We start from the raw sequence: 144179 nt of genomic DNA, 5'->3' as shown, positions 1-144179 counted from the left end.
CTGTTAATTGTATTCTTATTTAATTGTAATGAATCTAATCATTTTTTAAATGGATACCGACCGTAGTCCTCACATTCCCGAGTAATATTCCTTGATTTATTATTTTTGTTTAATGGTAAATGTTTTTCACAATATACATAGCATATATGCTCGCTCTCTAACTGTGTATCTCTGAGCTAGGGTTAACTCAATCATTTAATTCCAGGACATTGATTGCAAGATACTAGCTCTTTGTTCCTTAGCCTCTTAGTTAATTGCATAACGGTAAACATAAACATGTGCATCTTATAATATTCTTTACGCAAGGCTCGCAACCTTGTCTATACCCACTAGATACGATCATGGGCCTATAGCATTCGAATAATAATGGAGTCAGATAGTACATTGCATCAGGGTCATAGACCCGGTACACTTAGTACATTGCCATTATTCTACAAGTCAAAGTGATCGCAGGGCTTTAAGCTTCAGCAGTCCTCTCCTATGAAAGCCCGTTCTCTCTCTCTCCTCTCCCTCTTCCTCTCCCCTCCTCTTCAGCTTGAGTTTTGACCCTCCCTCCTTTTCCTCCCTTATCTGATTGAAAGCAGCTAGTCGAGTCATCAATAAGGCTGAATAGAGCTGGCCAGCTATATTTATGTATTCATTAACACTCTCCAGATGTAGCCGTCTTCAGATCGTTTCTCGCACACGCACACACAACCACCACACACACACACATACAACCACCCACACACACGCACACACACACGCACACACACACACACACACACACACACACACACACACACACACACACACACACACACACACACACACACACACACACACACACACACACACACACACACACACACACACACACACACACACACACACACACACACACACACACACACACTCTCTCTCTGGAGGCCCGATGAGCTTCCCACTATGACTACAAATAATCCATATCTTTTGGTTTTATGGCTTTTATTATTACGAATATAAACTGAATTCATTTGATGTTTATTTATTTTGTTAGATTTATCAGGAAGGCTAAAAGCACTGGTATTTCTTCTCTGTGACATGGTCAGGTTCCCATGGTCCAGCATCCTGGTCTTTGCTTCATGGCCTCTGTCAGAATGGACTGCAATGCACCATAATCAAGAGAATAAGGGCTACACTAAAACATGTGGGTTCCTCAAGGGTTTTCTTGCGAAGGGTGATGGTTCTATGTGGAACCATACCAACCCAAAGAACTCTTTGAGCCCTTCAATGGTTCTTTGCAGTTCAAAAAAGGGCTATTTCCCTTTTAACCTAACATGTAGGCTGAGAATAAGGTGAGAGTGTCATTCCAGTTTATGTAATGTGTTGTTGTGTTATGTTATTGCATATTTTATATGACTATAACGAGTGATTGTGTCTTGTGATAGAATCACATATTGCCTTGTGTCAACTGAGAGTGGATGACTAAGTCAGTAGTTCTCAATTGTCGCCTCAGGGACCCAGCCGTTTCAGAGCTAGCACACCTGATTCAACTTGTTAATAAACACAATAATAAAACCTATGGAATTTTAACAATATAATAAGTCTATTATACCAGAATAAATAAAAACATGTGTGGTTCTACAAAGAACCTTTCAGATTGAGAATGATTCTGTATAGAACCATTCTCCATTAAGGATCTATAAAGAACCATAAACAGCGTTCTATATAGCCCCAAAAAGGTTGTAACCATAGCAGAACACTTTTTGGTGCCATATAGAACCATTTTGTATTGTTCTTTATAGAACGTTAGGAAAGGACTTTTTATAGCACCATACAGGTTCTAATTATAGCCTTATAAAAAACGCTATCACATAGCACCAAATAGGGCTCAGCTATGGTTACAAGCCAAATAACCCACACTATATAGAACCATTTGTTTTTAGTGAGCAGATTCAATCAGATTTACATCAGCATAGTGTTGTTTGGCAGTGACAGACGTGGAACTGTGTTCGAGCTGTCAAATCCACTTGTCGCTCATTGTTGTGTTACCGTATAGCAGACACTGCCAGTGGATACAATGAAACCACACCCACTATAATCCGACAAATCACATGCAGACGCCTTAGATGTTCAATAAGCCGCGTTACAAATGAAAACGTTGGAATACTGGTAGGCATGAATCTCCCCAATCTAAATCAACAAGAGAACATGCATTATCTTAACATCAATAGTTGGACATTTGAGAGACATTATCTCTAGCGTTGATAGAGCCTACACTTTCTGTCGCTGTTTTGAACTTCTAGCGCAGCAGGGATAACAATGAAGGGAGTGGTTTGTGACTCAGAGCAGCCGCTCACCGATATGTCAGCTCATACCACAGTTATACCTCCAACACCGCCAAAACATCTGCTATGTGGCTGTCGGCCAACGTTGATTTAACGCTGGTTAATGCTGAGTGAATCCAAGCCAAACTTAAATATCCATAGCTTAACACTGACCATGGCACCTTAGACATTTTTTTTTTTACAGATGGTACAGATATATAGTCTAGAAGAGAGGTCTGTTGCCATTCACCATACCGTATGTGATTGTAGAATCTCACACATTTACTGTCAAACAATGGATATTGAATGGGCTGTTATTCCCTGTAGACTTACCTCTTTCTATCATCAACCTATTTAGAACCATATAGTTTTCTTTGGCTGCATCCCACAGATTTCCCTGTAAAGATCTGTGGATCCCAGCCGAGCCTGTCTCTCTGTCTCTCTGTCTCTCTGTCTCTCTGTCTCTCTGTCTCTCTGTCTCTCTGTCTCTCTGTCTCTCTGTCTCTCTCTCTGTCTCTCTGTCTCTCTGTCTCTCTGTCTCTCTGTCTCTCTCTGTCTGTCTCTCTGTCTCTCTGTCTCTCTCTCTGTCTCTCTGTCTCTCTGTCTCTCTGTCTCTCTGTCTCTCTGTCTCTCTGTCTCTCTGTCTCTCTGTCTCTCCGCTGCTGTGACGGATTGAGGAATTCTGTGGGACATGTGAAGAGTTCCAGAAAGTCAACCTCTTTCCGTTCCAGAAAGGCTCTGTGTGTTCGTGTCCCACTTTCTCACCAGTCAGACTGTGTGTGTGTGTGTGTGTGTGTGCGCGTGTGTGTGTGTGTGTGTGGATAAAGAGAATAACCATAAACTCTATAGGGAAGCCTGTCACATCTAATAGTAGCAGCTCCGTCTCCAGTCTCTCCGTCTCCAGTCTCTCCGTCTCCAGTCTCCCCTTCTCCAGTCTCTCCGTCTCCAGTCCCTCCGTCTCCAGTCTCTCCGTCTCCAGTCTCTCCGTCTCCAGTCTCTCCGTCTCCAGTCCCTCCTTCTCCAGTCCCTCCGTCTCCAGTCTCTCCGTCTCCAGTCCCTCCGTCTCCAGTCTCTCCGTCTCCAGTCTCTCCGTCTCCAGTCTCTCCGTCTCCAGTCTCTCCGTCTCCAGTCCCTCCGTCTCCAGTCTCTCCGTCTCCAGTCTCTCCGTCTCCAGTCCCTCCGTCTCCAGTCTCTCCGTCTCCAGTCTCTCCGTCTCCAGTCTCTCCGTCTCCAGTCTCTCCGTCTCCAGTCCCTCCGTCTCCAGTCTCTCCGTCTCCAGTCCCTCCATCTCCAGTCTCTCCGTCTCCAGTCTCTCTGTCTCCAGTCTCTCCGTCTCCAGTCCCTCCGTCTCCAGTCCCTCCATCTCCAGTCTCTCCGTCTCCAGTCTCTCCGTCTCCAGTCTCTCCGTCTCCAGTCTCTCCGTCTCCAGTCCCTCCATCTCCAGTCTCTCCATCTCCAGTCTCTCCATCTCGTCTCTCCGTCTCCAGTCTCTCCGTCTCCAGTCTCTCCGTCTCCAGTCCCTCCATCTCCAGTCTCTCCATCTCCAGTCTCTCCATCTCGTCTCTCCGTCTCCAGTCTCTCCGTCTCCAGTCCCTCCTTCTCCAGTCCCTCCGTCTCCATTCCATCCGTCTCCAGTCCCTCCATCTGCAGTCCCTCCGTCTCCAGTCTCTCTTGTTTTACAAGTATTTACATTCCTGTTTTGCATTCCATTCACCGCCAGTGTAAGAACTTCTAACTAATGCTTACCAAGTCTGGGACAGGGGAATTTTCCAAGACTTCCAAGATAATACTGTCTACTCTCTTGCACCTGTACATTACCTTGTCATCCATAAGCTTTCTTTATCACTTTAGATCTCACGCACCTCTGGTATCAGCCCCCTAAAAAGCCTGTTGTTGAAAAAGAGACATGGGAGTAATTGTTAAATGAGTGGCTTCAAAGTAATGTTTAAGTGATGTCATAGCTCGGAGAACCGCTGACATCTTTATTATCCCCCCCTTGCGTACGTTAGTTAGTGACTCTGCCTCCATCATAAGGTCATAGGCTCCGGCAGATGTTTTCCACAGGGTTGCTGTGAGAAGGCGGGAAGCTGTCTGGAAAAAGAAAACCCATTAATATAATGAGTGTGGGAACGGATGCGATATTAGGCCTTCTGTGATACGCTCGCACCACCATTACTTTAATCATGGCAGAGCTACACAAACACTGGCATGGTGGGCATATTGGAAATAGAAAAAAAAAGAGTCGAAAATAAGATAATCGTGCGATGGATGGACAAAAGAGACAAGGAAGGATGGATGGAGGGATGTGTGGATAGAGAAACGGGCAGACATTGACCGGTAGTCAGGTGAGTTAAGTGAACAGCTGGTGGTAATAGTTGTGCGATGTTTAGAATATGTCTGACTACTGATATGAACTTCCAGTATGACTTTCAGTTCAATATTACTTGAGAGTTTGTTGAGTCCATATTGGGGTCAAATTAAGAACTTGGGGAGGCGACAGTGATTCAGTGGTCAATTAATGATGGGATCTTTACGGCAAAGTCTGTCACATAGAAAGAGATCAGGAAATGTTAGTTGAATATAAAATGTTTGTAGTCACTTACTAACCTAAAGCTAACCCAACTAACTAATCTAAATAAATATGTGGATATGTGATGATTATCACCAACTGACACATCCATTGTCCCAGCCGTGATGGAATGGGATAGAACTAAGAATTAGAACTAGAGATCCTATGGAAACAATAGTCATGGAACTGGAATCAATTTATATGGTAATAGCTGGAAAGGGATGAAGGAAGAATTACAGGGACGTTATCAATGTCACTTTTCTCTAGGAAATACATCTGCTAAATGGAAGCCTCGGTGAATAGAGCTGAATTAATTCATACCTAATGATCTCTCTCTCTCTCTCTCTCTCAATTCAATTCAATTCAAGGGCTTTATTGGCATGGGAAACATGTGTTAACATTGCCAAAGCAAGTGAGGTAGACAACATACAAAGTGAATATATAAAGTGAAAAACAACAAACATTAACAGTAAACATTACACATACAGAAGTTTCAAAACAGTAAAGACATTACAAATGTCATATACATATATATATATATATATATATATATATATATATATATATATATATATCAATATACAATGTACAAATAGTTAAAGAACACAAGATAAAATAAATAAGCATAAATATGGGTTGTATTTACAATGGTGTTTGTTCTTCACTGGTTGCCCTTTTCTCGTGGCAACAGGTCACAAATCTTGCTGCTGTGATGGCACACTGTGAAATTTCACCCAGTAGATATGGAAGTTTTTCAAAATTGGATTTGTTTTCGAATTCTTTGTGGATCTGTGTAATCTGAGGGAAATATGTCTCTCTAATATGGTCATACATTGGGCAGGAGGTTAGGAAGTGCAGCTCAGTTTCCACTTCATTTTGTGGGCAGTGAGCACATAGCCTGTCTTCTCTTGAGAGCCATGTCTGCCTACGGCGGCCTTTCTCAATAGCAAGGCTATGCTCACTGAGTCTGTACATAGTCAAAGCTTTCCTTAATTTTGGATCAGTCACAGTGGTCAGGTATTCTGCCGCTGTGTACTCTCTGTGTAGGGCCAAATAGCATTCTAGTTTGCTCTGTTTTTTTGTTAATTCTTTCCAATGTGTTAAGTAATTATCTTTTTGTTTTCTCATGATTTGGTTGGGTCTAATTGTGCTGTTGTCCTGGGGCTCTGTATGGTGTGTTTGTGTTTGTGTACAGAGCCCCAGGACCAGCTTGCTTAATGGACTCTTCTCCAGGTTCATCTCTCTGTAGGTGATGGCTTTGTTATGGAAGGTTTGTGAATCGCTTCCTTTTAGGTGGTTGTAGAATTTAACGGCTCTTTTCTGGATTTTGATAATTAGTGGGTATCGGCCTAATTCTGCTCTGCATGCATTATTTGGTGTTCTACGTTGTACACAGAGGATATTTTTGCAGAATTCTGCGTGCAGAGTCTCAATTTGGTGTTTGTCCCATTTTGTGAAGTCTTGGTTGGTGAGCGGACCCCAGACCTCACAACCATAAAGGGCAATGGGCTCTATGACTGATTCAAGTATTTTTAGCCAAATCCTAATTGGTATGTTGAAATTTATGTTCCTTTTGATGGCATAGAATGCCCTTCTTGCCTTGTCTCTCAGATCGTTCACAGCTTTGTAGAAGTTACCTGTGGCGCTGATGTTTAGGCCAAGGTATGTATAGTTTTTTGTGTGCTCTAGGGCAACAGTGTCTAGATGGAATTTGTATTTGTGGTCCTGGTGACTGGACCTTTTTGGAACACCATTATTTTGGTCTTACTGAGATTTACTGTCAGGGCCCAGGTCTGACAGAATCTGTGCATAAGATCTAGGTGCTGCTGTAGGCCCTCCTTGGTTGGTGACAGAAGCACCAGATCATCAGCAAACAGCAGACATTTGACTTCGGATTCTAGCAGGGGGAGGCCGGGTGCTGCAGACTTTTCTAGTGCCCGCGCCAGTTCGGTGATATATATGTTGAAGAGGGTGGGGCTTAACCTGCATCCCTGTCTAACCCCACGACCCTGTGTGAAGAAATTTGTGTGTTTTTTGCCAATTTTAACCGCACACTTGTTGTTTGTGTACATGGATTTTATGATGTCGTATGTTTTACCCCCAACACCACTTTCCAACAGTTTGTATAGCAGACCCTCATGCCAAATTGAGTCGAAGGCTTTTTTTAAATCAACAAAGCATGAGAAGACTTTGCCTTTGTTTTGGTTTGTTTGGTTGTCAATTAGGTGTGCAGGGTGAATACATGGTCTGTTGTACGGTAATTTGGTAAAAGACAATTTGACATTTGCTCAGTACATTGTTTTCATTGAGGAAGTGTACGAGTCTGCTGTTAATGATAATGCAGAGGATTTTCCCAAGGTTACTGTTGATGCATATTCCACGGTAGTTATTGGGGTCAAATTTGTCTCCATTTTTGTGGATTGGGGTGATCAGTCCTTGGTTCCAAATATTGGGGAAGATGCCAGAGCTAAGGATGATGTTAAAGAGTTTTAGTATAGCCAATTGGAATTTGTTGTCTGTATATTTGATCATTTCATTGAGGATACCATCAACACCACAGGCCTTTTTGGGTTGGAGGGTTTTAATTTTGTCCTGTAACTCATTCAATGTAATTGGAGAATCCAGTGGGTTCTGGTAGTCTTTAATAGTTGATTCTAAGATCTGTATTTGATCATGTATATGTTTTTGCTCTTTATTCTTTGTTATAGAGCCAAAAAGATTGGAGAAGTGGTTTACCCATACATCTCCATTTTGGATAGATAATTCTTTGTGTTGTTGTTTGTTTAGTGTTTTCCAATTTTCCCAGAAGTGGTTAGAGTCTATGGATTCTTCAATTACATTGAGCTGATTTCTGACATGCTGTTCCTTCTTTTTCCGTAGTGTATTTCTGTATTGTTTTAGTGATTCACCATAGTGAAGGCGTAGACTCAGGTTTTCCGGGTCTCTATGTTTTTGGTTGGACAGGTTTCTCAATTTCTTTCTTAGATTTTTGCATTCTTCATCAAACCATTTGTCATTGTTGTTAATTTTCTTCGGTTTTCTATTTCAGATTTTTAGATTTGATAGGGAGGCTGAGAGGTCAAATATACTGTTAAGATTTTCTACTGCTAAGTTTACACCTTCACTATTACAGTGGAACGTTTTACCCAGGAAATTGTCTAAAGGGGATTGAATTTGTTGTTGCCTAATTGTTTTTTGGTAGGTTTCCAAACTGCATTCCTTCCATCTATAGCATTTCTTAATGTTACTCAGTTCCTTTGGCTTTGATGCCTCATGATTGAGTATTGCTCTGTTTAAGTAGACTGTGATTTTTCTGTGGTCTGATAGGGGTGTCAGTGGGCTGACTGTGAACGCTCTGAGAGACTCTGGGTTGAGGTCAGTGATAAAGTAGTCTACAGTACTACTGTCAAGAGATGAGCTATAGGTGTACCTACCATAGGAGTCCCCTCGAAGCCTACCATTGACTATGTACATACCCAGCGTGTGACAGAGCTGCAGGAGTTGTGACCCGTTTTTCTTGGTTATGTTGTCATAGTTGTGCCTAGGGGGGCATATGTGGGAGGGAATGCTGTCACCTCCAGGCAGGTGTTTGTCCCCCTGTGTGCTGAGGGTGTCAGGTTCTTGTCCGGTTCTGGCATTTAGGTCGCCACAGACTAGTACATGTCACTGGGCCTGGAAATTATTGATTTCCCCCTCCAGGGTGGAGAAGCTGTCTTCATTAAAATATGGGGATTCTAGTGGGGGGATATAGGTAGCACACAGGAGGACTTTTTTCTCTGTTAGGATAATTTCCTTTTGAATTTCTAGTCAAATGTAGAATGTTCCTGTTTTGATTAATTTAATGGAGTGAGTTAGGTCTGCTCTATACCAAATTAGCATACCCCCTGAGTCACTTCCCTGTTTCACACCTGGTAGTTTGGTGGATGGGACTACCAGCTCTCTGTAACCTAGAGGGCAACCAGTGGGTCTGTCTCCTCTATACCAGGTTTCTTGCAGGATGACAATGTCTGTATTACCGATTTCTTTGGTGAAGTCCGGGTTTCTGCTCTTCAGGCCAAAGGCAGATGACCTCAGGCCTTGGATATTCCAGGATGATATAGTGAATGCTTTTTGTTCCATAGAGTGTCCAATGTTGTTGGTCATGGTTTGGCCTCAGGCCAGTAAGTGTGAGCAGAGCCTGCTGAGCATCTGGTACATGCTATTGGCTTGGGCGAGTGTGAGGGTGGGGGTTGGGACTGTTTGCCCGCTCACTACCTGGGCGTATGTGTGGCTTCCATGTTGAGGCCCTCTTTGCGGGGGTGGGGTGCATGGGGTGGGCAGGGGTGGCATAGGTCTGATCTGAGGGGGCCTAAATGGGGTGTGGGCATGGTTGACGTGGGGGGTGTTGATTGGTTGGGGTGGGGGTGTGGATGTGTCTGGGTGTGCGGTGGTCTGGATGTAATTCCTCTTGGCGTGGGTCCACTATGTGTAGGTCCAGGGGGGGGGTCCCGCAGGTCTGGGAAGGTGTCTCGCTGGTCTGGGTGGGGTGTCTATTGATCTGTTGCTCCTGTGTGAAGTGTTGGGGATACGTTTGAGAGCAATGTCCTTTAGAGTTCGGGCAAAGGTGGGCACTGCTGCCTTGTAGAGGTGGACCTGGTCATAGAGGCTGTTCAAGTCCAGGGTGGAGTGGTGGGCCAGGAAAACGTTTGGTTTTGAGGCACAGTCACGGGAAATACTTGCGTTTACCCGCTGTATTGTGGCAGGGTGGAAGTCTTTTCGTGGTCTCTCTCTGTCTCTCTCTCTCTCTCTCTCTCTCTCTCTCTCTCTCTCTCTCTCTCTCTCTCTCTCTCTCTCTCTCTCTCTCTCTCTCTCTCTCTCTCTCTCTCTCTCTCTCTCTCTCTCTCTCTCAATACAGGTTGTTTTATCTTATAAACACATTTCCTCAAACAACAACACTGTGGTTTTTCAAAAGAATAGGCATTGTATATAGAAATTATGTCTTTCATCAAGTGCTTATTGATCAGAGGGTTACTATAAGAAAGAGAGACAGAGCGAGAGAGAGAAAGACATTTCCATAGCTGATTTTAATACAAGATATAAATGTGGCATCGAGCTGATGATTCATTCTCCATGAACTGGGGTGTAGCAGCATGTGAATAGGATTTAGGGCTTATGTCCAGTGTTCTGTGACATTATCTCAGTAATTACAACCTCGCCCACTCACACCTGTAGCTCCGTTTATCATACGCATGCACACACGCACGCACGCACGCACACACGCACACACGCACAAACACACACACACACACACACACACACACACACACACACACACACACACACACACACACACACACACACACACACACACACACACACACACACACACACACACACACACACACACACACACACACACACACACACCTGCAACCCCAGGTTGCTGGCGTGGTCTGTGGAAGAACATATAGATGAAAAAGGAGAGGAAAAAGTTGAGTTAGTTGAGTAGAAAAAAATCTAATTCCTCGTAAAAATGTTAAATGCGAAAATGAAGGGGTTTGGCTCTCAATAAGGCACCTGAGAGGTATTACAGTACAATAAATTCCTCAGAATGTTCTCAAGTGGGGTGAGAGAAAGCAGAGGACATATTTGGAATGAGGGAGCGAGATGAAAGAGGGAAGAGAGGTTGAAAGAAAAAATATTGCTGTTCTTTTTTAAAATGTTCCTAAAGTTGTAAAAAAAGATAATGTGCTCCTAAAAACATAATGTGCTACTAAAAAGATGTGTTACCATGTGCTACTAAAAAGACAATTTGTTACTAAAAGATAATGTGCTCCTAAAAGATAATGTGCTCCTAAAAAGATAATGTGCTCCTAAAAACATAATGTGCTACTAAAAAGATGTGTTACCATGTGCTACTAAAAAGACAATTTGTTACTAAAAAGATCATGTGCTAATAAAAAGATAATGTAATACTAAAAAGATAATGTGCTACTGAAAAGATAATGTGATACTAAAAAGATAATGTGCTACTAAAAGATAATGTTCTACTAAAAAAGAATGTGCTACTAAAAACAGAATGTGCTACTAAAAAGGTAATGTGCTACTAAAAAGACAATTAGCTACTGAAAAGATAATGTGCTAATAAAAAGATAATGTGCTACTGAAAAGATAATGTGCTACTAAAAAGATAATGTGCTACTAAAAAGATAATGTGCTACTAAAAGATAATGTGCTACTAAAAAGATAATGTGCTACTAAAAAGATAATGTGCTACTAAAGAGATAATGTGCTAATAAAAAGATAATGTGCTACTAAAAAGACAATTTGCTACTAAAGAGATAATGTGCTAATAAAAAGATAATGTGCTACTAAAAAGATAACATGCTACTAAAAAGATACATTACTAAAATGGTGTTCTGGCTTTGTGTGGAACAAAGGTGTTCTCCAGTAAACGCAGAAGGGGTACCCATTAATTGTCACAAACACTGGTTTTGTTCTGTAAGTGGCATTTGTGCTCTTTTCAAGGGATGGGTCCCAACCTCTTTAGTGGCCTCGGATCCATGTGTATAGGGGTGTTCTGCCAGTTACAGGGACGTCAACCCTACTTGGGATGTGGGAGGTTTTTACGGGAGGGAAATTGGATGACAACTGGAGGTCCACAGGGTTATTGTTCAGAGAAATGGGTTCATACATTTAGACAATCTGTAGTGAGAGAAAAATTGGCGGGAGCTACAGTATGTTAATCAGGGAATCTATCATGGCTCAGCTATGGATAACAAGTAGACATTGATTCTGGTGGTACTGGTACACACAAAAACATGACGGTTCAAGATAGTACCACATATGTGGAGGTATGTGCGTAAGTAGGGAGTGAGTTATAAAATGGGTGTCTTTGTATTGTGGAATTTAGAAAGTTCTCGTGAATACTCATGAACTGTACAGACCTTTTGCATGAGCTGAGTCATTGCCTAATTATTATTAATCCCAGCATCTTACAAACCTCAGGGATTGGACAACACCTATTCCTCCTCAGGAGACTGAAAAGATTTGGAACGGGTCCTCAGATCCACAAAAGGTTCAACAGCTGCACCATTGAGAGCATCCTGACTGGTTGCATCACTGCCTGGTATGGCAACTGCTCGGCCTCCGACCGCAGGGCACTACAGAGGGTAGTGCACACGGCCCAGTACATTACTGGGGCCAAGCTTCCTGCCATCCAGGACCTCTATACCAGGTGGTGTCAGGAAGGCCCTAAAAATTGTCAAAGACTCCAGCCACACAAGTGATAGACTGTTCTCTCTGTTACCAAACGGCAAGCGGTACCAAAAGGCTTCTTAAAACCTCTTAAGGATCCGCCCCTTTTTTTCAATTTTCGCCTAAAATGACATACCCAAATCTATCTGCATGTAGCTCAGGCCCTGAAGCAAGGATATGCATATTCTTGGTACCATTTGAAATGAAACACTTTGAAATGTGTGGAAATATGAAAGGAATGTAGGAGAATATAACGCAATAGATCTGGTAAAACAAAATACACAAAGCAACACGTAATTTTGTATTTTTTTGTACCCTCATCTTTGAAATGCAAGAGAAAGGCCATAATGTATTATTCCAGTCCAGGTGCAATTTAGATTTTGGCCAATAGATGGCAGCAGTGTGTGTGCAAAGTTTTAGACTGATCCAATGAAGCATTGCACTTCTGTTTAAAATTGTGCACTCTCCTCAAACAATAGCATGCTATTATTTCACTGTAATAGCCACTGTAAATTTGACAGTACATTTAGAATAACAAGAATTTAAGCTTTCTGCCAAAATCAGATATGTCTATGTCCTTTGAAATGTTCTTGTTACTTACAAACTCATTATAATCGCATTAGCCTACGTTAGCTCAACTGTCCCGTGGACGGGGCATCAAACCCGAATAGGTTTTAAAGCATTGTTGGTTAAGGGCTTGTAAGTAAGCATTTAATAGTAAGGTATACCAAAAAGAGCAGTAAAATGTGGTTTAATAATTGATCAAATGTATTTAATTAAATGACTTATACTTATAAATTACTACACCTGTTGTTTTCAGCGCATCTGACAAAAACAATTTGATTTAATTTGATTTGAGGTGTGCCTTGTTAAAAAGATTACTGTGGAATATCTTTCATTCTTTATGTGTTTGAGCCAATCAGTTGTGTTGTGACAAGGTAGGGGTGGTATACAGAAGATAGCCCTATTTGGTAAAATATCAAGTCCATATTATGGCAAGAACAGCTCAAATATGCAAAGAGAAATGACAGTCCATCATTACTTTAAGACATGAAAATGTCAAGAAGTGCATTCGCAAAAACCATCACCCGACTCAACCCAATTGAGACGGTTTGAGATGAGTTGGACAGAGTGAAGGAAAAGTATCCAACAAGTGCTCAGCATATGTGGGAACTCCTTCAGAAATGCATTCCAGGTGAATCTGGTTGAGAGAATACCAAGAGTGTGCAAATCTGTCATCAAGGCAGAGGGTAAGTATATTGAAAAATCTGTTTAACACTTTTTTTGGTTACTACATGATTCTGCATGTGTTATTTAATAGTTATGATGTCTTCACTATTATTCTACAATGCATAAAATAGTCAAAATAAAGAAAAACCCTTGAATGAGTAGTTGTGTCCAAACATTTGACTGGTACTGTATGCAAATGTAACATTTCAGTTTTTCTAAAACCTGTTTTTTCTTTGTCATTATGGGGTATTGTGTATAAATTTACGAGGGAAAATAATTATTTAATCAATTTTAGAATAAGGCTGTAACGTAACAAAATGTTGAAAAAGTCAGAATATTTCTGAAGGCACTGTATCTGTTGGTCACAGAAAACCAGTCAGTATTTGGTGTGACCACCTGTGCTTAGAGTTGATCAGGCTGTTGATTGTGGCCTGTGGAAAGCTGTCTCACTCCTCCTTAATGGCTGCTAAGTTACTGAATATTAGAGGAGACTGGAACACACTGTCATTCAGATTTATCCAGTGCATCCCAAATATACTCAATGGGTGACATGTCTGGTGAGTATGCAGGCCATGGAAGAACTGAGACATTTTCAGCTTCTAAGAATTGTGTACAGATCCTTGTGACATGGCATCGTGCACTATCATGCTTAAACATGAGGTGATGGCGGCTTTACAATGGAACTCAGGATCTCATCACGGTATCTCTATGCATTCAAATTGACACCAATAAAATGCAATTATGTTTGTTGTCCGTAGCTAATGCCTGTCCATACCATAACCCCACGCCACAATGTTGACATCAGCAAACTGCTCGCCCACACAATGCCATACACATTGCCTGTACAGTTGAAACCTGGGATTCATCCGTGAAGAGCACAGCGTGCCAGTGGCCATTGAAGGTGAGCATTTGCTCACTGAAGTCAGGTACGATACCAGACGCAGTCAGGTGAAAACACTGATGAGGACGAGAAGCACATAGATGAGCTTCCCTAAGATGGTGTCTGACAGTTTGTGCAGAAATGTTTCAGTTGTGCAATCCCACATTTTCATCAGCTGTCTGGGGTGGATGGTTTCGGATGGTCCCTCAGGCTGGCGTGATTACACGTGGTCTGCGGTTATGAGCCCGGTTGGAAAATACTGCCAAATTCTCTAAAATGACTTTGGAGGCAACTTATGGTAGAAAATTTAACATAACATTATCTGGCAACAGCTCTGGTGGACATTCCTGCAGTTGGCATACTAATTCCACACTCTTTGAGACATCTGTGACTTTGCGTTTTGTGACAAAACTGCACATTTTAAAGTGGCCTTTAATTGTCCCCAGCACAAGGTTCACCTGTGCAACGATCATGCTGTTTAATCATCTTCTTGATATGACACACCTGTCAGGTGGATGGAATATCTTGGCAAAGGAGAAATGATCAGTAACAGGGATGTAAACTCATTTGTGCACAGCATTTGAGGGAAATAAATGTTTTGTGCATATGGAAGATTTTGGGGAACTTCAGCTCATGAAACACAAGACCAACACTTTACATGTTGCATTTATATTTTTGGTCAGTATACATTTCTGTCATGGAATTCAAAAGGTGTTATGATCCTCAACAATAACTATTATGGACACATTGGAATTGACTGAAATTTGGAGGCTTAAAACCCTGTATCTTGAAAGATATACTTGGAGCGGGTTGAATCAAGCTAATCGGATTGATTATTTTCTGGAATCCTTTATTCTGACGCCAGAAGTGAAAAAAGTATTGATTGAGGATTGAATGTGATTGTTCCTTAACTTATATCCCTTCATATCACTATGACATACTTTAAATGAGGACAGGGATATTGGAAATGTAACCAGGGTTTATAGACTTAAAGAATGCCAAGCGTGCAAAGCTGTCATCAAAGCAAAGGATGGCTACTTTGAAGAATCTAGAATCTAAAATATATTTTGATTTGTTTATCAATTTTTGGTTACCACATGATTACATATGTGTTATTTCATAGTTCGATGTCTTCACTATTATTCTACAATGTAGAAAATAGTCAAATAAAGCAAAATCTTTCAATTAGTAGGTGTGTCCAAACCTTTGACTGGTAGTGTAAATATATATTTTATATAACTATATACAATATAACCAAGGCAAAAAAAATAAATGCTGTTTGTTGCCAATATGGTTCTGTTCTGTAGGTGGCACTATGTGCTCTTTTCAAAGGATGGGTACCAATCTCTCAAAGGCCCAAGGACACGTGTACAGGGGTGGTCTGTCAGTCACTGGGACAGCAACCCATCTTGGGATGGGGGAGGATTTAGCAGGTGGAATATTAGAGGACAATTGGAGGTTCACAGCTACAGTATATTGACATTTAATCATCATGGTACTTTTTAACGGTACACTTACAAACACACAGTGGCAAGAAAAAGTAGGTGAACCCTTTGGGAATACCTGGATTCCCGCAAAACACCAGTTTCAACGTCAACAGCGAAGAGTTGACTTCTAGGCAGAGTTCCTCTGTCCAGTGTCTATGTTATTTTATTGGCCAGTCTGAGATATGTATTTTTCTTTGCAACTCTGCCTAGAAGGCCAGCATCCCGGAGTCGCCTCTTCACTGTTGATGCTGAGACTGGTGTTTTGCGGGTACTATTTAATGAAGCTGCAAGTTGAGGACTTGTGAGGCATCTGTTTCTCAAACTAGACACTCTAATGTACTTGTCCTCTTGCTCAGTTGTGCACCGGGGCCTCCCACTCCTCTTTCTATTCTGGTTAGAGCTAGTTTGCGCTGTTCTGTGAAGGGAGTAGCACTCAGCGTTGTATGAGATCTTCAGTTTCTTGGCAATTTCTTGCATGGAATAATCTTCATTTCTTAGAAAAATAATAAACCGACGAGTTTCAGAAGAAAGTTATTTGTTTCTGGCCATTTTGAGCCTGTAATCGAACCCACAAATTCTGATGCTCCAGATACTCAACTAGTCTAAAGACGGCCCATTTTATTGCTTCTTTAACCAGAACAACAGTTTTCAGATGTGCTAACATAATTGCAAAAGGGTTTTCTAATGATCAATTAGTCTTTTAAAATTACAAACTTGGATTAGCTAACACAACGTGCCATTGGAACACAGGAGTGATGGTTGCTGATAATGGGCAAATGTACGCCTATGTAGATATTCCAAACTTGGATTAGCTAACACAACATGCCATTGGAACACAGGAGTGATGGTTGCTGATAATGGGCAAATGTACGCCTATGTAGATATTCCAAACTTGGATTAGCTAACACAACATGCCATTGGAACACAGGAGTGATGGTTGCTGATAATGGGCAAATGTACGCCTATGTAGATATTCCAAACTTGGATTAGCTAACACAACATGCCATTGGAACACAGGAGTGATGGTTGCTGATAATGGGCAAATGTACGCCTATGTAGATATTCCAAACTTGGATTAGCTAACACAACATGCCATTGGAACACAGGAGTGATGGTTGCTGATAATGGGCCTATGTAGATATTCCAAAAACAAAAAACAATCTGCTTTTTTCAGCTACAACAGTAATTAACAATGTCTACACTTTATTTCTGATCAATTTGATGTTATTTTAATGGACAAAAAAAATGGCTTTTCTTTCAAAAACAAGGACATTTATAAGTGAACCCAAACTTTTGAACGATAGTGTATGTATCGTAACCCAAGGTGTAAAATAGTAAATAAGTCACTTCTCAGACAGTATCATTATACTGTCAAGAGGAGTGGAACAAGTTTGTCCACTATTGGCATACTACTACGAATAAATCATCTATTTACTTTGTCCATCTAAATATTAGCTATGAATACAGATCAAACAATAATATCAATGGGCTGGAAGTCCAGGGTTTAAATACAAAAGGGTCATTGTACACAGACAACTCATATTTTATTTTAAACCCACAATTTCTCTAACCGCTCTCTGGATTACAACCAAACTATGGTAAATCTATCATACTACGTATTGGATCGCTAAAAAACACAACTTTACCTTTACTGTGTTTGCCAATAAACTTGTCTGACGGTGAAGTGGACAGACTCGGTATCTCGAAGGAAAGAAACAATCTCACTACAATACATTTGAATAGAAAGTTACAAAAATAGATAAGGTCTTACTACCATGGTAAGGTAAATACCTGTCTTGGTGAATTTTTTAGTCATATCCTAATTTACATATTTACTAATGTCCCTGCCTACACAGAACAACTTGTTTTTGAAACTATATGAGCAAGAAATGTTTGACTTCATTTGGAACGGCAGGCGAGACAAAATTAAGCGGGCCAAATTGTATAATGAATATGAAATATGAATTTATTAAATATTAAAGCATTGAACCTCTCACTAAAGACTTGAGTCATACAAAAGTTTTACTGAAATTCAAACTGGTTCTCTAGCAGATTAGTAAGAATGTCTCACTCTATGTTCAAGAATGACCTTGTTCCCTTTATTCAGATTATAACCTCTCACTTTCAAATATTTGAAAATGAAATCATCTCCAGAATATCGTTATTTTCAAAACAAGCCTTAGAAAGTTGGTTGCAATTTCAGTTTAATCCACCAGAAAAGACAGAACAAATATTAGAACAGATACTATGATTCAAAGCAAATAGACTAACTGATAAAAAAAAACATTTTAGGATTGTCACGTTCGTCGTAATGAGGAGACACTGGAGTGATAAATGATCAGCATGATAAGAATACATTATTATTTTAATGAAGAATAAACACTGAACAAACTATACAAAACAACAAAGAAGCTATGCACCGCAAGTACTGACAGGCAACGAGACATAGAAAACCCACAAAACCAAAAATGGAAAATGGCAACCTAAATAGGATCCCCAATCAGAGACAATGATAAACAGCTGTCTCTGATTGGGACCAATTCAGGCCACCATAGACATATAAACACCTAGACCTAGAAAAACACATAAACATACAAAAACCCCTAGACAATTCAAAATAACTACACAAACCACCCTTGTCACACCCTGACCTACCCAGATAATAAAGAAAACAAAGATAACTAAGGTCAGGGCGTGACAAGGATATATTTTTTTTATTGCATAATCCTTGTATATTATATAATTTAAAAGACTTTTAATTATTATGTTTATTTCACCTTTATTTAACCAGGTAGGCGAGTTGAGAACAAGTTCTCATTTGCAACTGCGACCTGGCCAAGATAAAGCATAGCACTGTGAACAGACAACACAGAGTTACACATGGAGTAAACAATTAACAAGTCAATAACACAGTAGAAAAAAAAGGGGAGTCGAAATACATTGTGTGCAAAAGGCATGAGGAGGTAGGCGAATAATTCCAATTTTGCAGATTAACACTGGAGTGATAAATGATCAGATGGTCATGTACAGGTAGAGATATTGGTGTGCAAAAGAGCAGAAAAGTAAATAAATAAAAACAGTATGGGGATGAGGTAGGTGAAAATGGGTGGGCTATTTACCAATAGACTATGTACAGCTGCAGCGATCGGTTATCTGCTCAGATAGCAGATGTTTGAAGTTGGTGAGGGAGATAAAAGTCTCCAACTTCAGCGATTTTTGCAATTCGTTCCAGTCACAGGCTGAGAACTGGAACGAAAGGCGGCCAAATGAGGTGTTGGCTTTAGGGATGATCAGTGAGATACACCTGCTGGAGCGCGTGCTATGGATGGGTGTTGCCATCCTGACCAGTGAACTGAGATAAGGCGTAGCTTTACCTAGCATGGGCTTGTAGATGACCTGGAGCCAGTGGGTCTGGCGACGAATATGTAGCGAGGGCCAGCCGACTAGAGCATACAAGTCGCAGTGGTGGGTGGTATAAGATGCTATAGTGACAAAGCGGATGGCACTGTGATAAACTGCATCCAGTTTGCTGAGTAGAGTGTTGGAAGCAATTTTGTAGATGACATCGCCGAAGTCGAGGATCGGTAGGATAGTCAGTTTTACTAGGGTAAGTTTGGCGACGTGAGTGAAGGAGGCTTTGTTGCGGAATAGAAAGCCGACTCTTGATTTGATTTTCGATTGGAGATGTTTGATATGAGTCTGGAAGGAGAGTTTACAGTGTAGCCAGACACCCAGGTACTTATAGATGTCCACATATTCAAGGTCGGAACCATCCAGGGTAGTGATGCTGGTCGGGCATGCGGGTGCAGGCAGCGATCGGTTGAAAAGCATACATTTGGTTTTACTAGCGTTTAAGAGCAGTTGGAGGCCACGGAAGGAGTGTTGTATGGCATTGAAGCTCGTTTGGAGGTTAGATAGCACAGTGTCCAAGGACGGGCCGGAAGTATATAGAATGGTGTCGTCTGCGTAGAGGTGGATCAGGGAATCGGCCGCAGCAAGAGCAACATCATTGATATATACAGAGAAAAGAGTCTGAGAATTGAACCCTGTGGCACCCCCATAGAGACTGCCAGAGGACCGGACAGCATGCCCTCCGATTTGACACACTGAACTCTGTCTGCAAAGTAATTGGTGAACCAGGCAAGGTAGTCATCCGAAAAACCGAGGCTACTGAGTCTGCCGATAAGAATATGGTGAGAGTCAAAAGCCTTGGCAAGGTATATGAAGACGGCTGCACAGTACTGTTTTTTATCGATGGCGGTTATGATAGCGTTTAGTACCTTGAGTGTGGCTGAGGTGCACCCGTGACCAGCTCGGAAACCAGATTGCACAGCGGAGAAGGTATGGTGGGATTCGAGATGGTCAGTGACCTGTTTGTTGACTTGGCTTTCAAGACCTTAGATAGGCAGGGCAGGATGGATATAGGTCTGTAACAGTTTGGGTCCAGGGTGTCTCCCCTTTGAAGAGGGGGATGACTGCGGCAGCTTTCAATCCTTGGGGATCTCAGACGATATGAAAGAGAGGTTGAACAGGCTGGTAATAGGGGTTGCGACAATGGCGGCGGATAGTTTCAGAAATAGAGGGTCCAGATTGTCAAGCCCAGCTGATTTGTACGGGTCCAGGTTTTGCAGCTCTTTCAGAACATCTTCTATCTGGATTTGGGTAAAGGAGAACCTGGAGAGGCTTGGGCGAGGAGCTGCGGGGGGGGCTGTTGGCCTAGGTTGGAGTAGCCAGGCGGAAGGCATGGCCAGCCGTTGAGAAATGCTTATTGAAGTTTTTGATAATCATGGATTTATCGGTGGTGACCGTGTTACCTAGCCTCAGTGCAGTGGGCAGCTGGGAGGAGGTGCTCTTGTTCTCCATGGACTTCACAGTGTCCCAGAACTTTTTGGAGTTGGAGCTACAGGATGCAAACTTCTGCCTGAAGAAGCAGGCCTTAGCTTTCCTGACTGCCTGCGTGTATTGGTTCCTGACTTCCCGCAACAGTTGCATATCGCGGGGACTATTCGATGCTATTGCAGTCCGCCACAGGATGTTTTTGTGCTGGTCGAGGGCAGTCAGGTCTGGGGTGAACCAAGGACTGTATCTGTTCTTAGTTCTGCATTTTTTGAACGGAGCATGCTTATCTAAAATGGTGAGGAAGTTACTTTTAAAGAATGACCAGGCATCCTCAACTGACGGGATGAGGTCAATGTCCTTCCAGGATACCCGGGCCAGGTCGATTAGAAAGGCCTGCTCACAGAAGTGTTTTAGGAGCGTTTGACAGTGATGAGGGGTGGTCGTTTGACTGCGGCTCCGTAGCGGATACAGGCAATGAGGCAGTGATCGCTGAGATCCTGGTTGAAGACAGCGGAGGTGTATTTGGAGGGCCAGTTGGTCAGGATGACGTCTATGAGGGTGACCTTGTTTACAGAGTTAGGGTTGTACCTGGTGGGTTCCTTGATGATGTGTGAGATTGAGGGCATCTAGCTTAGATTGTAGGACTGCCGGGGTGTTAAGCATATCCCAGTTTAGGTCACCTAACAGAACAAACTCTGAAGCTAGATGGGGGGCGATCAATTCACAAATGGTGTCCAGGGCACATCTGGGAGCTGAGGGGGATCGGTAGCAGGCGGAAACAGTGAGAGACTTATTTCTGGAGAGAGTAATTTTCAAAATTAGTAGTTTGAACTGTTTGGGTATGGACCTGGAAAGTATGACATTACTTTGCAGGCTATCTCTGCAGTAGACTGCAACTCCTCCCCCTTTGGCAGTTCTATCTTGACGGAAGATGTTATAGTTGGGTATGGAAATCTCCGAATTTTTGGTGGCCTTCCTGAGCCAGGATTCAGACACGGCAAGGACATCAGGGTTAGCAGAGTGTGCTAAAGCAGTGAGTAAAACAAAATTAGGGAGGAGGCTTCTGATGTTGACATGCATGACTGGTGGAGTTATGTCACATGTGCAGCTAACAAAAATATATGGAAATGTCTGCTCCATCCAAAATTACAACCAACTGATTGCATCGTTACTGCAAAAAGGAGGCAAGTGGAAGATGGAGAAGGTACGGAACTTGTCGGCCCGACATTAAAGAAAATTGTGATAAATAAAAAAGTATACCAGTTCAAATTAAGGACAAAAAAAATGTACCGGTGCGCTATTCAGGTTGCGAAAATGTTGGGAAGAGATTTTTGATGTGTCGGTTCCATGATGTCTCCCTGTCAATCTTTTCCCTCCCTCGCGCTATCCCTTTCATTTCTTTTTTAAAATTATCTTTGAGTTTGTTCACACGTCTCATCTTTATCCCTTCTCCTCATTTTGTACCTAGCCTTCTCCTCTCCCCTAACGCTCTCCACCCTCACAACGCTCTCATCTCCTTTCCCTGTCTTCTATCTCAACACTTCAAAGATTTCAATTTGGGAGGAAATCTTGCCCGGATTGCGCCCCACTGTGATAACTTAATTGTTCATTCTGTTTGAATTTCATTTTCATTTTCAGTCTCTCCTTTCTGCCCCTTAATCTTGATTTTTATATCAAATAAAATCAAATAAAATTTATTTATATAGCCCTTCGTACATCAGCTGATATCTCAAAGTGCTGTACAGAAACCCAGCCTAAAACCCCAAACAGCAAGCAATGCAGGTGTAGAAGCACGGTGGCTAGGAAAAACTCCCTAGAAAGGCCAAAACCTAGGAAGAAACCTAGAGAGGAACCAGGCTATGTGGGGTGGCCAGTCCTCTTCTGGCTGTGCTGGGTGGAGATTATAACAGAACATGGCCAAGATGTTCAAATGTCCATAAATTACCAGCATGGTCGAATAATAACAAGGCAGAACAGTTGAAACTGGAGCAGCAGCACAGTCAGGTGGACCGGGGACAGCAAGGAGTCATCATGTCAGGTAGTCCTGGGGCACGGTCCTAGGGCTCAGATCCTCCGAGAGAGAGAAAGAAAGAGAGAATTAGAGAGAGCATATGTGGGGTGGCCCGTCCTCTTCTGGCTGTGCCGGGTGGAGATTATAACATAACATGGCCAAGATGTTCAAATGTTCATAAATGACCAGCATGGTCGAATAATAGTAAGGCAGAACAGTTGAAACTGGAGCAGCAGCATGGCCAGGTGGACTGGGGACAGCAAGGAGTCATCATGTCAGGTAGTCCTGGGGCATGGTCCTAGGGCTCAGGTCAGTTGAAACTGGAGCAGCAGCATGGCCAGGTGGACTGGGGACAGCAAGGAGTCATCATGTCAGGTAGTCCTGGGGCATGGTCCTAGGGCTCAGGTCCTCCGAGAGAGAGAAAGAAAGGAGAGAATTAGAGAACGCACACTTAGATTCACACAGGACACCGAATAGGACAGGAGAAGTACTCCAGATATAACAAACTGACCCTAGCCCCACGACACAAACTACTGCAGCATAAATACTGGAGGCTGAGACAGGAGGGGACAGGAGACACTGTGGCCCCATCCGAGGACACCCCGGACAGGGCCAAACAGGAAGGATATAACCCCACCCACTTTGCCAAAGCACAGCCCCACACCACTAGAGGGATATCTTCAACCACCAACTTACCATCCTGAGACAAGGCTGAGTATAGCCCACAAAGATATCCGCCACGGCACAGCCCAAGTGGGGGCGGCGCCAACCCAGACAGGATGACCACAACAGTGAATCAACCCACTCAGGTGAAGCACCCCCTGCAGGGACGGCATGAGAGAGCCCCAGTAAGCCAGTGACTCAGCCCCTGTAATAGGGTTAGAGGCAGAGAATCCAAGTGGAAAGAGGGGAACCGGCCAGGCAGAGACAGCAAGGGCGGTTCGTTGCTCCAGAGCCTTTCCGTTCACCTTCCTACTCCTGGGCCAGACTACACTCAATCATATGACCCACTGAAGAGATTTATAGAAAGACAATCATTTAGTTATGGTTCAATGCCTTTGTTTTTGAGTGGATTATTATTTTTAAAACAATCTTTGGGTATCTTCTTCATTAGTCCATACAGTCCCAAAATGTTTTGCATGTCAGCAATCACGTTTTCAAGCTGGACTTTCAAAAAGCATCATGATGATGTGGCAAGTTACAATTTGTCATTTGAAAGTCCGATGCCGTGTTCTAAACAACTGGTAACTTTGTTTAGAAAAAACGAGCTCCGACTTGGAAAAACTATTTTGAACTCGGAATTTCAAGTCGGAAACGCTGACATCTTTCTACAGCTCCGACTTCCCAACCTGAAAATCACACTGATGTAATGATTTGACTCAATTTCTTTTCAGAGTTCCCAGTTGTCTTGAAAGCAGCATTATATCTTGAAAACTTGACCGCTCATCGTGATGATGTGGCCGCTGACACTTTGCTTCTTGAAAGTCCAATATCTTGAAAACTTGACGGGTGATATGCAACACATTACATTTAAAGGCAATGTTCCCGCTTTAAGCGGAGACTGCATTAATGCTGAACACAGTATATGTCGGCTCAATTGGAAATTACCTTTAAATTTGTTTTGCAGAATCTGTAACGCTTCAGCTCTACAAATTGAATAGATCCTTAAAACCAATCAATCCATGCTTACAGTATGTACCCACCACATTATTTTGAGAGAAAAGGAATCGGTCCAAAAGACATCCTTTGGCAGTAAATTATTTCCCCAACAACATCAAATATATCTAAAATCAATCCTTTAAGAGTTCAGTATTGTAATACATTAACAAATAAAATAGCAAAAATATGACTTCTCTTTCAGCAGCTTGTCAGTTTAGTCTGAGTTCCTCTGAACAGGGCACTTTGAAAAGACAGTACATGTTTGGTAACGCTTAATTTCGTTAGTCCGCTACGAACAACACAACAAGGACAACACAACAAGAACAACACAACAAGGACAACACAACAAGAACAACACAACAAGGACAACACAACAAGAACAACACAACAAGGACAACACAACAAGGACAACACAACAAGGACAACACAACAAGGACAACACAACAAGGACAACACAACAAGAACAACACAACAAGGACAACACAACAAGGACAACACAACAAGAACAACACAACAAGGACAACACAATAAGAACAACACAACAAGGACAACACAATAAGGACAACACAACAAGGACAACACAACAAGGACAACACAATAAGAACAACACAACAAGGACAACACAACAAGGACAACACAATAAGAACAACACAACAAGGACAACACAATAAGAACAACACAACAAGGACAACACAATAAGAACAACACAACAAGGACAACACAATAAGGACAACACAACAAGGACAACACAACAAGGACAACACAACAAGGACAACACAACAAGAACAACACAACAAGGACAACACAACAAGGACAACACAACAAGGACAACACAACAAGGACAACACAACAAGGACAACACAACAAGGACAACACAACAAGGACAACACAATAAGAACAACACAACAAGGACAACACAACAAGGACAACACAACAAGGACAACACAACAAGGACAACACAACAAGGACAACACAACAAGGACAACACAACAAGGACAACACAATAAGGACAACACAACAAGAACAACACAACAAGGACAACACAACAAGGACAACACAACAAGGACAACACAATAAGAACAACACAACAAGGACAACACAATAAGAACAACACAACAAGGACAACACAATAAGAACAACACAATAAGAACAACACAACAAGAACAACACAATAAGAACAACACAATAAGAACAACACAACAAGGACAACACAATAAGAACAACACAATAAGAACAACACAATAAGAACAACACAACAAGGACAACACAAAGCCATGAGGAACACTACAGGGCAATTATGCAGGAAGTGATGATGTATTTCATTTGTTGGACAGAAAGGGGAGGGGGCGGGAGATGCAAAAGCGGTACTGTTATTTTGTGACCCTCTCGTTGTTCCCCTGGGTGGAGACTGTTTGATCAGAGTGGAGTAGAGGACAGACAGAGGGTGGGGATAACCCTAACCAGAACCCAACCACACAAGCCACAGAATGTTCACACACATCACATATGCTGCTGCTCGTCACTTTACCCCTATCTATATGTACAGTATATAGCTACCTTAATTACCTTCTGCACATTGACTTGGTACTGGTACTCCCAGTATATAGCTACCTTAATTACCTTCTGCACATTGACTTGGTACTGGTACTCCCAGTATATAGCCATGTTGTTTTCTACTCTCGAGCAGGTTCTTAACAAGGGAATCTCTGTACTTTGTGCCATTCATCTTTGCCTCGATCCTGGCCAGTCTCCCAGTCCCTGCCACTGAAAAACATCCCCACAGCATGATGATGCCACCACCATGCTTCACCGTAGGGGTGGTGCTATGTTTCTTACTGACATGACGCTTGGCATTCATGCCAAATATTTCAATTTTGGTTTTATCAGACCAGAGAATCTTGTTTCTCATGGTCTGAGAGTCTTTAGGTGCCTTTTTTAAAACTCCAAGCAGGTTGTCATGTGCCTTTTACTGAGGAGTGGCTTCCGTCTGGCCACTCTACCATAAAGGCCTGATTGGTGGAGTGCTGCAGAGATGGTTGTCCTTCTGGAAGGTTCCAAATCATCTTCAATCAATTTAATTTACCACAGGTGGACTCCCGGTCAAGTTGTGGAAACATCTCAAGAATAGTCAATGGAAACAGGATGCACCTAAGCTCCATTCCGTGTCTCATAGTAAAGGGTCTGAATACTTAAGTAAATAAGCTATTTCAGATTTTTTTTATATACATTTGCCAATAATTCTAAAAAACTTTTTTTTCCTTGTCATTATGGGGTATTGTGCATAGACTGATGAGGACACATTTGTATTTAATCTATTTTTGAATAAGACTGTAAAGTAACAAAATGTGTAAAAAGGAAGGGGTCTGAATACTTTCTGAATGCACTGTATAGCCATTTTTACTCAATATTTTTTATTTGTTATTCACTGTGCCTATATGAATATTTTTTATTTGAAGTTTAACTCGACATTGTTGGAAAATTACCTGAAAGTAAGTGGTCTACATCTGTTACATACAAAGCATGTGACAAATCAAGTGTGATTTCATTTGAAAACGCACACACACACACACCAGACTAGAGCAGACTAGATCTCAGGCCAGCCCTCTCAGTAGCTCTGCTTATCTGGCAAGAGGTTTATATTTAGCAGACAGAGTTATGATCTAGCATCCACAGGTCTATGTCCAGCTATGAAGGTCACCAGGAGGTCATGGAGGGGTCAACCAATATCTTTGATCTCATGGAACTTCAGATTCCATGGAGAGAGGGAGAGAAAGCAAAAGAGAGGGAGAAAACACTACCTAAACCAGTCAGAATAGTCCAGGTCTCTTTGTCTGTATACTCCAGTCTGGACAATCCACTGAGACTGCCAACAGAAAGGGAACCAGAGTGGACACGCAGGCAGCTTTCAGCAGGCAAACATGAGAAGGAAGTAAGCTTTAAAAGTCATTTCCTGTGGCTTAATGTAGGTTAATGTAGCTTAATGTGAGTTATTGTATCGGAATGTGGGTTATTTTAGCTTAAGGTGAGTTTTTGTGGCTGGCCTACCTCAACAGTGAGAGCACAGATGACAGAGTGCACAGATCATTTAATTTAAAATGCATAATGTTCAGTCTGCAGAAGAAGGAAAATAGCTGGACTGTGGGTAATCCTCAGGTACTGGACTGGACTCTGGTGCTATGTCTCCCAATTCTCTAGAATTCTATAAGGGGGGAGTTCAGAACCAAATTATGCAAATATAAATAAGTTCCCTTCTTATGCACTTTTTTCTTCAAAATTTCTTCTGACCTTGAACTTACCGGAGAAAAGCCATTGCCAGGAAGGTACATGTTCTGGGATGGAGATCCAATACATAAAGGTGTGGTGGAGGTCTATAGATCCGCCATATTCTGATCCTGATTTAATTCCCCCATAATTCCAACATGAAGTGGAAAGACATTTACCCCCCCCAATATAAAATAACACCAATCTCCATCCACTGTCATTTATACATTGATAAGAGCTGGGTGTGAATTAGTTTAAATATAAATTACAAGTGTTTGAGGTCTAGTTTACCTTATGGTCTCTGGAGACAAATATGAAACCAGTCATATTTCAGCAAACTGCAAATAATGTGCTGAGTTGCTTTATGCGCTCCATGGTTTAACTGTGCCCGGACTTTTCACATTTAAAACAACAATTTTATCATGTTAAATATTAGCCACTACGGGTAGCCACCAGCAATAAAACAAACATACCTAATTATTTAATGTCATCACTGTAACTATTGTTCCCTGAAGGAGGTAAACGAGAGGAGACGCACTCTCAGCCACACGTTGGAAGCCCCACCTTGCAGCCCCACCACACAGCTCTCATTTTGCTAGCCCGGTCTCCAAAGTTCACATAGGACCGGATCACTGAGGTGGGACCGGACCCTTCATCAACAAGTATGGGAAGAGAGGCAAGCGGTGCTTAACCGAGGCAGACACAGGCGGCGGGGGTTACCCACCCAACCTGGCTGCCCTCTCTCTTCGACTAGCCGGCGACAGAATGTACAGGAGCCGGATTGGGTGCAGGAAGCCACCACATACCCCACAGCAGACAAGACATTTGCTCTGACCATTACAATCCATCTCCGCTCTGTCTTCTTCACCTCGGTCCCATCATTTTCTTTTAGAGTTAGCTGTCAAGGGGCCACTACTGAGGACGCTAGCTATTAAAGGGTGAATACTGTAGCTAGCTAACTATAGCTAATGCTATTTAATAAACATTTTATGTTTGTATCTGTCTAGTAACAGTGCTATGGATAGATATACAGTACCAGTCAAAAGCTTTGACACACCTACTCATTCAATGTTTTTTTTATTTGACTTTTTAAAACTATTTTCTAGATTGTAGAATGATACTGGAGACTATGAAATAACACATATATAATCATGTAGTAACCAAAAAAGTCTTAAATAAATTAGCCACCCTTTGCCTTGAGGACAGCTCTGCCCACTCTTGGCCTTCTCTCAACCAGCTTCACCTGGAATGCTTTGCCAACAGTCTGGAAGGAGTTCACACATATGCTGAGAACTTGTTGGCTGCTTTTCGATCACTCTGTGGTCCAACTCATCGCAAACCATCTCAATTGGGTTGAGGTCAGGTTATTGTGGAGGCCAGGTCATCTGATACAGCACTCCATCCCTTTTCTTCTTGATCGAATAGCCCTTACACTGTTTTGGGTCATTGTCCTGTTGAAAAACAAATGATATTCCCACTAAGTGCAAACCAGATGGGATGGCGTATCGCTGCAGAATGCTGTGGTAGGCATGCTGGTTAAGTGTGCCTTGAATTCTAAATAAATCACCGACAGTGTCACCTGACAAAGCACCATCCCACAGCATCACACCTCCTCTTCCATGCTTCACAGTGGGAACCACACATGCAGAGATCATCCGTTCACCTACTCTGCATCTCACAAAGACCTGGCGGTTGAAACCAAAAATCTTGTATTTGGACTCATCTGACCAAAGGACAGATTTCCACCGGTCTAATGTCCATTGTTCGTGTTTCTTTGCCCAAGAAAGTCTCTTCTTATTGTTGGTGTCCTTTGGTAGAGGTTTCTTTGCAGCAATTCGACAATAAAGGCCTGATTCACGCAGTCTCCTCTGAACAGTTGATATTGAGATGTGTCTGTTACTTGAACTCTGTGAAGCATTTATTTGGGCTGAAATTTCTGAAGCTGGTAACTCCAATTAACTTATCCTCTGCAGCAGAGGTAACTCTGGGTCTTCCGTTCCTGTGGCGGTCCTCATGAGAGCCAGTTTTAGCATAGCGCTTTTTTTTATAATTGAAATTTAACAAATTGACTGACCATGTCTTAAAGTAATTATGGATTGTCTTTTCTCTTTGCTTATTTGAGGTGTTCTTGCCATAATATTGCCAAAAGGCAAGCCTGTTAATTGAAATACATTCCAGGTGACTACCTCACGAAGCTGGTTGAGAGAATGCCAAGATTGTTCAAAGCTGTCAATCAAGGTAAAGGGTGGCTACTTTGAAGAATCTCAAATATAAAACACATCTTGGTTTGTTTAACACTTTTTTGGTTACTACATGAATCCATATGTGTTATTTCATAGTTTTGATGACTTCACTATTATTTTGTAATGTAGGAAATAGAAAAAATATAGAGAAACCCTGGAGTAGGTTTGTCCAAAACGTTTGACTGGTACTGTATGTGCTTGGCTAGTGTTTTTTAAATAACTAGCTAGCTAGTTACCTAGATAAATAATGTGTGTTAGCTTGGCAAACATTAGCATGTAGCTGATCTTACTATATAGACAAGAAGGCGGGAAGAGTTTCTGCCACTTGCAATTTTTAAGGTAACATCTTCCTCTTGACTTTTTATTGTTAAATATATTAGTATCACAGACATAACTGTTTTCGTGGGGCATGTCATAATAATATTGGATGCCATTCCACTGTTGACCCTCCTTCTGACAGGAAGGACCTGCTCCTCTCCATTACCCAACACACAGTAACTTCATTGCTATTTATATATTGTAGAAATAGGGTCATGTCAGCAGGTACGCATCATCAGCAGCATTATCTCAGCAGGTATGCAATATTTTTTATTTTGGTGTTCCAGGGGTGTGTGAAACGGCTTCTACATGGAACCAAAAATACCTCTTCAGTAACTCTTCCACAAAAAAAGAGTAAGCTAGGTTCTAGCAATTATAATGAGTAACTTGTCTGGTGTATACAGTAGTAGTAGTAGTAGCTCTCAATTGCTGCTCTCAACATAATTGGCAGTTCCCAATAGTAAACATTCTGTATCCTTTAATCTCTACCTTTTCACCTGTTTTTAATCTTTCAAGTCTCATCCTAATGTCTATAAATTGTTTCTAATATTGTATGTTTGTGTACAAAATAGAAGCAGAGCATTCTATTGGGGGAGGCAACATCATGCTGTGGGTGGGCTCATCAGTGAAATATCTCTGAACCACTCTCCTAAGGGGAGAGACAAAGAACCCTTTAAGATTTAGGTAGTATATTTTTTTCCTTAGTGCTTGATCATTTGATTCATGTTTTACAGATAATTATACCGCAGTGCGGCTAAAACTACCAGAGGCCGAGGCACACAGATTTACAGACAGACACAGAAGAGTCTATTGTGAAAGTGAAACGCAGACGAATGTAAGTTCTGTTTAGTTGTATTATTTTCATGTTTTGTGACTTGTAGTGAGCATTGAATAAATGGCCTTAGTATAAAGATGTTCAGTCTCATTTAAACTTTTAAAACATTTGTTAGAAAAACAAACAGAAGATTCCCAGGAGAATATGATGACGACGAGCCCATGAGTATGTCAGAGAGAAACATACCCAGTGCACCAGAAATGTATAAACAACCCAAGAGCAACAGTAAAGAGAACACTGCAGAGTGCACCAAAATCAATAAACCACTGCAATTTTTATTCATTTTATTTTTATTTCACCTTTATTTAACCAGGTAGGCTAGTTGAGAACAAGCTCGTTTGCAACTGTGACCTGGCCAAGATAAAGCATAGCAGTGTGAACAGACAACACAGAGTTACACATGGAGTAAACAATTAACAAGTCAATAACACAGTAGAAAAAAAGAGAGTCTATATACATTGTGTGCAAAAGGCATGAGGAGGTAGGCGAATAATTACAATTTTGCAGATTAACACTGGAGTGATAAATGATCAGATGGTCATGTACAGGTAGAGATATTGGTGTGCAAAAGAGCAGAAAAGTAAATAAATAAAAACAGTATGGGGATGAGGTAGGTAAAAATGGGTGGGCTATTTACCGATAGACTATGTACAGCTGCAGCGATCGGTTAGCTGCTCAGATAGCAGATGTTTGAAGTTGGTGAGGAAGATAAAAGTCTCCAATTTCAGCGATTTTTGCAATTCTTTCCAGTCACAGGCAGCAGAGAACTGGAACGAAAGGCGGCCAAATGAGGTGTTGGCTTTAGGGATGATCAGTGAGATACACCTGCTGGAGCGCGTGCTACGGATGTGTGTTGCCATCGTGACCAGTGAACTGAGATAAGGCGGAGCTTTACCTAGCATGGACTTGTAGATGACCTGGAGCCAGTGGGTCTGGCGACGAATATGTAGCGAGGGCCAGCCGACTAGAGCATACAGGTCGCAGTGGTGGGTGGTATAAGGTACTTTAGTGACAAAACGGATGGCACTGTGATAAACTGCATCCAGTTGGAGGCCACGGAAGGAGTGTTGTATGGCATTGAAGCTCGTTTGGAGGTTAGATAGCACAGTGTCCAAGGACGGGCCGGATGTATGTAGAATGGTGTCGTCTGCGTAGAGGTGGATCAGGGAATCGCCCGCAGCAAGAGCAACATCATTGATATATACAGAGAAAAGCGTCGGCCTGAGGATTGAACCCTGTGGCACCCCCATAGAGACTGCCAGAGGACCGGACAGCATGCCCTCCGATTTGACACACTGAACTCTGTCTGCAAAGTAGTTGGTGAACCAGGCAAGGCAGTCATCCGAAAAACTGAGGCTACTGAGTCTGCCGATAAGAATATGATGATTGACAGAGTCGAAAGCCTTGGCAAGGTCGATGAAGACGGCTGTACAGTACTGTCTTTTATCGATGGCGGTTATGATATCGTTTAGTACCTTGAGCGTGGCTGAGGTGCACCCGTGACCGGCTCGGAAACCAGATTGCACAGCGGAGAAGGTACGGTGGGATTCGAGATGGTCAGTGACCTGTTTGTTGACTTGGCTTTCAAGACCTTAGATAGGCAGGGCAGGATGGATATAGGTCTGTAACAGTTTGGGTCCAGGGGTCTCCCCTTTGAAGAGGGGGATGACTGCGGCAGCTTTCCAATCCTTGGGGATCTCAGACGATATGAAAGAGAGGTTGAACAGGCTGGTAATAGGGGTTGCGACAATGGTGGCGGATAGTTTCAGAAATAGAGGGTCCAGATTGTCAAGCCCAGCTGATTTGTACGGGTCCAGGTTTTGCAGCTCTTTCAGAAAATCTGCTATCTGGATTTGGGTAAAGGAGAACCTGGAGAGGCTTGGGCGAGGAGCTGCGGGGGGGGGGGGGGCGGAGCTGTTGGCCGAGGTTGGAGTAGCCAGGCGGAAGGCATGGCCAGCCGTTGAGAAATCCAAAGACTATACGTCTCCTGGGTCATCAGACTCCAGAGGACACGCCTCTCCCGGGCCATCTGACTCCAGAGGACATACGTATCCTGGCCCATCAAACTATAGAAGGCACGCCTCTCTTGGGCCATCAGATTCCGGAAGACACGCCACTCCTGGGCCATCAGACTTCAGAAGACAGGCCTCTCTTGGGCCAACAGATTCCAGAAGACCCGCCTCTCCTGGGCCATCACACTCCAGAAGACACGCCTCTCTTGGGCCATCAGATTCCAGAAGACACGCCTCTCCTGGGCCATCAGACTTCAGAAGACAGGCCTCTCTTGGGCCAACAGATTCCAGAAGACCCGCCTCTCCTGGGTCATCACACTCCAGAAGACACGCCTCTCCATGGCCATCCGATTCCAGAAGACATGCATCTCCTGGGTCATCTGACTCCAGAAGACACGCCTCTCCTGGGCCATTCGACTCTAGAGAACATATGTCTCCTGGCCCATCAGACTATAGAAGACACGCCTCACTTGGGCCATCAGATTCCAGAGAATCTGAGAAGGTGTAGTATATTGCAATTCTATAGTTTTTTATTGTCAATGTATAACAGGTTAGTAAAAACATTTGAATTGTATTGACATTACAACCCGAATAAGATGTTACCGGGAAATTCCACCCCCCCAAAAAAAGATTTAGGTACGCCATGTTTTACATTAGTCTACTGTTGATCAACTTCCAAAATGTCAGTTATTTGTACACAAAAAGTCTCACAGAATGATACATTTTACATTGTGTTTTGGGTAGGGATTGCCAGAATGCAACAAATACTGTACCTAAGTACTGTACTTTATAGCATAAGTAATACAGTACCAATACAAATTAAACAAGTTTATGAATGTTTGAACTTCCAGTAGGGCTGAGCTAATGGAGTCCAGAAGGTTAACAACTAGTAATGCCTCTGCTGAGTCTCTTGATTACTGTCTGGAAGAGTCTCAATGCAAGGACCACAAACCACTGAAGTGAACAACTGTGAGCATTTTATTTGCACTAAGGAATTGTGCTGAGTAATGATTTAACAATTCACAGGTCCTTATGCTCTCCGATTGAAATGTTGAAGATAGATAGATTTGCAAACCCCAAATGTAGTATGCATCGTAAAAAATATATATTTTTAAATATTGTGAATCGCCAGTACAGAAAAAAATAATTTATTATTTATATCACATTATTTAAATTTTTCCCCCAAAATATCTTATTTGACAGCTGATGCGTACTCTCCTCTTGTAGCTGTACCTGGCTATGCCAGGTAGGAGACCTGCGCAAACTCCCTGTGCTTGTGTTATGCTATGGAGTGCACGGTGTTTCCAGTGCAGGTGCATAGCCCGGTGCGGTTCATACCAGCCCTTCGTATTGGCCGGGCTAGAGTGGGCATCGAGCCAGGTAAGGTTGGGCAGGCTCGGTGCTCAAGAGCTCCAGTGCGCCTGCACGATCCGGTCTATCCAGAGCCACCTCCACACACCAGTCCTCCGGTAGCAGCTCCCCGCACCAGGCTTCCTGTGCGTGTCCTCGATCCAGTATCACCAGTGCCAGCACCATGCATCAGGCCTACAGTGCGCCTCGCCTCTCCTGTGCTGTCGGATTCTCCCGCCTGTTCAACGCTATCAGAGTCTTCCTACTCTACAGCGCTGCTGGAGTCTCCTGTCTGTTCAGCGCTATCAGAGCCTTTCTCCTCTCCTGCGCTGTTGGAGTCTCCCGCCTGTTCTGCAAGGAGCTGTCAGTCTGCATAGAGCAGCTAGATCCGCCAGTCAGCCATGATATTCTAGATCGGCCAGTCAACCAGTCTCTTCCAGATCTGCTAGTCAACCAGAATCTTCCAGATCCGCCAGCCAGCCAGGATCTACCGGAGCCTACTACCTGCCTGAGCTTCATCTCAGTACTGGGCTTCCTCTCAGTACTGGGCTTTCTCTCAGTACTGGGCTTTCTCTCAGTACTGGGCTGCCCCTCAGTCCCGGGCTGCCCCTCAGTCCCGAGCTGCCCCTCAGTCCCGAGCTGCCCCTCAGTCCCGAGCTGCCCCTCAGTCCCGAGCTTCCCCTCAGTCCCGAGCTGCCTCAGTCCCGAGCTGCCCCTCAGTCCCGAGCTGCCCCTCAGTCCCGAGCTGCCCCTCAGTCACGAGCTGCTCCTCAGTTCAGTGGGGTTCTGGGTGAGGACTATTAGGCCATGGTCGGCGGCGAGGGTGGATTATCCCAGGACACGTAGGGGAGGAACTATGACTTTAATGGAGTGGGGTCCACGTCCCGAGCCGGAACCGCCACCATGGACAGACGCCCACCCGGACCCTCCCTATGGTTTTGAGGTGCGTCCGGGAGTCCGCACCTTAGGGGGGGTGGGGTGGTTCTGTCACGCCTTGGTCTTAGTATTTTGTGTTTTCTTTAATTATTTGTTCAGGCCAGGGTGTGACATGGGTTTATTGTATTCTCGTATTGGGGTTTTTGTAGGCATTGGGATTGTGGTTGATTAGGGGTGTGTCTAGTATAGGCTTGGCTGCCTGAGGCGGTTCTCAATCAGAGTCAGGTGATTCTTGTTGTCTCTGATGGGGAACCGTATTTAGGTAGCCTGGGTTTCACTTTGTATTTCGTGGGTGATTGTTCCTGTCTCTGTGTAGTTTCACCAGATAGGCTGTAATTAGGTTTTCACGTTCCGTTTGTTGTTTTGCACTTGTAATAGTTATTTCATGTATCGCTCTTCATTTATTAAAGACATGAGTAACCACCACGCTGCATTTCGGTCCAGCTCTCTTTCTACAAACGAAGAATGCCGTTACAGAATCACCCACCACACACGGACCGAGTGGCGTGGTAACAGGCAGCGACAGCATGAGCAGCGAAAGGAGGATGAATTATTCGGAGAATGGACATGGGAAGACGTTATGGACAGCAGAGGTATGGAGTATACTACGTGGGAAGAAATAGACAGGTGGGCGGTCGACCCAGAGAGAGTGCCGGAGCCCGCCTGGGATTCACTGGAGCAGTGCGAAGAGGGCTATAGGAGAATGGAGTCGAAGAGAAAGACACGGCGGCGCAGAAAGAAGCCTGAGAGTCACCCCCGAAAATGTATTGGGGGACGGCTCAGGGAGAGAGTAGCAGAGTCAGGAGTCAGACCTGAGCCTACTCTCCCTGTTAATCGTGAGGAGCAGCGATCAAAGGACTTCTGGACTTGGGAGGAGATATTAGACGGAAAAGGACCCTGGGCTCAGCCTGGAGAATATCGCAGTCCCAAGGAAGAACTGGAGGCGGCCAAGGCGGAGAGGCGCTAGTATGAGGAGGCAGCACGGCGACGCGGATGGAAGCCTGAGAGTCAACCCCCAAAAAATATTGGGGGGTGGCTTACAGGGAGTATGGCTATGCCAGGTAGGAGACCTGCGCAAACTCCCTGTGCTTACCGGGGGGCTAGAGAGACCGGGCAGGCACCGTGTTATGCTATGGAGCGCACAGTGTTTCCAGTGCGGGTGCATAGCCCGGTGCGGTTCATACCAGCCCTTCGTATTGGCCGGGCTAGAGTGGGCATCGAGCCAGGTAAGTTTTGGCAGGCTCGGTGCTCAAGAACTTCAGTGCGCCTGCACGGTCCGGTCTATCCAGAGCCACCTCCACACACCAGTCCTCCGGTAGCAGCTCCCCGCACCAGGGATCCTGTGCGTGTCCTCGATCCAGTATCACCAGTGCCAGCACCACGCATCAGGCCTACAGTGCGCCTCGCCTCTCCTGTGCTGTCAGAGTCTCCCGCCTGTTCAGCGCTATCAGAGCCTTCCTACTCTACAGCGCTGCTGGAGTCTCCTGTCTGTTCAGCGCCATCAGAGCCTTTCTCCTCTCATGCGCTGTCGGAGTCTCCCGCCTGTTCAGCGCTATCAGAGCCTTCCTCCTCTACAGAGCTGCCGGAGCCTCCTGCCTGTTCGGAGCAGCCTGAGCTGCCAGTCTGTATGAAGCAGCCAGAGCTGTCAGTCTGTATGAAGCAGCCAGAGCTGTCAGTCTGTATGAAGCTGCCAGAGCTTCACGTTCCGTTTGTTGTTTTGCATTTGTAATAGTTATTTCATGTATCGCTCTTCATTTATTAAAGACATGAGTTACCACCACGCTGCATTTCGGTCCGACTCTCTTTCTACAAACGAAGAACGCCGTTACACCTCTCCTTCTTTCACACGTTGTCAAGCTGAACACTACCCAGCTTCACATGCTGACCAACACAAGTTTGACAGTTTTTTATCTGAGGCTTTATTAGTTTGCTCATTTGACAGTTTATTGTTATCTATTTCTTGTGTGTAAAGATTTTTACTGACTGTCAACAGACATACTGCATGTGCATGTGATACAATTTGTAGTTTGGGGTTTAGTTCTGTTAAAACTGGTGGTAACCTTCCACAAACCTGCACACATTTTGTGTAGTATCTTCACAATTTGAAGGCAAAATACGCGACTACGAATGACAACCCCAAAACATTTTTTTACAGGGTTTTCAAAATGCTAAATTTTCCAATTCACTGCCTACCCAACCAAAGACCTACAACAGCAACACATTTTCAAAACATATAATAGAGATGGATCTGTTTTGGGTTTTCAGGATTCCTCCTGGTCTTCAAATACGCCGAAACACGTACAGTACACATGTTTTATAAATTACTACAGAAAGACCAGGAATTGTTCTCAGCGCAATGACATTAAAAACATCACTATTGCTGTTCTGTTTGTGTTTATTAAATGTCTATGTATTGTTTAAAAGACTGTAAGACCCTTCATGGTTTCAGCTCTGCTCCTGAATGTTCTGACAAAGCAGGAAATGATATTAGAAAAATTAGAATAATTAGTCAAACCATTCAAGACCAGAGAGGCAGGAGGGTCCTGCAAGAATACCTATCTGATGGTCTTTTCCCAGTAGGAAGTGTTCAACAAATGGAACATCTTGATGGGGAGCTGCAGGCCGACAGTTCAGGTAAAAGGTGGAGAGATCTCATTGTTGCAGTTCAGGTAAAAGGTGGAGAGATCTCATTGTTGCAGTTCAGGTAAAAGGTGGAGAGATCTCATTGTTGCAGTTCAGGTAAAAGGTGGAGAGATCTCATTGTTGCAGTTCAGGTAAAAGGTGAAGAGATCTCATTGTTGCAGTTCAGGTAAAAGGTGGAGAGATCTCATTGTTGCAGTTCAGGTAAAAGGTGGAGAGAACTCATTGTTGCAGTTCAGGTAAAAGGTGGAGAGATCTCATTGTTGCAGTTCAGGTAAAAGGTGGAGAGATCTCATTGTTGCAGTTCAGGTAAAAGGTGGAGAGATCTCATTGTTGCAGTTCAGGTAAAAGGTGGAGAGATCTCATTGTTGCAGTTCAGGTAAAAGGTGGAGAGATCTCATTGTTGCATTTCTATCTCCTGACCGTGTCAGCCATTATAATAATGCTTTAAAAGTTGGTGGTATTATTAGCTGAGACATAATCAATATCCAGATCTGTATGGAGCCTTAGTTATCCAAAACTAAGATAGTGTTTGTTTTTTCGATATTGGAAAAAGAAACTCAGCAGCCAATAGACTACTAAGATGAGGTGAATTACTTAATATTGACATTCAATATCCATATGTTACGGTCCCTGTTCTGTTGTCTGTGTGGTTACAGATTGACTATTTGGGATTGAAAGGTGGCTGTGATGTGAAAGAGAGAGTGTGGAGGATCATGGCACATAATCTCCCACGATCTTTCAAAGACCATGAACTGGAGGGGAATTAGTGTAAAGGTGCCCTTCTGTCAACTGCAGACGGGCACTGGCGTTAGTTGCAATTAAGTTAAGTTAGTTGATTAGTTAGTTAGTTAGTTAGTTGCAATTAACTTAAGTTAGTTAGTTAGTTAGTTAGTTAGTTAGTTAGTTAGTTAGTTAGTTAGTTGCAATTAAGATTGGCTGCTCAGGGGAATCTAGTGGTGAATTTTCCTTACAACTACTGTATGTTGTCATTGAACCAGACAAGTTTTTTTTCTGTCTTAGAGAATAGTTTCTGTTCCAATGTTTTCAGTGTTCTGCTGTGGCATCAAAACACTGACAACACTGGAACAGCCCTATAAACATTATGTGGCCTTGTTAGGAAGACAAACGCTGCATCAGGTAAGTTACTCAACCTAGTGATGTCTATGTATATATTTTTAGGTGTCTTCACCCTTCTATAACATGACATTTATATGATAAATACACATTACTGTCCTAAATACATAAATTGTCCTTCAACTGCTGTAATTTGACTTCCCAACTTGTGAATCAGATTGTTACTTGGTCCGGTCCAGACCAACCATATAGCTCAAGAATAGCCACATTGTAGTTTTAACATTGTAAGTATTATCTTTTTCTTGTGAATAAAATGGAGAAATCACAGTCCAACCCTATCTTTATTGTTGTAGATTTTTTTCACAAGAGCATTTAACCCAGAGAAAGTGTCTCTTACAATATACATCCCAAATGAGGCTTTCTTATTGCTTTCTTATTGCAGACCTCCGGTGTCATTATGGCATTACGACCTTGTTCCGGCTAGCTGAGTTGTTGGCTATAATGCAGTTACAAGGTGCGTCAATTCTGGCTGTTACGGTTGACACATGTGGGCCATAACAAAAGTGGCCGATGTGAGCGAGGTCCGGCCCAGATACATTTTTGCTAACTGGGTCACTGCACCAGCAAATTGAACAATAGCTAATTGTTTTTGATTAGAAAACAAGTAAAACCTTCAGCTCACAACATTCAGGGGGTGAGCATGCTCTACCACTATGGGATGGTTTACTTGGCGCAACGTAAGACAGTCTCATTCTCCAAATGTTTCTTTTCGTAGCGTTTATCGTTCCTGGTCACATCGAGGTGAAGAGTGGAATAATTTAAGGAATGAATCCGAGCCTCACGCTTATCATCTGTTGAAGGCGGGGCTTCCAGTGAGGCTTGGATTTCATTGGCCTTGTCAGGCGTGATTGTAGATCCTTCAACTAAAGTTGCGAGAGTGCGACTCCCCATAGTATGTTGTACTGAAGTTGACTGTCTTAAAGGGAACTGCTACTTTAGCACAGTGACTGCAGTGACATGATTCACTGCTTAACTTGACACCCAGTGTCACAACATGTTATGACATGGTCATAACAATGTCATAATATGTCATAACAGCTGACATACATTGTCATAAGTCGCTATAATATGGTCATAACACTGTTGTGACATATATTTAGACCTGTTGTGACATATAGTGTGTTATTTTATTTTATGACATAACAGTGTAAAAACCCACTAAACCTACCACAGTAGTTATTTTATGACACCTACATAACAGTGTTAAAACCCACTAAACCTACCACAGTAGTTATTTTATGACACCTACGTAACAGTGTAAAAACCCACTAAACCTACCACTGTAGTTATTTTATGGCTGGTTATAACACCTACATAACAGTGTAAAAACCCACTAAACCTACCACAGTAGTTATTTTATGACACCTACATAACAGTGTTAAAACCCACTAAACCTACCACAGTAGTTATTTTATGACACCTACGTAACAGTGTTAAAACCCACTAAACCTACCACAGTAGTTATTTTATGGCTGGTTATGACACCTACATAACAGTGTAAAAACCCACTAAACCTACCACAGTAGTTATTTTATGGCTGGTTATAACACCTACGTAACAGTGTAAAAACCCACTAAACCTACCACAGTAGTTATTTTATGACACCTACATAACAGTGTTAAAACCCACTAAACCTACCACAGTAGTTATTTTATGGCTGGTTATAACACCTACATAACAGTGTTAAAACCCACTAAACCTACCACAGTAGTTATTTTATGGCTGGTTATAACACCTACGTAACAGTGTTAAAACCCACTAAACCTACCACAGTAGTTATTTTATGGCTGGTTATGACACCTACATAACAGTGTTAAAACCCACTAAACCTACCACAGTAGTTATTTTATGACACCTACGTAACAGTGTTAAAACCCACTAAACCTACCACAGTAGTTATTTTATGGCTGGTTATGACACCTACATAACAGTGTTAAAACCCACTAAACCTACCACAGTAGTTATTTTATGGCTGGTTATAACACCTACGTAACAGTGTTAAAACCCACTAAACCTACCACAGTAGTTATTTTATGGCTGGTTATGACACCTACATAAGAGTATAAATATAACAAAAAACTACCACACAAGGCAACACATTCTATTACACTATAGCCTACGTGTCAACAGCATGTTTATGCTGTATCATTCATTATTTTTAAATTGACCATATTCAATTATAATTGTAATTGCTCACACATGCACCTACTCTAATGCTCTGTTGCTGGTGATTGGGGTGGATGCAGGAGCTGATTTCAGGAGCAGGACAACAATACTTTGTGACAGATGATTGATATATGGGCAGGAATGTGATAGGCCTATCTGGCTTATATGATTAGGATGGTTATAATGCTTCATGACAGTGTCATAAAGTGTATTTTCTTAGTTCAAGTAAAGTGACACAAGATGGTCATAATTATTATTTTACCTTTATTTACCTAGGCAAGTCAGTTAAGAACAAATTCTTATTTTCAATGACGGCCCAGGAACAGTGGGCCTGTTCAGGGGCAGAACGACAGATTTGTACCTTGTCAGCTCGGGGATTTGAACTTGCAACCTTCCGGTTACTAGTCCAACACTAACCACTAGGCTACCCTGCCGCCCCAAATAATGCTTCACCCTTTGCTGACAGGTTTATACAATTTAGCGCACAGCCATGCAATCTCCATAGACTGGCAGTAGAATGGCCTTACTGAAGAGCTCAGTTACTTTCAATGCTGCACAAGTCAGTTTGTGAAATCTCTGCCCTGCTAGAGCTACCCCGGTCAACTGTAGGTGCTGTTATTGTGAAGTGGAGATGTAAAGGAGCAACAACGGCTCATCCGCGAAGTGGTAGGCCATACAAGCTCAGAACGGGACGGCCGAGGGCTGAAGTGCGTAGCGTCTAAGAATCGGCTGTTCTCGGTTGCAACACTCACTACCGAGTTCTAAACTGCCTCTGGAAGAAACATCAGCACAAGAACTGTTTGTTGGGAGCTTCATGAATTGGGTGTCCATGAACAAGTCTAAGATCACCATGCACAATGCAAGTTGTCAGCTAGAGTGGTATAAATCTCGTCGCCATAAGACTCTGGAGCAATGGAAATGCATGTTCTGGAGTGATGAATCACGCTTCACCATCTGGCAGTCCAACGGACAAATCTGAATTTGACGGATGCTAGGAGAAGGCTACCTGCCCTAATACATGTAAAGTTTGGTGGAGGAGGAATAATGGTCTGTGGCTGTTTTTCATGGTACAGGCTAGCCTCCTTAGCTTGAAGGGAAATCTTAACGCTACAGCATACAATGACATTCTAGACGATTCTATACTTTCAATTGTCACGGTTTTCATATGGTGAAGGAGAGTCGGACCAAGCTGCAGTGTGTCGATTGCGATCCATGTTTATTTAAACAACGTAAACACGAATAAACACAAACTCAACAAAACAATAAAGGTAGTGAAAACCGAAAACAGCCTATACTTGTGTCAACTAACACAGCACAAGGACATCAAGACACTCAGGACAATCACCCACGACAAACTCAAAGAATATGGCTGCCTAAATATGGTTCCCAATCAGAGACAACGATAAGCACCTGCCTCTGATTGAGAACCACTCCAGACAGCCATAGACTTTGCTAGATCACCCCACTAGCTACAATCCCAATACATACACACCAAAACCCCAAGACAAAACACACCACAATACAAAAACTCCATGCCACACCCTGGCCTGACCCAATACATGAAGAAAAACACAAAATACTTAGACCAGGGCGTGACATCAATTTTATGGAAACAGTTTGGGGAAGGCCCTTTCCTGTTTCAGAATGGTCTCTAGAGAAATGGTTTGTCGAAATCGGTGTGGAAGAACTTGACTGACCTGAACAGAGTCCTGACCTTATCGAGCACCTTTGGGATGAATTGGAACGCCAACTGCGAGCCAGGCCTAATTGCTCAACATCAGTGAGCCAACCTGACTAATGCTCTTGTGGCTGAATGGAAACAAGTCCCTGCAGCCATGTTCCAACATATAGTGGAAATCCTTCCCAGTAGAGTGGAGGCTTTTTTAGAAGCAAAGGGGGGACCAACTCCATAATAATGGCCATGATTTTGGAATGAGATGTTCTATGAGCCGGTGTTCACATACTTTTGGTCATGTAGTGTATGTCACACCAGGTGTAAATATATCGGCCATGACAGTATTATGACCATATTATGACAGATTATGACAAGTTAGGTCAGCTCCTATGACATTGTGACATGGTAATGTCTGTGTCATAAAGTGTTGTGTTACCTACTATCCTAACCCTAAATAATCTACAAGATCAAAATTTTCTCATGGAGTTTTCTAATTCAATAGTGTTCTCAGTACATTTATATAAAGCCATCCCTTTAAATTCGGTGTACCTTTAAAGTGTTTTCAGCAGATTAATTAAATATTTTCAGTGCGAGCAAGGTTGACACACCTGCAAATCTAGCCTTTTGAGTGACTAAAATGTGACCAACTGGCTCGAAAGGACTTATGTAGCAATATTTGAAATGGTGTCTTTTACATTGGATAAAAGTAGAGACTCAGAGCTAGACAATGGTATATCATACACTGCAGTTGATGAACAATGGGAAAGTAATTCTGCTTTGAAAGTTGATACATTTGAAACCTTACTTTTGAGAAAATGGCCCTTGAATGTTTTGGTACACCTGGAAAGCTCTTCTTTGTCTACGCCCATTCAGGATCGTTCACACCCTCTTAAGCCTTAGCCCCACCCATCTCTTTAGGATTTACATGTGAGGCCATGTACTAAACAACCCAAAGACATCTACGAAGAAGGACTGTGTGATGATGACATCTCAGGTAAGCAGCACTGGGCGTTCTCCCGTCCAACTTCTACATAGAAGTAGTCAGTAGTTAGCTCCTACGATTTAGTGTCGGTTCATAACATTCTACTTTACTACATACATACATATATACATATACATACATACTGTAGAATGATAAATCATGCAATTATTATTCTCAAGCGAACCAAAAGCATTTAGCTACAAACGTCTGTTCTCGACATTTTCAGTTGAATTCATCTAACTTTCTTTCATGGCAACTCATAAGCAGGCCATGTCCTATTTGTTTCATAGTCGATATATAATCATATTTCATGACGGTGTAATGGTTAGCTTTTTTGCAGAAAAATCATACTGCGTTTCCATTAGCTAATGATACTGTACATAGACTACTTTAAAACACACACTTGCACTCAGTGTTGTCATACATGCATTGTTTTTAATCATATAATGTGAACTAATTGGGATATTGCATAATTGCAGGGAAGAATGGCTCAGCAGCTATTGATCAGGTTGAGGGATAGGTTAAGATCTATAATCAGCAGAGTACCCATTGATTTGTGTGCAGACAAGCGTTACAGTTTGTTTGAGCTGGGGTAAATTATATTGATATTCCCACGGAGATGGTAGATGGTCTGCAACAGTTTATTGAAGATGTCAGCGCCTATCTCACACACAGTGTTGTCCCTTCACTATTTAATGAAGTTGTTATCATTACTTATAGTGGGAATGTAGGATGGCCAAAACTAGAAATTACTTGTGACACATTTCAAAGTCTGCTGGATACGGCTTTTCCTCTGGCTAACTCAGCTGACATGCATGGCATTTCAAGGTCAACCATTTACAGAAGGATGAAAGAACACAATATGTCTGTCAGGGAATGCTATTCTGATATGTCAGATGAAGAGTTAGACCAGAAAGTCAGGGACATGAAGGCACGTATACCTCATGTGGGCTTTAGAATGGTCAAAGGAAGTCTCAGAGCAATGGGCCATCGTGTACAATGGCCAAGAGTTGGGGAGTCTTTGCAGCATGTAGATGGTGCAAGTGTCAGAATGACCGAGCTTCATTGCATTCTTCGGTTAATATACTCTGTTCCTGCTCCCCTGTCTCTTGTCCACATTGATACAAATCATAAATTGATAAGGTACTAAGATGTATAATGTCTCCATCAAATCTATGAAGATATTTTTACTTTTTTTATTTTTACTTTTTCGTAGACAAATGTTCAATGATGTATGAAATTGGAGTTGTTCTTCATCAACTGGTAATAAATAAATAATTAAGCAGGTTAATAGGTTAAACATTTCACTTTTAAGTACAATGCTTTTTTCCCAAGATACAACGTCATCTTTGGCGCTATAGATGGATTTACAAGGAAGGTAAGTATATTATTTTGTATGCATGTTGCATATTTCCCATCACCTAATGAACAATCACAACACCAGTCTGGTGTTAAGTGTAGGCTACCTCTTGTATAGATGTTCTATCTGGACACTACAGCCAGTAACAAAGCAGCAACTGCTTTTGGATACTTTATGGGTGGAGTCGGCAGCAATGGATGGCCTTCAAGGTAAATATTGATATAGTAGAATGAAAAAATCAAAGACTTGCATTATGCATATTCATCCTAACCACTAATGTATTGTAACGTCTTGTGACGAGTTACGTTCTGTATTAAAACCCTTGACATCTTCCTCATCAAACCTCCTAAGACGTATTTCTGGTCTGTATTGACGTATCCTGGAAATGAAATCTGCTGCTTTAGATTGAGTTATCAGTTATTCAGTTTTCATATCTACAAAAAAATAAGCAATTTTCTTTACTTTCAGAGTGCGAGCTGATCAAGGGGTTGAAAATGTACATTTTGCCAGATGTATGTTCACTGTCTGAGGAACAGGCCCTGGAAGATTTATTGCTGGCAAAAGTGGTCATAACCAGAAGTAATTCAACTGTTCTGTGTTTTTTCTCTCTCTTCCTCTCTGCCTGTCTCGTTGTACATGGAACCTGTCTCACATGCATTCATTAAAAAACCCATAATATGTCATCTGCTAATTTTAAGATTTACACCACATAAACACTCAGCCATTTTCACTGGACTATCAAGCCCCAGTTGCTCCCAAGTCATGATTTCTCTGGGGCTTAGCATTGCATTAACCAAGTGGAGAGACACACAGCTCTCTATATTTAAATGTTTCAGGTACACTCAGATAGGTGTCTGCGTCACATACAGTCAGTAACCAATCACAGAGGTACACACAACTTACATCTCTATAACCTCGGACCCACCTCAGTGTTCACTATTCATGGAGGAGACCACAGGACCACAGACATTAGCCCCCCAAAACCTTTTATTTTTCTCTGTTAGAACAGAACGCTTATGGAGAGATCTTTGGAGTGCTGTGACATGTCAGTACTACAACTTGCTGCACAGTTTGGAGGAAGAAGGCTACCTTGACCTGTCAAATTCTATCCACCTCTTCTGTGTGGGATAGGGGTTCCTACCTCATCTGTGTGGGATAGGGGTTCCTACCTCATCTGTGTGGGATAGGGGTTCCTACCTCGTCTACGGGCAGATCTGCAGCATTTCACAGAGAGCTGGAATAATCATCCTTTAAATACAGAGGCGAACCTGACACCTCACCAGTTGTGGCGTATCGGAAGTCTGAGCCAGAGCATACAGAGGTATGGGTCTATGTGATACGTGAATGGCTTGACAGATCTTCCTTTAAATTTATCGTCACTAATATAGATTTGTTTCTTTTGAGTTTTCCAGATTCAGCAGGTGGAGGATCTGCTTTTTTTTCAGCAGGATAATCTGGACTCTGGAAACAGTGACAATGGGGTCATTGTTCCTGACATCCCATGCCGCCTGTCTACTGAGAATCTTGCTGTGCTGCATCGTCAAGTGAACCGTACCACTGACTCCTCATCTTTTGGTAAGGACATGCATGCTCTTCGATTAGTTTTGAGTCCACAACCTTTTTAAGTGCAGTCCTCCCACACTATGTAGGATATTGTTTTAGCCCCAGTGCCACTCTTGACACTGGAATTTTATTTATTTTTTGTTGGAAAAGAAAGCAACACCTGTTAACTGGTATGATGTAAACAAACTGTTTCAGTCATTGAAAAGAGCTTTTATGAAATGTAATGTTAAAAAATTACAATTATTTTCCACAAAGCAGCATTGTTAATTTTCACTTCTCTCTAAAAACAAACCCAACATTTGAACAAATAAAACTGATAAATAGCATGCAACAAATCAACATTATGTTGTGTATAACAGTGTCAAAATAATCACGTGAATAATTGTAACGTGTTCACGGCACTACCGTTGGACCTGCAGCAAACAGGTTCCAAGTTCAGAGGTGAATCTATAGTACGTTCTAATGACGCAGTGATCTATAACACACTATCCAGTTCCAGAAGTGTCCAAGAATCCACATTGCTCCTCAAAGGAAATTCTTTCCCCATATCATTTATCGAGCTGTCACCTTTACAGTTGGTGGTACGTGACATCCAGTGTCTTAACATGAAAATCAAAAAGCAGGCAGTGACATAACAAGGCTACAGTGACACAGAGCTCAGTGAACGGTGTCAAGCCATTCTGATCAAATAGTCTTCTGATTAATTAATTATTTACTTTACCTCACGTTCGTCTCATTCCAAAAGTCTATCTGCACAAACCCAGTCTTCACTATGAGTCATCCATACATCAATTGTCTTAAATCATTTATTTATTAACTAACTAAATAATCACAGAAATGCATAAACAAACAGTAGATAGTTACAAGGAATGATAAGAGAATGTACCCTAGTGGGCTAATTCGGCATTGAGGCTTGGTGGACAAAACGGGCAGTGGGGTCAGCTGAGAAGTCACTACAGAGTTGATAATTATAACAATTGAAATGCTAATCCTTTGCACATGAACGCTCACTCATTCGGGAACAATTGCAATAAATACATATATTTACGCTCAGTGTGTCGCCTTGATCGCTGTTCAAAAGTTTGTTTCTTTTGTAGAATTGTCCGTCTCTCTCTCTCTGTCGTGGTTATAGTGGATAGGTCAGAGTGACATTCATTCATTCATGTTGTTGCAGATTGGATGTTTTGGCAGTTGTCATTCTTCGCAGTCAATGATACCGAATTCCTAGCTGCAGACTAGTGACTGTAAGTCGCTTTGGATAAAAGCGTCTGCTAAATGGCATATATTATTTATTATTATTATTATAATATCAAAGACTTGTTCTTATTCTGTCGGTATCGATAGTCTAAGAGTTTAACCACATGGTATTGTTAAAAGATTCAGCAATGGTCTACAACCTTTGTCCTCTCCTAATGGAGAAAAACATGGTCTGGTGATAATTTCTCAATGTTGGGTTTTTATTCGGAATTGCAGAAAAGGGGCTGTCCCAGGATGCCTGACCCTAACTGGGCTCAGGGGCGGTCCTCTGATTTAGTTCAACTCAAAAGGGAATTGGAGTTTCCTCCATTAAACAGTCCAAAATCACATTGTAAAATTGTGTAAACAGTATCATACTCACTCATTCATCTTATACAACAATTAGATGTAAAACCTCATATCTGGGGCTATTATATAAACAGCGTTACGGTAATGTGGCCACACCGTCTCTCATGAGCTTCGCAAAGTTGTAACAAACGGACCAGTTCGTAGCTGGATTCTTCACCGATCTTTTATACCTTCTCCGGAACATGATTTTTGTTCGGACCTCAAGTTCTGTGAGGTGGAAGAAATTCCTTTGTTCTCTATGAAAATTCACTCTGTCTCTTATACTGTGTGGCCATAAGGCAGGTCTTCTCCTCAGCAATTTACGACCTCTCTCTGACCACAGCAGCCTAGTTGAAGGAGGCAGGAGGGAGGCAGGGAGAGGGGGGATGGGGCTTGCTGTACCCAAAGAGGGCAACATCATGGCATGTGTATAAAACATAATGCAAAAACTTTACAAAAGCCCAAATACTATATCAGTCCCTCTGACTATTATTTCCAATTGTCCATCCATTCATCCATCCACCAATAGACCTCTGAGCTGTCGCTGCAGTCTACCATCCTTCTATGAATGCTTTGAGTAGTAAGAGGTTAATAAAAAACATTTTCGAAATCACAGTTGTCAAGGGCATACATTTAACCACAAAATAAAGCAAGAAAGATTTGACTGCTTCTTTACACAGGAACATAATGTACTGTATGTGGTTTATCAGTCAGTTAAATTGAGTAGTCTTTCAGCTACACTCTATCAAACCTTGCACCGTATATGATTCCTGTTCCAATGTTTGATTTAAATGCATCATAATCTCTCAGATGGGCTGTGGGAAATGTTATTGTGTCGGTGCATGCACTAACAACAGGGTAGCAAACAGTGTGGTTATCTTGAACTTTTTGATGGCATAATATATTCTTCCAAGTATCAGGCAATTTTGGCTGATAATATGGTTGCCTCTGCCAGAAGGCCGTAGGTGGACTTTCCAACAAGACAATGACCCAAAACATACCTCAAGATCCACACAGAAAGGGTTCTGTGACAACAAAATCAATGTTCTGCCATGGCCATCTCAGTCGCCGGACTCAATCCAATGGAAAACCTGTGGGCTGAGTGGACGAGGGCAGTTGGTAAGTGAAAACCTGTGGGCTGAGTGGACGAGGGCAGTTGGTAAGTGAAAACCTGTGGGCTGAGTGGAAGTTGATAAGTGAAAACCTGTGGGCTGAACATCATGAAAACCTGCATGGACGAGGGCAGTTGATATGAAACCTGTGGGCTGATGGAAGGCAGTTGAAAAAAACCTGTGGGCTGAGTGGACAAGTTGATAAGGGAAAACCTGTGGGCTGAGTGGACTAGGGCAGTTGATAAGTCCTGTGGGCTGAGTGGACGAGGGCAGTTGATATTGTGGGCTGAGTGGACGAGGGCAGTTGATAAGGGAAAACCTGTGGGCTGAGTGGACCAGTTGATAAGGGAAAACCTGTGGGCTGAGTGGACAGTTGATAAGGGAAAACCTGTGGGCTGAGTGGACGAGGGCAGTTGATAGTGAAAACCTGTGGGCTGAGTGGACGAGGGCAGTTGATAAGTGAAAACCTGTGGGCTGAGTGGACCTGTTGATAAGTGAAAACCTGTGGGCTGATGGAATGCTAAGTTGTGGGCTGAGTGGACGAGGGCAGTTGATAAGTGAAAACCTGTGGGCTGATTTTGAAAAAACCTGTGGGCACGAGTTGGTCAAGTGAAAACCTGTGGGCTGATACATGTTAACCTGTGGGCAAAATAAAACCTGTGGGCTGAGTGGAGAAAGAGTTGATGAAAACCTGTGGGCTGAGTGGACGAGGGCAGTTGGTACCTGTGGGCTGAGTGGACAGGAACATAAAACCTGTGGGCTGAGTGGACGAGGGCAGTTGTAAGTGAAAACCTGTGGGCTGAGTGGACGAGGGCAGTTGATAAGGGAAAACCTGTGGGCTGAGTGGACAGGGCAGTTGATAATGTGGGCTGAGTGGAGTTGATAAGTGAAAACCTGTGGGCTGAGTGGACGAGGGCAGTTGATAAGTGAAAACCTGTGGGCTGATGGAACAGTTGATAAGTGAAAACCTGTGGGCTGAGTGGACGAGGGCTGTTGATTCCTGTGGGCTGAGTGGACGAGGGCTGTTGATAAGTGAAAACCTGTGGGCTGAGTGGACGAGGGCAGTTTAAATGCTGATGGACGAGGGCTGTTGAATCCTGTGGGCTGAGTGGACAGAGTTGGGCCTGTGGGCTGAGTGGAAAGGGCTGTTGATAAGTGAAAACCTGTGGGCTGAGTGGACAGGGCAGTTGATAAGTGAAAACCTGTGGGCTGAGTGGACGAGGGCAGTTGGTAAACAGGGTGAAAACCTGTGGGCTGAGTGGACGGGGCTGTATCCTGTGGGCTTGGAACAGTTTAAGTGAAAACCTGTGGGCTGATGGAATGTTGATATGAAAACCTGTGGGCTGAGTGGACGAGGGCAAGTAAAACCTGTGGGCTGAGGGACAATTTGTGGGCTGAGTGGACGAGGGCAGTTGATAAGTGAAAACCTGTGGGCTGAGTGGACGAGGGCAGTTGGTAAGTGAAAACCTGTGGGCTGAGTGGACGAGGGCAGTTGATAAGGAAAACCTGTGGGCTGAGTGGACTTTCCTGTGGGCTGAACAAGTTGGTACCTGTGGGCTGAGTGGATGTTGATAAAAAACCTGTGGGCTGAGTGGACGAGGGCAGTTGATAAGTGAAAACCTGTGGGCTGAGTGGACGAGGGCAGTTGGTAAAGGGAAAACCTGTGGGCTGAGTGGACGAGGGCAATAAGTGAAAACCTGTGGGCTGAGTGGACGATGGGCAGTTGGTATCCTGTGGGCTGAGTGGACGAGGGCAGTTGAATGAAAACCTGTGGGCTGAGTGGAAAGTTGATAAGTGAAAACCTGTGGGCTGAGTGGACGAGGGCTGTTGATAAGTGAAAACCTGTGGGCTGAGTGGACGAGGGCAGTTGATAAAAACCTGTGGGCTGAGTGGACGAGGGCAGTTGATAAGTGAAAACCTGTGGGCTGAGTGGACGAGGGCAGTTGGTAAGTGAAAACCTGTGGGCTGAGTGGACGAGGGCAGTTGGTAAGTGAAAACCTGTGGGCTGAGTGGACGAGGGCAGTTGGTAAGTGAAAACCTGTGGGCTGAGTGGACGAGGGCAGTTGATAAGTGAAAACCTGTGGGCTGAGTGGACGAGGGCAGTTGGTAAGTGAAAACCTGTGGGCTGAGTGGACGAGGGCAGTTGATAAGTGAAAACCTGTGGGCTGAGTGGACGAGGGCAGTTGATAAGCGCAAACCCAAGAATGTGAAGGATCTGCATAGAGGAATGGTCCAAAATCCCTACAAATGTGTTCCTTAACCTTCTCAAACATTACAGGAAAAGACTACATGCTGTTATCCTTGCCAGAGGTGGTTGCACTAAGTACTAAATGAGGAGTGCCAATAATTATGAAACCTTGATTTTGGTTAAATTGATCTTGTATTAAATAATTGTATGATTTTGGTTGGTTCCATTGAAACATTAAATAAGTACAGTATTTCTAACATGTTGGTATTTTGAATTTCTCTATAATTATGTTGTTTATATTTTTTATTTATTGTTTGTGCATTGCCTGTAACAGTTTTCCTCCTCTTCTGAGGAGGAGTAGGAAGGATCGGACCAATATGCAGCGTGGTAAGTGTTTGTCATTTTATTAAACTGAACTGAACACTACAATACAAAGTAAACAAAACGAACAACCGAAACAGTTCCGTCTGGTAACTAATACACAGACAGAAAACAACTACCCACAAATCATAGTGGGAAAACAGCTGCCTCTGATTGGGAACCATACCAGGCCAAACACAGAAATACAAAACATAGAACACAAAACATAGAATGCCTCACGCCCTGACCAAACTAAAAAACTAAAATAGAGAAAAAGGAACTAAGGTCAGGACATGACATTGCAGGTCAGGGGTGCCAGTAATTTTGGAGCCCACTGTACTACAGTAACAATAGCAGGGAGTAAGAACGAATACAAACAAGTAAACAATACATACCATCAAGTTCTTGGAGGAAATCTTGTAAGAAATCCAAGATTTCCTTCTCTTTCTTTTGTTTTGGAGAACCACTTTCACTCATCTCTGCGGCCAGGTTTGAGATGATGTAGTGTGCGTCAACCTAAAGACATTGAGGTCGAGTTTTGACTATCTAAAATTTCAAGACATACATTACTTTCACTATATTTCTGATACACAGGTCACCTGACCAAAACCAGGACCCCATAAATAACAATCATATTTAGCAGGCAGAATACTAAACAGCACAGTTTGTTAATTACCATGTCATCATCCCCAATCACAAAGAGATTGCGACATTCCTTCGGTTTCTTCTGCATGATCTCTATTAGGTTGTAGACTTCTATTAGGTTGTAGATCTTACTGCAGAAACCTTGGCGCTGTGGTATGAATAGTCATGACAATGTACTCTAAAAACAATACTGATTAAAACTTAATAAATTAAATCCGTTGACACAAATTGTGGGTTGTTGCAATGTAAGAATAATGGAATTTAAAAGACAATTTCAACTCAGATCAAATGTTTCATCCTATGAAGGCTAATGGGTGCTTTGTTAGAATAAGAAAACAGTTTACATACCTTATAATACTCTGAATGTGATCCAAGTTGACAGGGCTTGTGTAGCCACAGTTGAGGATTCCTTCAGTGTAGAGTGACAGGGCAAAGGCATCTTCAATCTGAAAGCACATTTTATTTTTCAAGCACAACTAATTCATTGCTGAAAAATGGATGAGAAGAACATGCTTTCGATTTCATCAACACACCGTTTCGATTAATGGCGACAACCCTGTGTCATGTACATTATCCTTTGTTAGGTCCTTCAGGGTCCCGGTCACCAGATAGTAGTAAAACCACTCCTGCAGAAATCGTGGAGACGGGCCACCTTGTGCAAGGCTCACCGCAAATATTTCACCTGCCACTCTGGATATAAGAGAAGGTGAAATAAGGAAATGTTCCTTCATAGTATTTTTAAAACATTTATAAACATCTGTGTTTTACAGAATTTTACATGTGGCTAACACTTTTGTTGAGTACCGTATGTATGTACATACAGGTGACTATATATCGACTATGAAACAAATAGGACATGGCCTGCTTATGAGTTGCCATGAAAGAAAATTGGATGAATTCAACTGAAAATGGCAAGAAGCGGCATTCGTAGCTAAATGCTTTTGGTTCGCTTGACAATAATAATTGCATGATTTATCATTCTACGGTATGTATGTACAGTATGTAATATAGTAGAATGGTATGAATCGACACTGAATCGTAGGAGCTAACTACTAGCTATGTGAGAAGTTGGATGGAAGAACGCCCAGTGCTGCTTACCTGAGATGCCATCATCACAAATTCCTTCTTCATAAGTGTCCGCTATGACTTCCTTTGTGTTGGAAAGAAAGGCTGCCCAAATAGGTCCACAGACGACGCAATCGCAACCACACTGCACACTGTCCTAACCCATCTGGACAAGAGGAATACCTACGTGAGAATGCTGTTCATCGACTAGAGCTCAGCATTTAACACCATAGTACCCTCCAAACTCGTCATCAGGCTCGAGACCCTGTGTCTCGACCCCGCCCTGTGGAACTGGTACTGGATTTTCTGACGGGCCACCTCCAGGTGGTGAGGGTAGGTAACAACATCTCCATCCCGCTGATCCTTGTGGGGCCCCACAAGGGTGCGATCTGAGCCCTCTCCTGTACTCCCTGTTTGTCTATAAAGCTGGGACCGAGAGACTGAAAAACAGCTTCTATCTCAAGGCCATCAGACTGTTAAACAGCCACTACTAACATTGAGTGGCTGCTGCCAACACACTGACTCAACTCCAGCCACTTTAATAATGGGAATTGATGGAAATTGATGTAAAATATATCACTAGCCACTTTAAACAATGCTACTTAATATAATGTTTACATACCCTACATTACTCATCTCATGTGTATATACTGTACTCTATCATCTACTGCATCTTGCCTATGCCGTTCTGTACCATCACTCATTCATATATCTTTATGTACATATTCTTTATCCCTTTACACTTGTGTGTATTAGGTAGTAGTTTTGGAATTGTTAGTTAGATTACTCGTTGGTTGTTACTGCATTGTCGGAACTAGAAGCACAAGCATTTCACTACACTCGCATTAACATCTGCTAACCATGTGTATGTGACAAATACATTTGATTTGATTTCAAAACTCAGTCCTCCAGAAAGTGGAGAACAACACTTTTGCAGTTATGCTGCCCGATGTCTTTTTAAAAAAGCAGCATTAAAAGGATTACCTACACTTAAACTTTGTTCGAATACCCATACTAACATATTGTATACTACATACTTAATGAGTGTATGCTACATACTATATACTATTAGTTAATGTTAGTATACTGTAAACGAACAGTATCCTTTCAGTTGAGCTTACTAGCGCTTCGCCTGTCTACTGGAAGTTGATGCTGTTGCTATGCAACTTCTTGCTAGCATAAGAAATAACTAGCGAGACATCTTACGACTTCATTAACAATGTCCATTAAGAACGCACAATGACTATACCGCTTTGCTAAGCTAAGAATGACTTGAATAATCAAGTCAATCGGTTGTGTTCATAAATTTACTCTGGCTATCTTCTCCGATTTTTCAAAGCACTCCCATCTGAGTGTGCCAGAACGCAGATTAAATAATGAATTTACAAACGCTCAACACCCATTGAATATGTCCGGTGTCAGTAAACATGTTCAAAAAAGCATAATTCAATTGTTGCCAGCAGCACAGTTACAGTCATCAATGCTCTGGATAACATGAAAACAGCCTAACCAGCTCTGCTAGGGTGAGTACTGGTCAGAGTGAGGTTCTCTCATTCGTGTCTGGAAGTAGCTTGGGTGCTTGACTGCCGTTAAGGTCAGAACGCTTGGATCAACCCTACTCCTCGGCCAGAGAGTCCAGTGTGCGCTCTGAACGCTCAGTGAGTGAAACACTCTGAATTTACAAACTGACAATCTGACAATGCTCTGAATTTACGAATGCGCTCTGCATTTATGAACACACTCTTATTAGCCAACTAATGTTATGTAGCTAGCAAACATACTGATACATACTTCTGTAATGATATGCTATGCGGATATCGTAGCTAACAAATTGTCAACCAGCATAACGTAACTTATTTGAAAAGTGAAGACTTTATTACATTGCTCAACATTGTCTTAACATTTTTCATAATTAGCTAATGCAATGAATTTGGATCTGCTCTCTTTGGACTTTGGCTGCATTTTCCCGCCATTTTCTTCAAATCTGAAAACATTGTTAAGCCACACCCATTTTATGAAGAATTGCATTATGGGCCCTAAATGTAGAGAAATAGTGTCCACTGATTGTATACTTTGTATTTTGGTGAATGTATTATGACATCCGGGAACATTTGGCATACTAACTACTATTACCAATAAGCATACTAAATACTCAATTTATGTGGTAAGGTTAGAAAGGTTAGTATGAGTATTTGAACAGATGGCAAACAAGTTTGTTATTAAGGCATATGAAATCTCACATGTTCCAGAAGGCATTTCTGCCAAAAAAACATATCTTGATAAAAAAAAAAGTGAAGTAGTGACGTCTAGTTTCCTGAAACTGAAACGAGCCACAAATATCACCCACAATTTACTTTGGATAGAAGTGCTCAAAATGTGAGGAAAAATATATTTCTCTCATGGCTAACCACCAGGAAGTTTGAAAAGACAGTCTGTGCCGGGAGTGTACACAGTACACTGTAAACCATGTAATCATAGCAAGTGAAAACATCTTCCATCAAGGCAATAAATAAATACAATTTCACAGTAGGATACATCCTCTTTCCAAGCACTGTAATGTGTAAGATCATTCAACTTGTTTTAACTAAATTCATCTTGAGTCGTTTAACTTAGATATTAGATCTAATTCTAGGTATGATGTGAAAATAGCACAACTAGTCAATCAATAAGTTATCATGTAATGCCATCAATGTTGATGATATTAAATCAGGATGATTTATCTTCTTTTAAAGAACCAGATTTATGGTTTAACTTCAATAATTTTAGAGAGGAGACAAAAAACAACAAAACAGCAAACACACTGCAGTTCATTGTGATTTTAATGAACTTTGCTTTCACCAGTACACATACATATACCTAGGAGACATTAGATGCTTTGTGAAGCCCAGTCATTTCACCAAGGTAGTACTTCATAGGAACATGTGCCGTTTCTGTTGCGGAAGAAGTTGTGTTACGGGGTGAAATCAACAGTTTAGTGGCCTGAGCAAGGTTAGGGACCTCAACTTTATACTAGATAATGTCTCTATCAAAGCACACAGTATTATATGTCTGGAACTCAAAGCAAATTAGTGTTGGGTTTATGACAAATATGCCTCTTATCCGTCCAAATTCAGTCATATCCTCACCAATTCTATTGGTAAATATTAAGGACTTCCAAAAGTCATCCTTGTTTTTTTAAAGTTTTTTTTTTAAAAGGGGTTGATCAGCTTAATATTGTGGAAAGAATATTGGCTCCATCAACGTAATTGTCTGCATCATTTCCAATCCCCCATATATTTTTGGGGTAAATATATCCATACACGCATGCATACATATACACATATATACATACACTTACTTATATAGACATATTTTTTTTAAGAATATACCTTTATTATTATTCCCCGCAAACAATAACACCGATCCCCCAATTGAAGTAAACTAATAGACACTTCGGCTTTTACCTTCAGTTTATACATCTTATACACCTTTTACAGACACAGTCTATTTTACAATAGTTATTTTTAGTTTGTTTTTAGTCCTTCCTCTATTTCTGATGTCTTTCATGAGTCTTTCTGTACAGATGTTAATATTACAATATTATTAGGAAAAAAATCCATACAATTACTTTCAGTTAGTGGAGACGGAGGAGGCTGAAATGAAAACATATTTTTAAAGTACTTTACTTCCTCTTTCAAAATATAATTTGGTGAATCATGCGTAACATACTGGAGACATACTTGTTACCATTTACAACAAGCCATTTGACAGATACTGCATGATTTACTCCCTCTATAGAAATCCAATCCCTCACTTTTGCTTGCACATATTGCATATTCTTCACATCTGACACTGGTCCCAACTCCCACTCATTGGAAATGGGGTGGTGTGACCCATTAGCATTCTGACAACATTCAAACATGTCATTATGCTTGAGCAAAGACTTACAGATGTTTCTGAAAATCAGCATTGAGGACCGTTGTTTAAAAAACAATGCTTGGACTCAAACTTCTCACACATATGTCTGACCATTGGACCCAATCATTTCATCTCAGGACCATGTAATATTGTTTGACGGGAAAATCTCTTTCACATTCTTTAAATGGTGCTCTATAATAAATGTCCAATTTGATACAGTTTGAAGAGGTATAATGGGTGCGAAGATAATGGGAACCATCTCTATCAATGTCAACATAACTTTAAAATATATATTTTCTACAACCGTGTCTAATAAAAATTGAAATATTTGAAGGAGAACAAGCATTTACCCTGCGAACTACTTGATTTTTTGTAATTTGATGCCAATGTGCTGTAGGTTATAGGGCATGGTTTATCTCTTACATCAAGGGGGGAGTACGGGAAACCCGGGATAGCAGCGTTTAAAGAACTAGCCACGAAAGAACTAGGTATTTCAACAAACACTTCATTTCTAATGGAGCAATGCCTTCAAGAATGATGTGCATTATATCCTGTGGGGTTTGCTGTATATGATTAAAAGCAGGGATATCAACTAGCTTCCTCTTTCTGTTTATAACATATGTTGTTTTCAGACTGTTCCTTAAGAAGTCACTGCTGGCATTATCTATTTCACAGCATTGCCAAATGTCCTTTGATCAAAAACATCCTTATTAAAGTACATCTGGATATCGTCAAAAGTACAGTGCCTTGCAAACGTATTCATCCCCCTTGGCGTTTTTCCTATTTTGTTGCATTACAACCTGTAATTTAAATGCATTTTTTATTTGAATTTCATGTAATGGACATACACAAAATAGTCCAAATTGGTGAAGTGAAATAAAAAAAATAACAAATGGAAAAGAGGTGCGTGCATATGTATTCACCCCCTTTGCTATGAAGCCCCTAAATAAAATCTGGTGCAACCAATTACCTTTAGAAGTCACATAATTAATTCAATAAAGTCCACCTGTGTGCAATCTAAGTGTCACATGATCTGTCACATGATCTCAGTATGTATATATAACTGCTCTGAAAGGCTCCAGAGTCTGCATCACCACGAAACCAGGGGCGCCACCAAGAAAGCGGCACCATGAAGACCAAGTAGCTCTCTAAACAGGTCAGATACAAAGTTGTGGAGAAGTATAGATCAGGGTTGGGTTATAAAAAATATCAGAAATTTTGAACATCCCATGGAGAACCATTAAATCCATTATTAAAAATGTTTAAGAATATGGCACCACAACAAACCTGCCATGAGAGGGCCGCCCACCAAAAGTCATGGGCCAGGCAAGGAATGCATTAATCAGAGAGGCAACAAAGAGACCAAAGACAGCCCTGAAGGAGCTGCAAAGCTCCACAGCGGAGATCGGAGTATCTGTCCATAGGACCACTTTAAGCCATACACTCCACAGAGATGGGCTTTACGGAAGAATGGCCAGAAAAAAGCCATTGCTTAAATAAAAAATCAAGCAAGCATGTTTGGTGTTCACCAAAAAGGCATCTGGGAGACTCCCCAAACATCCTGTGGTCAGATGAGAAAAAATGGAGCTTTTCGGCCATCACTATGTCTTGCGCAAACACAACACGTCTCATCATCTCGAGAACACCATTCGCACAGTTAAGCATGGTGGTAGCAGCATCATGCTGTGGGGATGTTTTTCATCGTCAGGGACTGGGAAACTGGTCAGAATTGAAGGAATGATGGATGGCGCTAAATACAGGGATATTCTTGAGGGAACCTGTTTCAGTCTTCCAGAGATTTGAGACTGGGATGGGTTCACGTTCCAGCAGGACAATGACCCTGAGCATACAACTATAGCAACACTTGCGTGGTTTAAGGGGAAACATTTAAATGTCTTTAAATGGCCTAGTCAAAGCTCAGACCTCAATCCAATTGAGAATCCATTGTATGACTTAAAGATAACTGTACACCAATGTAACCCATCCAACTTGAAGGAGCTGGAGCAGTTGTGCCTTGAAGAAGGGCTCAAATCCCAGTGGCTAGATATGCCAAGCTTATAGAGACATAACCCAAGAGACTTGCAGCTGTAGTTGCTGCAAAAGGTGACTCTACAAAGTATTGACTTTGGGGGGTGGTTGAATAGTTATGCATGCTTAAGTTCTGTTTTTTTGTCTTATTTCCTGTTTGTTTCACAATAAAATTATTTTGCACCTTCCAAGTGGTAGACATATTGTGTAAATCAGATGATACAACCCCCCCCCAAATCAATTTTAATTCCAGGTTGTAAGGCTGCAAAATGGGAAAAATGCCAAGTGGCGTCAATACTTTCGCAAGCCAATGTACATTCACAGTCTACATTTGCTAAAGGCAAATCCCAACCCCTCTTTAAATCCACACAACTCATGTTGGGATAAAATGTCTCCGCAAAGAGCCACCAATGCACCATATACTGTATCTCTCACTCTGCACTGACATTTTGATTTACCACTGTACAGCAGAACTTGAATCCTTCCCACACTTCTTGCTAAAACTGATGGCAGACAGCTTGGATCTGTCTTTGGGGTTGATATTTCCCAATGTATAATAAATCATGAGTAACTTGTTCTTTGAGGCATGGGAGCCTAAAGGATTACACATTTCAATGTTGTCTGTATATATAATAATATGTAAAGCAGTGGGTTTCATGGGTTTCATGGGTTTCATGGGTTTCATGGGTTTCATGTAAAACAATGAATGTGATCCCATAAGGTCCCATAAGGTCTCCATCTACAGTCCTGTGAGAATCCATCTGTGAATTCTTTAGGTTGGTCTTGAATCATGTTTTTTTTTTGACAGATATCAATGATGAAATCATTGAAATTCAGCAGAGCCAGGTTCAGAACAACAACGCTTTCAACGTTTTGGTGTCAACAAATGGTAGCGTACCCTGTTATTGCTAAGAAAGCTCTGGAGATTTTCATACCGTTTGTTACAACATATCTTTACGAGCAATCCTTTTCGAGGATGCTGGACATAAAAACGGAGAAAGGGAACAGACTTTGTTGCGAAAATGACATGAGAGTGGCACTTGCCAAGGTGAAGCCGCACATTTCTGAACTGGTCTCTGAAAGGCAACAGCAGAAGTCACACTGATTTGCAGTAAATATTCATTATTATGTTTTTGTGTGAAAATCATGTTTTGATGATTTTGTTCTTTGAACACAGTGATGTTGATGCACGGTTCATTTTGTGCACCAGTAAAATATATACCTATGTTTTGAGTTTGAAAAAATCATATTTTATTTTTCCAATTAAGAAGGGTTCGGTGAATGCGCATATGAAACTGGTAGGGTTCAGTACCTCCAACAAGGTTAAGAACCACTGTGCTAAGGCATCAAATACATGTCTTTTGCCCAATCTTAACTTCCTCTGATTCCACCATGCTAAACTGTTATTTTATGGCACGGTACTGGCAAATGGATCTTAATATGTGTCAAATATCTCTATTGCTTCCTTTTCTAGTTTCCTTTTTTTTGGCAGATCCCTCAAATTGTTGATTAGTAACCCCTCGTACTGCTCCATCCTTGCCACGATGTCATAAAAGAACGACATGCTGTAGGGAGAATTTAACACTAATCAGACACTGCTGGAACATGTAGATCTTAGAAAACCATTAAAGGGTGATATATGTGAGCACAGCTCTTGGCCAATACTGCACTATAATCCTGTAACATGCAAAATCACGATGAATAGTTATGACTTCCATCCATTTTGTGACTCTACACAGAAACATAACTGTGAAAGGGGGTGTTTTTCTCATGTTTTCCAGTGACCCAGTGACCTCAACACTCTCCGGTCTACAAATCCCAACTCCTCCAGTACCAGACCCAGTGACCCCAACACTCTCTGGTCCAGTATTCCCAGCACCTCCAGTAGCAGACCCAGTGACCTCAACACTCTCCGGTCTAGTAATCCCAGCTCCTCCAGTACCAGACCCAGTGTCCCCAACACTCTCTGGTCCAGTAACCCCAGCACCTCCAGTACCAGACCCAGTGACCTCAACACTCTCCGGTCCAGTAATCCCAGCTCCTCCAGTACCAGACCCAGTGACCTCAGCACTCTCCGGTATAGTAATCCCAGCTCCTCCAGTACCAGACCCAGTGACCCCAACACTCTCTGGTCCAGTAATCCCAGCTCCTCCAGTACCAGACCCAGTGACCCCAACACTCTCTGGTCCAGTAATCCCAGCACCTCCAGTAGCAGACCCAGTGACCTCAGCACTCTCCGGTCCAGTAATCCCAGCACCTCCACACCCAGGTCCCGTTTTACACCCAGGCTCAGTGAGGGGTCCCTCCAAAATCATGAATTTACCCAGACCAGAATATGTAATCTAAACACAAAGTGAGTTAGAGAAAGTCAGAAGATGTTGCTTTGAAAAACAACGTGTTGGACAAGAACAAGACACTCTCAAAAGAACTTCACTATGGACGACTCTGTAACACGATGAACAACATGATATCCATAATGCTGCCATAGTAGAGGACTTCAAATATCCATCGAAGTGTGAAGTAAATTCAATGACCAAATGAATGGTAGAGTATTACCCTATGCTGCAGGACAGATTGGTGTATGGGAAATATGAACGGGTTAGTGGTCATCTTGTACACTGCCATTTAGTCTAATCATTGTGGATGTTGCTATTCAGGAATTGACATCAGCAATATTTCATTACAGTACAACGGTTTGATTTGTTTGATCGTTGATCGAGCGATTTTCTAGGTTAGCTAGCCAGCTATTGTCGTTCTTTTAACGCAACGTAACGTAATCAACACTGCTAGCTAGCCCCCGAATAGCAGCACTGTAGAAACTATTACACTCAACGGAACGACTTGATTAGTGTAGTGTCAACAACGCAGCCACTGCCAGCTAGCCTACAAAGTCAACAACGCAGCCACTGCCAGCTAGCCTACTTCAGCAGTACTGTATCATTTTAATCATTTTAGTCAATAAGATTCTTGCTACGTAAGCTTAACTTTCTGAACATTCGAGACGTGTAGTCCACTTGTCATTCCAATCTCCTTTGCATTAGCGTAGCCTCTTCTGTAGCCTGTCAACTATGTGTCTGTCTATCCCTGTTCTCTCCTCTCTGCACAGACCATACAAACGCTCCACACCGCGTGGCCGCGGCCACCCTAATCTGGTGGTCCCAGCGCGCACGACCCACGTGGAGTTCCAGGTCTCCGGTAGCCTCTGGAACTGCCGATCTGCGGCCAACAAGGCAGAGTTCATCTCAGCCTATGCCTCCCTCCAGTCCCTCGACTTCTTGGCACTGACGGAAACATGGATCACCACAGATAACACTGCCACTCCTACTGCTCTCTCTTCGTCCGTCCACGTGTTCTCGCACACCCCGAGAGCCTCTGGTCAGCGGGGTGGTGGCACCGGGATCCTCATCTCTCCCAAGTGGTCATTCTCTCTTTCTCCCCTTACCCATCTGTCTATCGCCTCCTTTGAATTCCATGCTGTCACAGTTACCAGCCCTTTCAAGCTTAACATCCTTATCATTTATCGCCCTCCAGGTTCCCTCGGAGAGTTCATCAATGAGCTTGATGCCTTGATAAGCTCCTTTCCTGAGGACGGCTCACCTCTCACAGTTCTGGGCGACTTTAACTTCCCCACGTCTACCTTTGACTCATTCCTCTCTGCCTCCTTCTTTCCACTCCTCTCCTCTTTTGACCTCACCCTCTCACCTTCCACCTACTCACAAGGCAGGCAATACGCTCGACCTCATCTTTACTAGATGCTGTTCTTCCACTAACCTCATTGCAACTCCCCTCCAAGTCTCCGACCACTACCTTGTATCCTTTTCCCTCTCGCTCTCATCCAACACTTCCCACACTGCCCCTACTCGGATGGTATCGCGCCGTCCCAACCTTTGCTCTCTCTCCCCCGCTACTCTCTCTCTCCTCTTCCATCCTATCTTCTCTTCCCTCTGCTCAAACCTTCTCCAACCTATCTCCTGATTCTGCCTCCTCAACCCTCCTCTCCTCCCTTTCTGCATCCTTTGACTCTCTATGCCCCCTATCCTCCAGGCCGGCTCGGTCCTCCCCTCCCGCTCCGTGGCTCGATGACTCATTGCGAGCTCACAGAACAGGGCTCCGGGCAGCCGAGCGGAAATGGAGGAAAACTCGCCTCCCTGCGGACCTGGCATCCTTTCGCTCCATCCTCTCTACATTTTCCTCTTCTGTCTCTGCTGCTAAAGCCACTTTCTACCACTCTAAATTCCAAGCTTCTGCCTCTAACCCTAGGAAGCTCTTTGCCACCTTCTCCTCCCTCCTGAATCCCCCTCCCCCTCCCCCCCCTCCTCCCTCTCTGCAGATGACTTCGTCAACCATTTTGAAAAGAAGGTCGACGACATCCGATCCTCGTTTGCTAAGTCAAACGACACCGCTGGTTCTGCTCACACTGCCCTACCCTGTGCTCTGACCTCTTTCTCCCCTCTCTCTCCAGATGAAATCTCGCGTCTTGTGACGGCCGGCCGCCCAACAACCTTCCCGCTTGACCCTATCCCCTCCTCTCTTCTCCAGACCATTTCCGGAGACCTTCTCCCTTACCTCACCTCGCTCATCAACTCATCCCTGACCGCTGGCTACGTCCCTTCCGTCTTCAAGAGAGCGAGAGTTGCACCCTTCTGAAAAAACCTACACTCGATCCCTCCGATGTCAACAACTACAGACCAGTATCCCTTCTTTCTTTTCTCTCCAAAACTCTTGAACGTGCCGTCCTTGGCCAGCTCTCCCACTATCTCTCTCAGAATGACCTTCTTGATCCAAATCAGTCAGGTTTCAAGACTAGTCATTCAACTGAGACTGCTCTTCTCTGTATCACGGAGGCGCTCCGCACTGCTAAAGCTAACTCTCTCTCCTCTGCTCTCATCCTTCTAGACCTATCGGCTGCCTTCGATACTGTGAACCATCAGATCCTCCTCTCCACCCTCTCCGAGTTGGGCATCTCCGGCGCGGCCCACGCTTGGATTGCGTCCTACCTGACAGGTCGCTCCTACCAGGTGGCGTGGCGAGAATCTGTCTCCTCACCACGCGCTCTCACCACTGGTGTCCCCAGGGCTCTGTTCTAGGCCCTCTCCTATTCTCGCTATACACCAAGTCCCTTGGCTCTGTCATAACCTCACATGGTCTCTCCTATCATTGCTATGCAGACGACACACAATTAATCTTCTCCTTTCCCCCTTCTGATGACCAGGTGGCGAATCGCATCTCTGCATGTCTGGCAGACATATCAGTGTGGATGACGGATCACCACCTCAAGCTGAACCTCGGCAAGACGGAGCTGCTCTTCCTCCCGGGGAAGGACTGCCCGTTCCATGATCTCGCCATCACGGTTGACAACTCCATTGTGTCCTCCTCCCAGAGCGCTAAGAACCTTGGCGTGATCCTGGACAACACCCTGTCGTTCTCAACTAACATCAAGGCGGTGGCCCGTTCCTGTAGGTTCATGCTCTACAACATCCGCAGAGTACGACCCTGCCTCACACAGGAAGCGGCGCAGGTCCTAATCCAGGCACTTGTCATCTCCCGTCTGGACTACTGCAACTCGCTGTTGGCTGGGCTCCCTGCCTGTGCCATTAAACCCCTACAACTCATCCAGAACGCCGCAGCCCGTCTGGTGTTCAACCTTCCCAAGTTCTCCCACGTCACCCCGCTCCTCCGCTCTCTCCACTGGCTTCCAGTTGAAGCTCGCATCCGCTACAAGACCATGGTGCTTGCCTACGGAGCTGTGAGGGGAACGGCACCTCAGTACCTCCAGGCTCTGATCAGGCCCTACACCCAAACAAGGGCACTGCGTTCATCCACCTCTGGCCTGCTCACCTCCCTACCACTGAGGAAGTACAGTTCCCGCTCAGCCCAGTCAAAACTGTTCGCTGCTCTGGCCCCCCAATGGTGGAACAAACTCCCTCACGACGCCAGGACAGCGGAGTCAATCACCACCTTCCGGAGACACCTGAAACCCCACCTCTTTAAGGAATACCTAGGATAGGATAAGTATTCCTTCTCACCCCCCCCCCCTTTTAAGATTTAGATGCACTATTGTAAAGTGACTGTTCCACTGGATCTCATAAGGTGAATGCACCAATTTGTAAGTCGCTCTGGATAAGAGCGTCTGCTAAATGACTTAAATGTAAATGTAAAATATTTATTGTTGAGTCTTGTCATGTGCATCTTAAAAGGGAGACATTTCATGTGTGTCCTAAAAATAAACTGTCTCCAGACTACTGATGAAGAAACTACAGAATATGTGGACCCTCAGGAGACTAAGGGCAGAAAGACCAAGGGCCCTTCACCGGGAAAGAAGACCAAAGGGCCCTACACATAAATAGGAGGAGAGAAGGCGGCTTGAGTTTGGCTCTGGATCTAACGACAGCATCCACGATTCATCAACTGATGACTATGACTGCAGTTTAAGTGGCTCCACGGTGCTTCTTGACAAGTCCCAATTTAGATTGAGCACCCCAGAGAGTGAAGAGCAGGATAAGGGGAATGAAGCATGTAAATACACATTATACTCTGTTTAAAACAGCACATTTAAATATTGTGTCTACTAAACCAGTGGTTCCCAAACTTTGTATAGTCTCGTACCACTTCAAACAAATACTTCCAGCTGGGTACCCCCTCTAGCACTGGGTCAGCGCATTCTCAAATGTTGTTTTTGCCGTCATTGTAAGCCTGCCACACACACAACACAATACATTTATTAAACGTAAAAATTAGTGTGAGTTTTTGTCACAAACCGGCTTGTAGGAAGTGACAAAGAACTCTTATAGGACCAGGGCACAAATAATACTATAATAATAATAAATCATTTTGTGTGTTACATATAAATCCTTGTTTGTTCATTGGAAATTGTAAACAACTCACCACAGGTTACTGTGAAGGGTGTGCTTGAAAGAATGCACATAACTCTGCAATTGGTTGTATTGGAGAGTGTCTTGGTCTTAAATAATTTTACACACACGGTCTTTGCCTGTATTTAGTTTTCATGCCAGTGAGTGCCGAGAATCCTCTCTCACATAGGTACGTGGTTGCAAAGAGCATCAGTGTTTTAACAGTGCGATTTGCCAAGAAAGGATACTCTGAGCGCAGCCCAATCCAGTAATCTGGCAGTGGCTTCTGGTTAAATTACATTTTCACAGAACCGCTTGTTGCAATTTCGATGAGGCTCTCTTGTTGAGATATCGGTAAGTGAACTGGAGACAGGGCATGAAAGGGATAACGAATCCAGTATTTGAGTCATCCGTTTTGGGAAATTATCTGCGTAATTGTGCACCCAACTCACTGAGGTGCTTCGCTATATCACATTTGACATTGTCCTTAAACTTGAGTTAATTTGCACACAAAAAAATCATACAATGATGGAAAGACCTGTGTGTTGTCCTTGTTAATTAATGCAGACAGAGAAGAGCTCCAACTTCTTAATCAGAGCCTCAATTTTGTCCCGCACATTGAATATAGTTCCGGAGAGTCGCTGTGATCCTAGAGTCAGATCATTCAGGCGAGAAAAAACATCACCCAGATAGGCCAGTCGTGTGAGAAACTCATCATCATGCAAGTGGTCAGACAAGTGAAAATTATGGTCAGTAAAGAAAACTTTAAGCTCATCTCTCAATGAAAAAAAAACGGGTAAATTCTTTGCCTCTTGATAACCAGCGCACTTCTGTATGTTGTAAAAAAAATACCTAGTCGCTGCCCATATCATTACATAGTGCAGGAAATACACTAGAGTCCAGGGGCCTTGCTGTAAGTTAACCATTTTCACCGAAGTGTCCAAAACGTCTTTCAAGCTGTCAGGCATTCCCTTGGCAGCAAGAGCCTCTCGGTGTATGCTGCAGTGTACCCAAGTGGCGTCGCGAGCAACTGCTTGCACCTGCGTTACCGCTCCACTATGTCTCACTGTCATGTATTTTGCGCCATCAGTACAGATACCAACATGAGCAGCAGCTACGGACCGTTAGTGGAATTCCCGAAAGAGAGTAACGGTTAATGTGATTGGATGTTAATTGTTTGACGAGTCTACCCGTATTTGATATTGTGTTGTTATTTCGCTGAACACTAGATGGTTTGATTTTATTTTTGGCGGTGAAATAAGGCTCCTAAGGTGAGAAAAACATCGCACCAGAATGTAAAGCCCCATTGGAAAAAATAAAAGGAATAATTGAAAACATACATATTTTATATGTATATACAGTTGAAGTCAGAAGTTTACATACAGTTAGGCTGGAGTCATTAAAACTTGTTTTTCAACCTCTCCCCAATTTTAACAAACTATAGTTTTGGCAAGTCGGTTAGGACATCTACTTTGTGCATGACACATGTAATTTTACAACAATTGTTTACAGGCAGATTCTTTGACATATAATTCACTGCATCACAATTCCAGTGGGTCAGAAGTTTACATACACTAAGTTGACTGTGCCTTCTAACAACTTGGAAAATTCCAGAAGCTAAAAATTTTAGAAGCTTCTGATAGAAGAATTGCCATCATCTGAGTCAATTGGATGTGTACCTGTGGATGTATTTCAAGGCCTACCTTTAAACTCAGTGCCTCTTTGCTTGACATATTGGGAAAATCAAAAGAAATCGGTCAAGACCTCAACAAGTCTGGTTCATCCTTTGGAGCAATATCCAAATGCCACGTTCATCTGTACAAACAATAGTACGTAAGTATAAACACCATGGGTCCACGCAGCTGTCAAACCGCTCAGGAAGGAGATGCGTTCTGTCTCCTAGAGATCAACGTGCATTGGTGCAAAAATTGCAATCCCAGAACAACAGCAAAGGACCTTGTGAAAATGCTGTAGGAAACAGGTACAAAATGAAAAAAATGAAAATCCTCAGTCTAGTCTTGCTCTGAGAAATGAAGACGAATGAAGATTTCAATGTGAGAAAATGCCAAGAAACTGAAGATCTGGTACAGCGCTGTGTAGTACCTTATTCACAGAACAGCACAAACTGGCCCTAACCAGAATAGAAAGAGAAGTGGGAGGCCCAGGTGCACAACTGAGCAAGAGGAAAAGTACATTAGAGTGTCTAGTTTGAGAAACAGACGCCTCACAAGACCCTAATTGGCAGCTTCAATAAATAGTACCTGCAAAACACCAGCCTCAACGTCAACAGTGAAGAGGTGACTCCGGGATGCGGGTCTGCATCTCAGTGTAAGAGGCGTCACAGCTGTCCCTGGTTTGAATCCAGGCTGCATCACATCCGGCTGTGATTGGGAGTCCCATAGGGCTGAGCACAATTGGGCCAGCGTTGGTCGGAGTAGGCCGTCATTGTGAATATGAATATGTTCTTAAAACCCCTCTGGGATAGGGTCTAGCTTCCTGAATTTCCGCCTGACTGACGTGCCCAAAGTAAGCTGCCTGTTTCTCAGGCCCAGAAGTCAGGATTTGCATATAATAGCATTGAATAGAAAACACTTTGAAGTTTTTAAAACTGTTAAAATAATGTCTGAGACTATAACAGAACTGGTATGGCAGGCGGAAACTGACTTAGATAAAGGTAAAAAATAAAATAAGTTAAGATTTTAATTAAGAGTAACATAATCTTTTTTCTGGACAAGATACATAGTCCAGTATTATGTCTGTGCCTAATAATTGTGCAATGAAACTGAATCTCTGTTGCTTATATCAAAAATGCTATATTTGTATCATTTTTACTAGTTTTGAGATCACGCTTTCTCAACAACTAGATTTTTTTCTTGTTTCAAGAAATCTTGTCCTAAGAAATCTTGTCAATTAAAATTTGCCCTCGCCATTGGCAGATTTTTGGGCTCAAATGGATAGTATGATATTTATGATAAGTATGATAATTTCTTACTTACTGAGAGTCCAACGAACTCATGGATACCATTTTGTATGTCTCTGCGTGCAGTTTGAAGGAAGTTGAAGGTAGCATATTGTTAGCTTAGTGCAATCGCTGGAAGTATATGGGTATTTTACTAGCCAGCTCCTTTCAAAAGCAGGGAAGTAGACCTTCTAACTACTCCAAAGCTGAGTGGTTACCAATTTGTACTCTAAGTATCCCTTTAATTCCAGAAACTGTTTACCTAGTCAATGTTTACTTTTTTTTTTGAGGATGGATTTTTTTGTAGTGTATTCATGAGCTCACCTTGACTGTCAACAGCTCTTTGAAACCCATATTACATTTACATTTGAGTCAGACAGGCTGAGTGGGAGGGGAGCTTATATTCATGAGCTCGCCTTGACTGACAACAGCTCTTTGAAACACCTACTGTATGTCAAGCAACTTGGATGCAGTGAACAGTGTTGCAGAAAATTCATCTCAAACTAATTTTGTGATACAAAAAGCAACTCAATCAACATATAAAGTACATAAATTATGTCTTCTTTATATATATATACATACAGTGGGGCAAAAAAGTATTTAGTCAGCCATCAATTGTGCAAGTTCTCCCACTTAAAAAGATCCAGAAATATAATAATCCAATCCATATATATAATCCACCATAATTTGCAAATAATTCATAAAAAATCCTACAATGTGATTTTCTAGATTTTTTTCCCCTCATTTTGTCTGTCATAGTTGAAGTGTACCTATGATGATAATTACAGGCCTCTCATCTTTTTAAGTGGGAGAACTTGCACAATTGGTGGCTGACTAAATACTTTTTTGCCCAACTGTATATACATTATATTATATATATACATAATATACACATTTCCCGTTTGGCATGCAGTTCACAGCAGCTCTGATGGATGTGTTTTGAACTAACCCCCCCCCTCTTGCCGACCCAAAACAAGCCAATCTCCTGCCATTTCTTCCTATTTTATACAGCAAGCTGGTCTGCAAAACCACTGCCATCATTATCATATTTCCCAGCATGCTCTATTAAAGTTTGATTAGAATTGTTTACTTCAATATCTGTGTTTTAGCATGTACAGTATATTGATTGATTCATTAATCAACAAATTGTTCTTATGCTACACAAATATCAATAATGTACTAATCCAGTATGTTATTTGGACTTATGGCACCGGTTATTGAAATGGTTGTTCCGGTTTAGGTAGTCCCATTTATTCATCTTTCTACCCGTAGGAGTCCTTCTGAATGCACATTGTGAGTTAATAGAATGTGGATATCCCCCACTCAGGCTCGATGCCAATTGGAATTAGACATCACTTTGCAAGCGATTGTAATGTGACTTGATGCTGCTTTAGTGAGTGAGAAGCTGGTCACCACTGTCCAAAATACAGCGAAGGGTGGTCACCACTGTCCAAAATACAGCGAAGGGTGGTCACCACTGTCCAAAATACAGCGAAGGGTGGTCACCACTGTCCAAAATACAGCAAAGGGTGGTCACCACTGTCCAAAATACAGCGAAGGGTGGTCACCACTGTCCAAAATACAGCGAAGGGTGGTCACCACTGTCCAAAATACAGCGAAGGGTGGTCACCACTGTCCAAAATACAGCGAAGGGTGGTCACCACTGTCCAAAATACAGCTAAGGGTGGTCACCACTGTCCAAAATACAGCGAAGGGTGGTCACCACTGTCCAAAATACAGCGAAGGGTGGTCACCACTGTCCAAAATACAGCGAAGGGTGGTCACCACTGTCCAAAATACAGCGAAGGGTGGTCACCAGCAAAAATACAGCGAAGGGTGGTAACAAGCAAAAGCACAATGAAATCTGGTCACCAACGAAAACACAATGAAGGCTGGTCTCTGCTGTTTTTTTCAACAGGAACTCTGTCTTTCTTTTCAAGTCATAGTTGACCGGATGTCTGGAAGTCCTCAACATCGCGTTCTGTGATCAGGGGAGAGGGTGGAGGGGTGGAGAGGCGTGGGGGAGAGACCTGATTTACACTAAAAAACAAGCTTTGTTGTACCCTTCCCAGCCCATCCCATCCTCTGTCCCACAACCAAACACAAACGCACACACACACGTACACACACACACACTAATGTTATCGCTTGGGAGCGATACACATCAAAGAGGCTGGAGAGATCTGTGGTTAGATTGGATTGGTCTGATAGGGGCAATAACTCAACTACCCCCGGCCTCTCCCTGCCTCTCTTTGATCCCCCTAATCCCCTCCTCATCCCCCCGTCTTCATCCCTCAATCATCCTCCAAATCGGAGATTCCCAGCATGCCCTAGGGGCGTCACTGTGGGGACCAGACCCACCACAGAGAGATGATCGGATGTTAAGTGCTCCAAATGTTCTGTTTTTGTAGTGGCCCAAAAGTACCCAGGAATTGTGATATGTTCTGTCCCGTTCACTAAATTTAATTCAGGATTGGTATGGAAAAAACTTTGACTAATGTACTGTTAATATACTTTATACTTGGATGGCCTTGTAAACATGTACATTGGCTTGAGGTTAAACATATGCAGTGTAGAATTTTGCAGTTCTGTCCGAATACTTTTGTAGAAATTACAGAAAACATTGACAGAAATGGTTCCAGTCCCACACACGCTGGAAAAAAAACACATATTTTAATTGTTGCAGAATTTTTGTGGATCACTCAGTCAACTGTGCCAAAACAGTCTGCTTCACTTCGCTATAGTGGTGTTACGTTTGAGACCGGAGCTCCGATGCATGCCTCAAAATCGCTAAGCAGTGTACTTCAAAGCAGTGTGCCAATGCCTCTATCACTTTATCAGAAGCACGTGATCAATGATGTCTGAAGTTTCATTTTGTTGAACAACAACCTGATTGGCTTTATATTGGTTCGGTAGATTACAAAATGACTACGCTCCGCATGCACTATGAGGTGCGTGACGTTAGCTATAATCATTTGGATGCTCTAAATTATTTTGACCAGTAGGTGCCACTAGTGTACAGCGTGTTGATAAAAGCCTCAAATGTATTTATTTTTATTTTATTTCACCTTTATTTAACCAGGTAGGCAAGTTAAGAACAAGTTCTCATTTACAATTGCGACCTGGCCAAGATAAAGCAAAGCAGTTTCGACACATACAACAACACAGAGTTACAAATGGAGTAAAACAAACATACAGTCAATAATACCGTAGAAAAATAAGTCTATATACGATGTGAGCAAATAAGATGAGATAAGGGAGGTAAAGGCAAAAAAAGGCCATGGTGGTGAAGTAAATACAATATAGCAAGTAAAACACTGGAATGGTAGATTTGCAGTGGAAGAATGTGCAAAGTAGAAATAGAAATATTGGGGTGCAAAGGACAAAAATGAATAAATAAATACAGTAGGGGAAGAGGTAGTTGTTTGGGCTAAATTGTAGATTGGCTATGTACAGGTGCAGTAATCTGTGAGCTGCTCTGACAGCTGTTGCTTAAGCTAGTGAGGGAGACAAGTGTTTCTAGTTTCAGAGATTTTTGTAGTTCGTTCCAGTCATTGGCAGCAGAAGACTGGAAGGAGAGGCGGCCAAAGGAAGAATTGGTTGTGGGGGTGACCAGAGAGATATACCTGCTGGAGCGCATGCTACAGGTGGGTGCTGCTATGGTGACCAGCGAGCTGAGATAAGGGGGGACTTTACCTAACAGGGTTTTGTAGATGACCTGGAGCCAAAACAGATGGCACTGTGATAGACTGCATCCAATTTATTGAGTAGGGTATTGGAGGCTATTTTGTAAATGACATCGCCAAAGTGGAGTATCGGTAGGATGGTCAGTATTACGAGGGTATGTTTGGCAGCATGAGTGAAGGATGCTTTGTTGCGATATAGGAAGCCGATTCTATATTTAATTTTGGATTGGAGATGCTTAATGTGAGTCTGGAAGGAGAGTTTACAGTCTAACCAGACACCCAGGTATTTGTAGTTGTCCACGTATTCTAAATCAGAACCGTCCAGAGTAGTGATTCTGGACGGGCGGGCAGGTTCAGGCAGCGATCGGTTGAAGAGCATGCATTTAGTTTTACTTATCTAAGAGCAGTTGGAGGCCATGGACGGAGAGTTATATGGCATTGAAGCTCGTCTGGAGGGTTGTTAACACAGTGTCCAAAGAAGGGCCGGAAGTATACAGAATGGTGTCGTCTGCGAAGAGGTGGATCAGAGACTCACCAGCAGCAAGAGCGACTTCATTGATGTATACAGTGAAGAGAGTCGGCCCAAGAATTCAAACCTGTGGCACCCCCATTGAGACTGCCAGAGGCCTGGACAACAGGCCCTCCGATTTGACACACTGAACTCTATCAGAGAAGTATTTGGTGAACCAGGCGAGGCAATCATTTGAGAAACCAAGGCTATAGAGTCTGCCGATGAGGATGTGGTGAGAGATAGAGTTGAAAGCCTTGGCCAGGTCAATGAATATGGCTGCACAGTATTGTTTCTTATCGATGGCAGTTAAGATATCGTTTAGGACCTTGAGCGTGGCTGAGGTGGACCCATGACCAGCTCTGAAACCAGATTGCATAGCAGAGAAGGTGCGGTGGGATTCGAAATGGTCGGTAATCTGTTTGTTGACTTGGCTTTCGAAGACCTTAGAAAGGCAGGGTAGGATAGATATAGGTCTGTAGCAGTTTGGGTCAAAAGTGTCCACCGCTTTGTAGAGCGGGATGACCGCAGCTGCTTTCCAATCTATGGGAATGTCAGACGACACGAAAGGGAGGTTGAACAGGCTTGTAATAGGGGTGGCAACAATTTCGGCAGATCATTTTAGAAAGAAAGGTTCAAGATTGTCTAGCCCGGCTGATTTGTAGGGGTCCAGATTTTGCAGCTCTTTCAGAACATCAGCTGACTGCATTTGGGAGAAGGAGAAATGGGGAAGGCGAGTTGCTGTGGGGGTTACAGTGCGGTTGACCGGGGTAGGGGTAGCCAGGTGGAAAGCATGGCCAGCTGTTGAAAAATGCTTATTGAAATGTTCAATTATGGTGGATTTATCGGTGGTGACAGAGTTTCCTATTCTCAGTGCAGTGAGCAGCTGGGAGGAGGTGTTCTTATTCTCCATGGACTTTACAGTGTCCCAGAACTTTTTTGAGTTTGTGTTGCAGGAAGCAAACTTCTGCTTGGAAAAGCTAGCCTTGGCTTTTCTAACTGCCTGTAATGAATCATGAACCTATTTTTGACACAATTGGCTAGAAAACATCAATGCTTCAAGAAGCTTTGTTTCCCGATCACTAATTCTCTATTGCTTCAGGTAACTGGTATTCAATAACTGGTTTGAGGCCTTAGCTGACTCAAGAGCCTGATTCAATCAGATTTTCTTTAGCATAGCTGATGTTTTGACAGTGTCGGAGGGGGATCTGTGTTAGAGCATTATCCCTAAAGTGGGGATCGCCATTGGCTGCATGGAGTTGTATTTAGAGAAATCCCATGCAGCCTTGTTTACCTGTTAGAACACTGGAATGTGAGATGTAATCTGCACCTCCATTAGGATGATATAAATCATTATTTATTTTTATAATTTTTAAATTGTGTCATTTTTTCCATATAATAACCTATACTTTCTAGTTCTGAACTTTTATTGCGAGTGGGACAGGTGTGGCTTCGTGAAAATGATGGCAAGAGTAGCTGCTCACCAATTTGACGTCTCAAACGCAATTGAACCTCCGACAACGCCAAAACATTCGCTGTGCGGGTGTCTGCTATCACCTGTTAACGCTTCACCTGATTAAATCTAGGCCTTAGGCCGCGATTTCACCAACGGTATTAATAAAGCTGTCCTCAGACAGTCCCCGTCCCCATCCCCTCTGTCCGTCAGAGACTCAAAGGGGTGAGCATGAAAAGAGTGTTCGTACTAGTGCTGGTTTAGCGACGTTGATTGTTCTGGGAGTTAGCTCAATACTGTCTGTACCGGGTTTAGAAGAAACACGTGGAGAAATGAAAGAATCATTTTTTATAGGTTTAGGTGAGTCCCTCGCCACCGACCACTGTCTGCTACAATAAAGATGTTAAGGGATCAGAAATGCCCAAATAAAATTATTGGGGTCCCATGAATGACTCTTTAGTATTCTGTATCTGTGTGGACCAGCAACCATATATGGAATTATAGTAGATTTATTATCCAGCAAGTATGGACTTCCTATGTACACACTCAGTGGATGTTTCAAATGGATAGCAGATAAACTCAAACATTTTATGAGGCATTTTGCGCAAATATGTGAGATCTTCTTAACTTGATTAATTAGTTGTATTTGAAAAATACAATTTAATAGCTAAATTATATTGAAAGTGTACTTACTGATCGTCAAGATTAAGACCCTGATCCATTACTTTTGAGCAATGGGCTCACTGACTCTTGGCGCCTTTCACTATTGCACATTTCCTTAAAAGGACATCCTTACACTTTCCAGAGAATTCTTTGTTCTTTCTTAATTGGAACTGGTTTGGAGGTTTATAGAGCGAGGAACAATCTTTAAGAGCTCATACCATGCAAAGAACAGCACCGTTCGTTCTATTCAACCAAGACGTCAGGGCATAACACGTCTTACTCAATGAAATCCAAACACTCCACTCATACATTGTTTCAACATCTACCATTGTTTAGGGCTGAGTAATGGGGCTGTGGTCATCAGGTACTAGCTCTAACTGATGAATGCATGGCAAATTAAACTGGGATTGTGTTATGGGTCAGGCATGCTTCTGCCTGCCAATGAAAGAAAATGGCATGTAAATAATTTAATAACACTCAACAGGATTATGACCTAGTGGGCGAAGAGAGTTAATAACGCTCAACAGGATTATGACCTAGTGGGCGAAGAGAGTTAATAACGCTCAACAGGATTATGACCTAGTGGGCGAAGAGAGTTAATAACGCTCAACCGGATTATGACCTAGTGGGCGAAGAGAGTTAATAACGATCAACAGGATTATGACCTAGTGGGCGAAGAGAGTTAATAACGCTCAACAGGATTATGACCTAGTGGGCGAAGAGAAATTACTTACTCGTCATCAGGGATGGTTCAGAATTTTTTGGAAATGTCCAGTTGTTTGTAGAGTAGTTTACTTCGTTCACTGGAAAAGTGATACTGACGTCTGACCCCAGTATGGGCCTACTGACCCCTATTATATCAGTCCTGGCCTAAAGTAACTATTCGTTCAAGGCCAAGGTGGGAAATGTCAAGGAAGATTATCGGCGGTCAAGGGTCCAGTGAGAGGTCAGAGGTGTGATCTGTAAACAGACACTTCACACCGCCATGGCAGAGGGAGGAGAGTCTGGGTAGCCAGGTAATCGTTTTATACCACTTTCAATAGGAATCTAACACAGACCAGAGAGAAATTCATATCTCTAAACCAATTTGTTTCCCATTGCTTCTCTCTGTTAGATGGCTACTCTCACTCTGCAGTTTGGTAATTTCAGATCGGGAGACTATAGGATAGAGTGGCTTCAAGGTGTGAGCTAAATAACTCAGTAGTGGAGTATAGCTTATCTACTTTACTTGCTTTTGCAATGTTAACATGTTTCCCATGACAATAAAGCCATTAAATTGTAATTGAAATGAATTGAGTGTCCTTCCCCCTGCAGCAGACTTGCAATAAATGTAAGAAATTCTTGCTGAGTGGGGTGTGGATTTTCTACAGAGCTCATGGAAAGTATTCATTGGTGCTTATACTCGACCTGCTTTTCTTCACAAGCACCTAATCCCTCACAGAGTGGTATACCTCCCGTTCCATTAGCTTGACTACTCACACTAAATTCTTCCATTCCTCTGTTGTTTTACAACATACTTTAGTCTGAGATTGCCGTCATAGAAGACGTTTGTGGTGACGAGGGCGTTGTACAAAACAATGTAACCAGCAGTTGGATCGGAACCAGCATATCAAAGCCAATGATGGATTTTCATTCCGCCGCTTTACCCACATGTGTTTTGGCTTTGGCCCGACCCATCTGTTTCTGGACCAATCAGACGGCTCCGAATGTGTTCGCATTCGGTGAAGGATCGGAGAGGTACTTCGATCCAGACTCACCGAGGAGAAGAAACTAATGCCTGTGGGTGTGGAGTAGCTTTCGGCTGGAGCATGGAGTGTAAGTAGCCAGGCAACCGTTTCATACCACGTCCAATAGGAATCTATTATAGGAATAGGAATCTAACACGAACGAAAGAGAAAATTCATATCGCTAAGCCAATTGGTTTCCCATTGCTTCTCTCTGTTTGATGGCTACTCTCATTCTGCAGTTTGGTAATTTCAGATCTTGAGACTATAGGATAGAGTGGCTTCAAGTTGTGAGCAAAGTGACTCAGGAGTGACTCATGAGTATAGCTCATTATATCAAGAAATTAATAGAAAGCAGTTCACAGTGCACCGGTCTCCAAGCTTTGTAAAACAAGGGAATTAAGCAAAAAAAAAATCTACCTTAACTTTTCAAACACACCTGCTACCGGTCTTATGCTCCAAAACAGAATAAGAATGAGGCTTGCTCATCCCAATCTATGAATTCCAATTCCTTTTTTGGTTGTGGTGTTTGTGGAACGGAATTCATGCTTCTAAAACAGCTGGCTCATATCTAGAAGGACAGTGAAGGAAGAGGATGTTAAATCAGTATGAATTAGGGCTGAGACTCTTACGTACATGAAGCAGAGCGTTGGAGCTCGGATCAAATCAAATCAAATCTTATTTTATATGTCACATGCGCCGAATACAGCAGGTGTAGACTTACTTACAGTGAAATGCTTACTTACAAGCCCTTGATAAAACAATTAAGTTATGAAAAATACCTAAAAAAAAAAAGAAATAAAAGTAACAAATAATTAAAGAGGTGCAGTAAAATAACAATAGGCTATGTACATGAAATACCGGTACAGAGTAAATATGCGGGGGCACCGGTTAGTCAAGGTAAATTAGGTAATATATACATGTGGGTAGAGTTATTAAAGTGACTTATGCATAGATAACAACAGAGAGTAGCAGCAGTGTAAAGAGGGGGGCAATGCAAATAGTCTGGGTAGCCTTTTGATTACATGTTCAGGAGTCTTATGGCTTGGGGGTAGAAGCTGTTTAGAAACCTCTTGGACCTAGACTTGGCGCTCCGGTACCGCTTGCCATGTGGTAGCAGAGAGAACAGTCTATGACTAGGGTGACTGGAGTCCACTGACTAGGGTGGGTGGATTCCTCTGACACCGCCTGGTATAGAGGTATTTGATGGCAGGAGGTTTGGTGATTACTGGGCCGTACGCACTACTCTCTGTAGTGCCTTGCGGTCAGAGACTAACATTATTAGAGGAGCGGGGAACACGATGAATAAAATAAGGAGAATCAAAACGAGCCATACCAGGCATTGACGCAACCAATCAGGATGCTCTCGATGGTTCAGCTGTAGAACCTTTTGAGGATCTGAGGACCCATGCCAAATCTTTTCAGTCTCCTGGGGGGGAATAGGCTTTGTCATGCCCTCATCACGACAGTCTTGGTGTGTTTGGATCATTCAAGTTTGTTGGTGATGTGGACACCATGGAACTTGAAGCTTTCAACCTGCTCTATTGCAGCCCCGTCAATGAGAATGGGGGTGTGCTTGGTCCTTTGTCTGTAGTCCACAATCATCTCCTTTGTCTTGATCACGTTGAGGGAAAGGTTGTTGTCCTGGCACCACACGGCCAGGTCTCTGATCTCCTCCCAATATGCTGTTTCGTCATTGTTGGCGATCATGCCTACTACTGTTGTGTCATTGGCAAACTTTTAATGATGGTGTTGGAGTCGTGCCTGGCTGTGCAGTCATAAGTGAACAGGGAGTACAGGAGGGGACTGAGCACACACCCCTGATGGTTCAGTATCCAGTCGCCAGTTGCAGAGAGAGGTGTTTACTCCCAGGGTCCTTAGCTTAGTGATGAGCTTTGAGGGCACTATGGTGTTGAACACTGAGCTGTAGTCAGTGAATAGCATTCTCACATAGGTGTTCCCTTTGTCCAGGTGGGAAAGGGCAGTGTGGAGTGCAATAGAGATTGCATCATCTGTGGATCTGTTGGGGCAGTATGCAAATTGGAGTGGGTCTAGGGTTTCTGGGATAATGGTGTTGATGTGAGCCTTGATCAGCCTTTCAAAGCACTTCATGGCCACAGACGTGAGTGCTATGGGTTGGTAGTCATTTAGGCAGACTACCTTAGTGTTCCTGGGCACAGGGACTATGGTGGTCTGCTTGAAACATGTTGGTATTCAGACTCAGACAGGGGGAGGTTGAAAATGTCAGTGAAGACACTTGCCAGTTGATCAGCGCATGCTTGGAGTACACTTCCTGGTAATCTGTCTGGCCCTGCGGCCTTGTGAATGTTGACCTATTTAAATGTCTTATTCACATCGGCTGCGGAGAGCGTGATCACAAAGTTGCCCGGAACAGCTGGTGCTCTCATGCATGTTTCAGTGGTACTTGCCTTGAAGCGAGCATAGAAGTAATTTAGCTCATCTGGTAGGCTTGTGTCACTGGGCAGCTCTCGGCTGTGATTCCCCTCATAGTCTGTAATAGTTTGCAAGCTCTGCAACCTCCAATGAGCTTTGGAGCCGTTGTAGTACGATTCGATCTCATTTCTGTATTGACACTTTGCCTGTTTGATGGTTCGTTGGAGGGCATAGCGAGATTCCTTATAAGCTTCTGGGTTACAGTCCCGCTCCTTGAATGCGGCAGCTCTACCCTTTAACTCAGTGCGGATGTTGCCTGTAATCCATGGCTTCTGGATGGGGTATTTACATAGAGTCGCTGTGGACAACTTTATCGATTCACTTATTGATGAAGCCAGTGACTGATGTGGTGTACTCCTCAATGCCATTGGAAGAATCCCAGAACATATTCCAGTCTGTGCTAGCAAAACAGTCCTGTAGCTTAGCATCTGCTTCATCTGACCACTTTTTTATTGACCGAGTCACTGGTGCTTCTGGAATTATTTTTTGTTTGTAAACAGGATTATAATTATGGTCAGATTTGCCAAATGGAGGGAGAGGGAGAGCTTTGTGCGCGTCTCTGTGTGTTAAGTAAAGGTGGTCCAGTGTTTTTTCCCCTCTGGTTGCACATTTAACATGCTGGTAGAAAGTAGGTAAAACAGATTTAAGTTCCCCTGCATTAAAGTCCCCAGCCACTATGAGCACCTCCACTGGATGAGCATTTTCTTGTTTGCTTGTGACAGTATACAACTCATTGAGTGTGGTCTTAGTGCCAGCATCGGTCTGTATTGTTATGTAGACAGCAACCAAAAAATACAGATGAAAACTCTCTAGGTAGATAGTGTGGTCTACAGATTATCATGAGATACTCTCCCTCAGGCGAGCAAAACCTTGAGACTTCCTTCGATATCGTGCACCAGCTGTTGGTTACAAATATACATAGACCATCACCCCTTGTCCTACCAGAGACTGCTGTTCTTTCCTGCCGATGCAGTGTATAACCCACCAGCTGTATGTTATTCATGTCGCCGTTCAGCCACGACTCAGTGAAACATAAGATATTACAGTTTTCAATGTCCCGATGGTAGGATATACGTGCTTTTAGTTCGTACAATTTATTATCCAGCAGTTGTACGTTGGACAGTAGTACGGATTGCAAAGGCAGATTAGCCACTCGTCGGCGGATCCTCACAAGGCATCTAGATCTATTTCCACAATACCTCTTTTGTTTTTTTTCTCCCGCGAATGACAGGGATGAGGGCCTGTTCGGGTGTCTGGAGTAAATTCTTCTTGTCCAACTCATTAAAGAGAAATTCTTCATCCAGTTCAAGGTGAGTAATCGCTGTTCTGATTTCCAAAAGCCCTTTTCGTTCATAGGAGACGGTTTGAAAAAACAAACAAAATAGCACGATTGGTTAAGAGCCCATGAAATGGCAGCCATCCGCTCCGGCGCCATCTTACACTTATAGGACTTTGAATGTACTAATTAGTGAACCTTTCCTGACTTCCTGGTCCAAGAGGAGCTGCAGTGAGCATTCCTACAGGGGATGTGGGTGCCTCTACCCTTCCTTCTCATCATCTCGTTTTACAGTCTTGAATTAGCAGTGGCATCAATGGGAATGAGCAAGAATTGCAACATCAAAAAATGGGTTCAAGTTGATAAAATTCAAATCTCACTCTCTCTTTATATATATATATATTTATATATATACTGCATCTCTCTCCTGTTTTCCCTATTTCTTCCTGTCTCTACACTACCCAATATACTTGTAACATAATTCATCCGCACCCCTTTTCCCTTCTCATTCCCTGTCTCTAACTCTCCATCTCTCTCCACATGGCTTGGTTGTCCAGCTTAAAGTGCTTTCCTCTGTCCTCTTTCCCACCCTCTGCCTCTTTCTATTCATTCTCTCTCTCTCTCTCTCTCTCTCTCTCTCTCTCTCTCTCTCTCTCTCTCTCTCTCTCTCTCTCTCTCTCTCTCTCTCTCTTGCTCTCTCTCTCTCTCTCTCTCTCTCTCTCTCTCTCTCTCTCTCTCTCTCTCTCTCTCTCTCTCTCTCTCTTGCTCTCTATTCAATTTAAGGGCTTTATTGGCATGGGAAACATATGTTTACATTGTCAAAGCAAGTGAAATAGATAATAAACAAAAGTGAAATAAACATTACACTCACAGGTTCCAAAGAAAAAATACATTTCAAATGTCATATTATGTCTACATGTGTATACAGTGCCGTGTTGTAACGATGTGCAAACAGTTCAAGTACAGGGAAAGTACATAAATATAAATATGTATTTACAATGTTTTTTGTACTTCACTGATTGTCCTTTTCTTGTAGCAACAGGCCACAAACCTTGCTGCTGTGATTGCACACTGTGGTATTTCACACAATAGAAATGGGAGATTATCAAAATTGGATTTTGGGGTCTGTGGAATCTGTGGGAAATATGTGTCTTTAATATGATCATATATTTAGCAGGAGGTCAGGAAGTGCAGTTCAGTTTCCACCTCATTTTGTGGGCAGTGTGCACATAGCCTGCCTTCTCTTGAGAGCCAGGTCTGCCTTTGGCGGCCATTCTCAATAGCAAGACTATGCTCACTGAGTCTGTACATAGTCAAAGATGTCCTTACTTTTGGGTCAGTTAAAATGGTCTGGTATTCTGCCACAATGTACTCTGTGTTTAGAGCCTAACAGCATTCTAGTTTGCTCATATTTTTTTTGTGAATTCTTTCCAATGTGTCAAGTAATTATCTTTTTGTTTTCTCATGATTTGGTTAGGCCTATTTGTGTTGCTGTCCTGGGGCACTGTGGGGTCTGTTTGTGTTTGTGAACAGATCCCCAGGACAAGCTTACTTAGCTTAATTACTCTGTAGGTGATGGCTTTGTTATGGAAGGATTGGGAATCACTTCCTTTTAGGTGGTTGTGGAATTTAATGCAACTGCTGTCAGATTTCAAAAAGACTTTACGCAAAAAGCAAACCATGCAATAATCGAGAACGGCGCTCAGACCACAAATTAAGCTATACAGATATCCACCATGTTGGAGTCAACAGAAGTCAGAAATAGCGTTATAAATATTCACTTACCTTTGATGATCTTCATCAAAATGCACTCCCAGGAATCCCAGTTCCACAATAAATGTTTGATTTGTTTGATAAAAATTCCTCCTTTTGTTAGCGCGTTAAGTTCACAAATCCAAACGAACGACGTGCGGGCAGGTCCAGGTGAAAGTTCAGAAGAAAAGTCATATTACAGTTTGTAGAATCATGTCAAATGAAGTATAGAATCAATCTTGAGGATGTTTTTATCATAAATCTTCAATAATGTTCCAACCGGAGAATTCCTTTGTCTGTAGAAATTCAATGGAACTTAAGCTAACTCTCACGTGACCAGCTCGTGGCACTCTGACAGTCCACTGACTCATTGAGCTCCCATTCCCCTCTCCTTTACAGTAGAAGCATCAAACAAGGTTCTAAAAACTGTTGACATCTAGTGGAAGCCGTAGGAAGTGCATATGACCCCATACACACTGTCTATTCGATAGGCAAAGAGTTGAAAAACTACAAACCTCAGATTTCCTACTTCCTGGTTGGATTTTTCTCAGGTTTCGCCTGCCATATGAGTTCTGTTATACTCACAGACATCATTCAAACAGTTTTAGAAATGTCAGAGTGTTTTCCATTCATATTTACTAATAATATGCATATATTACCAACTGGGACTGAGCAGCAGGCAGTTTACTCTGGGCACGCTTTTCATCCAAACGTGAAAATGCTGCCCCCTATCCCAAACAGGTAAAAAAAAAACTTTCTCCTTCACCTCATCTACACTGATCTGAAGTGGATTTAACAAGTGACATCAATAAGGGATCATAACCTTCACCTGGATTCACTTAGTGTAACGGTCTTGAGACGACAGACGCTGGGAGACGGGAAGCAACTACAGGGTGAGGATGTTACAGATATAGGGGGAGGCAATCAATGACATGAAGGAGTCCAGGTGAGTCTGATGAAACACTGGTGCGCGTAACGATGGTGACAGGTGTGCATAATGATGGGCAGCCTGGTGACCTCGAGCACCAGAGAGGGGAATCGGGAGCCGACATGATACCTAGTAAGTCTATGTCATGGAAAGAGCAGGTTTCCTAGTGTTTCATACACTCAATGTATATATATATATATTTATATACAGTACTAGTCAAAAGTTTGGACACACTTACTCATTGAAGACGTTTTCTTTATTTGTACTATTTTCTATGCCAAGAGTGTGCAAAGCTGTCATCAAGGCAAAGGTGGCTACTTTAAATAATCTAAAAATATATATATATATATTGTTTACACTCTTTTGGTTATCACATGATTCCATATGTGTTATTTAATAGTTTTGATGTCTTTACTATTATTCTACAATGTAGAAAATAGTACAAATAAATCAAAACCCCAGAATGAGTAGAATGAGTGTCCAAACATTTGACTGGTACTGTATATATAGTTTTATTATATTTATCCTTTATTTAACTAGGCAAGTCTGTTAAGAACAACTTCTTATTTACAATGACGGCCTACCCCAGCCAAACCCAGACGATGCGGAGCCAATTGTGCGCCGCCCTATGGGACTCCAAATCAAGACCAGATGTGATACAGCCTGTATATATATATACATATATATATATATATATATATGTGTGTGTGTCAAATTGGATTTTGGAATGAATCTATATCATTTTTCATTAAAAACTGTGAAGAAGTTTAAACCTCTCTAAAGCTTTTCTTTGTTAGAATTTTTTTAGTTTTTTTGTTGCATGTGCTCCAGCTTCTAGGTCACCAGGCTGCTCATTATGACGCACACCTGTCACCATCGTTACGCGCACCTGCGTGTTGTCAGACTCACCTGGTCTCCATCACTTCCCTGATTACCTTCCCTATATATGTCACTCTCTTCGGTACCTACGCGTCATTGTTTCTGTGTCATGTCTGTGCGTTGTTCGTGTTTCTTGTTTTGTATGATGTTCCGTTTACTTATTAAAACACTCACTCCCTGAACTTGCTTCCCGACTCTCGGCGCACGTCGTTAAAATTTTATTCAAACATGACATCATTATAGAGTGATGCATGAAGCAGTCCTGATGAATGGTAAAACTGGTAACTGTTTCTGAAGATATTATTACTGAAGCAGTTACTGTAACAATTGCATTTAAAATGAGCGTCGGGCAGTGTCTTTGCATGTTTCTGGGCATTGGTCCGTGTTGCGGAAAAACCCATATGAATTTCATGTGATCGCAATTGTTTCAAATTCGATCATTTGAAGTTAATGGTATAACATGTGATCCTGTGAAATTATACCTGACATTTGTTTGAGCACATTTGAAAATGCGATCTCATGTGAAATAAATGTGACAATGAGATGTCAACATGTCATACCATGATACTACACGTGACAACCTTTGGAAGTTTTTCAACTGCAGATTGCACACACGCACGCACACACTCAATGTCTTCACCACAGGGCAATTTGAAAAAAGCCAATTAACTGATATGACTTAGGAGGAAGGCAGGTCTCCTCTCTGTGATTCTGAACCTGAGGAATGGCTAAAAGGTTACACAAGAGAAGGAGTTCAGGAGTCTCCCTCGTTTCTCTGGGTGACATTTCACTAGTTGGCTCTCCTAACTGGAGAAATGATTTGTGCCGATGGGGACTGTATTAAACACCTAAAAGCCTGTCAAACTCCAGAGAGGTGTGTGTGTGTGTGTGTGTGTGCCCTCTGAGAGGTTGTACTGTATTACGCCTGTCATGTTGGCAATGATGGGAGTGATTACATAGCTTGTTGCTGTGAGAGGAAGTCCATCTCTCTCTCTCTCTCTCTCTCTCTCTCTCTCTCTCTCTCTCTCTCTCTCTCTCTCTCTCACTCACTCGCACACACACTCACACACACGCACACACGCACACACACACACACACACACACACACACACAACACAGCTTTTCCTTTAAAACTGGTATGTTACCCATCTGTTGTTCTAAAGAGGCACGTAAAACAAACCACATCAACTGCTCAAGAGACACATGTATGACATCATGTCGTTGTTGTTATTCTGGCCGTTTAAACGAGACATGAACTGTACGCCAGGGATGGAGGATCATTTTCTGGCTCATTATTCAGAGATGTAATCAGTGAGAGGTGAAGAGGGAAGTGTCCACGAGGTTGATGCAGAGAGAGGGAAGGGAGAGACAGAGGAAGATGCGGTGTAGAGACACAGAAAAAGGGTAATTGCGCCTTACCCTGAAATCATCTTCCTGTTAAGAACTGTTATTTCTGACAGCGTACCTAAAAAACGTCTACACATTCTGTTTTTCACTGTGTTTTTATGTTGATGAAAACGACACAAAATGGTCCTTCAGGAGTTATCTCTATACCTTACTTTATTCAGGTACAGTTCCACCGGCGATAACGACATAATCAGCTCATTCAACAAAAATCCTTCTCATTATAGCCACTTTCCTGGAATTACGGTCAATATAGCACGCTTGATGATTTTAGATAACGAGGTGAATATACCAGTGTTTCTACAGAGGATCACCTTGACTGTTTTTCCCTCATATATCCTCTTGACTTCTGCCATACTTTTTAAAACCCCATCTGCCAAAGCAAATGACCTCCGATGTGACGCTGGGTTTGATTTTTGATTTATTAGGATCCCCATTAGCCGACGCTAATGGCGACAGCTGGTCTTACTAGGGTCTGACATAGCGAAAAAGACATTAAAGACAAAATACTGTATTGGAGAAGAGAGAGTCAGAGAGCGCAGTTTAGTAAACCCTCACGCACATCCTGACTCCCAACAGGCCAGGCAGGGGTGATGAGGTCATAATTGGGGGACAGGGGTGGTGAGGTCATAATTGGGGGACAGAAGTCTCTGACACAGGAGGATAGAGAAATACCTATTGAGGAATGGTCGGTCTGGCCTGTTTGGAACACGGCTGTGTGTGTGTGTGTGTGTGTGTGTGTGTGTGTGTGTGTGTGTGTGTGTGTGTGTGTGTGTGTGTGTGTGTGTGTGTGTGTGTGTGTGTGTGTGTGTGTGTGTGTGTGTGTGTGTGTTAGTCAGACCAGGTCTTGCCCATTTGGACTGACTGTGAGAACACACCTGGAGAATCACTAAGCATTCGTCAGTGTCTCTTACCCTAAGCCACGAAGCAGCTAAAGACAGACCTACAATAGAGCCTGTGTGTGTTTTTGTGTGAGTACATGTAAGCATGTGTCTGTTTGTGCGTACATGTGTGTGGACCTGGAAGCAGAACTGGGAATAACGATACAACCATCTACTGGTCCTTTATTACTTAATTACAGTAAGCTGATGCCCAGTTTATGAACTCAGAGCCTATAAAAGAGATTAGCAGTTGGTCACCCTTGGGAACACACGGTGACATAATTTCTATTTTAGTGGCAGATGTCGAGTACGCCAGGCTGGTCATGCATGCTAACAGTTTGGACAAAAAAAACTATTTGACTATTTACACACTACATGACCAAAAGTATGTGGACACCTGCTTGTCGAACATCTGTTTCCAAAATCATGGGCATTAAGATGCCGCTATAACAGCATCCACTCTTCTGGGAAGGCTTTCCACTAGATATTGGAACATTGCTGCGGGGACTTGCTTCCATTCAGCCTCAAGAGCATTAGTGAGGTCGGGCACTGACGTTGGGAGATTATGCCTAGCTCGCAGTCGCCGTTCCAATTCATCCCAAAAGTGTTCGATGGAGTTGAGGTCAGGGCTCTGTGCAGGCCAGTCAAGTTCTTCCACACCGATCTCGACTAACCATTTCTGTATGGACCTCGCTTTGTGCATAGGGGCATTGTCATGCTGAAACAGGAAAGGGCCTTCCCCAAACTTTTGCCACAAAGTTGGAAGCACAGAATTGTTTAGAATACAATTGTATGCTGTAGCGTTAAAATGTCCCTTCACTGGAACTAAGGGGTCTAACTAAAGCATGAAAAACAGCACCAGACCATTATTCCTCCACCACCAAACTTTACAGTTGGCACCATGCATTGGGGCAGGCATTAGCCAAACCCAGATTTGTCCGTTGTACTGCCAGATGGTGAAATCTGATTCCTCACTCCAGAGAACACGTTTCCCCTGCTCCAGAGTCTAATAGCAGCGAGCTTTACACCACGCCAGGCGACGCTTGGCATTGTGCATGGTGATCTCAGGCTTGTGTGCGGCTGCTCGTCCATGGAAACACATTTCATGAAGCTCCCGACTAACAGTTATTGTGCTGACGTTGCTTCCAGAGGCAGTTTGGAACTCGATAGTGAGTGTTGCAACCAGGGCGAGGCGATTTTTACATGCAATGTGCTTCAGCATTCGGTGGTCCCATTCTGTGAGCTAGTGTGGCCTACCACTTTGCGGCTTGTTGCTCCTAGACTTTTCCACTTCACAATAACAGCACTTACAGTTGATCGGGGCAGCTATAGCAGGGCAGAAATTTGACGAACTGACCTGTTGGAAAAGTTGCATCTAACGAAGGTGCTACATTGAAAGGCTGTGTGCTCGATTTTATACACCGGTCAGCAATGGCTCCCGAGAGGCACAGCGGTCTAAGGCACTGCATCTCAGTACAAGAGGCGTCATTACAGTCCCTGGTTTGAATCCAGGCTGTATCGCATCCGGCCGTGATTGGGAGTCCCATAGGGCGGTGCAGAATTGGCCCAGCGTCGTCACGGTTTGGTCGGGGTAGGCCGTCATTGTAAATAAGAATTTGTTCTTATTAACTGACTTCTCTAGTTAAATACGCCAGGGTAGTGGGTTCGATTCCCGGGACCACCCATACGTAGAATGTATGCACACATGACTGTAAGTCGCTTTGGATAAAAGCGTCTGCTAAATGGCATATATTATTATTATTATTATTATTATTAAATAAATGTATACAAAAAGGTGTGGCTGAAATAGCTGAATCCATTCACTTGAAGGGGTGTCAACGTGCGTTTCTATATACAGCGCAATCAGAAAGTTTTCAGACCACTTGACATTTTCCACATTTTGATACTTTACAGCCTTTTGCCAAAATTGATTAAATTGTTTTTGTTTCCTCGTCAATCTACACATATTTCCCCATAATGACACAGCAAAAACATGTTTTTAGATTTTTTTTGCAAATTTATAAAACAACAAAACTGAAATATTACATTTACATAAGTATTCAGACCCTTTAGAAAGTACTTTGTTGACTCACCTTTGGCAGCAGTTACAGCCTCAAGTTTTCTTGGGTAATATGCTACAAGCTTGATATACCTGTATTTTGGGAGTCATTCTTCTCTGCAGATCCTATCAACCTCTGTCAGGTTGGATGGGGAGCGTGGCTGCAAAAATATTTTCAGTTCTCTCCAGAGATGTTCGATCCGGTTCAAGTCCGGACTCTGGCTGAGTCACTCAAGGACAGTCAGAGACTTCTCCTGAAGCCACTCCTGCATTGTACTGGCTGTGTGTGTGTGTGTGTGTGTGTGTGTGTGTGTGTGTGTGTGTGTGTGTGTGTGTGTGTGTGTGTGTGTGTGTGTGTGTGTGTGTGTGTGTGTGTGTGTGTGTGTGTGTGTGTGTGTGTGTGGGTGTGCTTAGAGTGTGTGTGTGTGTGTGTGTGTGTGTGTGTGTGTGTGTGTGTGTGTGTGTGTGTGTGTGTGTGTGTGTGTGTGTGTGTGAGAACCTTTGCCCAATCTGAGGTCCTGAGCACTCTGGAGCAGGTTTTCATCAAGGATCTCATTGCACATTTCTCCATTCATCTTTGCCTCAATACTGACTAGTCTCACAGTCCCTGCCACTGAAAAATATCCTCTCAGTGTGATGCTGCCACAACCATGCTTCAACGTAGTGATGATGCCAGGTTTCCTCCAGACGTGACGCTTGGCATTCAATCCAAATAGTTCAATCTTGGTTTCATCCGAACAGAGAATCTTGTTTTTCATTTGAGATTCTTTAGGTGCCTTTGGCAAACTTCAAGCGGGCTGTCATGTGCCTTTTACTGAGGAGTGACTTCCGTCTGCCCACTCTACCATAAAGGCCTGATTGGTGGAGAGCTGTGGAGATGGTTGTCCGTCTGGAAAGTTCTCCCATCTCCACAGAGGAACCATAGTGCTCTGTCAGTGACCATTGGGTTCTTGGTCACCTCGCTGACCAAGGCTCTTCTCCCCCTATTGCTCATTTTGGTCAGGCGGCCAGCTCTAGGAAGAGTTTTGGTAGTTAAAAACTTATTCCATTTAAGAATGATGGAGGCTACTGTGTTCTTGTGGACCTTCAATGCTGCAGAACTTTTTTGGTACCCTTCCCCAGATCTGTTCAATCAATCAAATGTATTTATAAAACCCTTCTTAGATCAGCTGATGTCACAAAGTGCTGTACATAAACCCAGCCAAAACAACAAACAGCAAGCAATACAGGTGTAGAAGCACGGTGGCTAGGAAAAACTCCCTAGAAAGGCTGGAACCTAGGAAGAAACCTAGAATGGAACCAGGCTATGAGGGGTGGCCAGTCCTCTTCTGGCTCTGCCGGGTGGAGATTATAACAGAACATGTCCAAGATGTTCAAATGTTCCTTAACACAATCCTGTCTCAGAGCTCTACAGACAATTTCTTCGACCTCATGTCTTGGTTTTTGCTCTGACCTGCTCTGTCAACTGTGAGACCTTAAATAGACAGGCGTGTGCCTTTCCAAATCATTTCAAATCAATTGAATTTACCACAGGTGGAACTCCAGTCAAATTGTAGAAACATATCAAGGATGATCAATGGAAACAGGATGCACCTGAGCCCAATTTAGTGTCTCATAGCAAAGGTTCTGAATAGTTATGTTTATATTTTTTATACATTTCTCAAATAAAATACAAACACGTTTTTGCTTTGACATTATGGGGTATTGTGTGTAGATTGCTGAGGTATGTAGTGAGGTGCGTACTGGCGTCAGAGAAGTCAGGCGCAAGAGAGCGAAAACTGATTTACAACGGTGTCGTTTAATATCCATAAACCACCGTCAACAGAACAACACAATAAACGGGTCAAACAAAACCCGCTATCAAATCAAATCAAATGTTATTTGTCACATACACATGGTTAGCAGATGTTAATACGAGTGTAGCGAAATGCTTGTGCAAATACCAGCATACCGTGCATAAGCACTACAAGAAACAATTAACGACAAGGACATGGGGGGCAACAGAGGGTTAAATAGACACCATGTAATTTATGGAATTGGAACCAGGTGTGATGGAAGACAAGACAAAACCAATGGAAAATGAAAAGTGGATCAGTGATGGCTAGAAGGTCGGTGACTTCGACCGCTGAACTCCGCCCGAACAAGGAGAGGGACCAACTTCGGAGGATGTCCTGACAAGGTAAAAAAACGTGTGTTTTCCATTTTAGAATAAGACTGTAACGTAAGAAAATGTGGAAAATGTAAATGGGTCTGAATACTTTCCTGAAGGTATCGTGTACTTTCCGCTTTTAATTAAGACTCGTTAATTTCACTCTACACGCTTGATTCCAGTGAGTGAGGTTAGAGAAGTATGTAAGGGCCGTTAGTTTTGGACTCAGTAGCCATTACATTGGACCTGAGTTAGTCAGCAGTCTCAGATAGCACCATACCAGCTCTATTACGCCCGGGGTGTAGTGGAGGAAGAAGTCAGGTGCAGGAAGCAGAGAGTAGCGCTACTTTTAATACACCACACCAGTGAAAACGAGGCCAACCCAAACAAATGCCCCAAACACGGGGAACTAAACAGTTCAGCAAAACACACACACACGGACAACCATGATTTACAGTCGTGTACAATCATACACTGACAATTATCCCGCACAACCAGCAGGCGGGCCGGCTGGTAAATAAAGCCCAACCAATTAACCTAACTAAACACAGGTGAAACTAATGAACAGACAAGGGAGGAAAAGGATCAGTGGCAGCTAGTAGGTCGGTGACGACGACCGCCGAGCGCCACCCGAACAGGAAGGGGAGCCACCTTCGGTAGGAGTCGTGACAAGCTCTTCTACATGCCACAGTAGGTGCTTTAGGACGAGGCCACTGCCAAGAGCCCCTACCTATGTGTTAAATATCCCCAAGCCAAGACAGAGGGGCAATTTCTTCTGTTTTTCTTGGAGGAATTTGAGATTGCTGGATCATGAGTCTGATGATTTAAAACAAATATTCACTGTTTTTATTTGTAACTCGCTGCAAATGTATTCTGATACACCTCTCATCCATCTTGTGAGTCTGTCCGGTGTTGTTTTATTTGTAATGTTAAAAAGGCCATGGAGAGGGGAACAACGATTCCCTCTGTTTTCCCTGTTCCACACTTCTGTTGCCAAGGTAACACCTCAGAACCCCTGGAATTAGAATCAGAGGGTTCATTCATAGAACCTTCTAGATGAACTGAACTGGTTCCGCTCAGCGCCAAGAGAAGGACAGACATGAATAAGGATATTTATCCTTGGTATATTATGTTTGGGTTTTGTGTGTGTGTGTGTGTGTGTTTGAGAGAGAAATACAGAGTTTGTCTGTGTGTTTGTGTCTGTCTCTATCTTCCCTTCTGGTTAAGTCATCTCTGGCTAGGCTCTAGGACAAATTATGAGGCTGTTTGTGCTGCATGTTGTATTATGTATTCAAACTCTACTATTCAGCCAAATGAACACATTGTATCCTCTCCAAAGTGATGTGCAGTCAGGGTGGGCAGTGTTTATTTAACAACAAATAATCTGTTGTGAGAAAACAAAAATAATAAAAGACTAATGTAAACTCACTCACTTTTGTACATCACATTGGTCCGTACAATTGACCTTTTTTTAGCATCCAAAAACGTAATACTTCCAGATCAACTGTAATATCAATACCATTGTAAAGCACAATTTCTTCCCTTTCCAACATAATAAATTACATGGCCTAAACGCTGCCTGTTTCTGCATAATTCAAGCAGGCAATGAGCCCTGTCGTGTCTTTTAAAAAATGGCTGGTGGGGAAGCGAAACTAATGGGTGATAGTGAGAAGGAGAGATGTTGTGTGGGAAAATTGCTTTTTTTCACTCGATCTGTCCAAATTATCACGTTATCGCCTCTAAAATGTAAATAAAACACTATAAAGAGTTTATATAATGTGTCATTATTTACCTATTTGAAGGTTTGTGTCGAATTTGAATCGGGGTTTTAGGGCGGTGCGGAAGTGATCTTCAGAAGTAAACAGCAGGTTTTTAGGGAGGTGCTAAAGTGATCTTCAGAAGTAAACAGCAGGTTTTTAGGGAGGTGCTAAAGTGATCTTAGAAGTAAACAGCAGGTTTTTAGGGAGGTGCTAAAGTGATCTTAGAAGTAAACAGCAGGTTTTTAGGGAGGTGCTAAAGTGATCTTCAGAAGTAAACAGCAGGTTTTTAGGGAGGTGCTAAAGTGATCTTCAGAAGTAAACAGCAGGTTTTTAGGGAGGTGCTAAAGTGATCTTAGAAGTAAACAGCAGGTTTTTAGGGAGGTGCTAAAGTGATCTTAGAAGTAAACAGCAGGTTTTTAGGAGGTGCTAAAGTAATCTTAGAAGTAAACAGCAGGTTTTTAGGAGGTGCTAAAGTGATCTTAGAAGTAAACAGCAGGTTTTTAGGGAGGTGCTAAAGTAATCTTAGAAGTAAACAGTTTTTAGGAGGTGCTAAAAAGTGATCTTAGAAGTAAACAGCAGGTTTTTAGGGAGGTGCTAAAGTTGATCTTTTTAGGAGGTGCTAAAGTGATCTTAGAAGTAAACAGCAGGTTTTTAGGGAGGTGCTAAAGTAGATCTTCAGAAGTAAACAGCAGGTTTTTAGGGAGGTGCTAAAGTAATCTTAGAAGTAAACAGCAGGTTTTTAGGGAGGTGCTAAAGTGATCTTCAGAAGTAAACAGTAGGTTTTTAGGGAGGTGCTAAAGTGATCTTAGAAGTAAACAGCAGGTTTTTAGGGAGGTGCTAAAGTGATCTTAGAAGTAAACAGCGGCTTTGAGAATGATGATCGCAAAAAATGATGACGCAAAAAATGACTAGGTATCCCCCCCTTACCCCCTGTCACTGTCCATTTCTTGTTTTAAAAGGATGAGAGACGTGCTACACCTGGTGGAGAGAGATTGTAAGACAGAAATAGTTGCTTTATGCGTGCTGTACGTTACGACATGACACGTCACGATGTAATGGAGGGTCAGTTTTTTCAACTTTTCTCCATTATTATAGAGCCATTACCATGTCGATCAACGCTTGAATAGAAACCTAGTTCACACCCCAGATTTTGAAGTCAACATAGTCGCTACAGTCCCATTAATGTTCTTTGTAGCCTCGTTTGAATGTTGCGGTTGCGCACATTTGTACGGAATAGGGTGAGTTTACGTCAACCTCTTGCTCCTACCTGGCACGCAGGCGTCCCATCTAGAGCTCTGGAAATGCAAATGCGCTACGCTAAATGCTAATAGTATTAGTTAAAACTCAAACGTTCATTAAAATACACATGCAGGGTATTGAATTAAAGCTACACTCGTTGTGAATCCAGGCAACAAGTCAGATTTTTAAAATGCTTTTCGGCGAAAGCATGAGAAGCTATTATCTGATAGCATGTAACACCCCAAAAGACCCGCAGGGGACGTAAACAAAATAATTAGCATAGTCGTCGCTACACAAACCGCACAAATAAAATATAAAACATTCATTACCTTTGACCATCTTCTTTGTTGGCACTCCTAGATGTCCCATAATCACTATTGGGTCTTTTTTTTTTTTATTAAATCGGTCCATATATAGCCTAGATATCGATCTATGAAGACTGTGTGATAAACGAAAAAAATAGCGTTTCATAACGTAACGCCATTTTTAAAATTCAAAAAGTCGACGATAAACTTTCACAAAACACTTCGAAATACTTTTGTAATGCAACTTTAGGTATTAGTACACCTTAATAAGCGATAAAATTCATCAGGAGGCGATGTCAATTCTATAGGTGTCCGTCTCGAAAAAATGTCTGGAGAAACAAAACAACAAAACCAAAACATCCGGTCGGAGACCGGAGGGAATCAGTTCCCTTGATTCAGTTTGACCAAGAATCAAAGCTGAATCAAATGACAAGACTCTAGACAACGTGTGGAAGCTGTAGGCACTGCAACCTCGGCCTCGTTTAATTCGGTTCACTTTGAACAATTCCTGGACGTAGCGCAAGGATATTTATTTCCATTTTCAGTGATCAGATTTTCCTGCACTTTTCGATGAAACGCACGTTCTGTTATAGTCACAGCCGTGATTTAACCAGTTTTATAAACGTCTGAGTGTTTTCTATCCACACATACTAATCATATGCATATACTATATTCCTGGCCTGAGTAGCAGGGCGCTGAAATGTTGCGCGATTTTTAACAGAATGTTCGAAAAAGTAGAGGGCCGACTTAACAGGTTAATTGAATGCCTTTTCCTCAATTATTCCGTTGTTTTTTTATGCTCAAATTCTGAAAATGTGCTAGAACTGCATCATAATCTCAGGGAAGGTTCTCATGCCTTTCTTTCCATCCATTCAAATCGTTGACACATGCAGACGTTCCGGACTACAGTCACAGTTAAGGGTCAGGGGGCATTGCCTAGCTTGAAGTCATTTAATTGCATTGAGACGATTCCATATTTTGCGCATGTGTATTTCCTAAACACGTTGCACATTTGGGAGTGTCCACATAATTTGACGCTCACTCGCATTCCTTGAACTGAACATAGCTAGCTGTAGGTAGCTACCAAAAAACAATCTGACAAATGGACACTGCACTGCACCTCAAACAATTTTCCAAGTTGGAATAATTGTAACGTTTGGAGGGTTTGAAGAGTGGAACGTTAACTCTAAAGAGTTAAGTTAAGACCAGACAGAGGCAGCATACAGGAGCTTTACGACACATGACTTCATTCATGACAGGCAACCATCTCCCTCACTGCTATCTGTCGGGCAGGCCAACAGTGAGGACTGGACTGTCCAATCGTCTGAAAACCTATGACCAATTAAAACATTTTACACATCTTGGACATTTACTTTTGCTTTGTGTGAATTGGGCTTCTCCCGCCATTCAATGTGCGTCTGAGCCTTGGCCTCTACAAGAGCCTTGGTCTCCCACACGACCATGGGCCTGCTGTGTGCATCCAAACTAAAGTAATGGGGTTCTGCTGTGACTTCTACAAAGCTGCTATCGAGACGTTCACCATGAAGGACAGGCCAATGTCCTGTAAAGGTTCTAAATGCATTTTATTTTGCAATATGTTAACATCCCTTTGAAAGCATTTGATTCATCAAGCTAAAATGTTATTTAGATTTTTTTTTAAATTCAGTTTAGAATTTTTCTGTCATTTTGTTAGAATCTCATTTATTTAATACTGTTTGTGTGTGTGTGTGTTTGTGTGCGTATGTGTGTGTTTCCGAGCTCTACGTGTGGTACATTGGAAGAATTTTAAATCCGTTTTGAAAGGCTATGGAGTTTGTGTTACAAACTACTCGGATGCAATGTGTCTATGTATTGGTATTATAATGCCACCTGCCAGTTGCAACTGAGGATACTACATCGGTCTACGGCTGAGCTGAGTTGAGCAGTGTGTCATTTTGTCAGATAAAATTAAATATACCACCATCGGAGGCTATCGCTTGTGTATCTTGGCTTAATTGATATTCATATTTGGTGCAAATTGTTGGTCAATTTAATTGAATAACCTATTTCACTGTGATTGCTGGAGCTGTCTGTTGTATGGTGAACTTGGGCGTCTGGATTTGGTAATAGTAAATCTGACTTTGATAAAAGCCAGTTCCTACTCAGAGACAGACCTCCCTGCCTCTCCAACCAACAAAATAATCATGTTTTATGGCTAGTCTACTAGGCTAGTCTACTAGGTCTGTTGGTCTGTTGTGTCTGTCAGTCAGATAATTAAAGCAATCAAGAGCCTCTAAAAAGTCCTCCTCAGTCAAGGGAAATATTAATGGAAGGATACCGTGACGAAACATAACACCGTTAAACTCACTTTGGCCGCTGCGCGGATGTTTCTCTACAGTCCCCTTTCCGAGACTGGTTTTCAGCAAAGCCCTGATCTTCTAATGATCTCTGATCTCCCTCTCTTCCTCTCTTCCCCTTTCTCTCTCTCCCTTTCTATCCTTTCTCTCTGTCTCTCATGTGAATTGTCTTGAAGTGCTGAAGCTACTAATGTCTTGGGGAGACAGCGACAGACAGCCTGTGCGAGTGTGAGTACTGTTACTGAAGAGGATCAATATCTCTGATGGGAAGACTGACACTACTGCTGGGGGATAAGAGCTGTTGCTAGAGGTACTGAACAAAGCTTGAGACATAGAGCATTTTGCTTGTAATATTCCTCTCTCCCTGGCTTTCACTATCTTTCACTCTCTAACTCCCTTCCTCTCTCTCTCCCTCGCTTTCACTATCTTTCACTCTCTAACTCCCTTCCTCTCTCTCTCCCTCGCTTTCACTATCTTTCACTCTCTAACTCCCTTCCTCTCTCTCTCCCTCGCTTTCACTATCTTTCACTCTCTAACTCCCTTCCTCTTTCTCTCCCTCACTTTCACTATCTTTCACTCTCTAACTCCCTTCCTCTCTCTCTCCCTCGCTTTCACTATCTTTCACTCTCTAACTCCCTTCCTCTCTCTCTCCCTCGCTTTCACTATCTTTCACTCTCTAACTCCCTTCCTCTCTCTCTCCCTCGCTTTCACTATCTTTCACTCTCTAACTCCCTTCCTCTCTCTCTCCCTCGCTTTCACTATCTTTCACTCTCTAACTCCCTTCCTCTCTCTCTCCCTCGCTTTCACTATCTTTCACTCTCTAACTCCCTTCCTCTTTCTCTCCCTCACTTTCACTATCTTTCACTCTCTAACTCCCTTCCTCTCTCTCTCCCTCGCTTTCACTATCTTTCAATCTCTAACTCCCTTCCTCTCTCTCTCCCTCGCTTTCACTATCTTTCACTCTCTAACTCCCTTCCTCTCTCTCCCCCTCGCTTTCACTCTCTAACTCCCTTCCTCTCTCTCTCCCTCGCTTTCACTATCTTTCACTCTCTAACTCCCTTCCTCTCTCTCTCCCTCGCTTTCACTATCTTTCACTCTCTAACTCCCTTCCTCTCTCTCTCCCTCACTTTCACTATCTTTCACTCTCTCCTTCCCTCCCTCGCTCTAGTCTGAATAGAATTCAGCAGGAGTCTTAGTCATTCAAATATTTAAAAACTTTAAATTAGTCATGTCGTTATAAAATTCTAATGGTTTTTGATTCATTCCAGCTGAATTACTCTAATTAACAACCCTTTGATACTCTGCTTGGCCCATTTGAAACCGGAATACAAAAGGATGGCAACTCGAAGGAGTCAATTATACTTGTTTTAATAAGTGCTCATACTGTACATTGACACTGCTCAGCGCTGTGGGTTGTCTTAAAAAAAGTAAACTGAAGCAACATGTTTACACCAACAAAGCAAACTGATCAAACCCAAGAATTGAAACGAGAAAACAATAAGCATTTGATGTGTGTGTGTCCCTTCCTCTCTCTCTCCCTTGTGTGTGTATGTGTATGTGTATGTGTATGTGTGTGTGTGTGTGTGTGTGTGTGTGTGTGTGTGTGTGGTCCTGGCCCAAAACTGAGCACTTTACCTTTTCACCCTTCCCAATGAGGTGCTACTCAAAAGTGTATATCCCATCATTGAGTATTTACCATCAAGAGGATATGTTTCAGTGAGCGTTAATTTATGATCAACAGAGCCAATCAGACCCCAACAGAGCGATGTAGCTGCAGTATGTCTATTAGCCAGAAAGAGAAAACATCCAGGTTCCGGATAGAACTGAATGATAAGCAGCAGGCGGGTCTCCTAGAGTCCTTACGAGTCTCTAGATGTCTGCCCTCTGTGAAGCAGGCGGGTCTCCTAGAGTCCTTACCAGTCTCTAGATGTCTGCCCTGTTTGAAGCAGGCGGGTCTCCTAGAGTCCTTACCAGTCTCCAGATGTCTGCCCTGTGTGAAGCAGGTGGGTCTCCTAGAGTCCTTACCAGTCTCCAGATGTCTGCCCTGTGTGAAGCAGGCGGGTCTCCTAGAGTCCTTACCAGTCTCCAGATGTCTGCCCTGTGTGAAGCAGGCGGGTCTCCTAGAGTCCTTACCAGTCTCCAGATGTCTGCCCTGTGTGAAGCAGGCGGGTCTCCTAGAGTCCTTACCAGTCTCTAGATGTCTGCCCTGTTTGAAGCAGGCGGGTCTCCTAGAGTCCTTACCAGTCTCCAGATGTCTGCCCTGTTGTGAAGCAGGCGGGTCTCCTAGAGTCCTTACCAGTCTCCAGATGTCTGCCCTGTGTGAAGCAGGCGGGTCTCCTAGAGTCCTTACCAGTCTCTAGATGTCTGCCCTGTTTGAAGCAGGCGGGTCTCCTAGAGTCCTTACCAGTCTCTAGATGTCTGCCCTGTTTGAAGCAGGCGGGTCTCCTAGAGTCCTTACCAGTCTCCAGATGTCTGCCCTGTGTGAAGCAGGTGGGTCTCCTAGAGTCCTTACCAGTCTCCAGATGTCTGCCCTGTGTGAAGCCAAGTGCATCTCCCTGGAGGTGTGTGTGTGTTCGTGGGTGAGTGTGTGTGTGCCTATGTGTGTGCATGCATTTGTGTGTGCGTGTGTTTGTGTGTGAGTGTGTAAGTGTGTAAGTGTGTTTTTGTGAACGTGCTTACGTTTCTGTGTCAGTGTGTAATTGTGTTTGTATGTACGTGCGTGTGTATGTCAGTGTGTGTACAGTATGTTTGTGTGTGAGTGTGTGTGTTTGTGTGAGTGTGTGAGTGTGTAAGTGTGTGTGTGTTTGTGTGTACTTGTGTTTGTATGTGAGTGTGTAAGTGTGTTTGTGTGAACGTGCGTTTGGGGTGGGCTGTATTGGCAGTTAGCTGCTTTTTTTTAAACTGAAACTTTCAACATGGATTAAATAGTAGATACCTTCACATGCAGGAATATGGATAGTTGTAGAAGTTGTGGAAACAATAGCATCTAATTAAAACTGCAACAACATTTGTGGCAACAATGTTATTTGTCAACATGTTTATCTTGTTTGGTAAATGTCTTCAAAGCCAGTAAATCCCACCGTTGTCTTGATTTGAAACAGGTTACTTCTCTAACACTTGTCCCAATAGTAGTTATAGGAAACAATATAATCAGAAAGCATACGTCAAACCTCCATCTGACACATTTAAAGCACTTTTGTCAACCTTTGGCTCGGCCTGTCACGCCTTGGTCATTGTATTTTGTGTTTTCGTTATATGTTTGGTCAGGCCAGGGTGTGACATGGTTTTATGTTGTTGTATTTCGTATTGGGGTTTTTGTATTATTGGGATTGCGGCTGATTAGGGGTGTGTCTAGTATAGGCTTGGCTGCCTGAGGCGGTTCTCAATCAGAGTCAGGTGATTCTCGTTGTCTCTGATTGGGAACCGTATTTAGGTAGCCTGGTTTCGCTTTGTATTTTGTGGGTGATTGTTCCTGTCTCTGTGTAGTTTCACCAGATAGGCTGTAATAGGTTTCACGTTCCGTTTGTTGTTTTTGTATATGTATAAGTTATTTCATATATCACGATCTTTGTTCAATGAGTAACCACTACGCTGCATTTCGGTCCGACTCTCTTTTGACAAACGAAGAACGCCGTTACAGAATCACCCACCACACTCGGACCGAGCAGTGTGTTAACAGGCAGCGACCGCTTGAACAGCGAAGGGAGGACGTTATGGACAGCAGAGGCATGGAGTATACGACGTGGGAAGAAATCGACAGGTGGGCGGCCGACCCAGAGAGTGTGCAGGTGCCCGCCTGGGATTCGCTGGAGCAATGCGAAGAGGGCTATAGGAGAATGGAATCGAAAAGAAAGAGACGGCAGTGCAGAGCGAAAACCGAAAGTAACCCCCAAATATTTATTGGGGGAGGGCACAGAGAGAGAGTGGCTGAGTCAGGGTTCAGACCTGAGCCAACTCTCCCTGTTAATCGTGAAGAGCAGTTGCAGTGGGAGAGGCTGCACCACATGGAGAATTGGACATGGGAGGAGGAATTAGACGGAAAAGGACCCTGGGCTCAGCCTGGAGAATATCGCCGTCCCAAGGAAGAAATAGAGGCGGCTAAAGCGGAGAGGCGCTGGTATGAGGAGGCAGCATGGCGACGCGGTTGGAAGCACGAAAAGCAGCCCCAAAAAATTATTGGGGGGCTAAAAGGGAGTATGGCTATGCCAGGTAGGAGACCCTGTGCAAACTCCCTGTGCTCACCGTTGGGCTAGAGAGACCGGGCAGGCACCGTGTTATGCTATGGAGCGCACAGTGTTTCCAGTGCGGGTGTATAGCCCGGTGCGGCACATACCAGCCCTTCCTATTGGCCGGGCTAGATTGGGCATCGAGCCAGGTAAGCTTGGGCAGGCTCGGTGCTCAAGAGCTCCAGTGTGACTGCACGGTCCAGTCTATCCAGAGCCACCTCCACACACCAGTCCTCCGGTAGCAGCTCCCCGCACCAGGCTTCCTGTGCGTGTCCTCGATCCTGTAGCACCAGTTCCAGCACCACGCACCAGGCCTTCTGTGCGCCTCGCCTGTTCAGCACAGCCAGAGCCTTCCTTCCCTCCTGCGCTGTCGGAGTCTCCCGCCTGTTCAGCACAGCCAGAGCCTTCCTTCCCTCCTGCGCTGTCGGAGTCTCCCGCCTGTTCAGCGCTATCAGAGCCTTTCTCCTCTACAGCGCTGCCGGAGCCTCCTGCCTGAGCTGTCAGTCTGCATGAAGTGGCCAGAGCTGCCAGTCTTGCAAGGAGCTGCTAGTCTGCAAGGTGCTGCCAGCCTGCATGGAGCAGTCAGAGCTGTCAGCCTGCATGGAGCAGTCAGAGCTGTCAGCCTGCATGGAGCAGTCAGAGCTGTCAGCCTGCATGGAGCAGTCAGAGCTGTCAGCCTGCATGGAGCAGTCAGAGCTGTCAGTCTGTATGAAGCAGCCAGAGCTGTCAGTCTGCATGAAGCAGCCAGAGCTGTCAGTCTGCAAGGAGCTGCTAGTCTGCAAGGAGCTGTCAGTCTGCAAGGTGCTGCCAGCCTGCATGGAGCAGTCAGAGCTGTCAGCCTGCATGGAGCAGTCAGAGCTGTCAGTCTGCATGAAGCAGCCAGAGATGTCAGTCTGCATGGAGCAGCCAGAGCTGTCAGTCTGCATGAAGCAGCCAGAGCTGTCAGTCTGTAAGAAGCAGCCAGAGCTGTCAGTTTGCATAGAGCAGCTAGATCCGCCAGTCAGCCATGATCTTCTAGATCTGCCAGACAACCAGTCTCTTCCAGATCTGCCAGTCAACCAGTCTCTTCCAGATCTGCCAGTCAACCAGTCTCTTCCAGATCTGCCAGTCAACCAGAATCTTCCAGATCTGCCAGTCAACCAGAATCTTCCAGATCTGCTAGTCAACCAGAATCTTCCAGTTCCGCCAGCCAGCCAGGATCTACCAGAGCCTACTACCTGCCTGAGCTTCATCTCAGTACAGGGCTTCCTCTCAGGTTTCACGTTACGTTTGTTGTTTTTGTATATGTATAAGTTATTTCATGTATCACGATCTTTGTTCATTAAAGACATGAGTAACCACTACGCTGCATTTCGGTCCGACTCTCTTTTGACAAACGAAGAACGCCGTTACACGGCCTCATCTTCCTGAATTGTTCATATAGTGACATTATATCTCCGCTGTCTGTTTTAGTCATTCTTCCCCTGAAGAATAGAGTCTGGTGTAAACCAAATTGTTGAAGGTTTACAAGTCTCCTATCTCAGTTTCTGCATGTTCTGCCTTTGTAGATTGTAAATGACAACATGGTTAATTGCTGGACAGCTGCACAAAACAAGCTCACCCATACTCATACTTATACACTAGCATACATCCATGAGAGCGTGAGCGCAAACACAAACAAACAAGCAAACAGCCACACACACACACACACACACACACACAAAACAAGCAAACACACACACACACACACACACACACACACACACACACACACACACACACACACACACACACACACACACACACACACACACAAACAAGTAAACACACACACACACAAGCAAACACACACACACACACACACAAACAAGCAAACACACACACACACACACACATAAACAAGCAAACACACACAAACACACACACACACACACACACACACACACACACACACACACACACACACACACACACACACAAGCAAACACACACACACACACAAACACACACACACAAACAAGCAAACACACACAAACACACACACACACAAACAAGCAAACACACACACACACACACACACACAAACAAGCAAACACACACACACACCATTTCTAAAACCTTTCTGATTGAACGGAACAAAAGACGCAAATTAAGAATACATCCAAAATGTACAGTAAAAAACAGAAGAACATCACTGAAATGGAGCCAACTTCGATGTAGAACATTGTGCCATTTCTCTCCTACGAAGAGCTGAATTTAGAATTCATGAAAATAATGGGAAGTCCACACTATGAAGAAAATCCCCACACTATTTAGGGATGGACTTGGACACTTGTTTAAATGATGAGACAGAATGAACAAGGAAAACCACAATGAAAAAACACTATAGTATACTATGGTATGACTACTATAGTGTTCACTGTAATGTTTTTGCAGAATTCACTGTAGTATTTACTGTAGTAGTATACTGTATTATTTACAGTTAACTATTGTATGAATACTGTAGCAAAATAAAACGGTAGTATATACTTTAGTATTTACAGTAGTGTTTTTGCAGATTGGAGTATACTGCAGTATTCACTGTAGTGTTTTGCAGATTGTAGTTTACTGCAGTATTCACTGTAGTTTTTGCAGATTGTAGTATACTGCAGTATTCACCATAGTGTTTTTGCAGATTGTAGTATACTTCAGTATTCACTGTAGTGTTTTGCAGATTTTAGTACACTGCAGTATTTACTGTAGTGTTTTGTTATCTTTAATTTAGAAGTGGAGACTTTCTCTTTCAGGAAACTGCACTAAAATAGCACATGTTCCATAACTGGTTGGTAGGTAGGTAGATAGATAGGTATACCTGCAAGTACTGTATGTAACTAGCTAGGTAGGTAGGTAGGTTCTGAACAGATCGTTCAGAGCTTATTGCGACGTGTGGGGGGGTGTATGCAGATTAAATACTGTAGTATTTACTATAGTTTAAAAAACTATTTCTGTTATTTACCACAGTGATTTTTTTTGTGTGGATAATACTATAGTATTAACTTAGTATTCTACAGTATACTACAACATTCTGGGATTAGTAAAAAAGAAAGATATGGTGAGGGTTACACTGAGCAGGATGCTGAGAGCACAGTGTGTGTTTCATAAACAAGCATAAGGAAACAAGGGCTGCCAGCTCCATTGTTCCTGTGTGTGTTGTGGCCACTACTGTTGCTCAGTGAAGGCTGGTTCGGAGGGTAAATCAAGATCGCTATCTCTTAACATTGGTCCAGGAAGCGTCAAAATCCATCCTGCTCCTTCTTCCTCTAAAGAAGACGTGAACGAGTGAGGTTGACTCTGCACATTGCTCCTTCTTCCTCCCTCCTTTTCCTCAATCAGTAGGATCTGCTATGTCCGCTCCTTCCCCTTTCTCCTCTTCCTCCTGTCCCCTCTCTGACCCTGTGAGTGAAACAGAGGACAAAGGATAATTAATACAGTGGCTGTAAATCTGAGTTCAGACGGGTCTCTCCAGAGCTTCTAGAGCAGGCCTGGGTAAAGGCCGGCCCAGGGGCCATATGCAGCCTGCGACCTGATTCAATACGGCCCGGGGAACCATGCTCAGATCACATAAAGAATTTGAGATAGTAAAGTTTTGAAAAACGTATTTGTTATTCAAATTAAAAGCCCAATGAATACTTGCCTTTGCGTTATGATTTAACTCCCACCTTTGTGGGACATTTATTTTGAAGTCTTGTATAAATAACAAATGCACGAGGACAGACAGTGACTGACAGGATGACACACACGTCACAGTTACAAATAGTAGCAAGCTAGAAATTGCGCATAAATTTGGTTTTCAAAGATTTCAAGGAAAAGGGAAGTAGACAATGAATGTAGGGTGTTCCAGCAAGAGTGGACATTGAAATATCTCTTTATTGAGGTATCAGGGAAAGCTGTGTGCTTAGTGTGCAAAGACAGCATAGCTGCTTCCAGACGAAGCATGCAGACGAAGCATGCAGAGAAATATAGGAGTGTGTCTTCTGAGCAGAGGGCAAGTGCATCGAAATAGTTGCTTTCTCAGTTGAAAAAGCAGCAAGGACTTTTCACAAAACTGCATTCAGCAAATGAGGGAATTGCGAGAGCTAGCTATGTACTGTCCCATAAAATTGCTAAACATAGCAAGGCATTCGCTGACCGCAAATTCATTAACTTCTTATGACTGGGGGGGGCAGTATTTAGTAGCTTGGATGAATAAGGTGCCCAGAGTAAACTGCCTGCTACTCAGGCCCAGAAGCCAAGATATGCATATTATTAGTAGATTTTGATAGAAAACACTCTGAAGTTTCTAAAACTGTTTGAATGATGTATGCTAGTATAACATAACTCATATGGCAGTTAAAAAACCTGAGAAAAAATCCACCAGGAAGTTGGAAATCTGAGGTTTGTAGTTTTTCAACTCTTTGCCTATCCAATATACAGTGCAAATTTGGTCCGATTTCACTTCCTACGGCTTCCACTAGATGTCAAGAGTCTTTATAACCTTGTTTGATGCTTCTACTGTGAAGGAGGAGAGAAAGAGAGCTGTTTCAACCAGAGGTCTGGCAGAAGGCCATGAGCTCAGTCAGGCATGCACCCGTGAGAGGTAGCTGCGTTCCATTGCATTTCTAAAGACAAAGGAATTCTCTGGTTGGAACATTATTGAAGATTTATGTTAAAATCATCCGAAAAATTAATTCTATACATCATTTGACATGTCTCTATGAACTGTAACGGAACTTTTTGGCTTTTCGTCTGGCCTGCGCGTCGTGAATTTGGATTTGTGAACTAAACGCGCTAACAAAAGGAGGTATTTGGACATAAATTATGGACTTTATCGAACAAAACAAACATTTATTGTGGAACTGGGATTCCTGGGAGTGCATTCTGATGAAGATCATCAAAGGTAAGTGAATATTTATAATGCTATTTCTGACTAAGGTTGACTCCACAACATGACAGGTATCTGTATGGCTTGTTTTTGTCTCTGAGCACCGTACTCAGATTATTGCATGGTGTACTTTTTCCGTAAAGTTTTTGGGAAATCTGACACAGCGGTTGCAATAAGGAGAGGTATGTCTATAATTCCACACAAAACACTTGTATCTTTTATCAATGTTTATAATGAGTATTTCTGTAGATTGATGTGGCTCTCTGCAAAATCACTGGATGTTTTGGAAGCAAAACATTACTGAAAATAACGCGCCAATGTAAACTGAGATTTTTGGATATAAATATGAACTTTATCGAACAAAACATACATGTACTGTGTAACATGAAGTCCTATGAGTGTCATCTGATGAAGATCATCAAATGTTAGTGATTAATATTATCTCTATTTCAGATTTTTGTGACTCCTCTCTTTGGCTGGAAAAATGTCAGTGTTTGTCTATGACTAGGTACTGACCTAACATGATCGTTTGGTGTGCTTTCGTCGTAAAGCCTTTTTGAAATCGGACACTGTGGTGGGATTAACAACAAGTTTATCTTGAAAATGGTGTAAAATACTTGTATGTTTGAGGAACTTTAATTATGAGATTTCTGTTGTTTGTATTTGGCGCCCTGCACTTTCACTGGCTGTTGTCATATCGATCCCGTTAACGGGATCTCAGCCACAAGACGTTTTAGAGAATGTTTAATTGACTCTGCAGCAATACTTTGCCCTGACAACAGGCACGGCGCCAGGATTTTTTCTCTCCCTGGGGGGCTTGACCAATACATGGGGGAAATCCAAAGATTAGGAGTCATGCTCAGAAGATGTTTGTACTGTTTGGGTCAACCTATGTATGTGAACAGACATTTTCACTGATGAAATATAACAAGTCAAGGCACAGATCATCTCTTACTGACTCTCACCTCTCAGCAATCCTGAGCATAGCGACGTCAGAAACTATACCTGACTTCACTGCTCTAGTCAATGCCCGTCAGAGACTTCACTCCTCACACTGATTGAGTAGTTTAAATGTAATGTTGAGCTCTCTCTCTTGAGATTTTGTGCATACACGTTAACAAGAGTTCTGTCCGTGGTGCTGAATGCACAGTGTAATTTTCCCTCCGTGTAGTTCATTCACCAAAAGGAGAACATGGATGTGGTTTATTTCTGTGCGTGTTAAAAAACTAAAATAAGTAGCATATCTGGACGTGATTTACAGTAGATATATTTGTCAACACGGCCATTCACATGATGCATAATCCTATAATATGATTCTGCCCCGCGATGGCAAAAATATACTCTAATGTAGCCCCCCATAGAAAATAATTCCCCATGCTTCTTCTAGAGAAGTGGAAGGGGCACAGAGCAAACACAGAGCAAACACAGAGCAAACACACACACACACACACACACACACACACACACACACACACACACACACACACACACACACACACACACACACACACACACACACACACACACACAATCTCTGTTGTTGTTTGCACACACTTGTTTGCACACACACATCTGCCACATGTATTCTCTAGTTGTTCCAACCAGCTTTGTTAGCAGACAGCAATAAATAGTGATTATCTGTCACAGAGCTGATGGAGGATTAGACTTCAGCCTGCCTAGACTGAGCTGCGTGCACACACAGACGCACCTGCACACACACGCCTTCACCTGCACACACACACACACACACACATACACACACACACACACACACACACACAAACACACACGCACACACACACACACACACACATACAGTGCCTTGCGAAAGTATTCGCCCCCCTTGAACTTTGCGACCTTTTGCCACATTTCAGGCTTCAAACATAAAGATATAAAACTGTATTTTTTTGTGAAGAATCAACAACAAGTGGGACACAATCATGAAGTGGAACGACATTTATTGGATATTTCAAACTTTTTTAACAAAAAAAAAATTGGGCGTGCAAAATTATTCAGCCCCCTTAAGTTAATACTTTGTAGCGCCACCTTTTGCTGCGATTACAGCTGTAAGTTGCTTGGGGTATGTCTCTATCACTTTTGCACATCGAGAGACTGACATTTTTTCCCATTCCTCCTTGCAAAACAGCTCGAGCTTAGTTAGGTTGGATGGAGAGCATTTGTGAACAGCAGTTTTCAGTTCTTTCCACAGATTCTCGATTGGATTCAGGTCTGGACTTTGACTTGGCCATTCTTTTATTTTTGAACCATTCCATTGTAGATTTTTTTAATGTTTTGGATCATTGTCTTGTTGGAAGACAAATCTCCATCCCAGTCTCAGGTTGTAACGGCGTTCGTCTGTTGAAGTAAGAGAGTCGGACCGAAATGCAGCGTGTTGGTTACTCATGACTTTAATGAAAGAAAACGCGGTACATGAAATAACTGATAGTAAATACAAAACAACAGAACGGAATGAGAAACTAATTACAGCCTATCTGGTGACTGCAACACAGAGACAGGAACAAACACCCACGAAATACAAAGCGAAACTATGGCTCCCTAAATACGGTTCCCAATCAGAGAAAACGACAAGCACCTGACTCTGATTGAGAATCGCCTCAGGCAGCCAAGCCTACAACACCCCTAATCAGCCGCGATCCCAAATACTACAAACCCCAATACGAAAACAACATATAAACCCATGTCACACCCTGGCCAACCCAAACATATAACAAAAACACAAAATACAATGACCAAGGCGTGACACAACCCCCCCCCCCCTAAGGTGCGGACTCCCGGACGCACCTCAAGATCATAGGGAGGGTCCGGGTGGGCGTCTGTCCATGGTGGCGGTTCTGGCTCGGGACGTGGACCCCACTCCATAAATGTCCTAGTTCCTCCCCTTCGCGTCCTGGGATAATCCACCCTCTCCGCCCACCATGGCCTAATAGTCCTCACCCAGATCCCCACATAACTGAGGAGCAGCTCGTGACAGAGGGGCAGCTCGGGACAGAGGGGCAGCTCGGGACAGAGGGGCAGCTCGGGACAGAGGGGCAGCTCGGGACAGAAGCAGCCCGGGACTGAGGGGCAGCCCGGGACTGAGGGGCAGTTACAGTTATCCTGTGTCTGTGTGTATCCTGTGTGTGTGTTTCTTTTCTCTCCTTCTCCCCTCACAGGTGAAAATCATCACTCCCCAATCAATCATCAATCAGAAGACACACCTCCTCCTATTTCCTGACCTATCACAGTTCCTTCCCCATGGTTTAAAAACCCCATCATTTGTTTGTTCTAGAGCTCAGCTCAGCTCAGCTCAATCTCTAGCTCAGCTCAGCTCAATCTCTCTGTAAATGCCATGTCTGTAGGTCTCTGTGTTTCACTCTCGCTTTGTGTCTTAACCTCTCTTTTGTTTAAAGCACCTCCATAGCACTTTGTCATCACCTGTGAGTATTGTTTTTGGTTATGGTGTTTGTTTGTTGCTGGTGGGAAAAGGGGGAAACCAAGACAAGTCGCCCATAGGCATACACTACCCGTAGGTGAACTTTGTTAAATACACTAGTTAGAACTGGGCGGACCACCCACTGTATTTTTGGTTAGTTAGTTAGCTGTTGTTAAAGTAGGCTAGTCTAGCTTAGGGGTGTTTTTGAATACTTATTGTTTCTTTCCTTGGGTCCAGCTCAGCCCCTTTTCCTGCTCCCCCCATTACCGTGTGTTTATAAATAAACCTAGAGTTTGACGGTAGATTTCTGTTGTCGTGGTTATTTCGTGCACACTTTTACTTTGTCACAATAATAATTTGCATGAGTTATGTTACGGGTCTCATTACCATCCCCCCTAGACTGTCGGGTCAAAAGGGATTCGTAACATAAGTGGGGGCTCATCCGGGATCTGTCATAACTGACACCCATGCCGCTCATGTAGATTGTTGTAGTGGTATAGTTCAGTGTTGAGCGTCATAGCTGAAGTAGCATTAGTGTTTGCTATTTTCTTTGGCACTTGTGAAGTAGTGTAAAATGACTACTTTTGATTTGAGATCCTTTTTGGATAACCCTTCGTGGGAGGTTTTTGACAAATGTCGTAGAGTTGATTTAATGACCTTGGCTGACCATTATTCAGTATCGATTCCGCAGAGTTTAGTTAAGGCGGAGGTTAAACGGCTAGTATTAAATGTATTGTTGGAAGAGCAGGTGCTTGTGTTACCGCTGCCTGAGTCTACTACCCCTGTAGCGGATGTTGCTGCTCCTATAAGCCCATTGGTGTCTGATAATGAGGGCGAGGCTAAAACACCAGCCACATTGTCCCGTTTTGATCCACTCTCCCCACTGTCAAATGGTGATGCCAAGAGGGATGTCCGTTTAGCACAGTTCCAACTGGAGGTGGAAGAGAGAGCCCAAATTAGGCGAGAGACTCTCCAGTTGGAGATGTGTAAAATAGAGGCAGAAAAAGAACGAGACCAACGGCATTTGGAGATGTGTAAAATAGAGGCAGAAAAAGAACGAGAACAACGGCATTTGTAGATGTGTAAAATAGAGGCAGAAAAAGAAAGAGAACAAAGGCAGTTGGAGTTCAAAATGCGCCAGATGGAACTGGAGGCAGAGACAGCGAGGCTAGCCTCCGGTCCTACTGTGCCTGTTTGTGAGCCGTCCTCACCTGCTGTGTCCTCAAACACGTTTGACATTAGTAGGCAGATTGCCTTAGTACCTTTGTTCATAGAGTCAGAGGTTGACTCCTATTTTTGTGTATTTGAGCGTATAGCGGTAGCATTGAAATGGCCTGAAGAGGTATGGTGCCTATTACTTCAGTGTAAATTAACTGGTAAAGCCCAAGAGGTTTTGTCAGCGCTACCTCTGGAGGACAGTTTGAATTATGAAGTGGTCAAAGCTACTGTTCTTCGTGCCTATGAGCTTGTGCCTGAGGCATACCAACAGAGATTTAGGTCTCATAAAAAGTATTCTAGTAAGACTTATGTGGAATTTGCTAGAGACAAGGGAAATCTGTTTGATAAATGGCATGCTGTTAGTAAGGTAACTGATTTCAACTCTCTCCGGGAGTTAATCTTGTTGGAAGAGTTTAAAAATTGCTTACCCGAACGCATTGTAGTTTACCTAAACGAACAGAAAGTATCCTCCCTGGCAGAAGCGTCTGTGTTGGCAGATGAGTTTGTGTTGACGCACAAGAGTGTGTTTTCGGCTCATACTGAGAGTAGAGCCACTGAGTTTCCTACCTTTAGCCCTAGTCGGCCAGCAGTAGTATATCAAGCACGCCAGAAGAATGAGCGTCCCTGTTTCTATTGTCATAAAGTAGGACATATGATTAATGATTGCTTCCTGCTTAAACGCAAACAAGGGATGCTTTTTCGTGCCAAGCCACCAACAGGTGTTGCTCTAATTCGTACGGTTAGGAGGTCGGCAACAAAACAGGTGCCTCAGGGTAACTGTAGTTTGAAAGTCTCAGTCCCCGACCGCAGTTATGAACCATTCATTTTCGAGGGGTTTGTGTCCCTAACGAATGACGAAGCGTCTTAGCGACCGGTTAAAATCCTTAGAGATACTGGTGCGGCGCAGTCGTTTATATTGTCTGATGTGTTGCCCTTATCTGACGATACATACTGTGGTTCCAGTGTGTTAGTGCAGGGTATTGAAATGGGTTTTGTCCCGGTGCCATTGCACTTTGTGAAAGTACACTCTGAGTTAATCAGTGGAATATTCAGAGTGGGGGTACGTCCTATGTTGCCAGTGAAAGATGTGACCTTTATAATGGGTAACGATATTGCCGGAGGAAAGGTAGTACCCGTATTGGAAGTATTGGATAAAAGTGACCACTCTCTCTCGAATGAGCTGGCACAGAGTTATCCACATGTGTTCCCCGCTTGTGCTGTCACTCGTGCTCAGGCACTACCAGAGGGTGATGAGATAGATTTGTTGAACACTGTTCTGTTCAAAGAGGTTGATCAAGAGGATGGATTGTGTGATACCTCTGAGAAGCTGATCACCTCTTACAAACAGCCCAGGAAAGAATCAAAGAACGTTGAACTTATTGCTGATGCAATACAGTTACCAGTCACTCGTGAGCAGCTGATTGCTAACCAAAAGGTTGACAACAAGCTTGTTAAATGTTTTTCTAGTGTTGTCTCATTGGAAGATGTGAAGAAGAAGAACGTGGCTTACTTCATTGATGGTAATATCCTCATGCGTAAATGGAAATCCCATGTTGACGCGGATGGAGATTGGAATGCTGTTTACCAAATAGTGATTCCTACAGCCTTTCGACAAAATGTGTTATCCCTTGCTCATGATCACCAGTGGTCTGGTCATTTTGGAATCACAAAAACTTATGATCGGATCCTTCGACATTTCTTTTGGCCGGGTTTAAAACAAGATGTGGCTCAGTTCTGTCGGACATGCCACACATGTCAGATAATAGGAAAACCAAATCAGCTTATTCCTCCCGCTCCTCTTTGTCCCATACCTGTCATAGGTGAACCATTTGAGCATGTGGTGGTTGATTGTGTCGGACCGTTACCGAAGACAAAATCGGGTAACCAGTTTTTTGTTAACGATAATGTGTTGGCAGATGCTTTGTCTCGTGTGTGAAAATGATTTCTGTATGTTTTGCAAGGTTGTTGCTTAGTTGTGAGTATTCATTGAAATACTGTAGTCGCAACCCCTAGGGTTGCTCTTTTAAGGGTGGGAGTGTTACGGATACAGTTATCCTGTGTCTGTGTGTATCCTGTGTGTGTGTTTCTTTTCTCTCCTTCTCCCCTCACAGGTGAAAATCATCACTCCCCAATCAATCATCAATCAGAAGACACACCTCCTCCTATTTCCTGACCTATCACAGTTCCTTCCCCATGGTTTAAAAACCCCATCATTTGTTTGTTCTAGAGCTCAGCTCAGCTCAGCTCAGCTCAGCTCAGCTCAGCTCAGCTCAGCTCAATCTCTCTGTAAATGCCATGTCTGTAGGTCTCTGTGTTTCACTCTCGCTTTGTGTCTTAACCTCTCTTTTGTTTAAAGCACCTCCATAGCACTTTGTCATCACCTGTTAGTATTGTTTTTGGTTATGGTGTTTGTTTGTTGCTGGTGGGAAAAGGGGGAAACCAAAACAAGTCGCCCATGGGCATACACTACCCGTAGGTGAACTTTGTTAAATACACTAGTTAGAACTGGGCGGACCACCCACTGTATTTTTGGTTAGTTAGTTAGCTGTTGTTAAAGTAGGCTAGTTTAGCTTAGGGGTGTTTTTAAATACTTATTGTTTCTTTCCTTGGGTCCAGCTCAGCCCCTTTTCCTGCTCCCCCCATTACCGTGTGTTTATAAATAAACCTAGAGTTTGACGGTAGATTTCTGTTGTCGTGGTTATTTTGTGCACACTTTTACTTTGTCACAATAATAATTTGCATGAGTTATGTTACGGGTCTCATTACCATCCCCCCTAGACTGTCGGGCCAAAAGGGATTCGTAACAGAAGCCCAGTACTGAGAGGAAGCCCAGTACTGAGAGGAAGCCCAGTACTGAGAGGAAGCCCAGTACTGAGAGGAAGCTCAGGCAGGTAGTAGGCTCCGGTAAATCCTGGCTGGCTGGCGGAACTGGAAGATTCAGATTGACAAGCAGATCTGGAAGATTCTGGTTGTCTGGCAGATCTGGAAGAGACTGGTTGTCTGGCAGATCTGGAAGGGACTGGTTGTCTGGCAGATCTGGAAGAGACTGGTTGTCTGGCAGATCTGGAAGAGACTGGTTGTCTGGCAGATCTGGAAGAGACTGGTTGTCTGGCAGATCTGGAAGAGACTGGTTGTCTGGCAGATCTGGAAGAGACTGGTTGTCTGGCAGATCTGGAAGAGACTGGTTGTCTGGCGGCGCTGGGCTGACTGGCGGCACTGGCGGCGCTGGGCAGACTGGCGGCACTGGCGGCGCTGGGCAGACTGGCGGCGCTGGGCAGACTGGTGGCGCTGGGCAGACTGGCGGCGCTGGGCAGACTGGCGGCGCTGGGCAGACTGGCGGCGCTGGGCAGACTGGGAGCACTGGCGGCGCTGGGCAGACTGGGAGCACTGGCGACGCTGGGCAGACTGGGAGCACTGGCGGTGCTGGGCAGACTGGGAGCACTGGCGGCGCTGGGCAGACTGGGAGCACTGTCGGCGCTGGGCAGACTGGCGGTACTGGCGGCGCTGGGCAGACTGGGAGCACAGGGAGTTTGCGCAGGTCTCCTACCTGGCATAACTATTCTCCCTTCTAGCCTCCCCCCAATAATTTTTTTTGGGCTGCTTTTCCGGTTTCCAACCGCGTCGTCGTGTTTTCCTTTTAGACTCCATTCGTCTATAGCCCTCTTCGCATTGCTGCAGGGAATCCCAGGCGGGCTCCTGCACTCGCTCTGGGTCGGCCGCCCACCTGTCAATTTCTTCCCACGTCGTATACTCCATGCTTCTGCTGTCCATAACGTCCTCCTTTAGCTCCTGCCAGTTCACACGCTGCTCGGTCCGTGAGTGGTGGTGGGTGTTTCTGTAACGGCGTTCGTCTGTTGAAGGAAGAGAGTCGGACCGAAATGCAGCGTGTTGGTTACTCATGACTTTAATGAAAGAAAACGCGGTACATGAAATAACTGATACTAAATACAAAACAACAGAACGGAACGAGAAACTAATTACAGCCTATCTGGTGACTACAACACAGAGACAGGAACAAACACCCACGAAATACAAAGCGAAACTATGGCTCCCTAAATACGGTTCCCAATCAGAGACAACGACAAGCACCTGACTCTGATTGAGAATCGCCTCAGGCAGCCAAGCCTAACAACACCCCTAATCAGCCGCGATCCCAAATACTACAAACCCCAATACGAAAACAACATATAAACCCATGTCACACCCTGGCCAACCCAAACATATAACAAAAACACAAAATACAATGACCAAGGCGTGACACAGGTCTTTTGCAGACTCCATCAGGTTTTCTTCCAGAATGGTCCTGTATTTGGCTCCATCCATCTTCCCATCAATTTTAACCATCTTCCCTGTCCCTGCTGAAGAAAAGCAGGCCCAAACCATGATGCTGCCACCACCATGTTTGACAGTGGGGATGATGTGTTCAGGGTGATGAGCTGTGTTGCTTTTACGCCAAACATAACGTTTTGCATTGTTGCCAAAAAGTTCAATTTTGGTTTCATCTGACCAGAGCACCTTCTTCCACATGTTTGTTGTGTCTCCCAGGTGGCTTGTGGCAAACTTTAAACAACACTCTTTATGGATATCTTTAAGAAATGGCTTTCTTCTTGCCACTCTTCCATAAAGGCCAGATTTGTGCAATATACGACTGATTGTTGTCCGATGGACAGTCTCCCACCTCAGCTGTAGATCTCTGCAGTTCATCCAGAGTGATCATGGGCCTCTTGACTGCATCTCTGATCAGTCTTCTCCTTGTATGAGCTGAAAGTTTTGAGGGACGGCCAGGTCTTGGTAGATTTGCAGTGGTCTGATACTCCTTCCATTTCAATATTATCGCTTGCACAGTGCTCCTTGGGATGTTTAAAGCTTGGGAAATCTTTTTGTATCAAAATCCGGCTTTACACTTCTTCACAACAGTATCTCGGACCTGCCTGGTGTGTTCCTTGTTCTTCATGATGCTCTTTGCGCTTTTAACGGACCTCTGAGACTATCACAGTGCAGGTGCATTTAGACGGAGACTTGATTACACACAGGTGGATTGTATTTATCATCATTAGTCATTTAGGTCAACATTGGATCATTCAGAGATCCTCACTGAACTTCTGGAGAGAGTTTGCTGCAATGAAAGTAAAGGGGCTGAATAATTTTGCACGCCCAATTTTTCAGTTTTTGATTTGTTAAAAAAGTTTCAAATATCCAATAAATGTCGTTCCACTTCATGATTGTGTCCCACTTGTTGTTGATTCTTCACAAAAAAATACAGTTTTATATCTTTATGTTTGAAGCCTGAAATGTGGCAAAAGGTCGCAAAGTTCAAGGGGGCCGAATACTTTCGCAAGGCACTGTACATATACATATACCTGGACACACACACACACACACAGATGAACCCGCACGCACACGCACGTACACACACACAGACACACGCAGGGTTTAATCTCAGTGTCATCATTTTGACATGGATTGGAGGGCAAAGCAGACACACAGCAACACACAAGATTAGCTAAGAGTAGATGGATGGGGATGGAGTAGAGTTACAATGCCCTTGAAGAGGTTCAGTACCGCAGGAAAATCCGTATTTACAATATGTTTTAGTTAAACTTCTGACTTAATGGAAAATCACGAGCACTGCTGTATAGAGGAGAAGCAAAGTGAATTGTGGTGAGAAAAATATAGATATTGACAGTGTGTCAATGTCTATGGATCTCCCATTTGAACACTGTTTCCATATGCACATGAGTTTACAGGAGACCCTACCTGGAATAACAACCCCCCAGTCCTCCGAATGAGAGACTTCCCCCTACATCGTGAAAGAAAACACACACTCAGAGAGCTTGGCATGGGTTTTACAGAGGGCCCTGTACAGAGTCACATTTTCCACACGGTTTGTGCCTGTTGGTATGAGAGGAGAATCTGTAGAAAACTGATGCTCTCACTGGGGTTGCATCATGTATGTCAATATTCAGCCCAGCAGGCTTCATGTACACAACAATGTCCATGAATTATAATGCACATAATAATATACATTTGTTATCTCTGTTAACATCCTGTTGCTGCAGAATTATTTTCCTGCTGTAGCAAACTGGCTCAAATTACAACCATACATCTGTAGTCTCTGTCGAGATCTCAAGTGTCCTTTTGTCTATTCATCTGGAACTAAAAGTTAAACAGGAAATGATTGACAAAGCCAGGTACACTGTTGGTCTTCACAGTGGCATTACTCAGCATCGTGTTGTTCTTTAAAAAGGTTATGGATGTGGTTTAAATTGCCAAGCTGTATTAATTTCATGAGTCAGAGAAAATACATTTTATGATATAATTTCCATTAGGCCGATGCGGATCAGAATAACAATTTGGTTCCAACCCATTCCTGGAAACAAAGCCAAAATGAATCCAACAATGTGACAAATTAGATCCAGCCACCAGGCAGAAGCACTCAGCCGGTGTATCAAATGTCTGATGCAGCTGAATCAAGCGTCTATCAGAGTCCACCAACATGTTTGCCATGGCACATCAGTGTTGTAGTATATTAGACCGTTGACTGTCAAACTTTTTGGAATTCTCAGAACGTAGCTTAAGTAATTTCTCCAACTGTGAACACGTTTAGATCAATAGAGGGCGAGTACAGGAGCTGCGTTGGGTTGGGAATTGTGGGTTGTGCGTTTGGGCTGTGCGTCCCCATGCAAACTGTGGTCTCAGAGACTCTTAGCTATGTCACAATGGGACGCCGAACTATTGGGCCTATGAATCTATGGACTCTGAAATGTGCTTTAGGAGGTATCCCTCAGTACTAACAAGTGCTTGGTCATGCACAGACATTCAGATGAGGGACCAGCGTGAAAACGTATGCACTCACTACTGTAAGTCACTCTGGATAAGAGCTTCAGCTAACTGACTAAAATGTTTAAAAAATGTAATCTATGGATAGACCCAACGACTGAGGTTGGAGAAAACGTAGATAATATAGAATGTTGATATGTAACCACGGCCATGCATTGTGTTCAGTCCCTCCCTCTCAGCAGCTCTGGGGAGGTGTGACGTCTGACTTCCTACCTACTTAGGACTAATACCCTCTCTGGGGCCCGACTGACTTCTCCACACTCTCAGGGACACTGCCAAACGATTACACAGAGATCAAACCCTGTATGAGCGTGTTAGGGTCACTGTGACACCTATGTCAGTTGCAAAGTATGAAGAGAGCTATTCAGCAATTCAGCAGTGGTCATATCCAGCTAAATAGCTTTAGCTTAGTGGGCAAACTCTGTAATCAAACAGACAGCCAGGGTTTCATACCTAGTCATAAAAAGCTGCATCATCACAGCAGGAATTCAGATGGGCTGTAACGCTTGTCGTCTTGGGAAGGAGAGGAGGACCAAGGTGCAGCGTGGTAAGTGTTCATATTTTAAATATTTTAATGAACACTGAAAACAAAACAAAACAATAAACAACCAACAAACAGTCCTTAAAGGTACAACACTAAACAGAAAATAACCACCCACGAAACATAGGTGGAAAAAGGCTACCTAAGTATGATTCTCAATCAGAGATAACCATTGACAGCTGCCTCTGATTGAGAACCATACCAGGCCAAACACAGAAATAGAAAATCATAGACAAATTAACATAGACAACCCACCCAACTCACACCCTGACCATACTAAAACAAAAGACAAAACAAAGGAACTAAGGTCAGAACGTGACAAGGGCTCAGTTCACACACAGTGAGAGTGGTTTCACCGAATGAGATAGCACAGCAGCCATTGGCAGAGGTTGAAGGAGGGGACCCATCGAAACATAACAAACACATTATAATGGCCCCCTCTCACCATCATAAACACATTATACTGGCCCCCTCTCACCATCATAAACACATTATACTGGCCCCCTCTCACTATAATAAACACATTATAATGGCCCCCTCTCACCATCATAACATTATACACTATAATAAACACATTATACTGGCCCCTCTCACCATCATAAACACATTATACTGGCGCCCTCTCACCATCATCCACACATTATACCGGCCCCTCTCACTATAATAAACACATTATACTGGCCCCTCTCACCATCATAAACACATTATACCGGCCCCTCTCACCATCATAAACACATTATACTGGCCCCTCTCACCATCATAAACACATTATACCGGCCCCTCTCACCATCATAAACACATTATACCGGCCCCTCTCACCATCATAAACACATTATACTGGCGCCCTCTCACCATCATAAACACATTATACTGGCCCCTCTCACCATCATAAACACATTATAATGGCCCCCTCTCACCATCATAAACACATTATACCGGCCCCTCTCACCATCATAAACACATTATACCGGCCCCTCTCACCATCATAAACACATTATACTGGCGCCCTCTCACCATCATAAACACATTATACTGGCCCCCTCTCACCATCATAAACACATTATACCGGCCCCTCTCACCATCATAAACACATTATACTGGCGCCCTCTCACCATCATAAACACATTATACTGGCCCCTCTCACCATCATAAACACATTATACTGGCGCCCTCTCACCATCATAAACACATTATACTGGCCCCTCTCACCATCATAAACACATTATACTGGCGCCCTCTCACCATCATCCACACATTATAATGGCCCCCTCTCACCATCATAAACACATTATACTGGCGCCCTCTCACCATCATAAACACATTATACTGGCCCCCTCTCACCATCATAAACACATTATACTGGCCCCTCTCACCATCATAAACACATTATACTGGCGCCCTCTCACCATCATAAACACATTATACTGGCCCCCTCTCACTATAATAAACACATTATACTGGCCCCTCTTACCATCATAAACACATTATCACCATCATAAACACATTATACTGGCCCCTCTCACCATCATAAACACATTATACTGGCCCCTCTCACCATCATAAACACATTATACCGCCCCTCTCACCATCATAAACACATTATACTGGCCCCTCTCACCATCATAAACACATTCATAAACACATTATACCGGCCCCTCTCACCATCATAAACACATTATACTGGCCCCCTCTCACCATCATAAACACATTATACCGCCCCTCTCACCATCATAAACACATTATACTGGCGCCCTCTCACCATCATCCATTATACCGGCCCTCTCACCATCATAAACACATTATACTGGCCCCTCTCACTATAATAAACACATTATACTGGCCCCCTCTCACTATAATAAACACATTATACTGGCCCCCTCTCACTATAATAAACACATTATACTGGCCCCTCTCACCATAATAAACACATTATACTGGCCCCCTCTCACCATAATAAACACATTATACTGGCCCCCTCTCACTATAATAAACACATTATACTGGCCCCTCTCACTATAATAAACACATTATACTGGCCCCTCTCACTATAATAAACACATTATACTGGCCCCCTCTCACTATAATAAACACATTATACTGGCCCCCTCTCACTATAATAAACACATTATACTGGCCCCCTCTCACTATAATAAACACATTATACTGGCCCCCTCTCACCATAATAAACACATTATACTGGCCCCCTCTCACCATCATAAACACATTATACTGGCCCCCTCTCACCATCATACACATTATACCGGCCCCTCTCACCATCATAAACACATTATACTGGCCCCCTCTCACTATAATAAACACATTATACTGGCCCCCTCTCACCATAATAAACACATTATACTGGCCCCCTCTCACCATAATAAACACATTATACTGGCCCCCTCTCACCATAATAAACACATTATACCGGCCCCTCTCACCATAATAAACACATTATACTGGCCCCCTCTCACCATAATAAACACATTATACTGGCCCCCTCTCACCATAATAAACACATTATACTGGCCCCCTCTCACCATCATAAACACATTATACCGGCCCTCTCACCATCATAAACACATTATAATGGCCCCCTCACCATCATAAACACATAATACCGGCCCCTCTCACCATCATAAACACATTATACTGGCGCCCTCTCACCATCATCCACACATTATACTGGCCCCCTCTCACTATAATAAACACATTATACTGGCCCCCTCTCACCATAATAAACACATTATACTGGCCCCCTCTCACCATAATAAACACATTATACCTGCCCCTCTCACTATAATAAACACATTATACTGGCCCCCTCTCACCATAATAAACACATTATACTGGCCCCCTCTCACCATAATAAACACATTATACCGGCCCCTCTCACCATCATAAACACATTATACTGGCGCCCTCTCACCATAATAAACACATTATACTGGCCCCCTCTCACTATAATAAGCACATTATACTGGCCCCCTGTCACCATCATAAACACATTATACTGGCCCCCTCGCACCATCATAAACACATTATACTGGCCCCCTCTCACCATAATAAACAAATTATACTGGCCCCCTCTCACCATAATAAACACATTATCCTGCCCCCCTGACCTCTTCCTCTATCTCTCCTTCCAACAAACCTCTCCCTCTATCTCTCCTTCCACCAGACCTCTCCCTCTATCTCTCCTTCCACCAGGCATCTCCCTCTATCTATCCTTCCACCAGACCTCTCCCTCTATCTATGCTTCCACCAGACCTCTCCCTCTATCTATCCTTCCACCAGACCTCTCCCTCTATCTATCCTTCCACCAGACCTCTCCCTCTATCTATCCTTCCACCAGACCTCTCCCTCTATCTATGCTTCCACCAGACCTCTCCCTCTATCTCTCCTTCCACCAGACCTCTCCCTCTATCTCTCCTTCCACCAGACCTCTCCCTCTATCTATCCTTCCACCAAACCTCTCCCTCTATCTCTCCTTCCACCAGACCTCTCCCTCTATCTATCCTTCCACCAGACCTCTCCCTCTATCTATGCTTCCACCAGACCTCTCCCTCTATCTATCCTTCCACCAGACCTCTCCCTCTATCTATGCTTCCACCAGACCTCTCCCTCTATCTATCCTTCCACCAGACCTCTCCCCCTATCTATCCTTCCACCAGACCTCTCCCTCTATCTATCCTTCCACCAGACCACTCCCTCTATCTACCCTTCCACCAAACCTCTCCCTCTATCTCTCCTTCCACCAGACCTCTCCCTCTATCTATCCTTCCACCAGACCACTCCCTCTATCTATCCTTCCACCAGACCACTCCCTCTATCTACCCTTCCACCAAACCTCTCCCTCTATCTCTCCTTCCACCAGACCTCTCCCTCTATCTATCCTTCCACCAGACCTCTCCCTCTATCTCTCCTTCCACCAGATCTCTCCCTCTATCTATCCTTCCACCAGACCTCTCCCTCTATCTATGCTTCCACCAGACCTCTCCCTCTATCTCTCCTTCCACCAGACCTCTCCCTCTATCTATCCTTCCACCAGACCTCTCCCTCTATCTATCCTTCCACCAGACCTCTCCCTCTATCTCTCCTTCCACAAGACCTCTCCCTCTATCTCTCCTTCCACCAGACCTCTCCCTCTATCTATGCTTCCAACAGACCTCTCACTCTATCTGTCCTTCCACCAGACCTCTCCCTCTATCTATCCTTCCACCAGACCTCTCCCTCTATCTATCCTTCCACCAGACCTCTCCCTCTATCTCTCCTTCCACCAGACCTCTCCCTCTATCTATGCTTCCAACAGACCTCTCACTCTATCTGTCCTTCCACCAGACCTCTCCCTCTATCTATCCTTCCACCAGACCTCTCCCTCTATCTATCCTTCCACCAGACCTCTCCCTCTATCTATCCTTCCACCAGACCTCTCCCTCTATCTATCCTTCCACCAGACCTCTCCCTCTATCTCTCCTTCCACAAGACCTCTCCCTCTATCTATGCTTCCACCAGACCTCTCCCTCTATCTCTCCTTCCACCAGACCTCTCCCTCTTTCTATCCTTCCACCAGACCTCTCCCTCTATCTATCCTTCCACCAGACCTCTCCCTCTATCTCTCCTTCCACCAGACCTCTCCCTCTATCTATCCTTCCACCAGACCTCTCCCTCTATCTATCCTTCCACCAGACCTCTCCCTCTATCTATCCTTCCACCAGACCTCTCCCTCTATCTATCCTTCCACCAGACCTCTCCCTCTATCTATCCTTCCACCAGACCTCTCCCTCTATCTATCCTTCCACCAGACCTCTCCCTCTATCTCTCCTTCCACAAGACCTCTCCCTCTATCTATGCTTCCACCAGACCTCTCCCTCTATCTCTCCTTCCACCAGACCTCTCCCTCTTTCTATCCTTCCACCAGACCTCTCCCTCTATCTATCCTTCCACCAGACCTCTCCCTCTATCTCTCCTTCCACCAGACCTCTCCCTCTATCTCTCCTTCCACCAGACCTCTCCCTCTATCTATCCTTCCACCAGACCTCTCCCTCTATCTATCCTTCCACCAGACCTCTCCCTCTATCTATCCTTCCACCAGACCTCTCCCTCTATCTATCCTTCCACCAGACCTCTCTCTCTATCAGTCATGCCCTATTCTGTCCCCTGCTTGGCACCCTCTACTCAGCTACCCAGCACTCTGCCAGGAAAATGCCTTTCTGGTGCCAATAACTTTTCATCGGAGAATCTGAGACTACGGATGCTTCGTAATGGTCTCACCCATCCACCGTACTCTGTAATGCTCTTTTTCCTCATCAGTTAAGATGGAAATAAGACGAGGAAAGGAATTCACTTTAGACTATCTAGATGCTCCCATTTAGACGGACGTCATCTGAAGACAGTCTTCGAACTTCTACGTAGTCATAAAGCCCAGAGTATCAGACAGAGCACATTAGCAGAGCCTTATAAATCAGATGGACGATGTAGGAGTTACAGCCTAGCATATTGTTAGCTACGTATTTCAATAGTCTGATGTCTAACCGTCATTCTGCAGTCGGGAATAAAGTGGTGTACTTACGGACAGGTCATGTCCTGCATGGCGTTTGCATCTGTGTGTGTGTGTGTGTGTGTGTGTGTGTGTGTGTGTGTGTGTGTGTGTGTGTGTGTGTGTGTGTGTGTGTGTGTGTGTGTGTGTGTGTGTGTGTGTGTGTGTGTGTGTGTGTGTGTGTGTGTGTGTGTGTGTGTGTGTGGGTTTTGGAGCGAGTGTGTTTGTGTCTGGGTTTTGGAGCGAGTGTGTGTGTGTCTGGGTTTTGGAACGTGTGTGTGTGTGTGCCTGGGTTTTGGAGCGTGTGTGTGTGTGTGTGTGTGTGTGTGTGTGTGTGTGTGTGTGTGTGTGTGTGTGTGTGTGTGTGTGTGTGTGTGTGTGTGTGTGTGTGTGTGTGTGTGTGTGTGTGTGTGTGTGTGTCTGGGTTTTGGAGCGAGTGTGTGTGTGTTTCTGGGTCTTGGAGTTTGTGTGTCCCGATCCATTCTCTGCTGATATATATACATGTATATATTTTAGCAGAGCTCCAGTGCAGACAGATCTAATTGCACTGAGTTGGATTTACCTATCTTATCCCCTCGTATATATCCTACATGCAGCACCCCAAAACACACCTGTGTGTGTGTTTGTATGTGTGTGTGTGCATACATTACCAGTCAAAAGTTTTAGTACACCTACTCATTCAAGGGTTTTTGTAGAATAATAGTGAAGACATCAAAACTATGAAATAACACATATGGAATCAAGTAGTAACCAAAAAAGTGTTAAACAAATCAAATTATATTTTATATTTCAGAATCGTCAAATAGCCACCCTTTGCCTTGATGACAGCTTTGCAGACTCTTAGGATTCTCTCAACCAGCTTCATGAGGTGTGTGTCTGTCTACCCGTCCATCTGTTTTGATATTCTAAGGTTAGACAGACTACATTCCAAACCATTACGTGCTGTGTTAAACCTTTTTCTGCATATTTGCATCCACCATCACCCAATAAAGCCAAGCACTTTTATGGAGATGGAGGGTGGACTATGAGGATATTTTAGTAACCACGTCTTTATAGACAGTCCACTCTGCTGAAGCTGCTCCAAACTTCTGACAAATCCTCACCCGTCCTTTGAACAACGCCAGATAAGAACTCAGGATGACGGGAACAAACAGCTCTGTTTTGCTGGAATACGAAACCTCACTCTGTGTTTCTGTGTGTGTGTGTGTGTGTGTGTGTGTGTGTGTGTGTGTGTGTGTGTGTGTGTGTGTGTGTGTGTGTGTGCGTGTGTGTGCGTGTGTGTGTGCGTGCGTGCGTGTGTGTGTGTGTGTGAGCGTGTGTGTGTGTGTGTGTGAGCGTGACTGAGGCCTGCTCAGAGAAAGTGGCAGATCATGAAAGGGAGAGAAAAGAACTGAGCTCATAAGTGCTGTGTACTTGCATGGCCTTGTTGATTCACTCTACACATGGAGCGTGTTAATATGTCAGGGAAGCAGGTGACAGGGGTAGGCATAAATAATCTACATTTAATAAATACGACTATTTGACTCCATTTAATATTATAGTAAAGCCATGTGCAATCAAGTATTTTGAGTTTAGCTGACTAAGATAAAGGAATGGTCATGAGATGTGACAATCAAAGAAAGTATTATTCAACAAAATGAAATCACATACAAGGTATACAAACATTACAATGCATTAACAGGCATTACACTAGGTATTACAAGGCATTGCTATAGGCATTACAAGGCATTACTCTAGCTATTACAAGGCATTGCTATAGGCGTTACATTGCATTGCTAAGGTCTCTCCTTCACTGCAGCCGAGGTGAGTAAGACATTTAAACGTGTTAACCCTCGCAAGGCTGCAGGCCCAGACGGCATCCACAGCCGCGCCCTCAGAGCATGCGCAGACCAGCTGGCCAGTGTGTTTACGGACATATTCAATCAATCCCTATACCAGTCTGCTGTTCCCACATGCTTCAAGAGGGCCACCATTGTTCCTGTTCCCAAGAAAGCTAAGGTAACTGAGCTAAACGACTACCGCCCCGTAGCACTCACTTCTGTCATCATGAAGTGCTTTGAGAGACTAGTCAAGGACCATATCACCTCCACCCTACCTGACACCCTAGACCCACTCCAATTTGCTTACCGCCCAAATAGGTCCACAGACGACGCAATCTCAACCACACTGCACACTACCCTAACCCACCTGGACAAGAGGAAAGCCTATGTGAGAATGCTGTTCATCGACTACAGCTTGGCATTCAATACCATAGTACCCTCCAAGCTCGTCATCAAGCTCGAGACCCTGGGTCTCGACCCCGCCCTGTGCAACTGGGTACTGGACTTCCTGACGGGCCGCCCCCAGGTGGTGAGGTTAGGCAACAACATCTCCTCCCCGCTGATCCTCAACACGGGGGCCCCACATGGGTGCGTTCTGAGCCCTCTCCTGTACTCCCTGTTCACCCACGACTGCGTGGCCACGCACGCCTCCAACTCAATCATCAAGTTTGCGGACGACACAACAGTGGTAGGCTTGATTACCAACAACGACGAGACGGCCTACAAGGAGGAGATGAGGGCCCTCGGAGTGTGGTGTCAGGAAAATAACCTCACACTCAACGTCAACAAAACTAAGTAGATGATTGTGGACTTCAGGAAACAGCAGAGGGAACACCCCCCTATCCACATCGATGGAACAGCAGTGGAGAGGGTAGCAAGGTTTAAGTTCCTCAGCATACACATCATAGACAAACTGAATTGGTCCACTCACACTGACAGCGTCGTGAAGAAGGCGCAGCAGCGCCTCTTCAACCTCAGGAGGCTGAAGAAATTCGGCTTGTCACCAAAAGCACTCACAAACTTCTACAGATGCACAATCGAGAGCATCCTGGCGGGCTGTATCACCGCCTGATACTGCAACTGCTCCGCCCTCAACCGTAAGGCTCTCCAGAGGGTAGTGAGGTCTGCACAACGCATCACCGGGGGCAAACTACCTGCCCTCCAGGACACCTACAACACCCGATGTTACAGGAAGGCCCATAAAGATCATCAAGGACATCAACCACCCGAGCCACTGCCTGTTCACCCCGCTATCATCCAGAAGGCGAGGTCAGTACAGGTGCATCAAAGCTGGGACCGAGAGACTGAAAAACAGCTTCTATCTCAAGGCCATCAGACTGTTAAACAGCCACCACTAACATTGAGTGGCTGCTGCCAACACACTGTCATTGACACTGACCCAACTCCGGCCACTTTAATAATGGGAATTGATTGGAAATGATGTAAATATATCACTAGCCACTTTAAACAATGCTACCTTATATAATGTTACTTACCCTACATTATTCATCTCATATGCATACGTATATACTGTACTCTATATCATTGACTGCATCCTTATGCAATACATGTATCACTAGCCACTTTAACTATGCCACTTTGTTTACTTTGTCTACATACTCATCTCATATGTATATACTGTACTCGATACCATCTACTGTATGCTGCCCTGTACCATCACTCATTCATATATCCTTATGTACATATTCTTTATCCCCTTACACTGTGGATAAGACAGTAGTTTTGGAATTGTTAGTTAGATTACTTGTTGGTTATCACTGCATTGTCGGAACTAGAAGCACAAGCATTTCGCTACACTCGCATTAACATCTGCTAACCATGTGTATGTGACAAATAAAATTTGATTTGATTTGGTTTGATTACAAAGGCATTACACTAGACATTATAATGCATTAACAGGCATTACAATGCATTAACAGGCATTTCAAGGCATTAACAGGCATTACTCTAGGCATTAGACATTATAATTACAAGGCATTACTCTAGGCATTACAATGCATTAACAGGCATTTCAAGGCATTAACAGGCATTACTCTAGGTATTACAAGACATTAACAGGCATTACAAGGCGTTAACAGGCATTACTCTAGATATTACAAGGCATTAACAATAATTACAAGATATTAACAAGCAGTTCAAGGCATTTACAAGAAATACAAGGCATTATTCTAGGCGTTACAAGGCAATTCTCTAGGCATTACAAGGCATTAACAAGCATTACAAGATATTAACAAGCATTACAAGGCCTAAACAGGCATTACTCTAGACCAGGGGTGGGCGATTCCAGATGTCAAAGAAAAGCTCTCTCTCACACACACACACACAGAAACACACACACAGCAAGGATGGAGTGACAACGTGCGGTGCTTAAAGACACACAAAGCCTACAATGGCATTTCCATATTCTCTAGGCCGTGCCGAGTTCAACAAGATGCCCCACTTGACCGTAGCACGCTCGGACTAAGCACAGCGACCATTAGAAAAGTAGGCCCAAAATGAAGGCTGGCCCTCAATGTCATTTGCTTTTGGGTGAGAGTGAGAGAATCGTTAAGGTGAGAATCACAATTCAACCTCAGGAACGTACCTGAGGTCCTCCCGATCTGTGCAAGCCTAACCTTGACCGTGTGGCATTAACCCTTACCAGTTAAAAGAAGGTGTTTACATCAAAGAGTTTGCATTGACTTCTCTCCCCATAGGAATACATTGCCTGCACCCCGAAATTCAACCTGAAGCCTATATGGGTTATGAATGCCGTATGAACCTGTCTTCGGTAACAGTCCATCAGCCACTACCTGTGTTGAATCTAAGCTTCCTGGACCAACCGGAAGTGGTTAAAATCGCCCTGAAAGTGTATATGAAAGTGTATAGGATAGGATAAGTGTATAGGATAGGATAAGTAATCCTTCTCACCCCCCCCCTAAAAGATTTAGATGCACTATTGTAAAGTGGCTGTTCCACTGGACGTCATAAGGTGAATGCACCAATTTGTAAGTCGCTCTGGATAAGAGCGTCTGCTAAATGACTTAAATGTAATGTTAAATGTATATCCATACCTTGCCTGCAGTTTGATAGACATAGTGCATTCAACCCTGTGTAAATCAGTCAGTTCTTAACGTAAGGACTTAAAACTCAGGATTCTGTAAAAGGATATGAGGATATGTGTTGACTTATAGCTTCCTGTGCCAACCGGAAGTGCCATAATTGGTGTTTCAGGGGCTGTTTCGAGGGGTTTAAAAAATCAGATCTTTCCAAAACTTCATATATGTGATTAGGCAACCCCCATGAACTGTAAATCAGTCATTTTTCCCGTACAATTTCAAACAAAAACTAAATCACACACACACACAGCTTGGAAGTAGGGACCCATTGGGGTGCGTAGAGACATACACTGCCTGCATTAGTTAACCTTGTTGGAACTTTTAAAGAACCGTCGGACCTAGAGTTCCGAAACGTTAGAATTCTGTTCTAGACCTCCGGTCGATGCGTGGTGAGTTACGTGGCTCTAGAAGGTTCTCGGACCGAGAAACAGCCTCGTACATTTGCAATGACTTCAATTCATTTTGACCATTACGAAAATGACGACATTTAGAAAAGTCTCAGAGACACAAGACTAGGTGCATTGCGACCGTCTCGGCCCATAGAGACGGAACCCAACGTTTCTGTCCGATAGCTCAGTCAAGGACCCCGTAGCAAGTCATGGAAAAAAGTGGCTTTTCAGCACCAATTAGGGTTTTGCTCGGACACCAAATGACTTGGGATTTGGGGTCGCCTCAGCTAGGCCTACACATAACATAAGAAATGGACACGCAGCTAGAACGTAACTACGTGTTTTATGTTTTTTTTATGGTTTGAACTGAAGCGTTGTGAATTTTGGGCCAGCTCTGAAGTATGTGATAGTTGGCTACTAAACGAGTTGGAAAAAGTGGTTTTGGTGTCAGTTTGTATCAGTTTGGTGTCAGAATGATATCTAATTGACTGATGGACGGTGACTTGCTGGTGACTCTTGTCCATTTGCAATATGTTTAAACAGTGAGGTACCATCACCAAATGGACATTCTGAAATCAACCCTAACGAGCGATTGAGATGAACCAGAATCACTGCCCAGCCATCCCGAGTTCATCGGGCCAGTCAATTTCACATTCCTGCAGGATTTTTATAGCATGACAAATTCGTGATGGTACCTGCCCATTGAACCATATTGCAAATGCACAGTGACTTTGCAAAAGTAAGAAAACATAAACAAATGGACATAATGAAATCACCATATTTCTATTTTTGGGTTACCAGTTGCACAACAATGCACGTGTATTTGCAATATGATTCAACAGTGAAAAAACATCACCAAATGGACATGATGAAGTCAACACAACGAGCGATGGAAAGGAGCAACTATCACTGCCAGGCCATCCCGTGTTCATCAGGCCAGTCAATTTTGCATTTCTGCAGGATTTTTGAGCATGTCAAATTTCTCATGGTAAATGCCCATTGAACCATATTGCAAATGCACGTGCACTTGCAATATGATTCAACAGTGAAAAAACATCACCAAATGGACATGATGAAGTCAACACAACGAGCGATGGAAAGGAACAACTATCACTGCCCGGCCATCCCGAGTTCATCTGGCCAGTCAATTTTGCATTTCTGCAGGATTTTTGAGCATGCCAAATTTGTGATGGTAAATGCCCATTGAACCATATTGCAAATGCACGTGCATTTGCAATATGATTCTATAGTGAAAAAAACATCACCAAATGGACAAGATGAAATCAACACACCGAGTGATGGAAAGGAACAACTATCACTGCCCGGCCATCCCGAGTTCATCAGGCCACTCAATTTGGCATTTCTGCAGGATTTTTGAGCATGTCAAATTTCTTATGGCATTTGGCCCCCAAAAAAGTGTCTTTTGACTTTGACTTTTGACTTCCTATGAAATCATATTGCAAATGGACAAATCATATTCCTTATGCACAAGTAAAAAAAAAAATGATGATAATACAATACGACTAAAGTATTTTGATACAGTTCTTATACGCGTGTAATTGACACAAAATTCGAAAGAATTTCGAAAAACGGTCCAAGGGGGCGATTCCAGTATTCAAGGGCCTGATTGGTGTCAGCTGTGTTTGCTATTGATGGAGAAAAAGTGTAACACCAATCAGGCCCTCGAGGACTAGAGTTGCCCAGCCCTGCTCTAGACATGACAAGGCATTACTCTAGGTATTACAAGGCATTGCTATAGGTATTACAATGCATTACACTAGGCATGACATACATGAAGGGAACATTTTGACATTTGCAAGGGCCAGATCTTCAGGGAAGTCATCGAACGAAGTCTTTCGGACATTCGGTTTCCGTTTTATAAAATGTTCAAATTTCGGTCCTTTTTCCGCTGTCCTGATAAATCCCACCAGAGGGCGAATGGAATCATATTGCAAATGTACAAAACATCACCAATCACGACGTGGCATTTTCTCCTAAACGGAAAATACTTCATAGACAAAACTTGGTGAGCATAGGTTTGGCATAATGGGCAGTTGGCCCCGAACAAGATGGCGTCGAGGCCTCAACGTGTTTTGAGTTATGGCCATTTTTCTGGGATTGAAGGTCAAAAACAAAAATAGAGCGCTAATTTGACCGGTTCACGTCAAAGTACATAAACCTATGGTGTCAGGAAAAAAACAACCAGCCATTAATCTATGGTAATTTAAGAGAAATCGTACAATATACAATTGGTGATGTTCATAAAAAGGTGTTTTTTTCCCCCAAAAAGTTACAGATCCAGTTGCAGTGTGTTCAGACAAATCTTTTTTAAGTGGGTGTCGGAGCTCTGCGAGATTTCTTCGAATTTCTGTGCTTTACTGAAATAACACAAACTCATTCATTTACTGAAATAACACAAACTCATTCAACCCTGTGTAAATAAGTCAGTTCTTAACATAAAGACTTAAAACTCTAAATTCTATAAGTGCCTACCTGTGTCAACCCGGAAGTGCCTTAAAAATTGTGTCCTATGTGCTGTTTCGAAGGGTTAAAAAAGTCTGCTCTTTTCAAAACTTCATTTGTGTGATAAGGCAACCCTCATGAACTGTAATTCAGTCATTTCTCCCAACAGATGTCAAAGACAAGCTCTCACACACACACACACACACACACACACACACACACACACACACACACACACACACACACACACACACACACACACACACACACACACACACACACACACACACACACACACACACACACACACAGCAAGGATGGAGTGACAAAGTGCTGTGCTTAACCTCTCGCCTGACACGCAGGCGTCCCATCTAGACATCTGGAAATGCAAATGCGCTACGCTACATGCTAATAGCACTCATTAAAACTCAAACGTTCATTAAAATACACATGTGTAACAGTATGACTTTAAACCGTCCCCTCGCCCATACCCGGGCGCGAACCAGGGACCTTCTGCACATATCGACAACAGTCACCCTCGAAACCCATAGCACTCATTGCAAAAGGGGAACTACTACTTCAAGGTCTCAGAGCAAGTGACGTCATTAAACGCTATTTAGCGTGCACCGCTAACTAAGCTAGCCGTTTCACATCCGTTACACTCACCCCCCTTTTGACCTTCCTCCGCAGCAACCAGTAATCCGGGTAAACAGCATCAATGTAACAGTATGACTTTAAACCGTCCCCTCGCCCATACCCGGGCGCGAACCAGGGACCTTCTGCACATATCGACAACAGTCACCCTCGAAGCATCGTTACCCATCGCTCCACAAAAGCCGCGGCCCTTGCAGAGCAAGGGGAACTACTACTTCAAGGTCTCAGAGCAAGTGACGTAACCGATTGAAATGCTATTTAGCGCGCACCGCTAACTAAGCTAGCCGTTTCACATCCGTTACACATGCAGGGTATTGAATTAAAGCTACACTCGTTGAGAATCCAGACAAGTCATATTTTTAAAATGCTTTTCGGCGAAAGCATGAGAAGCTATTATCTGATAGCATGTAACACCCCAAAAGACCCGCAGGAGACGTAAACAAAATAATTAGCATAGTCGGCGCTACACAAAACGCACAAATAAAATATAAAACATTCATTACCTTTGACCATCTTCTTTGTTGGCACTCCTAGATATCCCATAAACATCACTATTGGGTCTTTTTTTCGATTAAATCGGTCCATATATAGCCTAGATATCGATCTATGAAGACTGTGTGATCAACGAAAAAAATGGTGTTTTATAACGTAACGTCATTTTTAAAAATTAAAAAAGTTGACGATAAACTTTTACAAAACACTTCGAAATACTTTTGTAATGCAACTTTAGGTATTAGTAAACATTAATAAGCGATCAAATTGATCATGAGGCGATGTATATTCTATAGCTGTACGTCTGGAAATAATGTCCGGGTAAATCTCAACCAAAATATCCGGTCGGAGACCGGAAGAACTGCGCTGCCTTGTGTCTGTTTGACTAAGTAACAAATCGTAGGCAAATGACAAGACTGTTGACATCGTGTGGAAGCTGTAGGTATTGCAACCTCGGCCCCATTTAATGTGGTTCACGTTTAACAATTGGTTGAAGTGGCGCATGGGTATATTTTCCCATTTTCAGTGATCAGATTTTCCTGCACTTTTCGATGAAACGCACGTTCTGTTATAGTCACAGCCGTGATTTAACCAGTTTTATAAACGTCTGAGTGTTTTCTATCCACACATACTAATCATATGCATATACTATATTCCTGGCATGAGTAGCAGGGCGCTGAAATGTTGCGCGATTTTTAACAGAATGTTCGAAAAAGTAGGGGGTAGGAGTAACAGATTAAAGACACACAGAACCTGCAATGGCATTACCATATTCTCTAGGCTGTTCCAAGTTCAACGAGATGTCCCGCTTGACCATAGTTAGCTCGGTCAGGGTGCAGCAACCGTGAAAAAAAAGGCCAAAAATTTCAGGTGTTTTTGGGAGACAGAGAGAGAACCGTTAAGGTGAGAAGCTCAATTTGATATCAGGGACATTCCTGAGGTCCTCTCGATTTGTGCAAGCCTAACCTTGACCGTGTGGCATTATCTTTTTATGGATTCAGGGGCAGTATTGAGTAGCTTGGATGAAAAGGTGCCCATTGTAAATGGCCAGATCCTCAGTCTCAGTTGCTAATATATGCATATTAGTAGTATTGGATAGAACACACTCTAAAGTTTCCAAAACTGTCAAAATAGTGTCTGTGAGTATAACATAACTGATATTGCAGGTGAAACCCTGAAAATATCAAAGCAGGAAGTGGCTTCTATTTTGAAAACTCCATGTTCCATAGCTTCCCTTTGCTCCATTTAAAGGGATATGAACCAGTTTCATTTTCCCATCGCTTCCTCAAGGTGTCAACAGTCTTCAGACAGAGTTTCAGGCTTTGATTTTGAAAAAGGAGCCAGAACGATAACATCGCGTCAAGTGGTCACATGAGTTTTGCTCACGCAACAGAGTTTGGATAGGTATTGCTTTCCCTCTCCTACTGTGAAAGACATTTCGGTTGAAATATTAGCGATTATATATTTTAAAAACAACCTGAGGATTGATTATAAAAAAAACGTGTGACATGTTTCTGTGGACATTATGGAAACTATTTGGAACCTGTCTGCATTGTCGTGAACGCTCTTTCCTGTGGATTTTTGAACATAACGCGATAAACAAACAGAGGTATTTTGGATGTAAAAATAATCTTTATGGAACAAAAGGATAATTTGTTGTGTAACTGGGAGTCTCGTGAGTGACAACATCTGAAGATCATCAAAGGTAAACGATTAATTTCATTGCTTCTCTGATTTTCGTGACCAAGCTACCTGATGCTAAGTGTTCTTAATGTTTTATCGTGTGATCGATAAATTTACACAAAGGCTTGGATTGCTTTCGCTGTCAAGCATAATTTCAAAATCTGACACGACAGATGGATTAACAAAAGGCTAAACTGTGTTTTCTTATAGTATTATTTATTGTATGTAGTGCTATGCTATTCAGCGGTGGTTGATGACACTTATCCTGATATCGGGATTGCAGCCATAACAAATTAACCCTTAACAAGAAGTTAATCTTTAAACCTATGTAAAATATGTTTTGTTTTCTGAATATTTATAATGAGCATTTCTGTAATTTAATTTGGTGCTCTGCAACCTCACTGGATGTTGGCCAGATGGGATGCCTGCGTCCCACATACCCTCGAGAGGTTAACAGTGGAAACATTTTTTTTTCATCTCACAGTTTACAATGACTTCTCTCCCCATAGGAATACATTGCCTGCTACTCTAAAGTCAACCTGAAGCCTATGTGGGTTATGAATGCCTTATGAACCTGTCTTCGATGACAATCCATCAGGCCACTATGAGGTCTACCTGTGTCGATTCTAAGCTTCCTGAAGCAACCGGAAGTCATTAAAATCACCCTAAAAGTGTTTTGCCATACCCAACCTGCAGTTTGAGAGAAATAGTGCATTCAACCCTTTGTAAATCAGTCAGTTCTTAACGTAAAGACTTAAAACTCAGGATTCTGTAAAGTCCTACCCCAATGAGGATATGTCTTTACTTGTAGCTTCCTGTGCCAACCGGAAGTGCCATAATTGGGGTCAAAGGGGCTGTTTCGAAGGGTTAAAAAAGTCAGATCTTTCCAAAACTTAATGTGTGATTAGGCAAACCTCATGAACTGTAAATCAGTCATTCATCCCATCAAATTTCCAATAAAAACTCATACACCCACACAGCAAGGATAGAGTGACACAGTGTGGGCTTAGAGACAGACAGAGCCTTTGTTCAAACTATTAAAGAACCGTTAGACCTAGAGTTCTGAAACTTTAGAAACCTGTTCTAGAGCTCAAGTCGATAGTGCACGTGAGTTATGTGGCTCTAGAAGGTTTTCAGACCGATAAAGAGCCTGGTACATTTGCAATAACTTCAATTAATTTTGACATCACGAAAATGACGACATTTAGAAATGTCCCAGAGTCACAAGGCTAGGTGCATTGAAACCGGCTCGGCCCATAACAGACCCTAACATTTCTGTCTGATAGCTCATTCAAGGACCCCATAGTAATGCCCGGAAAATGTGGATTTTCAACACCAAGTAAGGTCGCTATTCAGGCTCCAAATGACCTATCGAGCCGAAACTTGGGATTCGGGACTCCTCAGCTTGGCCTACATATAATGTCAAAACTGGACCTGCAACTAGAACATAACTACGTGTTTTATGGTTTTATAATGGTTTGAACAGACGGCGCTGTGAATTTTGGGCCTGCTCTGAAATATGTGACATTTGGCTTCTAAACGAGTTGGAAAAAGTGGGTGTGGTGTCAGTTTGTATCAGTTTGGTGTCAGAATGATATCAAATTGACTGATGGACGGTGACTTGCTGGCTGACTTTTGTCCATTTGCAATATGTTTAAACAGTGAGGTACCATCACCAAAGTGACATTCTGAAATCAACCCCAACGAGCGATGGAGAGGAACCAGAATCACTGCCTGGCCATCCCTAATTCATCGGGCCAGTCAATTTCGCATTCCTGAAGTTTTTTTGAGCATGTCTAATTCGTGATGGTAAATGCCCATTGAAACATATTGCAAATGGACAGCCGTGCGCCTGGTGATTGGAACGGGTTACCAAGAGCACATTTTTAAAATAGTTTGTAATGCCATTACGAGGTAGCAAGGGGTCCACGGATGGGTAGGGAGCACCCCCCCCGTGTCCATCCATTTAAAAAAAAAACAGTCCCACTTCTTCCTCATCATACATGACAAATAGACCATCTTGGTTGATTCATGGCTTACCAGCTTATGATCGTTCATGGCAAATGGACATAACATCCTGATTTGGCACTTTAAAATATTTCATAATGCATTTGGACATTTCTTAATGCATTTTGCAAAAATAAGTGACTTGTGACTTTCACTTTTGACTTCCTATGAAATCATATTGCAAATGGACAAAAAATATACCTTAAGGACAAGTAAAACATTGTTTAAAAAATATGATAATCAAATATGACAAAAGTATCTTCATACAGTTCTTATACATGTGTAATTGACAAAAAAAATCGAGAGAATTTTGAAAAATACAGAAAAGTCCAGAAAGCACTTTTTAGGGGGTGATAGGTTTATGATTTTTGACTTTTGACTTCCTATGAAATCATATTGCAAATGGACAAAACATATTTCTTATGGACAAGTAAACAATAAAAAAATAAAAAAATTATGATAATAAAATGTACAGGTGTAATTGACAAAACATCGAAAATATTTTGAAAAATGTTCCAGAAATCACTTTTTTAGGGGGGGATGATAAGTTTTTGAAAAAAATGTAACATTTTCAAAATTTTACTATTGTGTCTTGACTTGTGTTACATTTGCAATATGAAAAATTACGGTGGAGCGCACTCACAATCTATTGGATTTTTGCAGTGTTACACTTGGCATTTGCCATATGGCATTTGCAATCAACTTTGAATGAAACTACGTCCAATTCAGTGGTATTGGACATCGTGTATATGTTTCGTACAGTGCCATTATGATCCCATTCATTTTTGTCCATTTCAGGGGGGTGTTCCCTTACAAGGCATTAACAGGCATTACAAGGCATTACTCTAGGTATTACAATGCATTGACAAGCATTACAAGGCATTACTCTAGGCATTACAAGGCATTAGCAAGCATTAACAATGCATTACACTAGGCATTACAAGGCATTACACTAGGCATTACTAGGCATTAGCAAGCATTCCAAGGCGTTACAATGCATTACTCCCAGGCATTAGCAAGCATTACAAGGCATTACACTAGGCATTACAAGGCATTACACTAGGCATTACAAGGCATTAACAAGCATTACAAGGCATTTGTCACACCCTGGTCTTAGTATTTTGTGTTTTCTTTATTATTTTGGTCAGGCCAGGGTGTGACATGGGTTATTTATGTGGTGTGTTTTGTCTTGGGGTTTTTGTAGGTTATGGGATTGTGGTATAGTATAGTAGTCTAGGTAAGTCTATGGTTGCCTGGAGAGGTTCTCAATCAGAGGCAGGTGTTTATCGTTGTCTCTGATTGGGAACCATATTTAGGCAGCCATATTCTTTGAGTGTTTCGTGGGTGATCGTTCCTGTCTCTGTGTTTGTTTGCACCAGATAGGGCTGGTTTGGTTTTTCACAGTTTGTATTGTTCGTGTTTATCTTTTAGGGGGGATGGGAACAGTCAGACAAGAGTGAATTCCAGAAAAAGACAATGAAATCTTACACACACTCTTATGGAAAATGGTTCCAAAAGAGTTCTTCGCTGTCCCCATAATAGAACTTTGCTGGTTCCCCTGTGGAAAGGGTTCTACCTGGAACCAAAATGGTTCTTCCTGGAATCAAAATGGTTCTTCAAAGGCTTCTCCTATGGGGACAGTAGAAGAAACCTTTTAGTTTCTAAATAACACTTTTTTGAAGAGTACACCCTGTACCACCGAGATCATACATTTAGACATTGACGCAATAGTGTTTTTCAAACACACATTTCAGTTGTTAATTGTCTGGATAGTGTAATAGACAGAGAGAGAGTGAGAGAGCAAGAGAGAGAGTGAGAGAGCAAGAGAGAGATTTTGGCCCTTCAGAGGAGGAATGGTGTATTCGCCTTTAAATCATTGTGCTTTTTTGTTTTGGGGCAATTCACAATGCAGCCTCATGTGATAGAGAGCACACAAGTTTGAAACAGGGCCTACAATAGGCCACTTTGATGTGTTCCCTTTGGTGCATCCATCAAAAAATAAAGCTCCCCCTCGTGTCTCTCTGGTTCAAGATAAGCGTGCTTGTGTAACATCAATACACTTTCCACCTCAACAAAAACAATATTTGAAGCTACTTTCTTCTTCTCTGTAGAAGCAACAATAAAGGCCACCCGCATAATACAACCCAGGGATACAAAGACAACAGGGAAGAGTTCTGATATCGGCTACAGAGACTTCAACGGGAGTTTTGCCAAATAGAGGTGATGTGTTAATTTGCACCTTGCGTAGTCAATCTTCTGCAACCCCCACCCCCCACACACACATACACATGCACACACACACCATTGAATGTATGCACTCACTCCCTCACAAGGAAGTTTAAACTACCAACTAACATTAAAAACTGTAATATCTTGTTCTTCACTGAGTCATGGCTAAACGACGACATTATCAACCTACAGCTGGCTGGTTATACACTGTATCAGAAGGATAGAACAGTGGCGTCTGGTAAGACAAGGGGTGGAAGACTATGCATATATGGAAACAACAGCTGCTTGTCTTATGTGGCAGGGCTTGCAGCCATTACAGAACACAAAGGGAAGCACAGCCGAGAGCTGTCCAGTGATACACTATCTACCAGATGAGCTCAACTGTATTTTTGGTTGCTGTCTAGGCAAATAACACTGCAATATGCATGAAGACCACACTCAATGAGCTGGATACTGTCACAAGCAAACAAGAAAATGCTCATCCAGTGGAGGTGCATTCACAGTGGCCACAGAGCCAGATGGATTAATACAGGATGTGTTCTAAATCATGAGTTGACCAACTGGCATTTCTTCAGGACATTTTTAACCTTCCAGTCTGAGTCTGTAATAACATGTTTTAAAGACCACCATAGTCCCTGTGCAAAGAACACTAAGGTAGCCTGCCTAAATGACTCCAGTCTGTCTGAGTCATGAAGTGCTATACTCCTGGTTCCTGGCTCAAATCAAACCATTATCCCAGAAACCCTAGACACCAGCATACAGCCCTAAAAGATCCACAGATGATGCAGATGCTAAACTCTACACTGACCTTTTGCTACCTGGACAAACTGGAACACCTGGGAATGCTATTCATTGACTACACCACAACTTCATCAATAAGTCCATCGATGACGCTCCCCACAGTGACAATACCCCAACCAGAAGCCATGGATTACAGGCAACATCCGCACTGAGCTAAAGGGTTGAGCTGCATCAATAAAACTAAGGGACTCTGACCAAACACCTCTTATAAGAAATCCTGCTATGCCCTGACTAACCATCAAACAGACAAAGTCCACCAGGATTATCCTCAACACAGGGCACAGATGCTGTCTTATGCTCAGTCCCTTCATGTATTACAGAACACAAATGACTGCACAGCCAGACTGACTCCAGTGATCATCAAGCCGACAGATGGTAGGCCCAACTCACTTCAACGCTTCTTTCGAGGCAAATACAGCCTATAGAGGTGTCAGAGCACCCGCCGTGTTGCCAGGACAACAACATCTCCTCAATGTGATCAAGACAAAAGAGATGATTAAGATCTTTAAATAGGAGGAACATTCACAAGGCCACATTCTCAGATGGATTACAAGGATGTGTTCTGGAGCAGGTTGACCAACTGGCAAGTGTCTTCATGGACATCAACCAACAAACTAACATGAGTCTGTAATACCAAGACATTTGTGAAGAGACCACCATAGTCCCTTCCCAAAGAACACTGAAAAATGTCCTCAGATCCTCAAATGACTACAGTCTGTCTGTAGTCATCAAGAGCATCCTGACTGGTGGTCATGGCCTGTTATCAACACCATTATCCCAGAAACCCAGACCCATTCCAGAGGGCAGTACAGCCCTAACAGAACATCACTGATGCAAGCTTTTCTGACATCCAGGACCTTTCCCACCTGGACCAAAGGAACACCTACGGAGAATGCCCTATTCAAATTGACTACAACTCAGTTTTCAGCACCATAGTGTCAAAGCTGTTCAATAAACTGGGCCATGGGACCAAACACCTCCCTCTGTAACTGGATCCTGGACTTTAAGGAATACCTAGGATAGGTAAGTAATCCATCCACCATGATTATCCTCAAAAGGGGCCCCTAGATGCATGCTAGTCCCTTCAAGTACTCCATGTTCCTCATGACTGTCATAGCCAGAATGCACTTTGTAACACCATCATCAAGACTTAAATGTAATGTAGTGGTAGGCCCAATCACCGACAACGACGAGACAGCCTATAGAGGTGTCAGAGACCTTATTCAAAGCAACTTGTGTTTTAATACTTGTCCCAGGACATCAAACATCTCCCTAATGTGATCAAGACCATGATATAACAGAGATGATTGTGGACTACAGGAAATCAGCAGGACCTTCTGAATGCCCCCATTTGGATCAACAGGGCTGTGGTGGACCAGGTTGAAACACAACCTTGGTGTTCACATCACCAAAAACTAACATGGTCCACCGCCAAGACAGTTGTGAAGAGGGCACAACAAACCATCTTTGGCAGGAGACTGAAAAATGTCTGATCCTCAAACGCTCTCAAATCAAATCAAAGTTTGATTTATCATTGCCTGTTATACAACTGCTGACAGTAAAATGCTTACTCACTGCACTACAGAGTCAGTACATCACTTAACATCACTGGTGTCAAGCTTCCTGACATCCAGGACCTCTATACCAGCGGTGTCAGGAGAAGGCCCTTTATCTCACTGCTACAGCCACCCTGGTCTGTCTCTTATCTCACTGCTACAGAGTTACACCTGTCCCTTATCTCACTGCTACAGAGTGAGGTAAGTCTCCTATCTCACTGCTAAAGATTTAGATGCACTGTCTGGCTTTCTCACTGCTGTCATAAGGTGAATGTCTCTTATCTCACTGCTACATAAGTTAGCGTCTGTCTCTTAAATCTAACTGCTAAAGTTACTGGAGTCTGTCTCTTAGGTCAAGAGGCTTCTAAACAGAGTCTACCCCAAGTCATAAGACTCTCTGATCTCAATCAAACATGGTTACCCTGACTGTCTCTTATCTCACTGCTACACAGTGCTGCTCTGTCTCTTATCTCACTGCTAGAGTCACGTTCTGTCTCTACCTACACTGCTACAGAGTTACGTGTCTGTCTCTTATCTCACTGCTACAGAGTGACGCGTCTGTCTCTTATCTCACTGCTACAGAGTTTGTCGTCTTGCTATTGTTATCTTACTGCTCAGAGTGAGCATTTGTTTCTTATCTCACTGCTACAGAGTTACATGTCTGTTTCTTATCTCACTGCTACAGAGTTACGTGTCTGTCTCTTATCTCATGCTGCTTATTCAGAGTTACGTGTCTGTCTTTTATCTTACTGCTACAGAGTTACATGTCTGTTTCTTATCTCACTGCAAGCAGAGTTAACAACTGTCTCTTATCTTACTGCTACAGAGTTACATGTCTGAATGTCTTCATCTCATTGCTACAGACCCCTGTTTCCTCTCACCATGCTACAGAGTTACGTGTCTGTTCTTATCTTATGACTACTGAGTTCACATGTCTGTTTCTTATCTCACTGCTACAGAGTGAGGCCTTCTGTGACTTATCTCATCTTTGCTACAGAGTTACATGTCTGTCTCTTATCTCACTGCAAGAGTGAAAGTTTGTTTATCTCACTGCTACAGAGTTACAGGTGTCAGTAAAATGCTTATCTCACTGCTACAGAGTTACGTGTCTGTCTCTTATCTCACTGCTACAGAGTTACGTGTCTGTCTCTTATCTTACTGCTACAGAGTTACATGTCTGTCTCTTATCTCACTGCTACAGAGTTACGTGTCTGTCTCTTATCTCACTGCTACAGAGTGACGCGTCTGTCTCTTATCTCACTGCTACAGAGTTACATGTCTGTTTCTTATCTCACTGCTACAGAGTGACGCGTCTGTTTCTTATCTCACTGCTACAGAGTTACATGTCTGTCTCTTATCTCACTGCTACAGAGTTACATGTCTGTCTCTTATCTCACTGCTACAGAGTTACGTGTCTGTCTCTTATCTCACTGCTACAGAGTTACATGTCTGTCTCTTATCTCACTGCTACAGAGTTACATGTCTGTTTCTTATCTCACTGCTACAGAGTTACATGTCTGTCTCTTATCTCACTGCTACAGAGTTACGTGTCTGTCTCTTATCTCACTGCTACAGAGTGACGCGCCTGTTTCTTATCTCACTGTCTGTCTCTTATCTCACTGCTACAGAGTGACGCGTCTGTTTCTTATCTCACTGCTACAGAGTGACGCGTCTGTCTCTTATCTCACTGCCTGTTTCTTATCTCACTGCTACAGAGTTACATGTCTGTCTCTTATCTCACTGCTACAGAGTCACATGTCTGTCTCTTATCTCACTGCTACAGAGTGACGTGCCTGTCTCTTATCTCACTCCTTCACTCCTTCTGTCTTCTTCTACAGTCTGTCCTTAATCATACTTGCACTCCCACACAACTGCAGACATATTGCTCTTCCCTCCCTGTGGCCTCCTTTCTCCAAGGTGGAAAAATGTGGAAACATTTCCAGTTCAGTTCATTACAGTGTTACCTAACCTACAAGAACGAAACCCCTAAGCACTGTGATTTTATGACACAACCTGATTAATCACACCCTGATTGTATTCCAGACTACAATGGTCTACATTTCAACACACGTTTTGATTCCCAACTAAGATATTAGCAGACTATATAATGGGCAGACTATGAAAACAACACAGTGATTATATAATTTACAGCCATTAGTGTTGCTAAGACATCTCTCCCTATAAATATATATCCAGACTCCAGACAATGATGGGGCACATGTCAAGTCCAATATTGTGTGAAAGAGTTTCTCTTTCGTCTCCAGGGTTTGTTCTCAGAGTATATGTGTCTTACTGATCCTTCCTTTTCTTCAGTCGTCATCAGACACACACACTTACAGAGTTGAGCTTTCAGCATAGTCTCTAACTCTCCGTGGCAACAGCATCTCACCATGCAACATAACAACAGGCAATGGGAAATGGAAATACAAGGGGCAGGGTTTGTGTGATAAACATGAAGCAACGAGTCACATCATTTACATTACATTTAAGTCATTTAGCAGACGCTCTTATCCAGAGCGACTTACAAATTGGTGCATTCACCTTATGACATCCAGTAGAACAGTCACTTTACAATAGTGCATCTAAATCTTAAAGGGGGGTGAGAAGGATTACTTATCCTATCCTAGGTATTCCTTAAAGAGGTGGGGTTTCAGGTGTCTCCGGGGTCTACATCAAATTAGATTTAGTCCCACGCTTCGTTTAACAGGCGTAGGTAGACTAACAGTAAAATGCTTACTTACTGTTCCTTTTCCAACAAGACCGAGTTAAAGATCAAATTGATTTTAAAGATAAAATGAATAGTGAATTGTGAATAACAACAACAACAAGTAAAATTACATGGTTACACAGTCAGTATACAGGGATAATAATAACATGGCTATATACAGGGAGTGCCAGTACCGAGTCGACGTGCAGGGGTACGAGGTAATAACATGGCTATATACAGGGAGTGCCAGTACCGAGTCGACGTGCAGGGGTACGAGGTAATAACATGGCTATATACAGGGAGTGCCAGTACCGAGTCGACGTGCAGGGGTACGAGGTAATAACATGGCTATATACAGGGAGTGCCAGTACCGAGTCGATGTGCAGGGGTACGAGGTAATAACATGGCTATATACAGGGAGTGCCAGTACCGAGTCGATGTGCAGGGGTACGAGATAATAACATGGCTATATACAGGGAGTGCCAGTACCGAGTCGATGTGCAGGGGTACGAGGTAATAACATGGCTATATACAGGGAGTGCCAGTACCGAGTCGATGTGCAGGGGTACGAGGTAATAACATGGCTATATACAGGGAGTGCCAGTACCGAGCCGATGTGCAGGGGTACGAGGTAATTATACCAGGCGGTGTCAGAAGAAGGCCCTAAAATTGTTCAAATACTCCAGCCACCAAAGTCATAGACTGTTCTCTCTGCTACAACATGGCAAGTGGTACCGATGCACCAAGTTTGCAAACAACAGGAC

Source organism: Oncorhynchus keta, chromosome 3 (genome assembly GCF_023373465.1).
Source record: "Oncorhynchus keta strain PuntledgeMale-10-30-2019 chromosome 3, Oket_V2, whole genome shotgun sequence".
In the NCBI taxonomy this organism is placed as follows: Eukaryota; Metazoa; Chordata; class Actinopteri; order Salmoniformes; family Salmonidae; genus Oncorhynchus; species Oncorhynchus keta.
This window is presented reverse-complemented; position numbering follows the sequence as displayed.